The sequence below is a fragment of the Neomonachus schauinslandi genome, chromosome 14 (assembly GCF_002201575.2).
Source record: "Neomonachus schauinslandi chromosome 14, ASM220157v2, whole genome shotgun sequence".
Taxonomy (NCBI): domain Eukaryota; kingdom Metazoa; phylum Chordata; class Mammalia; order Carnivora; family Phocidae; genus Neomonachus; species Neomonachus schauinslandi.
The window spans coordinates 78,160,138-78,304,316 of NC_058416.1; the positions used below are offsets into that span (position 1 = coordinate 78,160,138).

The window sequence follows — 144,179 nt, forward strand, 5'->3', positions numbered from 1 at the left end:
TTTACAGCTTTTACACTAATGATGCCAGGAAATATGTTTAAAGCAAGCTCTCATAGACTCAATCAGCTGAGAGTATATTTAGAAAAAAACGGAAGCTATTGATGAAATACCTTTGTGTGTTTGGATTTACATAAGTGATTCAGAAATTAGCAGCATTAACAAATGAGATAGTAAGAAACTCTGTATGAAAGGAAAATAGAAAAGGACCGAACATGTTCACTTTTTTATTCATTTAAACACAACTATGAAGTTTCTACGTTTGTAGTGTTGCCTTGTTGAACTTCACATACCTTCTATAATCCACCTAAGGCTAATAATTTAATTCTGTCCTTCTGGGTATAATTATTACCTTTTAGTTGAGACTTAATAACTAAGGCAAAAAGAAAAGCTTATTTTTAATTTTTATATTTCTCTATAAATTAGCAACAAGTGGACAGTAATCTAAATGTAGCTGGAAAGGGTTGAGAAAATGTCAGAAACACATAGTACTCTAAATATTTTTTGAATCAGTGATCTTGCTTAAAGTTACTGAGATTATTAAGACACTTGGAAATGTTAAATATGAATGTAAGTTTCAAGAATAACACTTGACATGTGTAGAGGTTGTAATCATAATATTGTTTGAAGTACTGGAAAGCTGAGCCCCCACTGATAGTTTCCTTTTTCTGATTAAAACATTGATTTTTTTTAAGTTTCAGTTCTGAATTTTAACCAGTATAAAATTGCATTAAAAATTTTACATCTAGGGGCACCTGGGTGGCTCATTCGTTAAGTGTCTGCCTTCAGCTCTGGTCATGATCTGAGGGTCCTGGGATCGAGCCCCACATCGGGCTCCCTGCTCCGCAGGAAGCCTGCTTCTCCCTCTCCCACTCCCCTGCTTGTGTTCCCTCTCTCACTGTGTCTTTCTCTGTCAAATAAATAAATAAAAATCTTAAAAAGAAATTTTTTTTGGGGGGGGGGGATGCCTGGGTGGCTCAGTCGGCTAAGCATCTGCCTTCAGCTCAGGTCATGATCCCAGGGTCCTGGGATCGAGTCCCACGTCAGGCTCCTTGCTCAGCAGGGAGCCTGCTTCTCCCTCTCCCTCTGCCTGCCACTCCCTCTGTTTGTGCTCCACCCCACCGACAAATAAATAAATAAAAATCTTCAAAAAAAAAAAATTTTTTTTTTACATCTAAACCAACTCTTAACTTTAGAGAACAGACTGATGGTTACCAGAGGGGAAGGGGGAGGGAACAGGTGAAACAGGTGATGGGGATTAAGGAGCACCCTTGTGATAAGCACTAGGTGATGTATGGAGTTGTTGAATCACTAAATTGCATACCTGAAACTAATATTACACTGTATGTTAACTAACTGGAATTTAAATTAAAACTTAAAAAATAAATTTCACATCTGAGGGGGCGCCTGGGTGGCTCAGTTGGTTAAGCGACTGCCTTCGGCTCAGGGCATGATCCTGGAGTCCCTGGATCGAGTCCCGCATCAGGGTCCCTGCTCAGCAGGGAGTCTGCTTCTCCCTCTGACCCTCCTCCTTCTCATGCTCTCTGTCTCTCATTCTCTCTCTCTCAAATAAATAAATAAAATCTTAAAAAAAAATTTTCACATCTAAGAAAAATCAACGTGAAAATGTTTTTCAAATATTGAGTCTGTGCTCCAGTAGGCAGGTTTTGTAAGGAAATATACTTACAAAGTCCTAAGTAATGATTACTCTGCAAATGTAAAGAAATATATATATATTACATTTATTATATATATATATAGTTTTTGAAGATTTATTTATTTTTAGAGAGAGAGCATGTGCGGGGGGAGGGGCAGAGGAAGAGGGAGAGAGAGAATCTCAAGCAGACTCCCTGCTGAGCACAGAGCAAGACACAGGCTCGATCTCAAGACTCTGAGATCATGACCTGACCCGAAATCAAGAATTGGACACTTAACTGAACCACCTAAGTGCCCCAAGAAATATATTTTTATCCTAGGGTAACTTTTTTCAAGTCTCTGTTTCCAAATAAGCATTGATTATAAATAACCTTAATAAGCAATTAGACAATGCCATCTGATTCCATTTGTGTGAGTCTTTTTTTTTTTCTTTTTATAAAGATTAAGGATTTGTTTTTTAAAAAATACCATTACAAGTTAGAAGTCCTCATTGCTTGAGCATTTCCTAAACCTTTCCCAGTCTATTTAACCTGCACAATACATATTCACCCCCAAAATATCCGCTTTTCAGATACAATCACTCTAACCTTTATTGTAATACTGAATTCACATCAACTTGTCTTTGTTGCTGTCATATAAGCAGTCTTAGAGTTAAATTTGAAAAGCCAGCAAAATGAGAGATTTTTATTTTATTTTATTTTTTTTTTTTTAAAGATTTTATTTATTTATTTGAGACAGAGAGAATGAGAGAGAGAGAGCACATGAGAGGGGGGAGGGTCAGAGGCAGAAGCAGGCTCCCTGCCGAGCAGGGAGTCCGATGCGGGACTCGATCCAGGGACTCCAGGATCATGACCTGAGCCGAAGGCAGTCGCTTAACCAACTGAGCCACCCAGGCGCCCCGAGATTTTTATTTTTAACAAAAGTCCATCTGTACCTTCTAAATGAACAAAATATCTAAAAAATGCCTTTGTAGAGGCCTGCTGATGTGAAAACTCTGACTAGTAGATACCTTATTTTTATAATAGGTACTTTTGCCTTTCTTTAGTGCTTATAAAAAAAAATTTTTTTTTCATAAATAAAAATCTTTAAAAAAAAATAAAAGGGTGCCTGGGTGGGTCAGTTGTTTAAGCGACTGCCTTCGGCTCAGGTCATGATCCTGGAGTCCCGGGATCGATTCCCGCATCGGGTTCCCTGCACAGTGGGGAGTCTACTTCTCCCTCTGACTGTCCCCCCTCTCATGCTCTCTATCATTATCTCTCTCAATAAATAAATAAAAATCTTTTAAAAATAATTTAAAAAAAATTTTTTTCAGTGTTCATTTGTTTAGCATTTTGTCATTCAGTAAGACTCTGGCTGAATTTTTATATCAATCAGTTGTTCATTTTTTAACTTAAAAATTTTTTAATTAGAAAAAAATTAAAAATTTTTTTTTAATTAGAAAGAAATTCACTGTTTTATCTGAGGAGCTTCTTTAAGTATTTTTAAGAACGTGATTCTACATTTTTCTCTAAAATTGGTGACCTGATTTTATCAGTGAGTGAATTCCAATCTTTTACCTCAGAACCACTGCTATAGCTTTACTGGTTTACAATAATAATATCATAGAATCAAAATAGCTTACTGCCATCAGGAGTACGGCACTGATGCAGAGCTCTGTTATTAGAAGAAGCCAAAATTAGATAATCTTTTAATGTCTTCTATTTATTTTTCCAAAAATTTTTAGAAAATTATCTAGTTTTAGATCTCTTAAGAAAATCTGGAGGAAGACTATTACTTGAGTTATTTGTTATTTTCATGTGTGCTTTCACTGAATTGTATTTGGGGTATGGAAACGCTATATAGAGATAATTATGAGACAAGGCAGTCTTTATAGATGAAGACACACACACGTTTGTAAGTATATATGTAATACATTCTTACTATAAAACATAAGTCCCCTTGGAAGTGAAAGTCCCTCTTAAAATTAATCTTACCTTCTGCTGCATTGTTCAATGCAGTAGCCACGATTTAGATTTAAATTAATTAAAATGTAAACTCCATTTCCTCAGTCACTGTAGCCACATTTCACATGCTATCATATACAATGTAGATATAAAGCATTTCCATCAAGACAGAAAGTTCTGTTGGACAACACTGCTCCAGGGATTATCACTGATATATATTCTGGTATAAATTCTCTCATATTCTTTCTACACATACACTCACACTAATATTATTTTGCAAAAGTAAGATAATATGCAGCTTGTTTTTTTACATCTTTCCATATTTCTGTATATTCATACATATTATCTCATACTTTTACTGTTTATTTCATCATGTGATTGTACCACATTATCTAACTGGTTCTCCATCGATGGACATTTTATATGGTGAAGCCAGTATGGATGTTTTGGAAATTTGACTTGTTTTTGTTTGATTGTATATATAATTTTTAAACCCTAATCCTTTTTAATATTATGGTCTTTGCATGTATATGGATAGGGATCTAAAGAAGCTGTACTTTACAGTGGGGGGGGGAAATGTCTATCTAGCCTATCAGAAGTTGCAGCATCTTTAAACTATGATAGTAAAGTGTGAGAATGTTATTTAAAGTCTCTAGTCGAATATTTAAGTTAAAGTGGCTGAAACATCATTCTCCTTTATTTATTTTTTCTTCTGCTGTCTCAACACAGGCCACAAATGCTCACACCAATGAGGTGGTGGCAGTTAAGAAAATGTCCTACAGTGGGAAGCAGACACATGAGGTATGTTAAAGACAGTTGTATACCTAAACTGACATAAACCAGTTAGTATGAAATTGATGGTAGAAACAAAGTTCTTTAAACATTTATCATAGTTCTTTTTTTATTCCTTTTTGTGGTGTATACAATAAATACTCTTAATATTCTACCTCAATCAACTAATTTGTGGAATAGAACATAAGTTAGTATAATAGATTTATCATATATTTTAATAGATTTACATTTACATGTACTAAAATTAAAGAAATAACACAAGTTTAAATGGCTTCTTCATTTATTAAACTTTTACTTTGTCCATTTAAAATAATGAAAAGAATACTATATATGTATACTTGATAGTAAAATACTATTTCCAGCCTAAAAAATTATACCATTTTCTTTATTACTTCAATAGAAATGGCAAGATATTCTCAAGGAAGTCAAATTTCTACGACAATTAAAGCATCCTAATACCATTGAGTATAAAGGTTGTTACTTGAAAGAGCACACTGCTTGGGTAAGTCAAAGGACCTGTATTATCATTTATTTCCAATTAAATTTTTTTTCTCTTTTTTCTGTTATCTCTTTGTTTTTTTTATTTAATTTTATTTTTTTAAAGATTTTATTTATTTATTTGACAGAGAGAGAGCTAGCAAGAGCAGGAACACAAGCAAGGGGAGTGGGAGAGGGAGAAGCAGGCTTCCCGTGGAGCAGGGAGCCTGATGCGGGGCTCGATCCCAGGACCCTGGGGTCATGACCTGAGCCACCCAGGCGCCCCTCTGTTATCTCTTTGATCTGTAAAATTATCAGTCCCATTTCTGACCCATTTGACTTTTGTTATCAGTATTTAACATTTGTTAATACCTCAGAGTGTGCCATATGGGATACATTCTATAAGATTAAATATGATATCTAGCCTATGGGAAATTTTATTCTATAAACAATGAACAGATAGTGAAAAGTTAGTACCATTTTATGATTTATTTGCAAAAGTAAAAGGAAGATCCTTTTATTCTCATCCTAGAATTTTTACTGTTGTAATTTCTCATCCCCCACTCAAATTCCCCCAAAATTCGGGATTATGCTTAGTATTACCATCATGGTCTACGTTTTATCAGACAGGGCCTAGCATGTGATTAAAATGAAACAGTCTTGGGTGTCTGGGTGGCTCAGTTGGGTTAGTGTCTGACTCTTGATTTCAGCTCAGGTCATGATTTCAGGGTTGTGAGATTGAGCCCTATGTCGTACTCTTTGCTGGGTGTGGAGCCTGCTTGGGATTCTCTCTCTTCCTCTCCCTCTGCCCCCAGTCCTATCTCAAAAAAGTCTTTTGTTCTACTCTATCTTTTTAGTATATTTTTACATAACTGTGTTTCTGTGTTTAGGTTAGCTACTGTTTAGTACATGAAAATGCTATATACTTTGTACTTTATCAGACCTTACATTCCAATTTAGAGTCCAATCTAACTGTCATTTATTGAGATTCATTTATTGAGAAGTTACCATGTACAAGTGATCTCCAGTTAGGGAATGGAATTTTTGTTCCCAGATGGACTATCAAACAATATACTTAAACATAAACATTTCTTTTCAAGCAGCTTTTAAGATATATAGAGTCGTTGCTTCTGTTCTGAGCAGAAGAAATTAATCAGAGGAGTATTTCATTATCTGGACATCAGTTCTCTGGCAATCTCAGCCATCTTAAAGGAGTCAAGAAAGGGATTTTAAGCATGGAGGGTTGAGTTTCTCTCTCCCTCTCCCTCTGCCCTCCTCCCCCCACGTTGGCTCAGTCTCTCTCTGTCTCAAGTAAATAAATAACTCTATTTAAAAAAAAAAAAAGGTAGAGCAACTAGAGCTGTTAATGTCAGGAGCAAACAACTAGCCACAGCTCAGGTGTCCTTGTGTTATGGAATAATAGGGAAAAGATAAAATGATCAAAATATACATTAACATAAAAATTTTAAAAATATAACCATAACTGTCCTAGAACCATATTCTCTCCATTTGGTTTTAAAGTTCTATGTTCATATTCCATATACTCAGTTAAAGGAAGTTATATGTGCATATTAATTTACTTAGTTTTTTTTTTTATGATTTTATTTATTTCCTTGCCAGAGAGAGAGAGATCACAAGCAGGGGGAGCGGCAGGCAGAGGAAGAAGCAGGCTCCCTGCTGAGCAAGGAACCCAATGCGGGGCTCGATCCCAGGACGCTGGGATCATGATCTGAGCCAAAGGCAGACGCTTAATGACTGAGCCACCCAGCGCCCCCAAACACTCCTTCTTTAACCAATTTTGATGGAAACATTTCTTAAACAACTAAGTAAATTGGGATGCCTGGGTGGCTCAGTCGTTAAGCTTCTGCCTTTGGCTCAGGTCATGATCCCAGGGTCCTGGGATCGAGCCCCGCATCAGGCTCCCTGCTCCGTGGGAAGCCTGCTTCTCCTTCTCCCACTTCACTGCTTGTGTTCCCTCTCTTGCTGTCTCTCTCTCTGTCAAATAAATAAATAAATCTTTAAAAAAAAAAATAAAGAAGGAGTATTTGTCAATTATACCTCAATAAAGCGGAAAAAATAGTGCACATAAAAGGCTAATGTTTATTATGGTATTGATTTAATGTGGAATCTCTCATTTCACAATAAGAAATAAAATTATACGTCACACCAGTTAGAATGTCTAGTACCAAAAAGACAAGAAAAAACAACTGTTGGCAAGGATGTGGAGAAAAGGGAATCCTTGTGCATTGTTGGTGGGAATGTAAATTGGTGCAGCCACTGTATGGAGTTTCCTCAAAAAATTAAGAATAGAAATACCATACAATCTAGTAATTCCACTACTTGGTATTTACCCAAAGGAAACAAAAGTGCACATTTGAAAAGATATATGTACCCCTATGTTTATTGCAACATATTTATAATAGTCAAAGTATGGAAGCAGCCTCAGTGATACTGATAGATGAATGGATAAAGATGTGGTGTACATATACAATGTACTATTACTCAGCCATAAAAAAGAATGAAATTTTGTCATTTGCGACAACATGGATTGACCTAGAGGGTATTATGCTAAGTGAAATAAGTTGGACAGAGAAAGACAAATACCATATGATTTCACTTACATGTGGAATCCAAAAAAAACAAATGAACAAACAAAAAACCAGGAACAGACTCATAAACACATAGAACAAACTGTTAGTTGCCAGATGGGACAGGGGTAGGGGAATGGGTGAAATAGGTAAAGGGAATTAAGAGGTGCAAACTTCTAGTTATAAAATAACAAAGATGAAAAGTACAGCATAGGGATATAGTCAGTAATACTGTAATAACTTCATATGGTGACAGATGGTAACTACGCTTAGGGTGGTGAGCATTTCATAATGGATAATTGTTGAATCACTATGAAGTATACCTGAAATCAACATAGTATTATATGTCAATTATACTTCTATTAATACGTAAATAAAATTAATGTTTCTGAATTTGCTTATTTTAATGTCAAGCAGAAAACTATAATAAAATTTCAAAACTTTAAACTTCTGTGTTTCTTATGTTTTAAATTATTCTGGTAATGGAATAATTTTAACATATATAGTTATATATTTAATTACATATATAAATATATAATGAATTTAATAGTTTAGATGTGAATATATAACTCTGTTACACATAATAATATAATATATGGGACGCCTGGGTGGCTCAGTTGGTTAAGCATCTGCCTTCAGCTCAGGTCATGATCCCAGAGTCCTGGGTTTGAGTCCCACATCAGGCTCCCTGCCCCTATAGTCTTAGAACATTCCAGTTCCAAGGAGGAAATAAAACCATATGATAAAAGTTATAAAAAATCAATTAGTGTCAGATGACCAAAATTTAATCCAGGTCAAGTAGGTCAGAATACTTACTCTCAGGGCACCTGGGTGGCTCACTTGGTGAAGCATCTGCCTTCGGCTCACGTCATGATCCCGGGGTACTGGGATTGAGTCCTGCATCGGGCTCCCGGTTCTGCAGAGTCTGCTTCTCCCTCTCCCTCTGTCCCTCCACCCTGCTCATGTTCTCTCTCTCACTCGTGCATGCTCTCTCTCTCGCGCTCTCTCAAATAAATAAAGAAAATCATTAAAAAAAAGAATACTTACTCTCCTAGCATTCTTAGTTCCTTGGTTACTTAAGTTGGTTTTAGCAGTTTCTTATTAACTGTCATTATTCTGGTTATTATTTTAATCTATTACAGTTGGTGATGGAATATTGCTTAGGCTCAGCCTCTGATTTGTTAGAAGGTAAGAATAAAAGCACTATCCCCCTCCTTTATGTTCTGCCTTGACCAGAATAGTATCTACTCCTATATTAAAGTGCAATTTGGGCAAAGCAAATGGATGCTGACTCATACCTAAGGGTTGTGTGGATGAGCTGTGCAAACTTTATCTCTGCAGTGGCTGAAAGTGTCTCGGGAATGATTAACAGCCCTCCTGCTGTTCAGTGCATGGCCCATCCAGGGCAGGTACTTACTAAAATGTTCGGCTAATATGATGTATGTACCCAAAAACATCAAATTCATATGTATATATGAAAGAGAGGTAGATGGTATCAAATTATATTGATATTTAACTCCTTCAAATATCTTGACTTGACCCAGTTCTCTTCTGCAAATACTATTATAATCAGAGACTGGGTTAAAAATTTACATTAAAAAAAAAACTTTTTTATATCACCCTTGATCTCTGAATAGAAATTGCTTATTAGCTGCTTTCACAAATAATGAAAACCTGTAGTTAGAAGAGGTAATTATAGATGCTCTGTGGAGAGGAGAATAATACAACCTAAAACATTCTAGGCATTTAAAATGTCAGAAAAGAATAAAAAATAAATAAATAAATAAATAAAATGTCAGAAAGGACTGGTAAATTTGGGCCTGGCCAATTGGAATCAGTGGTGGCTTTGACTTGCAACTGACAGGTCAAGTAACAACTCATTACAGTGAATATCAGGCTTTGTTTTATTTTGTTTTAAGGAGTTTGTTTGTTTGTTTTTGTACTTGAGTTTCCTGTTATCTGATTATTTATTGCAATTCTATAGGAAATATGGTGGATGTGTTCCCAAATTGTCATTTGAGAGTATGTAATTCAGTTTGGCATAACTGTATAAGATTTTAAGAAGAATGCAACTGATTACTACTTCTGAATTTTTCTTTTCCTTCCTCAGTTCACAAAAAACCACTTCAAGAAGTGGAAATCGCTGCCATTACTCACGGTGCCTTGCAGGGACTGGCCTACCTGCATTCTCATGCACTGATTCATAGGTAAGACTGGAGACCAGTTACATGTCAGTTATAGGACTATCCAAGGAATCTTGAAAGTTAGTGCCTGCTCCACTTTTTAGGGTGCCTGTGGATTTATAGGAAGCAAAGAGATTGCTGCTGCTGCTGCTGGATGTAAGAAGGAAAGTTGTCAGAATTTAGCTTCTGTCTCTTGGTCTGTCCCAGATGTTCACAAAGACTTGCATCACCTCTGTTCTATAGGTAACTGTTCTCCAAGGCAGGATGTTGCAGGAAAATTTGAGGAAGGGCCCAGCAGCCTTTTGATACAATGCCAAGAAGAAAAGAAAATTAGCCTTCCTTCCATATATTTATTTCCTAGCTGAGTTTCTTCTCCTTTTCCTGTTGCAAATAACAAGTCAATATTATATAAATACATGCTATTTCATAACTTTAAAATATTGTGCTTTTCTATAGTCCACATAGATATTTAGGAAGATATTATTGTATTTATCTTGGCAGCTGAAGAAACTGGGACTCTGAAAGATTAAAATAATTGCCCACAGTTTCACAGGTTTTACATAATAAAGATTGAAGCTCAGATTTCCTAACTCCTAATCCAAGGCTTTCCTCTACCTTTTATTTTCTCTACCACAACTCCACTGTCCTCCCTCCAGTCTACTTCCTACTACTAACTTCTCCTAAATAAAGATGTTCTCCTAATCTTTCCTTCTCTCAGTAGAGAACTGCTAGTACAGTTACTTTAATGAATGGTGGCAGAAGCGGTGGAATATGGGGTAGATATAAGGATCCAATGGCTCAAAAACAAAAGAAAAAACTTTGACATTTACTAGGAAGAAATGAAACTATTACATCATAGGTTCCCCTTTTGCTTCTGTTTTAATCACCCCAGAGTAGCCATTATCAGTTACTGGTACAGCAAAGGCAGAACTTCCTCAAAATAGGCAGACCAAAATTCCTGCCGTGAATTTGGCTTATGTATAATAAAGACAAAGAATGAACTTAACCATATCTAATAAATGCTGATAAAATGGATTTAACCACAGTGTCTATGGGTTTGACAAAAAAAATTTTTATAGTACGTTTTTTTGTTACCAAAATGTCATTACCAAATGCCAACTTGTTTATATATGATTTTGCTGGTTCCTGTTTAAAGCCATGGTTCATTTTTTTGTGCCTTTGTTAACAAAATCTGCATATTGATTTAATGTTTTATATTCTATATTATACTTTATCTTCTTTAGTATATAAAAGAAGTTGAAAAAGCAAAGCTTTTAAAGTGTGCTCCCCGGGGCGCCTGGGTGGCTTAGTCGTTGGGCGTCTGCCTTCAGGCTCTCTGCGCCGCGGGAAGCCTGCTTCTCCCTCCCCCACTCCCCCTGCTTGTGTTCCTGCTCTCCCTATCTCTGTCTCTGTCAAATAAATAAATAAAATCTTAAAAAAAATAATAAAGTGTGCTCCCTATTTAAAAATAAAAACCATGTCTCAGATTTATTATTTTGATTTGACAAGTCAGTGTTCTAATTGAAGGTAATAGAGAAGAGGTATTTTTCTTTTGTTAGATAAATAAGTGTTTTTTTTAGTTCTCTCTGCCAATGCCTAATGTCATCTTGAGTAAAGAAACTGAATTTTCAAGAGAAAATTTTTGGAGACATTGTTTTGGAAACATTTGAACCTTCTCATTTTCAGCTTCCGTTTTCCTCATTCTCTCTGCTTTGTCTTTCCACGGCCCACCAATTTATAAGTCTTGGTTCCTAGTACTCATTACACCTCATGCTTTTTTTGAAGAGAATCAAGAGTACACCCATGTCTTTTCATTCTAAATTATCATCCTCAACAATGAATATTTTAAAATAATATTTTGAAAACTTTTCTGCTGCATAAAATACCTAATAGCTTTAGTAGTAACAGCTTGCGATTCTTTGTAGTAATACAATTGAAATGCAATTTCCTAATCCCTAATCCTTGTTTGTTTTGATCTTTCAGGGTCTTCTTTTTACTGTACAGTGTTATTTTTAAAATAACACCTTCCATATAACATGTACCCTCAAATGCCTTAGAGTTGCAGTTACAATTAAGGCAGAGAGAAAGGGTCACAGGCAAGAAAGAAAAGGTATGTGTGTAGTTGAGGTATATTGGTAGGTAGATAATACAGTTACTGAAGGTTTATTTAGACTCCAAAAATGTTATGTAATTTGGAAAAGGAAAAAAAAAAGGCAGTTACAAATGGCACCAATTTTCCCAGCAGAAGGGATACTGTTGATGACTGGATTTAGCATCTGAGAATATGCTTTTTTAAGTGTAGCGATGGAAAAGGTTTCCTTGTCTGCCACGTCTGTCTGCCTTTTTTCTCACTGCATTCCTTCCCTCTAAATAAAGCTCTACCTTTTAGTAATTACTTTGACCTACCTGTAAGTACATCCAGGAATCTGGGCCCCCGTATAACATGCGGTAATTACTAAATCCCCTTCTGGCTATCTGAGCAAGGTTTTTTTTAATAAACTTTTTGTCTTATTAATTGCATGCTCTGACCTATTCCATAATCAAAGTTGAAAAGTAATTTTCTAACCCTCTTATTTTTTCCTATAGGGATATTAAAGCAGGAAATATTCTTCTAACAGAGCCAGGTCAGGTGAAACTAGCTGATTTTGGATCTGCCTCAATGGCTTCTCCTGCCAACTCCTTTGTGGGCACACCTTACTGGTATGTAGAATTTAAAAACTAGAATTTTAAAATATACATACATGAACAAGATGGGCTCAAAGCATTGCTTTTGTTTTGTTTTTTGACAGTGTCTCACCATGTGCCTCAAATGAGATTTCATTAAAGGATAGAAAACTCACTGGCAAAAAAAAAGAAACACTCTGACTTAGTATAAAATTTCCAGAGACTTTAAATTGTTCAAATAAGGTTGATGTCACTGTGTGTAAACTGAGCAGGATTATCAACTCCCTGACCAAGCTCAGGTTTTAGATTTCATTTGAAGTTTCTTTTGAAACTTTCTCTTGAAGCAGAATCTCTAGGCAAGGACAAAGTAGTTTCTTTAACCTTCTCTAGTCAACAAGCATAAATATTACCTTTCAGTGAAAGAAATGCGGTTTCTTTTTTTTGTTGAGTTCTTTTTTTGAGACTTTTCTTAGTTTGTCACTCTGAAAATTTCACCCCATCTATTCAAGATGCCTTTCCTTCCTTTCATAGATAAACTAGAATTTCATTGTATCTTGGACAATGACTTATATCCCTGGATAATTACTTACCTACTAAAAAAATTAGCTACTCTTTGAATTTCCTTTCTGTCAATGATCATCAAGTAGCATTTACTAAGCAGGCACTTACATATAGTAACAGAAAAAAAAAACCATATTAAACTGATAAGACCCCTGCCCTCCTATGGAAATCCATTCTGGACAAACAATATCCATTATCATAGCCTGTTTGTTTATTTTTTGAGTTGTAATATCTTTGAAATATCTGATTATATTGTTTTAAATAGTTCCATAAGTATTTTCTGTGTTGTCTATAGTTATTTGTTTAAGTATTTCCTACATATCAATCCTTTACAAATCTTTCTGAGGTAGCTACTAGAATTCTTTCCACATTACAGATGGGAAAACTGATATACAGAGAGGTTAAGTAATTTAGCTGCGGTAAAACTGATAGATAATGGTGGAATCAGGATTTATTGAAAATAATGTGTTGTTTCCTGTAAATCCTTGAGTATAATGTTTATGTTTTGAACAGTGTTTTTCCAAATGACTTGTATAAGGAAATAATGTCTTTACTAGACAAAATTTTAGACTGTGCTCAAACAGCTATTTCACCAAATCACTTCATTAGATGAATTTTGTTTTTAATTTGCAACTCAAATTTTGTACATTACATTTGGCAGGATGGCTCCAGAGGTGATCTTAGCTATGGACGAAGGACAGTATGATGGGAAAGTTGATATTTGGTCACTTGGAATCACCTGTATTGAATTGGGTAAGTGAAAGAGTTGTGTTTTTTTTGGTTTTGGTTTTGGTTTTTTTTTTTTAGATTTTATTTATTTGACAGAGAGAGACACAGCGAGAGAGGGAACACAAGCAGGGGGAGTGGGAGAAGGGAAAAGCAGGCTTTCCGCCGATCAGGGAGCCCGATGTGGGGCTCGATCCCAGGGCCCTGGGATTATGATCTGAGCCAAAGGCAGATGCTTAACAACTGAGCCACCCAGGTGCCCCAAAAGAGTTGTTGTTATTGTACTTTTGAAAATCACTCCTGACTATAATTGTTAATTCATTCATCCTGCTATTATTTAATGGGTCACTGCTCTATGTGGGCCAGGCAGCGTGAATTTATTAAATTTTTTTTCTATGCTTTTGTATAACATCAGAAGATTCCTTTCTCTTTGCTACATTTTCGTGTTATTAATTTAAAAGAGTTTGAGCAGGTATAGCAAATAACAAATGTGGGAATATACAATAATAAGTATTAATATTTGAAAAACATCCATTCTCCATATCATGAATGATAACTTATGCCCTTCCTTCCCAGTAGTAATTTAATTTTGACGTGTATAAGGGAAATCTAAAAAAGTAATAGCAGGCTTATCCAAGATCTGACTGTAAAAACTCTATTTGACCCATTTACAGAGCAACCTCAGAGAAAACTTCTTGTTAGAAGATGCCCTCTGCTTTAAAGTTGTTCCCCAAACATTGTTGCATTTACATAAAATTGTCTAACATACCACAGATTCTTGATCCTCTGGTTGTATTTTTTGAACTTTAAATGTATCCTAAAGTCACCTTTATCTGGGGCTATACTGGCAGATTTAACCAATGATTCTCAGGTCACTGGTGGGGCAGATAAGATTACTGTGGAGTTGGAGAAAGTGATGCACAGTTGACCTTCCAAAGCCACTGAGATCCGGCTCCAACATTGCCTTTATCTAGATTTTTATTTAAAATTTTTATTTATAATTATTTTATTTATAATTTTATAAATACATTTAATTTAATTTTTTCATCAGTTTTTTAAAATTTCTTCATCTAGTTTTTTGGGTTAATTTCCTCTACTCTGGTATCCAAATTGATCCTGTAAGAATTTCTGAGCTCCAGTTTGATTCTCAGACTGTAGTTTTCTTTATCCTGAAATGTTTGGCTTGTAAAGACAACTTGGGATACTTTGTATTGCATTTCCAGTTGCTTCACTGACTCCTTCCTTGAACAAAGAAACATATGATAAAGATATGACTTGTCTTCTTTTTTTTTTTAACCTTAAAGAAATATTACTTTTTAAAAAAACAATTCAGGGAGGAGAGTTAGAATATTTAATATTTAATTTTTTAAAAATAAGTAATATTCATATGGTTTATAAATCAAAAAATATAAAAAGACATGCAGTGAAAGAACTTCTCAGACCTCTGGCCCTATTGACCCATTTCCTTTCCCACCCCTGCCAGTACATACAGGGCACCACTGTTACTAATTTCTTGTATATCCTTCCAGAGCTTCTTTACAAATATACAAACTGGGGCGCCTGGGTGGCTCAGTTGGTTGGGCGACTGCCTTCGGCTCAGGTCATGATCCTGGAGTCCCGGGATCGAGTCCCGCATCGGGCTCCCTGCTCGGCGGGGAGTCTGCTTCTCCCTCTGACCCTCCTCCCTCTCATGCTCTCTGTCTCTCATTCTCTCTCGCAAATAAATAAAATCTTAAAAAAAAAAAAAACAACAAATATACAAACAAATATGGATATACATGTATTACATTCCTTTTCTCACCCAAATTAACATATACAACTGGTTCTGTATATTGATTTTTCACTTAACAACGTCTTGGAGATCTGTTTTATATTAGTAACTTAGACCTCTTTTTCTTTTTCTTTTTACTGGCATCATCTTATTCCTCCAGTATTATGGATATACCATAATTTATTTGACTAGTCCTCTGTTAAAGGATATTGAGGTGGTAGATTTCTTTTCTACATTCTTTTTTTTTTTTTTTTTTTAAAGATTTTATTTATCTGAGTGAGAGAGAGAACATGAGCAATGGGAGGGGCAGAGAGAGAAGCAGACTCCCCGCTGAGCAGGGAGCCTGATTCAGGGCTCCATTCCAGTACCCTGGGATCATGACCTGAGCCAAAGCAGACACTTAACCAACTGAACCACCCAGGCGTCCCTCTTTTTTACATTCTAATATTGTGTTATTCTCTCTTTCACTACAAAGGAAATTAACTTAATTTATTCACACTGATTATGGGGAGGGAGACTCAGCAGAAATATTTGCATACTTTAAAAAGGACATATGATGCACTTCCAATAATACTATGTACAACTTTACAAGGTAGTCCTAAAAGTCAGAGGGCCAAAACTAGTCCAGACAATTTTGAAAAAGTAGAATTTGGACAGAAAAATCACTGTACCAAAATCCATACCATCATAATTAAATCAATACAGCATTGATGTAGGGAAAGACTAATATCCAATAGAACAGACAGTAAAACCTAGAAATGGACTCATGTATAAGTCAGATTTTGTTATAAGACTGGAAAAGCAGGGGCGCCTGGGTGGCTCAGTCGTTAAGCGTCTGCCTTCGGCTCAGGTCATGATCCCAGGGTCTTGGGATCGAGCCCCGCATCAGGCTCCCTGCTCCGCAGGAAGCCTGCTTTTCCCTCTCCCACTCTCCCTGCTTGTGTTCCCTCTCTCGCTGTGTCTCTCTCTGTCAAATAAATAAATAAAATTTTTAAATAAATAAATAAATAAAAAGACTGGAAAAGCATTATAAATCAGTGGGGAAAGGATGGCCCATTTGATAAATAATATGAGGCAATTTGTTAATTGTATAAGGAAAAACTATAATTAGATCCTAGCTTATGCCATACACAAAAATAAAATTCCAGATTGGTTACATACCCAAAAGTAAAACGTAAAACTTTAAAACTTTTAGGAGAAGCCCTCTTATGACTCAGTTTCCTCATCTGCAAAGTAGAGACAACAATGCTACAAAGCAGGTGCTATTATTATGAAAATTAATGAATATATAAAATATTTATCAATGGATACTTGGGCTGCTTCCATATCTTGGCTATTGTAAGTAATGCTGCAGTAAACATGGGAGTGCATATATCTTTTTGAATTAGTGTTTTCATTTTCTTTGGGTAAATACCCAGGAGTAGAGTTGTTGGATCATATGGTCTTTTCTATTTTTAATTTTTTGAGGAAATTCCTTACTGTTTTTCACCGGGGCTGTACCAATTTACATTCCCACCAAAAGTGAATGGATAAAGAAGATATTGTGTATACACACACACACACACACACACACACACACACACACACACAGAGAAATATTACTCAGCCATAAAAAAGAATGAAATCTTGCCATTTTGTAACAACATGGATGGACCTAGAAGGTATTATGCTACATGAAATTAGTGAGAGAGAGAAAGACAAATACAACATGATTTCACTTATATGTGGAATCTAAACAAATAAATGAATAAACAAATAACAGAATCAGACCCATAAATACAATGAACAAACAGATGATTGCCAGAGGGGAGAGGGGTGGGGGATGGGCAAAATGGGTGAAGGGGAGTGGGAGATACAGGCTTTCAGTTATGGAATGACTAAGTTACAGGAATAAAAGTCACAGGCATGAGGAATATAGTCAATGGTATTATACTAGCCTTGCATGGTGACAGATAGTAGCTACACTTGCCGTGAGCATAGCATAATGTAAAGGGTTGTTGAATCACTGTGTTGTACTACTGAAACTAAGTAACATCCTATGTCGACTATACTCTCTCTCTCTTTCTCTTTCTCTCTCTATATATGAAATACTTAAAATATGGCATGCCATGTAATAGACACTATATAAATGTAATTATTATTACTATTATTACTATAGGAGTATATACCTTTATGGGTGTGGGAAGAATTTTTCTAAAAATATTTTTGAGGGGCTCCTGAGTGGCTCAGTCCTTAAGCGTCTGCCTTCAGCTCAGGTCATGATCCCAGGGTCCTGGGATCGAGCCCCGCATGGGGCTCCCTGCTCAGCAGGAAGCCTGCTTCTCCCTCTCACACTCCCCCAGCCTGTGTTCCCCCTCTCGCTGTCTCTCTCTCTGTCAAATAAATAAATAAAATCTTGAAAAATATATATATATTCATATATATATTTTTGAAAACATTGACAAATATGACAACTTTTAGTACTTTAAAATATAAAGCTATGTGGGGCACCTGAGTGGCTCAGTCGGTTAAGCGTCTGCCTTCGGCTCAGGTCATGATCCCTGGGTCCTGGGATCGAGCCCCATATTGGGCTCCCTGCTCAGAGGGGAGCCTGCTTCTCCCTCTCCTCCCCACCTGAGTGCTCTCTCTCACTATCTCTGTCACTGTCTCTCACTCTCAAATAAATAAAAAAATCTTAAATATATATATATATATAAAGCTATGTAAAATACAAAAATTAAAAGATAAGCCAGAGACTAATAGAAAGTAGTTTCAACATACCTAACCAACAGAGTATTGGCCCAGAATTTTTAAAGATTTCTTATGATTTACCACATTTCTTTATCAAAAATAAAAAGACAAACAGCCGGTAGAAAAATGGGCAAAGAATAATAATCAGCAAGTTCACTGAAAAAGAAACCTAAATGGACACCAAACATTCAAAGATACTCAGGCTCGTTAGTAATAAGGGAAATGCAAATTAATACCTTATCACACTGGGGCACCTGGGTGGCATCCGACTCTTGATCTCAGCTCGGGTCTTGATCTCAGGGTCATGAGTTCAAGCCCTGTTTTGGGTTCCATGCTGGGCATGGAGCCTATTTTAAAAAACAAACGAACAAAAAACTTTTTCACATTTATCAGACTGGCAAAAGTTCTTAAGTATGAGGATAATAAATAAATTTTGGGAAACTACTAAGGAAACAGGAACTCATTCATTATTTGTAGAAATGTAAATTGATATAACAACTTTGGGGTGTAAATTATCCAACATCTAGTAAAGTCAATGAGTAGTCTCAGTGACCCAGAATTTCACTTCTAAGTGTATTCCTTAAAGAAATATTTATGCATATACACTGGAAATGTGTACAAGAATGAAACCTTGTGTAGAAGCTAGAAAAGGTTGAAACAATCTAAATTCTTACCCAAGGAGGAATGGATAAATTAATTATGGAATACTGTATCACAGTTAATGATGAACTGGATCTACAGGTATCATCATGGATAAATCTCAAAAATCATAACACTGATGCAGAAAAAGCATTTGACAAAAATACAGCATCCTTTCTTAACAAAAGCCCTCAACAAAGTAGGGATAGGTGGAACATAACTCAACATCATAAAGGCATATACGGAAGACCCACAGCTAATATCATCCTCAATGGAGAAAAACAGAGCCTTTCCCCTATAGTCAGGAACAAGACAGGGATGTCAATTCTCACCATTACTATTTAAGATAGTACTGGAAGTCTAGCTTCAGCAGTCAGACAACAAAAAGAAATAAAAGGCATCCAAATCAGCAAGGAAGAAGTCAAACTTTCATTATTTGCATAGGACATGATACTCTATGTAGAAAACCTGAAAGATTCCACCAAAAAATTGCTAGAACTAATTCATGAATTCTGCAAAGTTGCAGGATATAAAATCAATGTGCGGGGGCGCCTTGGTGGCTCAGATGGTTAAGCGTCTGCCTTCAGCTCAGGTCATGGTCCTGGGGTCCTGGGATCGAGCCCCACATTGGGCTCCTGGCTCAGCGGGGAGCCTGCTTCTCCCTCTCCCTCTGCCTCTCCCCCTGCTCATGCTCTCTCTCTGTATCTCTGTCAAATGAATAAATAAATAAATAAATCTTTTTTTAAAATGTGATTTAATCTTTAAAAAATAAAAATAAACTCAATGTGCAAAAATCTGTTGCCTTTCCATACACCAATAATGAAGCTCCAGAAAAAGAAATCAAGGCATAGATCCCATTTGCAATTGCACCAAAAACAATAAGATACCTAGGAATAAACCTAACTAAAGAGGTAAAAGATGTGTACTCTGATGTGTACACTTGTGAAAGAAATTGAAGAGGACACAAAGAAATGTAAAAGCACTCCAAGCTCATGGATTAGAAGAACAAACATTGTTAAAATGTCTATACTACCCAAAGCTATCTACACGTTTAACACAATCCCTATCAAAATAACACCAGCATTCTTCACAGAGCTAGAACAAACAATCCTAAAATTTGTATGGGACCACAAAAGACCCTGAATACCAAAGCAATCCTGAAAAAGAAAAAACTGGAGGCATTACAATTCCAGATTTCAAGCTATATTACAAAGCTGTAGTCATCAAGACAGTATGGTACTGGCACAAAAATAGACACACAGATCAATGGAACAGAATAGAGAATCCAGAATTGGACCCACAACTATATGGTCAACTAATCTTCAAGAAAGCAGGAAAGAATGTCCAATGGAAAAAAGTCTCTTCAACCAATGGTGTTGGGAAAACTGGACAACATGCAAAAGAAAGAAACTGGACCAATTTCTTACACCATACACAAAAATAAATTCAAAATGGATGAAGGACCTAAATGTGAGACAGGAAACCATCAAAATCCTGGAGGAGAATACAGGCAGAAAACTCTTTGACCTCGGCTATAGCAACTTCTTACTGGACATGTTGCTGGAGGCAAGGGAAACAAAAGCAAAAATGAACTATTGGGGCTTCATCAAGATAAAAAGCTTCTGCACAGTGAAGGAAACAATCAAAACTAAAAGGCAGCCTACGGAATGGGAGAAGATATTTGCAAACGACATCAGATAAAGGGTTAGTATCCAAAATCTATAAACAGCTTACCAAACTCAACACCCAAAGAACAAATAATTCAATCAAGAAATGGGCAGAAGACATGAACAGACATTTTTCCAAAGAAGACATCCAGATGGCTAACAGACACATGAGAAAATGCTCAACATCACTCATCATCAGGGAAATACAAATCAAAACCACAATGAGATACCACCTCACACCTGTCAGAATGGCTAAAATTAACCCAAGAAACAACAGGTGTTGGTGAGGCTGTGGAAAAGGGGAACCTTCTTGCATTGTTGGTGGGAATGCAAACTGGTACAGCCACTCTGGAGAATAGTATGGAGATTGCTCAAAAAGTTAAAACTAGAACTACCCTATGACGCAGCAATTGCAGTACTAGGTATTTACCCAAAGGGTATGAAAATACAGATTTGAAGGGGTACATGCACCCCAATGTTTATAGCAGCATTATCAACAATAACCAAACTATGGAGAGAGCCCAACTGTCCATTGACTAATGAATGGATAAAGAAAATGTGGTATATATACAATGGAATGTTACTCAGCCATCAAAAAGAATGAAATCTCACCATTTGCAATGATGTGGATAGAGCTAGAGTATATTATGCTAAGTGAAATAAGTCCGAGAAAGACAAATACCATATGACCTCAATCATGTGGAATTTAAGAAAGAAAACAGACGGGGGCACCTGAGTGGCTCAGTTGGTTAAGCGACTGCCTTCGGCTCAGGTCACGATCCTGGAGTCCTGGGATCGAGTCCCGCATCGGGCTCCCTGCTCGGCGGGGAGTCTGCTTCTCCCTCTGACCCTCCCCCCTCTCATGCTCTCTCTCTCTCTCTCATTCTCTCTCTCAAATAAATAAATAAAATCTTTAAAAAAAAAAAAAGAAAACAGATGAACATATGAGAAGGGGGGACAGAAAAAAGGGAGAGAGGGAAATAAACCATAAGAGACTCTTTTTTTTTTTTAAAGATTTATTTATTTATTTTGAGAGAGCGAGAATGAGAGAGAGAGAGAGAGAGAGTACATGAGTGGGGGAGGGTCAGAGGGAGAAGCAGACTCCCTGCCGAGCAGGGAGCCCGATGCGGGACTCGATCCCGGGACTCCGGGATCGTGACCTGAGCCGAAGGCAGTCGCTTAACCAACTGAGCCACCCAGGCGCCCAACCATAAGAGACTCTTAATGATAGAAAACAGAGGGTTTTCTATCTATGGAGGGAGGTGAGGGGGGATGAGATGGATAGATGAAGAGGTTTAAGGAGGTCACTTTTTGTGATGAGCACTGGGTGTTATATGTAAGTGATGAATCACTGAATTCTACTCCAGAAACCAGTATTGCACTGTATGTTAACTAATTTAACATTAAATTTAAATTTAAAAAAATTATAATACTGAATATTTAATGAACAAAGAAAGTTGCAAAACTATAGGTACAGTATGATACCAATTATGAAAATTTTATAAACACTTCTTTATATTGTTTGAGTGTGTGTATGTTAGTATATATATTTTTTTAAAGCATAAGAACATAGATGTAAAAGATTTAATTTCAAAATAGAACATTCTCTGGAGAGAGGAAGAAGAATAAAGTTGTATCTACTTTATTACTTTTTTTGGAAGAAAGTTCTGAAACAAATATGGCAAAATACTGATTAAATGGTAGGTATCATAATCTGCAAATTTTAAAGATTTTATTTACTTACTTTGAGAGGGGAGAGGGGGCAAAGGGAGAGGCAGAGAACTTCAAATAGGCACTGCACCCGGCACAGAGTCTGTCTGGGGCTCCATCCCACAACCCTGAGATCATGACCCCAGCTGAAACCAAGAGTCAGATGCTTAACCAACTGAGCTACCCAGGCACCCGGAAGAATTTAACTTTTTAAAAATGAGAAATAGGGGCACCTGGGTGGCTCAGTCAGTTAAGCGTCTGCCTTCAGCTCAGGTCATGATCCCAGGGTCTTGAGATTGGGCCCCATGTCGGGCTCCCTGCTCAGCGGGAGAGTCTGCTTCTCCCTCTCCTCACTGCTTGTGCTCTTTCTCCCTATCTCTGTCACTATCTGTCTCTCTCCAATAAATAAAATCTTAAAAAAAAAGAGAGAGAGAAATAGATGTACATTCCTGTGGTTTAAAAAAAAACAAAAACAAGAACCTGCCCTCTGCCTAGCACACAGTTAGCAATTTGGAATAAATTTTAAAATTAGACACCCTGAATTTGAATTTTGGCTTTACCGACACTTAGCTGGCAGGACCACCCCAAATGGCTGCACTAACACCAGCAGGCATCCACATAGTCTAGCATGTGACTGACACCTTTTGGAGTTGTATAACATGTTCATCCTGACTGTGAGAGTTTGGACAACTTTCTCAACTTGCTTGAGCCTCAGTTTTCTCACCTAAGTGACAATATCAATACAGGGGCGCCTGGGTGGCTCAGTCGGTTAAGCGTCTGCTTTCGGCTCAGGTCATGATCCCAGGGTTCTATGATCGAGCCCCGCATCGGGCTCCCTGCTCAGCGGGGATCCTGCTTCTCCCTCTACCTCTGCCTGCCACTCTACTTGTGCTCTCTATCTCTCTGTCAAAAAAATAAATTAAAAAAATCTTAAAAAAAAAAAAAAGAAAATATCAATACATATGCCCTAGATATTGTCAACTTCAATAAGATAACATATGTAAAGTATTTAACATAATGCCTACCACAGAACAAAGGCTTAATAACAGCTGATTGCATTTGTATGTAGGATTATTCCTATTTTTGTAATTTATATTCTAAAATGAACCAAAATTAAACATAACACTGATGCCGTAGCAGCAATTCATCTGTTATGAAAATTTAACAGGATGTACTACCTAAGTTGAACTTTACAGCTAATTAGCGTCCACCTATTGTTTTAACAAGTTTTTTTCTTACCGTAATCTTTCTAAATGTACGGTGGATTCTACCCTTTCCAACCTTCTTAAATAGAGCAAACAACATGTACCTTTTTTTTTTTTAAGATTTTATTTATTTATTTGAGAGAGAGAGAGAATGAGGGATAACACAAGCAGGGGGAACAGTAGAGGGAGAGGGAGAAGCAGGCTTCTCGCTGAGCAGGGAGCCGGATGCGGGGCTTGATCCCAGGATCCTGGGATCATGACCTGAGCTGAAGGCAGATGCTTAACTGACTGAGCCACCCAGGCGCCCCTAACATGTACCTTTTTATGAGGATTCAAGATCACCATCCCATCACTTTTTGTACTGTGTAGATGTAGTAAAGACTTAAGTTTCAAACAGCAGTTCACACTGGGTGAAATAGGTACTTATCCCAGGAGATACTTTTAGAACTTCCTCTCTTGAGAGAGGCCCTGATATATGCTTAATTTCTGATTTTATTTTTTATAAAAATGAATTAAAGTATGTATGAAAACACGGTCTCTGTATCAGCCTAACTTAGATTGCCTTTTATACAATGATTTTCGGAATTAAAGAACAAAGTAACCATCTCGGGGTGCCTGGGTGGCTCAGTCATTAAGCATCTGCCTTCGGCTCAGGTCATGATCCCAGGTTCCTGGGATCGAGCCCCACGTTGGGCTCCCTGCTCCGTGGGAAGCCTGCTTCTCCCTCTCCCGTCCCCCTGCTTGTGTTCCCTCTCTCGCTGTGTCTCTCTGTCAAATAAATAAATAAAATCTTTAAAAAAAAAAAAAGCACAAAGTAGCCATCTCCTGAATTGTCTTATCCTCCACAATGGCTATTCCTGCAAACTGACAGATGATACTACTGAATTATACTTACAAACATAGACTGTGTGGTCAGACAAATGTGAGTTCTGATTCCAGCTCTGCCATTTCTTAGTTGCGTGATTTCTGTCAAATTATTTGAACTCTCTATGAAATTTGCATAATAAGAACCCCTACCCTACCTTACCAGGATTGTCTGGATTAAATGAAAATATAGATTTAAAGTGTTTATTATCATAATCCCTACATAGTATACTTAATAAATATTAGCTATGTATCATATTTCATCCCAAATTTTAATTTACATTTTAACATCTCTTTAAACTGGAAGGCATTTTACAGGCAACAGCATTTTATAATTATAATTGGCAGCATTTTTCTCCAAATTATACATAAAATTGTGGTGCATCTTAATAGTGGTACATTTTATAGTCCGTGGCATCTTAGATTCAGAGAAGGATGGTAGTACATGCTCAGTTAATATTCATTAAGTAAAATTGTTACCGAGGACATTTAACTTCTCAAGAATTACTCAAAATGTATTATATTGCTAATGCAATAGACCATACAAGTATCTTTTTAAAAGCTTTTCTCTGTATTTCTATCTCTGTAGCATTAATCTTGTAAATGGACGTATAAAAGAAGGGTATTTTTTTACATGAAAAAAGAATAACCTGCTGCATATAAAACCCTAAGCAATGATTTTTCTGTTTTCTATATATTTGATATACTTTAAATTGTACTTTTAATGTTGAAATTACCTTGAAAATTGTGGATAGTGTTGTCCCCTTTCATTGTGATATTTCTTCTATAATACTGTATATATTTTTTTAAAGCTCCCTAATCTGTAATTTAAATTGCTAAGGTAACATCACAAAGGAGGAAGATGATAATGTTATTGGCACTGTCGTTCTTTCCCGGATCAAGCTCTACAGTTCCTGAGTGGTGAAGCCTGTTCCGCAAATTATCTTTTGCTAAATTAATTTTCCACTGAAAGAACTAATTAAATGCATGAATCCTCTGAAATCTTTGGACACTGAAATTGTCCATTCAGCAAATATTTTATTTTTCAAGCTTATTTCAAGAGAAGTTAATATGATGTTCATTTGTTTAACCTACAGACACTTGGTTCACCTGCAAAGGTCATGATAGAAGCTGGCAAATGGTTCATTAGCCTTGTCAGGGAATTTATTGTGCTCAGAAATAAACTCTCCAGGGGAAAAAAAAAATCACAAACACACAAAAACATAAATGTTGTCATGTAGGTTTTTTGCCTGGAATTTTCATCTCCCACATTAGCCACTTTTGATAATAAATGAATGTTGTGATGACTGTTGGGGAGAAGCAGGCATATTTACTCTTCTGAAAGCTGCTAATGATTCTTTTTCTTTTTTTTAAATTTATTTATTTATTTAAGTTTATTTATTTTTTAGTAATCTCCACACCCAACTTGGGGTTTGAACTCACCACCCCGAGATCAAGAGTCACACGCTCTACCAACCAAGCCAGCCAGGCGCCCCCCTTTTATTTTAAAAAATAGCAATACAGTCTACCATAAAATGCACAGGGTTGTATAAGAGGCACTGAGACCTACTGAAAAGAACACATTTCTTGGATTCTTACAAGATGGGTTGAAGTCCCATTTTAGCCACTTACCATGTGACTTAGTTTCATTATTTAGGCTAGCTGAAACTCAGTTTCTTCAGTTGGGAAATAATGCTTGGAATAATAACCCTCTTCTTGCCGAGCTAGTCTCAGAATCCTGAATGACATGTAGCACATGGTAAGTGCCTGACCTGTAGTAGGAATTCAGTACATGGTACTAATTATTGTTATCGCTAATTATTATGGTTTTCAGCCACATTTGTTCATAAGAAATCTGTTGCCACAAAAACTTGGTCATTGTCTTTAAATAGAAATCATTATTTTTTTCGTTTTAGTTAATCCAGCTTTTTTATGCTCCCATCCTTTTCCTTTCTTTTGAGAAAATCTCAATTACATATCGCAAAGGTGGCTTCAAAAGCACTCCTACTTCCTATTTTGCTGCTTCTGTGGAAGACTGTATGCAGACTATTGTATTCTACAATAAGGGTTGACAAACTTTCTGTAAAGGACCAGATAATAAGTGTTTTGGGCTTTGCAGGCTTTGCAGGCATAACATTCTCGTTATAACTACTCAACTCTGCTGTTATAGCATGAAAACAGCCATAGACAATATGTTAATAAATAAACGTGGCTGTAATTCAATAAAACTTTACAAAAACAGACTTCTAGGTGAATTTGGCCCACAGGCCATAGTTTCCCAACCCTTACTCTGTGGTATGCTGGCTTAGCAATGAGTGCTGTCACCATGGCTCAGAGGATTTATGTAGCTGAGGCCATCTGAAAGTAATATTTAGCAAATGCTTCTCAGACCATAGAGCCGTGTGCCGTTTAGAACACCTTTAGTCACGTGCTTCTCTACTACAGCTCTTCTACCATCGTGTGGCTGGTTGTCGTCTTGTTCACAGCAGAGTGTTGGCTCCTTATAGCCTCACCATTCTTGCTTCAAATCTGAGCTACTGCCCTTCTTGTCACTACTAAATTGGATTTTGCTGTTGCTTTTTGTTCCTTCATCCTTTTTCCAAATTTCTGTTCTCTTCTTTCTCTAGTCCCCCTTCCTGGCTGTTTCTCCTCTGCAATTCAGTGTTCTTCTGAGCAGCTTGAATTTTATACCTTTTGCCAATAAATGAGAGGCTTCCTATCCTTCTGGCAGGGAATGAAGCCATAACATAGAATCTGATGTAAGCCCCAAGACTTAGTCACTCCTCAGTCATTTTTGTAACTTCTTCCTCCACTGGATTCTTTGTTTGTTGACAGAGTTTCTTCTTTGCCTTAATTTGCCTTACCTTCATTTATTTATTTTATAGTTATTTTTAGACCACCAAAAATATATATCAGGTGTATGCTCAGCAGTGGGAATGCGAAGATGAACATAATAGGCATTGTCTTTGCCCTCATGAAGTTTAGCAAAGAGGACACACGTTATGTAAAGAATCACACAAATAATTATGTTGCAATAGGTAGTAGAAAGGAAAAACATAATTTGCAGTGACAAAATCTAATAGGACCTAGCCTGAGAAGTCAGAGAAGGCTTCCCTAAGGAAATGCTTATAAGCATATAATAAGCCTTAAATAAATATTTGTGATGAATGCAAAAATGCAATTATATTTAAGGGGAAACCTGAAAGGTTGGCAAGAATTAACCAGATAAAGTTTAGAGAATGAAAGTGAGAGGGGAGTCCAGACAGAGGAAGCAGTATGTGTGAAAGGCTCTGAAGTTGGTTCTCTCAGTGAAGCAAACGATGACTTGAGAAGAGGGGGGAAGCATTGCTTCTCAGAATGAAATGCTAGAGGTCACCAGGGTTGTGTTAATGAAGGCAAATAGGCTATGTTTAAGGATCTGGACTTTGTCCTAAGAATGATGAGAAACCACTGACGGTGACACGATGGGTTCCTAGTTCCACATGGCTTCAAATACTTGAAGTTGTCAGAAGGCCAAGCTCTAGAAACTCTCCAGAGTGTACCTCCTGCAAAATAAAGATAAACACATAAATATACCTGAACCTAAACCTGAACTCTTCTACATTTGAAACAGATATAAATCACTACAACTTTCAAATTTCCACTTGTCGACAGTCCATGCCCCTATGATACTGGTAGCTATTTCATGAGTATATAGTATTCTATTAAAGGCTAATAAAAAGTATTTATAGATTGGTAGACTGTACATTTTAAAAGTATCAGAGAACACTTAGTCAAGACTATAGGAGGCCCCTCCAAAGCATCCTGTATGAATAGCCATAGTTGTCTTCTGCTGGGGTACTGCCAGCGACTTAAATTTCACTACTCTTAAAATTGTTCATTCCAAGTTTGGCGGGGGGGGTGGGGGGGCTTTGTTTTCTTGTTTTCTCACCCTGGCTTTTCACAAGTCATCCTTCTGCAAGTGAAAATGTCTTTTGTGTTACTTCTGTCCTTAGTTCTTATTTCTTAGAATTGCATAGAATAAGCCAAATTCACCATTTTTAAAGTGCTTAAAAACCAAGATGCTTGATAAAACCTGAGAATTAGATTATGAATTACAAGGTGGGACTGTGTAAAGAATGCATTAGGATAAGCATGGTAGAATGAGATAGTGATTTATCTTCTAGGGCATAATAACTAGTAAATAATATAAAATCAACTGCACTCAGAACTAGAACCTTGTTTCTTTCCTTTGGTCAACAAATCGTGCACTTACTATGTGAATAACATTCTATATTGCTTGAGGAATAAAAGCATTAAGAGTACTAGGGTTGTAAGATCTTACTCGCGGAGCTAATGATTTCTTTTGAGAGAAAAGATTGTTTGTTTATGTGAGTGCAGTAGGAGAGCACATGCCAAATAAGCAGTACTAAACTAGAGCTATAGAAGTTCCAAAAAAGAGACCATGATGGGCTGAGATGGAATAAATCTATTAAGAAATACCTAACTTCACTGAGTTTCTCTTTAAAAGGGGTTGGACCAACCCTTGATTATGATTTATTCCCCCGCCCCTTCTCCCATTTCCCTTCCACCACCACCTGTATCATTTATTTGGCCTGGATGAGCCTTCAGACAGTGTTTATTGAGTTGAATTACTTTATCTCCCTTGCTATGTTAGTCATGTTGAAGGTGTTCCATTCTATAATAATTTTTCTCATTCTATTTTTCTGTGCCTTATGGATTGTTTTCAATGAATACATATGTTTACATTAAAACACATACATACAAAGATGTTCATACCTATGGTGGGAACACAAGCAAAGACCAGCATTTGAAGATAGGTGAAAAAAATTTTTTTCTTTGAGTATTTTGAAATGGTTCTGTTAGGAGCTTTGCCAGTGTACATTAAGATGACCAGCAGCCTCTTCTGAATGGCTATCCTGGGCTGACCTTAGAGATTAAAATAAGTGGATTATGTGGCACGATGACAGTAACGAGCCATTGATTTAGCAGCAAAGCTTTGCTCACAGATCCTTACTTCTTTGTCTGCCTGATTTCTTTCAAGAACTGCTTTATCGTGTTTCTTTTCCTTCAGCGGAACGGAAGCCCCCCCCTTTTCAACATGAATGCAATGAGTGCCTTATACCATATTGCCCAGAATGACTCCCCAACGCTACAATCTAATGAATGGTAAGACTCTGCTCTCATTTTAAGTCTCTAAGGGAATCACCATATGTATTTGGCACTTTAATTCAATCACATTTTAAGTATCTGACCTAGAAACCATATATTCCTTCATTGTATGTTATAGTAAGTGACAGTGGTAGTTTATAGGCATGAACTGGCTATGCACACACACACACACACATTTTTATTTCTGCCCTCACTGTCACTTGTACTGTGTTCTTAATGTGTGTGTAGGAACTGAAATTCTACAGGGAACATGCCCTGCTATCTTCCTAATAAGTCTCATCTCTTAAATCCTGACAGTCTTGTATTGATCATCTCAGCTCTTATCACTTCTTGGCAGAGATAAAGTACCTTCTCTGATGTCATTATTTTTCCAGTTGTCATTTCTTTTATTATATGTATATTTAAGAATGTTGACACTGAACATACATTATCTATTCAGAAGACGTATTGTTCCTTATAGAAAATTGTAACATTTTGATAACTGTTTGGGCCACAAGAGTTACAGAAGAAGGGCAATTTTAAACAAGAGTGGACAAAATGGAATTCTTAAGAGAAGGAAGTTTTTCCATCCAGAAACCATATTCCTAAGTTCTCTTCCCTTATGCTTCAAATTTTACTACCTGGTTATAGGTGGGGGGTGATGGAGAAGTTACCAACTAGCAGTGAAGAATATAGGCTTGAGACTTAGGAGAGTTGTTATCTTTGGAAAGAAAAATGTGTATAAAACTATTGTATATATAAATAATAATTTTAATTTTCTGACATAAATTATGATTTGATCTTGCCTATTTGTTAAGATATGTTTGTGTTGACTAACTTGAAACTCCACATTCATTATCCAAATATTAATTTTTAGATACTATAAACTTGAAAATGGTCCACTTCTCCTAATATTCCATATGTTTTATTAAAAATCTCTTAAAGTATAAAACTTTCCCTTGAATGAGAATTATTTTAAACACCCAGTGTATTCCACAGACCCTGATTTTATTTTCTTTTCATGTATTTGCACATATAGGACAGACTCCTTTCGGAGATTTGTTGATTACTGCTTGCAGAAAATACCTCAGGAAAGGCCAACGTCAGCGGAGCTATTACGGGTAATTTTTCAAATTTATATTTGAGTAGGGGGATTTAAAGTCATGTTGTAGTGGAATATAGTAAATCATCTCTGTGGCAGCTCATCATGACAAACTGGATTAGAACGTGCTGCCTTCTCATTTATCCAGAGATAATAGCTAGGCATAGAAACAGCAAGATTATCACAATGGATGATGCTATATATTCCATGTGGACAGTTTTTTCCCCAGCTTTTCCATCTTCTCTTTTTTCCCCTCCCTCTTTCTGCCTATGACAACAAGTAATTCTCTTTGCTCTGATCATCATTGTGATTTCCTATGACTAATATCAGCATGAACTTCAATACAGTGCTTTCAGGACAGTCTGCCAATGTTTCACATGCCAACTCGGGGATTTTTGGTTAGGTTGTTGCCAAATCATCAGGCAGTGAAGATGTACAATAAGTATACAAAGCATACATTTGCATCACATTACATCATACATGTTGGTGACAAGAGTATCATGTTAACTCCATTCATTTGATTTAAACATCGCATTTTTGGGCATCTCGTCATGTAACATTTATTATAAACTTTATATGTAGATTCCATCAATATCAGTGAAGTGTGTGGAGACTTTTACAACATAAATATCTTTTATTTGGCACAAACTAGTCCAGATTTATTTAACCTCTTTATGTATGTATATTTTTCAACTCTTTTTTGTTGGTTGGTTGGTTGGTTTTAAGAAAAACTCAGAAAGATTATATTGCCTAAATTTGAAAGCTTAAGACTGTCAGCTGCCTTTATAATTGAAGAGCACCTTGTCTAGGTCACAAATTCTTGATTTACATTTTCTTTTTCTGAGAACTCTGTAAACATTATTCTATTTTCTGGCTTTAAGTGTTCCTGAAGATGCAGGTCTGAAGCCAGTGAGTTTTTCCACATTAAATTAAGTTTTTTCTTCTTGTAAATAGTAGCCCACAGAAATATGGTGGCCAAAGCAACAAGGCAAAGGACTCTGTCTCATTCCCTTTGGTGTAGGGCCATCCTGTGTTCTAGACATGAACTCTACTCTGTATGCCTCATTGACACCTCCACATTTCTGTAGGGAACAACGACAACCAGAACAAAGCACCAGATAACCTAAGATAAAGTAGTATCTTTATTACTTTGAAGTAAGTGAAAAAAATTTTTAAATGGTGGTGGGGAGGAGAAAGCACTCCCATAAAGGGAAAGAGATAATTTGGGGCTATATTAAAATTAAGGGGGAAAAGCACCTCAGAGAAGAAGATAATACAAGGATTCAAAGATGAATTTTAGGGTACAGACACCAAAGGGATATAAAAAGCAAGCAGGCAGAGGTAAGAAAAGAAATGGAAGAGAAAAATTAAAACACAAAATCATAAGCAACAAACTAATGTAATAAACCAACCCATGTAGGGTATTTCCAGTGATAGAAAGTTGTAAGGAAATAAAGCAAAGTTAAATGCAAGAGGAAAAATTGTAAAGGTGATCATAATGAAGGTGACTCATGTGGAAGACAGGAGATCTAATATACACCAACCTGTTATTCCTGAAGAAGAAAGCAAAACGCATCTAGCAGAAGATATTTAAAGTGTACCTGAAGAAAAGTTTATTGGAAATAAATGTTTAGATCTTTATTTGACTTGATTTAGTCTTCATTTGATTTGGTGGGCCAAATCACATGAGCCCACCCTTTACTCAGCAAATATTTACTGATTGTCTATTGCATACCAAGCACTGTTCCAAGCACTAAACACACCAGTAAATATATGATATCAGTTCATAGTAAATTCTTTTTTTTTTTTTAAGATTTTATTTATTTATTTGACAGAGAGCGAGAGAGCACAAGCAGGGGAAGCGGCAGAGGGGGAGGGAGAAGCAGGCTCCCCACTGAGCAGGGAGCCTGATGTGGGGCTCGATCCCAGCACCCTGGGATCATGACCTGAGCTGAAAGCAGACACTTCACTGACTGAGCCACCCAGGCGCCTCCGTAGTAAATTCTTTGCGGGAAGATAAAGCAGGGACAGGGATGAAGAGTGATGGTGCCTGGCATTCCCTTTTTCTTTCTTTCTTTCTTTTTTTTTTTAAAGTAAACTCTACCCCCAACGTGGGGCTCAAACTCACAATCCTGAGATCAAGAGTTGCACATTCTCCCACCAAAGCCAGCTGGGCACCCCAGGAGCTGGTATTTTAGATGAGTTAGAGAAGGCCTTTCTAGGAAGATAACTTTTAAGCAGAGCCCTCAAGACAGACACCATGGAACTGATCTTCAGTAACCTGATGAAGTTCCTGAACTCCAAGGATAAAGAAAGATTCCTACAAATAGGCTGAAAAAAAAAAAAAAGTATTTTGGGGTGGATCTTTGACCCAGCTGAGGTGCTTTTTAGTTATAAAGGCAGCTGACATTTTCAAGCCTCACAATTAGTTGATTTTTTTTTCTAATAGCTTTTTTAAAAATTGCTCAATAGCAAAATCCAGTCAATCTAGTGATAAAACAAGACAGAAAAAGAGTGAGGGAGAGAAGGAAGAAAGAATGAATTAGGAGCTGAAGAAACTGTTAAAAGGACTGGTAGCAAACACCAAATTTAAATTGACCCCAAAAATTTTTATGTATTTCTTTTGCTTGGTTAAAGAGACTACATTCTTCATGTTGAATAGGTAATACAAATTTCAAAAGACAGAGTATGAAAAGTAAATCTCCTTCCTATTCTAGGACCCTCTCTAGAGTTAGCAACCACTGTCAACAATTTTGTGCATGTTTTTCGAGAGATATTCTATGCATATGGAAGTAAATATACCGATTTATTTTTGCACCAATGGGAACAAACTGTAAACACTATTCTACCTTGATTATGTGTTTGCCTGTTTTACTTCATAGTATGTTTGGCGTATTTTTTATGTTACTACATGCAGAGCTACCTCATTCTTATAAATGGATCCGTAACATTTTCAGAATGACTGTACTTGTTTTAACCAACCTCTTTATGGTGTTTGCAGTCTTTTGCTATTACAAACTACTGCAGTCATTTTCTATGTGTTGGTTTATACCTGTATATGGATATCGAAAGAATAAAATCCTGCAAGTGAAATTGCTAATCAGAGGGAATATAGATTTTAAATTTAAACAGATACTGACAAAAATCCTCCTCCAAAAACGTTGCACCAATTTATAGTTCCACTAACAAAGTATGAGGACCAACACTTTTTGAACTTGGCTCTCAGCTCAGTGGAAAACTTACAGTATTTCTTGTTATGAGCTAAGTTGAGCATCTTTCATAGGTTGAAAAGCTCTTGGTTTCCTCTTTTGTATACTCTTTGTGATCTTTGCCCATTTGTCTGATTGTTAGGGTTTTTTTCCTTATTATTTTGTAGTAGATCTTGCAAATATTTTTTTCCCTATTTCTCTTTCGATGTTCTTTATGCTGGGCTTCTTTTGAGAGGTCATGCAAAAATTTGTTATAAAGAAGTCAACTTGTTTCCTCCCAGTTGGCTATTTTGTTCCCAAATATTTTTAGGTAATTCATCTTTTCTTCACATTTTCTTCCTGACATTTTAAAATGTCACCTTCACATTGAATCCATTTAAATACAGAGCCAAGGTAAAATCATTTATATGGTTAATGAGCAGAACGTAAGCGCTATAAACACTGACAATGTAAAAATACTAATGTAACTAGAAAAACCTAGGGGTAGGAAAGAAAGATAAGTGTACTGATTTTCCTGTTTTTCAGAGTAGATGGTCAATAATATCCTTAAGTTGAAATGCATAGATTAAAAAAAAGGTAACTCCGATCTCCTTCATTTTTTTCTTTTCTTTTCTTTTTTTTTTTTTTTTTTTGGTTAACTTTAGAGTCTTTTAAGAACTGGTAAGTCTTGGTGAAGAAATTATAACTGAAGTTAAGCTTTATTTCATTGTCTTCTAATTCTGCTACATTTAAGCATACCTTAATTTAATAGACTTTCTTAAAGTTAGCATGTATAATCTTTCCATGTAAAATTATTTCTAGATATCTATTATCCTGAGAGAGAATGTCTGAAATGATGTTCTTTAATTTAGTAATATTTATTTCTGGATGGTGGAACTTGGGATGATTTACTTTCTTTTATGCATTTTTCTGTATTATTTAAATGTTTCAAGGAAATATACTTTCAAGAACAATAAAACCATTATTTTAAAAGGATCTGGGGACCTTTTAGCTGTAGGGGTTTCGAGAATAATGGGCTTTGGAGAACAGGGAAGAAATGGGATTGCAGGCAGAAAGAACATAAGCAAAGGCATGTAGGTGTGAAACACATGGCATGAGTCAAGAACTATCTAGAATGTACTATATGCGTTGGATGGGAAAGAGGATTAGGAGTGACTAGATTTGAACATAGAAATACACCCACTAACCTGGCTGTAAAAGGCCAAATTTCATCATGGAGGCATGTGTTTAAGACATTGAGTGTATCAGTTTTAAAAGGCTTAAACAGGTACGGGTTTAATTATCTTGTGCAATAAGAAGTCCAGGGCATTGAGAAAGGAGATGTTATAAGCAGTCCAGAGCAATAAGCAGCTCAACAATGTCATCATGGATCCAAGCTCCTTCTATCTTCCTACTTTATTATCCTCAGTATGTGGCTTTTATCTTCTTGGTCACAAAATTGCTCCTGCATCTCCAGGACTCAAGTCTTTATCCCAAGAGGGAAAAAGGAGGAAGGGCAGAGTGGGAAACACCTTTTCTTCAGGTGCTTTGCCTTTTTATTCTAGAAAACAAAACTTTCCTCAAGGACTTCTGCCTCTATAGTATCTCACCAGAACTCAGTCATACTGTTATCTGTAACTCCAAAAAAGGCTGGAGTTCAACTCTTTACTTTCTAGTGCTTACAATAAATGAAGGCAAGGAAAAGAGGTTGGAATGGGAGATGAATGGGACACCAGTGTCTGTCACAATGAGTGACACAATCAAGTCTATGTCTTAGAAAGATAACAGCAGTGGTAGACCACCAGAAAACAAACACCAAATGAGGAAACGTGGGTTACAGGCGTAGCTCTTCCGCTATTTGACTGTGTAAATCACTTAACCTCTCCGTGCCTGAATTTCCACACCTTGAAAATAAAAGAATTTCTAAGAGCTATTCTTGCTCTAAAATTCACTGATCCTGAGTTATAGCTTGAAGTTCACTGAAAACCAGTTTGCTCTTATATAATCACAAGTACTAGAGGAGCAAAATAATTTACTTTCTCCCTTTCATGCTCATCTGGTACTATTCAGGCTGCACTCACTTCCAGGAATAGTGTTTCATTTTCAGAAAGGACTCTGCAGAGGAAGAGATATTTTATAAAACCAGGAGCAAAAGCCACAATTCCCCTGACAGCAAAGTCAGGATGAAGAACCACAAGACATGTGCATGTTTTTCTCACAGTGGCCCTACTCCTCTTTTATAGCTGTTTAACTTATGAAGAAATGAAATCCATTCCATCATCCAAGGCCTACCACATTGTATCCCATTTTCCCAATATCTTCAAAGTATAATTTCACATAAGTGAATTTTCCACATAACTAACTTTTCCTTTAAAAAAAAAAACAAACTTCCTCCTCCCACTTTTGATCATTTTCTGCGTAATCTTGTCAAAATACATGATGTACTTCTGTGCCTTCTTAAAGAAAGCATAATGAACATAATTTCACTTCTTGGTGGCTCAGAAACAGTAGTGTTTCATCAACTCTTGGAGTATAAAAAGACTGCATGAGGAGCATTTTCCCCTTTGCAAAATAGCCCACAAACCTTTGTTCATTTTTATGTGGTTGGTTGGTAGGTGTGTTAGTCATGGATTTTCCTGTCTTTTTCTTGACTGTCATGCTGCCTGAAAACTTTCATAGGACAGTTCTTTTTACAACAAATAACTCTAGTTCTAATAGCTCTCCATCCTCTCTTCTCCCACTTCTATTCCCTCTTTCTAAACTGATACAGGCTAAGAAACCAGGAAACCAGAATATGTGTAGAGATCACTGATAATATTGAAAGTGAGGGCCATTTATACCAGGAAAAGTTTAAGGACTTTGGGGCAGTTACTTTCACTCCTCAAAGGCCCTTTTCCCTTATTTCTGGTTGTACAGCTCTGTAAAGGCAAAATGAAGTTGCCAGAATTATGACCTCTAAATAAATTGAGTAACTGCTGTATTTTCAAGCATACACTAGAATGACCACAAGAAAACAAAATATATACAAGTCTGTTTCAACAGGGTAGGGTAGGGTGGGTAGGAGGATTGAGGCAAATTATGACAATAATATCTATAACTCTGCATTGCTTCTACTTGTTATGTATATTCAAATCTTTCGGATTTGAAAGTTACAAGCCTCTAAGCTACTAGTCATTATTACTTATATGTTAAAGTAACCTCAAGAATTCTCAAGTAAACTCTAGGACGAAATCCAAAAAATGGGGCTTGAGGAAGAAGATAAAAACATAGTTATCTCTTTATAAGATTTATGCAAAATGAGAGGCTATATGAAATGAGTCATATCTTATTATTTCTGCAAAATCAATAGGCCTATTTTATGTCTATTTACTTTTATAATGTAAATCTTGCCCCCCAAAATCTGTTTTCTCATTTTCAGTTTCTGTTTATTTCTCCTCCCTCAATCAGCACGATTTTGTTCGACGAGACCGGCCACTACGTGTCCTAATTGACCTCATACAGAGGACAAAAGATGCTGTTCGCGAATTAGATAACCTACAGTACCGAAAAATGAAAAAAATCCTTTTCCAAGAGACGCGAAATGGACCCTTAAATGAGTCACAGGAGGATGAAGAAGTAGGTTCAGTTTATTTGGTAGGCACTGATGGGGTACCTACTACATGGGAAAGTTCTGGACTGGGCACTAGGAAAACCACTTTTGGTGATAAAAATGTAATTGGTGCTTTGGGCCTCAAGAATCATGCAGAGTTGACAAAAGAGACATTCATAAAATAACTCTTATATAAGACAAAATATGAAAAATGCTATTGAGGTGTGTCACCATGCAGGGGTCCATAGTGGGGAGAAAATAAGCCTGCTGGGGGGGGGATTAGTGAAGTTTATGTGCAGGACATGATGTGGGTGGTTTCTGAGAGACAGGCATAGGACATTTTAGGCTCAGGAAAGTGCTGTGCTTTAGGAAGATTATCCTGGCAACAGAGTGTATTACGACAGACTGGAATGTGTCACATTCTGTATAATAGTCCATGCGAGAGGTAATAAAGGCAATGTCAATGGGGATGGGGGGAAAGAACACTTCTGAGAAACACTGTAGAGGTAGATTTGATAATACAGTGCTTCTCATTGAAAGTGACAGTGACAGGTGAAGAGGAGTTTAAGGTGACTCTGAGCATTTTAACCCAGGTGACTAGGGTATGTCAATACAAAGAACAGAGAAAAAGAACCAAGGAGAAAGAGTAGGTTTCGAATGATTTCAGTTTGATACCTGTTGAGGTTAAGGTCCTGGCATCATATGCTGCCGACATTGTATACAGATGAGAGTTTTCAAAGGAGAGGTGACTTTGTGTTTTCTCATTCAAATAACTTAAGAAGGATTGGTTGAGGTAAGGGTAATGACAGTTGGGACACCTGAATGATGACGTCTGGCAGTTGGTTGGAAAATTCAAACCCAGGACATAAGAAAGAGGTCTGGGTAAAGGGTGGTTGGCTGGGGGTCAAGAGCATTAAAATGGTAATGAATCAGGCGTTGAATGTAGAATGGGAAGAGGGCCATGCCATATGAGGGACCCGAGGAAACAAACATCACAGATGTTCAGCAGTCCACAACTTCAAGGACGGAGCAGCCAGTATCATCAGATGCCACAGAGAGGTCAAGTTAGACAAGGACCCCACCCCCCCCCCCAAAAAATGTTAACTGGGTTTTACAAGCAGGGCATTCTTGATGACCTTCATAAAAGCAGCTTTACAGGAGTAGTTAGGATGAATAATAGATAACTGTGGGTTTGTAGAATAAATGGGAAGTGAGAAAGTAGAGACAGTGAAAGATGGTTATTTTTAAGATTCATAAATTTGGATAAGAAGGAAAAGGGACAAAAGGCAGTATGGAGAGAGGTCTGTAAATATGGGGCAGGTCTCTTCATATTTATAGGCAGAGTGGAAGAAGCCAGGACAGAAACATTGAAATTAGATGAGACAGATGTAGTTAAAGAAGTAGGATCTCAGCCAAAATCCATAAGGAACTTATCAAACTCAACACCCAAAGAAGACATGAACAGACATTTCTGCAAAGAAGACATCCAAATGGCCAACAGACATATGAAAAATTGTTCTACATCACTCAGCATCAGGGAAATACAAATCAAAACCTCAATGAGATATCACCTCACACCAGTCAGAATGGCTAAAATTAACAAGTCAGGAAATGACAGATGTTGGTGAGGATGAGGAGAGAAGGGAACCCTCCTACACTGTTGGTGGGAATGCAAGCTGGTGCAGCCACTCTGGAAGACAGTATGGAGGTTCCTCAAAAAGTTGAAAATAGAGCTACCCTATGACCCAGCAATTGCACTACTGGGTATTTACCCCAAAGATACAAATGTAGTGATCCGAAGGGGTACGTGCACCCCAATGTTTATAGCAGCAATGTCTACAATAGTCAAACTATGGAAAGAGCCAAGATGTCCATCAACAGATGAATGGATGAAGAAGATGTGGTGTATATATACAATGGAATATTATGCAGCCATCAAAAAACCCAAAATCTTGCCATTTGCAATGACATGGATGGAACTAGAGGGTATTATGCTAAGCGAAATAAGTCAGTGAGAGAAAGACAAGTATCATATGATCTCACTGATATAAGGAATTTGAGAAACAAGACAGAGGGTCATAGGGGAAGGGAGGAAAAAAATGAAACAAGATAAAACCAGAGAGGGAGACAAACCATAAGAGACTCTTAATCTTAGGAAACAAACTGAGGGTTGCTGGAGTGGTGGGGGGTGGGAGGGATGGGGTGGCTGGGTGATGGACAGTGGGGAGGGTATGTGCTATGGTGAGCACTGTGAATTGTGTAAGACTGATGAATCACAGACCTGTACCTCTGAAACAAATAATACATTATATGTTAAAAAAAAGAAGATACTAGGAAGGGAAAAATGAAGGGGGGGGGGAATCGGAGGGGGAGATGAACCATGAGAGACTATGGACTCTGAGAAACAAACTGAGGGTTTTAGAGGGGAGAGGGGTAGGGGATGGGTTAGCCCGGTGATGGGTATTAAGGAGGGCACGTATTACATGGAGCACTGGGTATTACATGCAAACAATGAATCATGGAACACTACATCAAAAACTAATGATGTAATGTATGGTGACTAACATAATAAAATAAAATTAAAAAAAAAAGAAGTAGGATCTCAGGAAATGCATGGGATAGGAGTATTAGAGCTTTGAACAAAAGAAAGGACTCCTCTAAAACTAGATAAAAAAGAGGAAAGGAATGAACAATGAATTTTATTTTACCTTTTTATATAAAAGAAACAATTATCAATAATTATAAAAATGAAATTCAAAACTGAATTGGACTATAAAATAAAATCTTTAAAAAAAATCTCGATTGTACATATACAAATGATCCCCTTTAATTGGGAAAATAAATCTGTTAAAAATATAATGTATTATCTACCATTTTAAATTACCCAAATTACTTATGCCAGTGATTCCTTAGAGTGCCATGGCTAAGTAACAATTCATTAAAGATATATACATACAGTACGGTTCTTTGAAAATAGGATTTTTTTTTTAACTAAGCTTTAATTATATTATTTAATCTTATATCAAAAGATATCCCACTGTGATGGGTAAATTACATATTCTGATTATTTTACCACTTCTCAAATAGTAGTCTTTGGACTAGCAGTGATGAATACCAGTATTATTTAACAGATATATTTAATATGATCACAGAGGTAAGCATGATAGAATTGCTTGAGGGAAGCAGAATTTAATTACCTGTCCAGGACAGTAGAATTAATATCCCTGCTTAGACATGAAGTTACTCAATAATGATTTGCAAAGGAACATATTGCTTGCCAAATCTCTGAAAACTCTTAACTCTGTTGTAGTTTCAGACGACCTCTGCCCTATTTGTAAATATCCCAGAGGTCACCTGTTCATTTACCTACAATCTTTCTCTATCACCTTGATGTTCCTGAAAGTCTCTTACAAACCTGGCCCAATTTCTGCTTACTGAATAGCAATACAATAATATGATGGTTGCATATGACAGGGGAAAGCCCTGGGCTAGCAGCATTTGGAGCCTTATGACCCATGTCCAGAATGGCCCCTGAGGAAGGCAGAGAAGTGAATCTGAGACATCTGAAAATGGTGGGGGAATAGTGGAGTCACTACATAAAAAGTTTATCTTTGCAGATTTGGCAGAAAAGCAACTTGGCACTGCAGAATTTAGTGTGCTTAATAGCTCAGTCAATGGATTGGCACTTTATCTCCAGTCATCTCTTTTAACCCCCATGCCCCATTTTTCTAGGACAGCGAACATGGAACCGGCCTGATCAGGGAAATGGACAGCCTGGGCAGCAACCATTCCATCCCAAGCGTGTCTGTGAGCACAGGCAGCCAGAGCAGCAGTGTGAACAGCATGCAGGAGGTCATGGATGAGAACAGCTCTGAACCTGTCCTGATGCACGATGACGAAAGCACTATAAATTCCAGTTCCTCTGTTATGCCCAAGAAGGTAGGTTCCGTGGTACCCTTTGCACCTCTCGGCTTTGTCAATGTAGTGAAGGAAGCTCAGGCCACCTGGCATCCAGACGTTTCAGTGGTACCTTTCTACAACTGCAGTATGGGACTAGACCTAGCACTTGAAAGTTTTCTTTTCTTTTTTTTTTTTTTTTTAAAGATTTTTTATTTATTTATTTATTTGACAGAGAGAGACACAGCGAGAGAGGGAACACAAGCAGGAGGAGCGGGAGGGGGAGAAGCAGGCTTCCCACTGAGCAGGGAGCCCAATGCAGGGCTCGATCCCAGGACCCTGGGATCATGACCTGAGCCGAAGGCAGACGCTTAATGACTGAGCCACCCAGGCGCCCCGAACGTTTTCTTGTAGTAAAAAGATAACAAGAGACTATGCAAAGCTATAGCTGGGCCTATTTCTTCATCTTTCTCTCCTGCTACTCTGATGTCAACCATCATCAGTAAATAAAAATAAATAAATCTGTAAATCTTCAAGTCAAAGAAATTGATAAAATGCCTCTCTAAACCAACAACTTTTAATACTGTAATCTTAACACCTTCCTGAATATAACCCTTTGGTTGTGCCCATTTAGAAGTATGCTCTCAGAAGTGTTTCTTAATGTATATTCCCAAGATATCACTTGTTTTAGAAACAGTTTCTGCTCTTTTCTGTTGGTCTCAGATTTATTCTAAAACTAGCTCTGTCAGCTTAAATATTCTGACTTTTGAATGAATGATTCTATTTTTAATTTTTCCTTTGGTTTTCCAATTAAAGATCCTCCTGGGGTGCCTGGGTGGCACAGTTGGTTGAGTCCAGCTCTTGGTTTTGGCTCAGGTTGTGGGATCGAGCCCTGCATCTGGCTCTGTGCTCAGTGCAGAGTCTGCTTAAGACTCTCTTCCCCGGGGCGCCTGGGTGGCTCAGTCGTTGGGCGTCTGCCTTCGGCTCGGGTCATGATCCCAGGGTCCTGGGATCGAGCTCCGCATCGGGCTCCCTGCTCCGTGGGAAGCCTGCTTCTCCCTCTCCCACTCCCCCGCTTGTATTCCTGCTCTCACTAACTCTCTCTCTTTATCAAATAAATAAATAAAATCTTTAAAAAAAAAAAAAAAGACTCTCTTTCCCTCTCCCTGTCCTTCCCCCTCTGTCTCTCAAATAAGTAAATCTAAAAAAAAAAAATCCTCCTTTCATACAGACCTGTCATGGTTTATAAGTTGAAGTACTTCATGAAAAAAAAAGAAAAAAAAAAAAAGTCTTAAAGTTTCTTGCAGAGCATTTTCTGTAAGATGAGTATTATACAGGGGCACCTGGGTGGCTCAGTCGTTAAGCGTCTGCCTTCGACTCAGGTCATGATCCCAGGGTCCTGGGATCGAGCCCCACATCGGGCTCCCTGCTCTGCCGGAAGCCTGCTTCTCCCTCTCCCACTCCCCCCTGCTTGTGTCCCTCTCTCGCTGTGTCTCTCTCTGTCAAATAAATAAACAAAATCTTTTTTAAAAAAAATGAGTATTATACAGAATTACCAATAATTCTTTGGATGAAGTCCCAAAAATGTTTTGAGTGACTTTAGGTAAGCAGTCCATAGTGTAGAATTATATGAAAGAATCTCTTTATTTTTTCTTGTAAGGTATATATGTACTTGTTTTAATAAATGCTAATTTCAGTGATAGAGCATGTTTAAGAATTTTTTTCACTTAAACTTCAATTGGTGCATTTTCCTTGGGACAAAAAGGAAATTGAACAGGTAAGGATGAAGGGCAGGAGAAAATATATTGGTCCCTGGTCATAAGTAGTGGAGGGATACACATTTATTTTCTGAACGGATTAACTTATTAATTTATTCAACAAAAATTGGTGAGGACTTCTACTGCGTGCCAAGAACTATGGTAGGTCCTGTGGATACGTAGGAAATAAAACACACATAACACTTTCATGAAACTTATTCTCTATGGGGGAGATTAGGAAAATAATTGTACAATTAACTATATCATGTGATTATGAAAATTCTGCTCTGGGTAAAAGGAGTATTTAATCTATCAGGGAGTCGTGGAAAGCCTACCCAGTGAAGTAACGTTTAAGCTAAAACTTCACAGATAAGTAGACGTTAGCTAACCTGGGGTGAGAGATGGGGATGAATCAGAAAATAAGTGCAAAAGCCCTGAGACAAAAAGAACTTTGTATGTTCAAGGAAGAGGGGAAAGGTCAGAGAAGTTAGAGCTTGGTGAGCAGTGTGAAGAGTGAATGGAATCTAGAGAGACAGCAAGGACCAAGTTATCAGAAAGCCATGGAAGCATTTTGAGTAAAGGAGTTATAGCATACAGATGCAGAAATCTGCTAAGAGTTCAGCATTGGCAGCCAGCCTTCTTTAAACATGGGCAAGTGATCCTATATTTGAAAGGTAGAAAAGAAGGTTTTGCTGGGCTTTCTTTTTGGAAGTAGCTGTCATGGATGCTGACAAATCTGGCTCTTTCCTTTCTATTACCTCTGGAGTTCCATGGGTATAGGGATCAAAAGAAAACTAATTCACTGGATTTTTTTACTCCAGGACCCCTCAAATGAGAACAGAATTAGAAGAAAGATACCACTGGCACAGTCAACAAGAAGGAAAACCCTAGTCTTGAACTCACTGGAGATTTTAATTCTAATTTTGGTGTGTGATGGTACAGACCTGTCTTGTGATAATAGAGGTTTTTCAATACTTTTTTCTCTTGCATGTAATCACTTAAGAATAGATGTTAATATATGGGGCACCTGCGTGGCACATTTGGTTAAGCGACCAACTCTTGGTTTCTGCTCAGCTCATGATCTCAGGGTCGTGAGTTCGAACCCCACATTGAACCCTGCATCAGGCTCCCCACTCAGCACTTAAGTTTCTCTCTCCCTCTGCCCCTCCCCACCCACGTTCTCTCTCCCTCTCTCAAAATAAATCTTGTTCTTTTTTTTTTAAAGATTTTATTTATTTATTTGAGAGAGAGAGACAGAGAGAGAGCATGAGAGGGGGGAGGGTCAGGAGGGTCAGAGGGAGAAGCAGACTCCCTGCCGAGCAGGGAGCCCGATGCGGGACTCGATCCAGGGACTCCAGGATCATGACCTGAGCCGAAGGCAGTCGCTTAACCAACTGAGCCACCCAGGCGCCCATAAATCTTGTTTTTAAAAAAAGAATAGATATTAATTTATATTCTGAAATAGATGGTCGTTGTATTTGATCCATATAAAATGTTTGTCAGGAAGAATTTAAGTTATATAATGTATTTCTATTTTATTATGGAATAAATATATAGAGGAAATGTGATGAAAGAAAATTGAAAAACACTTGTGAATAGAACTGAATGAATTAATTGAACTGAAAATATAAGCAGGCTAACCAAAAGCAACACACAGAATGGGACCAAATATTTGCAGATCATATTTGCATATCTAATATTTGCATATCTAATAAGGGATTGATATTCAAAATAGAGAGCGAGCGGGGCGCCTGGGTGGCTCAGTCGTTAAGCGTCTGCCTTCGGCTCAGGTCATGATCCCGGAGTCCTGGGATCGAGCCCCGCGTCGGGCTCCCTGCTCCGCAGGAAGCCTGCTTCTCCCTCTCCCATTCCCCCTGCTTGTATTCCCTCTCTCGCTGTGTCTCTCTCTGTCAAATAAATAAATAAAATCTTTAAAAAAAAAAATAGAGAGGGAGCTCCTAAAACTCAACAACCAAAAAATGATCAACCCAAATCGAAAATGAGCAAAGGACTTGAATAGACATTTCTCCAAAGAAGATAAACAAATAACCAATAAGCACATGAAAAGATGCTCAATATCATCAATCACTAAAGAAATGCAAATCAAAACTACAGTAAGATACCACCTCATGCCCATTAGGATGGCTACTATCAAAAAAACAAAAAATGACAAGAGTTGGCAAGGATGTATAAAAATCGGAACCCTTGTACACTGTTGATAGGGATATAAAATGGTATAGCTGCTGTGGAAAACAGTATGGTAGTTCCTCAGAAAAATTAAAAATAGAATTGCCACATGATCCAGCACTTCCACTTCTGGATATATACCCTCAAAAATTTAAAGTAGGGTCTCAAGGAAATATTTGTACAACTGTGTTCATAACAGCATTAATTATAATAGCTAAAATTTGGAAGCAACCCAAATGTCCATTGATGGATGAATAGATAAGCAAAATATAGTATATATGTGCAATGGAATATTATTCAGCCTTAAAAAGGAAAAGAATTTCTGACATACACTACAACATGGATAAATCATGAGGAGTGAAATATGCCGGTAACAAAACGACAAATACTGTATGATTCCACTTATATGAGGTATTTAGAGTAGCTAAAATCATAAAGACGGAAAGTAGCATGGTGGCTGCCAGAGGCTGAGGAGAGGGAAGAAATGGAGAGTTGTTTAATGGGGACAAGTTTCAGTTGTACAAGATGAAAGAGTTACGAGGATGGATGGGGGTGATGGTTGCACAACATTATAAGTCTATTTAATAGCCCTGAACTGTATACTTAAAAATAATTAAGATGGTTAATTTATATATATTTCACCACAATAAAAAAAAGGGGGGAATGTAGGCAGGCAATAAAAGTAGAATATGTTATATGTGAAAACTGAATATTAAATATGGTATCTCTTCATGAGACCCATTTAAATCCTATACCTGGGCTTAAAAATTTATCATTCAACAGAAATACAAAAATTATTCAGAAACTTCATATCTGTTGGTATGCTTGACTTCCTAAAAGTTTTCCACTTGGGAACATAAATGAAATAGGATCTTAAGCTCTCAATAGAAAATTTTATATAATGGATCATAGGAATGAGGACACAAGTTTATAGTTCTGTCTGCCACTGTTAGTGTTATTTTACTTTAGGCAAATCACAAACCTCTCTGGGCCTCAGTTTCTCCATCTGTAAAATTAGGAGTTCTGTATGGTTTCAGAGATCCCTTCCAGCTCTTAAATTCTGTGTTTCTCTTCCTGTAATCTTTTTTTTTTAAAGGTTTTATTTATTTATTTGACAGAGAGAGAGAGAGCACAAGCAGGGGGAGCAGGCAGAGGGAGAAGCAGGCTCCCCGCTGAGCAGGGATCCCCATGCAGGGCTCAGTCCCAGGACCCTGGGATCATGAGCTGAGCCGAATGCAGACACTTAACGACTGAGCCACGCAGGCACCACTATTCCTGTAACCTTTAGAGAAGCAGATCTCTCATGTGACTTTCAAGCTGTTTTGTAGAAAGGTGCCTCAGGAACAAGCCTCATCCATACCTCCCCCAGGACAAGGCCGGCTTTTATCTCTTACATTATGCGTTTGGATTTCACTTAAGATTTCACTTAAAAAGGGAGATTTTTCTAAAAACCACTGTTGTTGTTGTTTTTAAGATTTTATTTATTCACTTGACAGAGAGAGACACAGCGAGAGAGGGAACACAAGCAGGGGGACTGGGAGAGGGAGAAGCAGGGGGAGTGTGAGAGGGAGAAGCAGGCCTCCCACTGAGCAGGGAGGCCTGATGTAGGGCTCCATCCCAGGACCCGGGGAACACAACCTGAGCCGAAGGCAGACGCTTAACGACTGAGCCACCCAGACACCCCTAAAAGCCACTGTTCTGATCAGTCCCTCCTTCTTCATGCAGATGGCATAGCGGTGACATTATATTACATGTAGGTGCAGGTAACATTTAGGTCATAGGGTAGATTCTCTGGGAAGCAGAGCTGAAACAGTTTCAAGCAGCAATTTGTTTTTTGGGAGTTTCCTTTGGGATCAACACCTGTGGAAGAGAGAAGGAAGCAGCATTAGGCAGAGGGTGAAGTTGAAGTGAGATAGCAGACCTAACAGCCGCCTCAGCCAACCCCTAAGGGAGCTGTGGGGCTAAAATGACCCTTCAGAGTTGTCCAAACTGAGCCAGAAGAGCTGGGCCTTGTTACTCTCACCCAGACCAGTCACTGAATATGAGCAACCTGGGAAGGGTGTGAACTTGCTCAAGGCTGCTCTCTGCAGCCAAGACCGCCCCTAAATGGACTGCCAGCATTCTGGCAGCAAGTCTTTTCTTAGAGGCGGATCTAGGTGGTGCATTTCTGAGTCTACCATAACTTGTGACAACAAAGATTTTTTTTTTTTTTAGATTTTATTTATTTATTTGACACAGAGAGACACAGTGAGAGAGGGAACACAGCAGGGGGAGTGGGAGAGGGAGAAGCAGGCTTCCCGCCGAGCAGGGAGCCCGATGTGGGACTTGATCCCAGGACCCTGGGATCATGACCTGAGCTGAAGGCAGACGCTTAACTGACTGAGCCACCCAGACGCCCCAACAAAGATTATTTTTAAAGAAAGCAATCAATATTGTTTTATAAAACATTTACCAGTTTTGCATGGGTCTGTGACCAGAATCTTAGAAAAGCCTATATATCACTAAATTATCATACTACAACCAGTGTTCTACCCATTATCTCATTATCCTATTTTATTTTCTTTTTAATACTTGCCACCATCTAATATTATATTATGTATTAATTTGTTTATATTATTTCATTAGTAGAATGTAAATTTCATTAAGGCAAAGACTATGCCTGCCTTGTTCCACACTACATCTTAACACCTGAACAGTGCCTGGCATAGCACAGTAAATAACTACATAGCATAGTAAATAACTATGGAATGAATGAATGAATGGACGAACAAACAAAAAACACAAGGAATGAATGAATTGCCAGAGACTAAACATCATGCTATTTTGGTTCATTGAACATATGGATTAAAAGGGTTAAATAATCTTAAGTATTGTCTTTATGGTTTAAATTAAATAGCATTTCCCCAATAATTATACTCCAGACAGTAAGAACATGCTTAATAAATACCAAAATATAAGAATAAGGGTGGGAGATTTTCTTGGCACCCCATCTTGATTGTTGCAATCAAGCAGACATTATCCTAAATTAGTTAAATCATAGATATGAAACAGATTGCCATTTTATATAAGAAGTAAACTTACTTTTAAAGGCCATGCGCAACCAGTTAAGAGTGTGACTTGAAATTAACTGCTCTGCATCCAGAATAAAGATGCCCTGATTTTAGCAGGACAGTTCTATCACAGATCAAGCCCCCAAAAATGTGGTGGGACACTGAAAATTTTCCTTTGGCATCAGAATTTCAGGTTACTTCTTTTTCTCCAGTCCTCGCCTCTATTCTGGTCTTTCCCAGGCCCTGAAGGGACCCTAATCTAATCTCCCTTTTGAGTAAAAATGACGTTGTAAGTCTAAAAGTGTATTCAGACAAAATAAACTTTAAGCACTTTTCCCCTTGCTAATGTTGCCACGCTGCTTTTTCCAATAATGAGAATATCACCATATCTCTAGACAGTTAGCTCCTCAAGGACATCTCTCTTCTCCTACCACCCAGCATAGTGTCTGTCACATAGTAAGTACTCAATAAATGTTTTGTGAACTAAAATGAAGATGAACTTATATAGGACACAACTCTACATATGCCTCAATTCTCGATTTTTCCCAGAGGACTCCAGAACAAACTCCTAATCCAAATTAGGTTTTCTGCTGTTACCTAGCCTACTTCTGAGCCTCTGCCCTACTCCTTAAAATCATTGTGGATGTAGCAGCAGCAAACAGATCTTAATAGTGTTCTAACCAACAAAGTCTGTTCTTTTAATCTGCCAGTGAAAAGGTATGCTTTTATTTTAGGTCTAAAATCAGTTATCTTTGCCTGCTCCTGCCTTCTATTAATACAGATCATAAGACTTTAATATATTAAAGTGTTCGCTAATCAGTTTGTTCTTTTAGGTATGCCTAATGAACTCCAGTCATCATGGCCCTCTTTTAGAGATTATTTTAAAAAATCATTCTATCCTAACTCCTAAAGCTTTATTTGGCCTTTTTCCTATTCGTCAGTGTTCTCCCCCCACCCCACCCGCCCCTTCTTTAAAAAAAGAACGGCTTTCACCATTTTTGTGGGAGAAAAAAAAAAGCTGCCCTGAGGGGATAGGATGTTCTAGCTTAATTTTCACTTGCTTCGGTGGCCTTTCCTATTATTTTTGCTGAAGAGAGAGGTGGGTTCTTTGACTCTTCAAGTCATATTTGGCAAAGTAAAAGTAAATTAACATACGAAGGTAATGTTTCTCAAACAGAGCAGTCATACAAACCACCTCTCTACAGTAGCATCTTTGTCCTCTGTGTTCTAGTCATTTTTTTCTCCCTAGTAGCTATCCTCCCCAGTAAAGATAACTTTGTCCATCTTTTTCCCTTCCTCTAGCCCCAGTTTTCAATAGCGACAACTGCGTATGCAATAATTTAATAATTTTGAAATGAACAGAAACCAAAGAGTGATGGTGGGTTTGTTGATCCCTTCTCCACAGCATAAAAAGTGTGGGAATCTATAAAAAGGCTTCTCATCATCCGATAAAAGCCATTTTTAGATCCTCTTCCTGCCCCTTGTGCTTGTGTGTCGCAATTTTATGACTTTCTTAGAGTACAGAGTGGCAGGTTTTTATGAAATACAAATCTGAATTCTGTTAAATAATACAAGAGAAAATGTCATTTTCCCACAATCTTCTCAGACTTATATTCGTGAACTTATTTATTCAGCAAACATTTACTGAATGCCTACTAAGTATCAAGCCCTAGGTGGGCACTAGGGAGACAGATTTTCAAGCCACATTTACTGTTTTCAGAAAGCTCGCAGTCTCATGCACAGACACACAAGTAAGTATGTGATAGTATGATAAAGGTATACCCAAAGTATAACAGTATCCACACGAGTGGTTTCCAGGGTTAATTTTGAGTTAATCTGGAAACCCTAAACAAGCAACTACACCATGAATCTTAATTTCAGAATCTTAATAAATAGATAATTAGAGAAAAACATTTAAATAAAAGTAAAGCCCCTGTTGAGGGTATAATAGTAAAATTTGTGCTTCATGCTTCGTGTACGTCAGTATGTTGTATAAAAGTTCAATTCTTGGGCGCCTGGGTGGCTCAGTTGGTTAAGCGACTGCCTTCGGCTCAGGTCATGATCCTGGAGTCCCGGGATTGAGTCCCGCATCGGGCTCCCTGCTCGGCAGGGAGTCTGCTTCTCCCTCTGACCCTCCTCCCTCTCATGCTCTCTGTCTCTCATTCTCTCTGTCTCAAATAAATAAATAAAATCTAAAAAAATAAAAAATAAAGTTCAATTCTCTTTGCTAAAGATTTGACCAAAATTACATCTTCTTTTCCTTTTAATCTGAAGAAGTTATATTTATTTTATTTTTTTAATGGAACGCTTCACGAATTTGCATGTCATCCTTGCGCAGGGGCCATGCTAATCTTCTCTGTATCGTTCCAGTTGTAGTATATGTGCTGCTAAAGCGAGCACAGGAAGTTTTATTTATTTATTTTTTTGCAGTGAAAGAACATTATAAATTTACCTGGTTAACATAGATTTACTTAAAACTGGTCCTCAACCATTTGGCATTTGAAAGATCTATTTTGTTTATTCCCAGATGGTAATATTTTAAAGATAAATTATAAACAAGACCTGTATTTTGTCTTGGTAAAGTAGAGCATGATATTTGTTCTTTTAAAAAAGAAAAAGATTTTATTTTTAAGTAATCTCTACCCCCAACCTGGGGCTCAAACTTAACAACCCCAAGATCAAGAATCGCATGCTCTGCCAACCGAGTCAGCCAGGCACCCCGATATTTGTTCTTAATCTTCTAAAATCATTTTCAGCATCAAAGATGTTGGCCCTCACACTATTTGTAAATAATCTGCATCAGGGCCTAATTGCAAAAAATAGCAAATTATCCCTTTCCATTATTAGTCTTAAAATGTGTTCAGAAAGTCTGGGAGCCAGGTATGGTGCTCGTTTTCAAAGGGACAGCTATTTGAAGGGGAAGTATAACCAACAGACAATATACCCAGTAAAGTTGATAATTTAATTTGTGCTTCTCAAGTCACATTTCCCTCATTTTAAATTGCTTCATTGTTTAAGTTGTCTTCAGAATTATAAACTTGTTTTATGCAATGGAATTGAATATTTTAAAATTCATTTTCCTGTGCATTTGAAATGGATGTCTACTGTTAGACTAAAATTTTACCTCATTTTGTGGTCTCTCACATAATATTTGAAGAGTTTTAGTGTGCGGATAGGTTATGAAGTTGCTGTGGAAAACTAAGAGTTCTATTATAAAATGAAAAAAATTTAAGCTGGAATAAAGAATTATACTGTTATCGTTATGTACTATTTTTGAAGTAGATTAAAATTTTGGACCTATTCAGATTAGCTTTTAGAGTAGCATTATTGGGGCGCCTGGGTGGCTCATTCGTTAAGCGTCTGCCTTCAGCTCAGATCATGATCCCAGGGTCCTGGGATTGAGCCTCGCATCAGGCTCCCTGCTCAGTGGGAAGCCTGCTTCTCCCTCTCCCACTCCCCCTGCTTGTGTTCCCTCTCTTGCTGTGTCTCTGTCTGTCAAATAAATAAATAAAATCTTTAAAGTAGCATTATTTTTTTCCGAGGGGATGGGGAAAAAATAATAAAATAGCATTAATTTAGAAATATACCTTAGTGGGTTATTGAATTAGCTGTGTTAATTAAAATCACTATGATTTTGAATTTTAACTTTTCCAGTGTATTCCAATATTCTTGGTTTAAAAATTTAGCAAATATAATGTGACTTTTAATTTGCTAAGCAAGATCCTAGCCCATAAGTATTAATTTTTATCTGAGAGAAAACACACTAATAATATTAAAATGATACATATTTGTACATGAGTATGTTTCACATTATTCTGTTAAGTGAACTGTGTAGATTCTAGTGTCACTACTTATCTTTGTAAGTCAAGTTATTACAATTTGAAACTGAGCTGCTACCTCTCAGTCAGTGAACTTAATGTTAGCTAATTAATAATCACCAAAGTTTGACTTCTTAAGGCCTCCTATAAAACCACAGGACCCTACCTAGTTTGTCTCATCTGATTGCTGCCATTTAGAAGCTTCTTGTTTTTCTGGGACTGTAACATTAGGTAAGATCAATTTTGGAGAGGGGCGCCTGGGTGGCTGAATTGGTTAAGCGTCTGCCTTCGGCTCAGGTCATGATCCCAGGGTCCTGGGATTGAGTCCGCATCAGGCTTCCTGCTCAAGTGGGGAGTCTGCTTCTCCCTCTCCCTCTGCCCCTCCCCACCAACTCATGTTCTCACTCACTCTGCTCTCTCTCTCTCTCAAATAAATAAAAATAAAAAATCTTTAAAAAAATCAATTTTGGAGATAAATGTAACTTATTAATAAATATCCAGCAATGTGAATGGCAGTAGATCCCAGTGCCTTCCTCCCTAGAACCTTAAACCTAGTGCATAAATCCTAGTCCCATACCTGATCTCTCTTTGCCCTATAAAATAAGAGGTTAGATTTCCTGGGAACTAATATAGAAGTTTTAATTGGCCTATCAAGGTTGGTTGGTTGTTCTTTTTTTAATCTCAAAAATGTGGGTTGAGGTACATTTTTAACCTATAGTACTATCTAATAGAACTAATTGCAGGGCATCTGGGTGGCTCAGTCGGTTGAGCGTCTGCCTTCGGCTCAGGTCATGGTCCCAGGGTCCTGGGATCAAGCCCCGCGTTGCATTGGGCTGCCTGCTCAGTGGGAGGCCTGCTTCTCCCTCTCCCACTCCCCCTGCTTATGTTCCCTCTCTCGCTGTCTCTCTCTCTGTCAAATAAATAAATAAAATTAAAAAAAAAAAAACAACTGCAGTGATGGAAAGGATTTATATCTGCACTTTTCAGTATGGTAGCCATAGTTAGTGGCTGCCTTAAAACATAGCTGGTGTGACTTGGGAACAGAATTTTACATTTTATTTAATTTAAATATCCATGTGGCTACTGGCTATCTTATAAGACAGCATAACAATAGAATATCCTTGAATTGGACATATATGTCCTCAATGGCATTAAAGGTCCCTTCATTATTTAAAAACAAAATAGACCTCAATACAGTAAATTGAAAAAAAAAATTTCTAAATATAGATGTAATGGTAGATGCCTTCCTAACATTCTGGAGCATTCTAAATTTATAAATGGAAAAAGAAAATCAGCCCAATGGTAAATTTAATCTTGGCTCTTGACTTTTACCTAAAAACCTGGATATAAAAATTTAATTTCCCTCAAGAATATGTGTCTTGACTTTTAAAAATTTTAGATGATATAATAAAATTTTGTGTTTCTAAACCTCTTCAATTTTTGTTTTCTGTTGAAAGAGCGAACAATTATTTAAAAAACATTTATCAGGTAGTCATAGACAAAATGCAAAACTGACTTCTCACAGATGGTTTCTCCTAAAACCCTAGGGCAATAAGGGAATTAATTTCTCCTTCCCCATCCTGAACATGTACTATTTAAAAATCCCCCATGGTTGTACATGTTTTTGAGCTATTATTATAGCATCTTTTTTCCTGAAGGGTTAAGAGCTACTTACTGACTGACCACTCCATCTTTTATAGAGAAAAGCATCACCCTTTGAAAGCATTTTCCCCTTTAAAACTCATTTAAATTGCATTTAAGAAACATCCATTATTACCCTTCCAGGGAATGTTATTTTTCACTGGGCGTTACAACAAGATTAAGCATCTCTGCCTATCAAGAAGCACAGATTTGATTAAATCAGCCAAGGACATTAAATGCTAGCCTTACTCACTCTAGTGACCATATCGAGACTGAGTTGAGGAAGAATTTGTGAAAGTATCATTTGGTTAAAATTGCATGCCTGTCTCTTTAAATCTAAAAAAAAATCCTTTCAGAAGCTGTAGAGAGAAGGTGCTAGAACTGTGTACGATCATGACTGGAAAGCAGGATCCCTCAGTGACTGCCGAATCTTCCCAGCACAAGATAGAGAGGCAGTTCAGCACAAGCCTACACTGGTTCTAGGCAGAACGATGATCCTACCGAACAGATCTCAAATAAAATTAAATTGAGAAAGCAGATCTTTCAAGGGAATGAGGCGGAGGCTCGCTTTTATGTTAAAAGCAACCAGCATCCTCCTTGCTAGACATGGACATGACATTTTTAAAGGAATTATTTGGTTACAGCATTTTAAGCAAACTGTTCTAAGGAGTCTGTACATTGCATTGTTTTTTCTATTCTTTTTTTCTTTTGCATATATGTAATTCTGGAGGTAAAGAAAAAGCCTGCCAGGGATTCAGAAGGCATCCCACTAGCGATCAGCTGACATTCCTAACTGAAGGCTGCAATGTGTTGCTTATTCATTTTGTACCGTGGGAGCTGCGGGGACTAGCAGAGAGCTAAACTATGCATTTCAAACAGCAGTGCTTGTGCAGAAAGAGGGGTGAGAGAGAGGCAGCCGGCGAGGAAAGAGCACAGCTGGACTTTCTCCTTGTTTTTATCCATTTCTGCAGGATCATGTATTCATAAGGGATGAGGCGGGCCACGGCGATCCCAGGCCTGAGCCGCGGCCTACCCAGTCAGTTCAGAGCCAGGCCCTCCACTACCGGAACAGAGAGCGCTTTGCCACGATCAAATCAGCATCTTTGGTAAGCAAACACCCCTCTACCCACCTTCCCTTCCTTCCCCTCCTCCCCATCTGGCAGCCTCTCGCCCTCCCTGAGCCTCTCTCGGCTTCATGGATGGGAGGAAAGGAGTCAAGAATGTTTTCTCCCTCCTAATAATTTTATTCATTTTAGAAAAAATCTGTTGGCATGGCAACCTGATCTCAGATATTTTAGCATTGTCTACGGCATGGAAAAAAAAACCTTTGTGTGTGTGTGTGTATGTGTGTGTGTATTTATATATGCTGTATGTGCAAAATAAAAGGCCTTTAAGATGAAGTTGCTAACCTATCCAATTTTTTAAAAGCTATTTGTCTTTTCATTGAAATAATAATGCTAAAAAAATTTTAAAGGTATTTGATGTATGTGCAGGGCACTATGCTTCTTTTTGTATAGATGCATGTGTGTTTGTAATGTATACACACATATCAAAAGATAAGACACAATTTTTTAAAATATATCACTGCTAGCTAATGTATGTAATTGTAGAAAATAAGGTACTAGCTTCCTAGGGATGAATTGCTGGTTCGTTCTGGTTCATTCATTTATTTATTGCAACAATGGTAGTGGCTGCACTTCCCCATTTAACCCCTGAAGAATTTCCTGGCACAAATAAAGCAAGAAGGGCTTTGTAGGAGAGGATATGGATGGTTGTGGAAGAAAAGATACTGTAGGATCCTTCAGCATTTTTACTATTGCAAATGTGATTGCTGGATGCCCTTGTAGTAGCAAAAGGGGTGTGTGCTGGAAGAGTTAGTTTCCATGCCTCCTCCCCTTGGCCCCCCACGCGTGCGCCTGCGCGCTCCCATACTCACACACACACACTCACATCGTTTCATCCTTGGCACTCTAAACTCTCTTTAATCTTTTGCTTCTGAATCTCGCTTCTCGGCCAGAAAAATTATTGAAATTTTCGTTGTTTTGCCCCGATTGATGTTAGAGGTCACATGGGCAGGAAGAGTTAGTGTACGCTGCCTGGCTATTACATTTAGAACCTGTGATGACATCATCCGAGGCCGACCCAGAAATTATTTTTCTTGTCCTATTTTTTAAACCTGATTTCCACTTTTATCTCTCAAGTCTTTCAAAGGCTTCAATTATCTTTGGAATCGATAATGGATTATAATCTTTAAAAACGCAAATATGAGGAAAATGGAAGTTAAAGCACCTACATATTGCTATGCCTGCTGCTATCTAAAAGCAAGCATTTTAATTGAGACTGCTTATCAATAAGCCTACCTTTAAGTTCCTTTGTATAGAAGGAAATGGGCAATTTTTCATTTTAAATGAATGTTATACTGTGTAATGGAGATACAAAAATGTCCACTGTGTATTTGCTAACAATTGCTAAGCACCTAAAGAAAAAACATGCTTTTGAGTCTAAATAAAGCACCATGAAATTAATAAATATCTTTATGTCATGATACCTGACCAAAAAAAAAAAAATTTTATTTTATTTTATGTAATATTCTTACTTACCACCGACTCTTGTGAGACTTGTATCTTTATCCAGACATGTTCATGTTGAAATGAGAGGAGAAATGGTGAGCAGCCACTGAGACTCAGAGCACCAGAAGCAGGTTTTTGAATGTGAAACAAACATTATACCAAGTGGATTTTCCCCCTGTGAGACAGGTTCTCATCTTTTGTCACTTGCCACACCCTCATTCCCACATCATATATTCATGACCTCTCCTACCTCGTAGTAAGATGTTACTACTGCCGTACCACAATGATCTCATGCTTGCATTTGTATACTCACCCAGGGCTACTCTGTGTGCCTATCAGCCATCCCAGTCTTCTCTGTGATAGGCCACCTCAGGACTATAGGCAAAGTCCTTAGGAGCCCCTCTGAATCCTATAGGCTTCCTAGTACCCAGCCAGAGAATAGCTAAGATCAGTCTCTGATGGACGTTGGATTTGCTAAAAGGCTCCCTGTCCCTATATTAAGTTAAAAACTGAGTAGCTAATGGGCTGTTGCAGTAATCACTATAAAATAAGTTGTTTTATGTGGAAAACCTTCTCCAAATGTAATGCTTTGGGGGTCATGGTGGGATTGATGGAAGTTTATCAGAGGTCAGTGGTATTTGCATCTAGTGCTTGTTAAGAAAAAAGCACTAATAGAAGGGAACAGTGGTATGATGTTATATGTTCCATGTCTCACTTTGGACAATCTAATTATTGGTGTGGATATTTTAATGTATCTTATCAAGTACTACAGTTCTATTACCAATGTCGTGTTAAAGGCTAATTCCAGTAGTCCAATAGGAATATATAAATCAGGACACTGGAATATCAAAAAGAAATATCTAAATTTTAAAAGTATATCATGAATCTTAGTGCTTTTCATGGACCTCAGCTCAAAAGAAAAGGACTAAAGTTACTTAAATGACATAAAAGTAGGAGCAATATCATGGGAAAATGAAAGTCCAGTATAATGAATATCAAGTCATTGTTAAAACCTCTCTTCGCTTCCCATAGTTGGTAGCAATACTGTATTGACTTATTTATTTTGGTTTTACTCTTTACAATCTTCTAAATAGAAGTGCTAACATGACACAGAGTGATTCAAAAGTGAACAGCAAAAAGAAAAAAGAATTTAGAAATTATTTTTTCCAATTATTAGATAAATGAGTGTATATTTTTTTAAATGAGCGTATATTTTAAATAGACTTGCAAACTGACAAAAAAATTTTATAGTTCCTTAAATTTGTTTTATCAGCCTACCTCTTATGCATAAACCTAAAAGAGACCTAAATCTGTGGGATTTGCCCTTGGCATTTTTTCTACATTGTGCTTTTGAATGGGGTCATTGACAAGTGTATGCAGCCCATGGGTTACAGGCTTTTACTGCTTGATGTTTTTACCATTTTGGCACCTTAAAACAGATTTTTATGTTAATACGCACTGCTGCACAATTACATTTGTAACAAAGGAATAGCAAGGACCGTGAACCTTGATATCAAAGGTAACTCTGAGGAAACTTTAGAATTATGTAGAATTATGTATCTTTTTATTATAATCATAGAAGGGCAGCAATTCTTGACCTTATTTTGAAAAACTAGGAAAAGGAAGGGCATTTCATAGAACCTTTTTTATTTTATCCTTTCTTTTTCTTCTGTAAGAAAGTTCATATTGGACTGATTCATGATCTGGAGAAAGGAGTTGTTTATATAGTTCTTCAGAATTACTCACCTGCCTTATTGGGCCTTTGAGATGTGGCTCCCTTAAGTTTTTATTGTTGGTAAATGGAGATCTTAATATTTTAATTGGATTACTAACCCATGAGAGTGTTTTCAGCTGTTGTTATATCTGATGTCATTTCTTAAAATTTCATAATGTCCTGGATCATATGGTAGTTCCCATAGCAGATGTTAATATAAAGAGCACAAGCCCATATCTGTCAGACAATTCAGCTTTTGGCCTTATGAAGGAATTCTCACAGGAATGAGTGGTCTTACTACACAGGTGAATTTATGTTAGAGTACATATTGGCCCCGGGAGGACGGGGGAGCTCCTGGATGGCTCATTCGATAGAGCATATGACTCTTGATCGTGGGGTTGTGAGTTCAAGTGCCATGTTGGCTGTAGAGCCTACTTAAAAAAAAATACACGTTAGGGACGGGCATAAAAACTCTAAGTTTCTAATCTTTAGGAAAGCATGTAGACAAAAATGATTATTGTCCTATCCATGCAAATGTGGATTTTTTTTTTTACTTCTCTTTTACCACATTCAGTAGGAAAGCTCATATAAAAATGGAGTCTTCATTTCGATTTTAAAAATGCAACCTAATTTTCAGCTAATTGTGAAATTGGATACCTGAATGAGTTTGATAGACAAGCATAAAAATATTAGAGCCTCTGCAGTTAATGCTGTTTGACCCCTCATGAGCCCCACTGTTCTATTTCTAAAGGCTTGAAGATGTCTTCTCTTCCTGGATAGTATACCAGAGGATGCTTCTCAGAATATTTTGTAGCTCCTTTTTCCTTTTTCTTAGCTTCTTAATCTCACTAGGCTCATTACTGAGACTGTTTTTCACATATGCTGCCCGGTCTATATGCCCAACCCACATGACCGAACTCTCTCAATAAACATGTTGAATTAATGAATGAACAAATGAATGAACAAAGTCTCTTCCAGTCCTGCTATCACATGAGAATCTGGATTTGCAAGTGTACATTTCTAAGTGCTTCCTGCCAGTGTTTCTGTATAAGGAAAAATTGCCTGTTATCCATCATTACTTTTGGTATGAACTTAATATGTTTTTCCCTAGGTATTCTAAAGAGTGGAATGTGAAATTTCTAATGTCAAAACGTGACCCATTGTATTCTTTTTAAGAACTGGCTATAAATTTCATTTATTCTAAGAGTTGAGGTGGCCGGTTTTATCACATGCATTATTTTGATTCTTACACATAATTAATCTTGTAAGTTGGCTTTGATCTCTTAAGAGGGTAACATTATCAGCCACTATGCTCCTCTTTTATGTTCAGTAAGTTGCTTATTAGCCCTCTAGTGCAGTGCTCTGCACTTGGTAGACAGATAGTACACTTTGGATGTAGTCATGTGTTGTAGGTGCAAATTTTTGCCAGATTTAAATAAGGTGGAATGGGATGGCTGTAGAAACTTTCTGGGAAAAGTTCAGTCTTCCTTTATGGCTCTTAACTTTTATATATTACTCCAAGTATGTGAAATGGTTAATAATTCAAATTCAGAAATTATGCATACTTATTTTATAAGCCACAACCTGGATATAAGTACAGTTTTAATGTTAAACTTGCCCTTTCTCTTGGATCCACCCCTTCTGATCTATGTCCATATCACTGGCAATGCTTGGTGGAGGGAGAGACATACTGCTCAGATGCTGGCAGGACAAGGAAGGAAATCAACATATATCAAACATCCCCTGTGTGTCAGACACCTTGCTGAGCACAAGAGTTATCCCATCAGTGATCTCACTGTAGCAGTGGCTCCTCCTGAGAGCCGTCAGGAGGTAAAGTAATTTGCCCAAGGTCAGTAATACAGTAAGGGACAGAATGGGATTTGTGTCCAAGCAACCTAATGGGTGTGGCAAGATGCTACTGCCCACTTTCAGTTGATCACATTTTTGAGACTACCATTGTGAAAACTGCAGTCACTACATTTCTATAACTTTCTTCATTTTTAGACTTACTCAGTTTGTAGCTTAGACTCATTACTCTCTCCAGCTTTGACTTTTTTGGGGTGTTGATTCCCTCCATTGCTTAATAACAAAGTTTCATTCTGCCTTAGTGGGGTGAATTTCCTCAGGCAATTCAAGAACCATAGAACTTCAATTCAAATCCTGGGGTTTGTAAAAATTAAAGGGGTAAATTTCATGTGAAATTACGTTGTAAATCATAAAGCATGGTAAAATTTAAAATTATGAGCTCTTTTTTTATTCTCTTGACCAAATAGTGTATTTGTAAGACACAGTATAAACTTAAAACATGCAGGTGTATATAACTGTAGATAATAATATTTTTATGTCTTTCTAGTTAGACTTCATACATGAGTCATCTGGCCAGATTTTTATTTAAATTTGTTTACTTTGCTTGAGTATGGAATTATAAAACTCAGTATCTCTATATGTGCCTAAGAAGGCAATTAACATTGAAACGTAGAAAGTTTCGTTGCAACAAATTGAAGGTGATATTAGGAGTTTACAAAGGTGATTATCCAAATTATGGGAGGCATTAGGAGCAAAGTGTTTCTCCTGGAATTCAGTGATATACAATGATAGCATGTTGAGCTTTGTAATTCGTCTTTGCCACATACTTGTGTTGTCTGGTATGCAGTAGGACCACCCTTTTCACAGGGAGTCACCCTCCGGTTAGGATAGAAAATGTTCTTGACACAACTCATTTCCGCTTTACATTTAAGTGCCTGGTTTGGGAAATGGCTATCCTGAAACTATTTGACCACAAGCTAGTCAGACCTTCAGTGGCAAGCTTTAAATGTGTCATGATAGCTTTAGAGTGTGCCTTGTCTCAGCTTTGGAAATCTGATTAAAGAAGGAATACTAGCATAAGAAAAAATAAGTTTAGGGGTAAAATATATCTCAAATGCATTACCCCTAGAATGGACATTTTATTGCCATATTTGTATGAAAAACAAGTGAATTCAGAAAGGACTGAGTGGGATCCTTTCTGTTAATTGGAACTGTTTTCCCCTATAGTTGAACTTAAGGAAGGCACAAGCATGAGGAAGTGAAATATACACACATATTTCAAATGACTTCTTTCTTTCCTTTTATCATGAAATAAGTCCATTAAAAAGAAACATGATACTGTGATGACAAAATAGATTTCCTTTAGAGTGTTAGGTGCCCCTTTGGTGATACTGTCCTTTTTTTTGGTCTTGAAATATCTTCTGCTCTTATTCTTCATACTTTAAAGAGGATTGTCCTTTAGAAAAGAGAAATGAATATGAAACCTAGTGTTAGTTTCAGCTGGGAAGATTTCAAAGTTTGGCTAATGTTTAATGGTGTACTTTGATAATACTATCTGGTTACAGAATAGCACTCTCTTGATAGTAAGGACTCAGTCTGGTATGCAGGGACACCTTCTAAAAGGAGCAAAGAAACAAACTGTTCTTTGTACAAAATGCACTTTGACCCATAAACTGAAAATAGTAAAGAGAATTAATAGCAGCATGAAAATTTCTAGTAAAACTTGTTTGAGGGTGAGGTTGGGGAGAATTGGCTTATAGTAGATAGGAGTGACTAAATTACTTAAGGAAAAATAAAACTAAAGTTATAATTTTGTAATTAAATTTTTTTTCTAAAATAGGAAAGATGAGAATGAAGTGAGCAGAGAATCTCACAGGAAAATAAAGAGGGGTGATAAACTGAAGGAAGGAGTGGAAAATCAGAAAAGGTTTAATAGAAAGAAACAAAAGATGCCAAAATTTATATTTACAATCTTGAGTTTGTTGTATATTCACCTGAGAATGGGTTAAGGAAAAATTACTAAGAGAAGTAGCCATCTAAAAATCATAGAAATGCTTTCTCTTCTTGAGGAGAGCAAGTAAATGTATTATAATTTGTTAACATCTCTTCTGTGGAGAAGGGGAGGTGGGAGACAGAAGAGTTAAGAGAGTGCTCCATCTGTCTCCCTCTCACTCCCTCCTTTCACCCGCCACTGCCCTCTCTTCATATTAAGAATCAGAAATAAATATGGTTCAAACAACTTTAGGAAGATACTCAAAAATCCTATGACTGTTAGAGACATGATCTTTAAAAACAAGCAGTATGATATCATGCAGTGGTTCTCAACCAGAGGGATTTAGCCCCCTAAGGGACATTTGCCAATGTCTACAGACATTTTTGATTGTCTTGACTTAGGAGGTGTACTGGCATCTAGTGGGTAGGCCAGGGATGCTGCTAAATATCCTGCAATGCAAGGACAGTCCCCCAAAACAAAGAATTTTCTGGCTCATTGTCAATAGTGTTGACGTTGAGAAATCCTGGTGTAGTGGAGATAGATAGCATGGCTCTGGAACCAGACAGAAATGGGTCTGAATCCCAACTCTACCTCTTATTAGCTATGTGACCTTGAATATAGATACAATGATATGTCAAAAATAAGTAAATATGATTTGGCTGAATGAATAAATCAATTCCCTCAAGTCTCAATTTCTTCATCTATAAAATGGGGGTGGTAACACCTACCTCATTAATGAGTAAAATGAATGAGTGAATGAGATGGTTTTTAGGACTAGAGCTAAAGAATATAAAGAGCACCCAGCACAGTGCCTGGTACAGGTGAGCATTCAACAAATAGTAGGTAAATTGATGGTGGCAGTGATAGAATTATGCCAGAGGGCTCCTCTACTTTCCCTGAAAGTTTGTCTTCCCTGAATCTGGTTACCTGAGTTCTGTTCCCCAACCCCAATCAGGTTACACGACAGATCCATGAGCATGAGCAGGAGAACGAGTTGCGGGAACAGATGTCAGGTTATAAGCGGATGCGGCGCCAGCACCAGAAGCAGCTGATCGCCCTGGAGAACAAGCTGAAGGCTGAGATGGACGAGCACCGCCTCAAGCTACAGAAGGAGGTGGAGACGCATGCCAACAACTCGTCCATCGAGCTGGAGAAGCTGGCCAAGAAGCAAGTGGCTATCATAGAGAAGGAGGTCAGTGTGCATACACATGCCTTTGTGCTGTAACCAAGCCAGGCCTGTTTCAGTCAGTGGCATCACGTGAGCAAAAGACAGGAGTGCTGTGCTTTTTGGTGACAGAGGAACAATGTTGCTTTGGTGGTGGTAGTTGAGAGGGGCTAGGTTTTATGGGGCTACTTAAAATTGCCATTAAAAGTTAAAATAGTTACTGCAGGTGTATATTACATTCTTGTCTATTCAAATATGTTCTAAGAGCCAGTCCCTTGAGGGGGTCTGGGTGCAAATAAAAAGAAACAAGATGCTTCTATCCTGTGGAAACTTGCACAGTTCAGACCTGTTACCGTGCCTGCCACACCCACAGTCCTCTTCAAAAGAAAACTGCTCTACAAATAGTCTCTTTCAGTGGTGATAGTCCCTGTCTACAATTATTGGACTAGTAATGGGCACCTGACCAGCGGCAGCGAGTAATTAATCTGGCTATTGCTTGGATCTTCTAGGAGACATCTCTCTTCCCCATCTAGGTTCTAAACAGGAGAGGCTGAGGCAGACAGTGAGTCAAAATATTATCTTTATTACTGATAAGTGTTAGATGGGAGAAGTAATTCATGTCTGAAGGGAAATGCGCTAATAATATGTACAAAACTGAACAGACTTGCCTATCTAGGCTTTGGCAGTGCTAAACCAGTCGCCTTTCCTGCCATCCCCCCCCCCCCCCCACCCCCCCCCCCCGCCATGTAAGACTTACATAGTGTGGGAAAGCAGGGGTGAACGTGTGCTCCCTGGGGCTGGGGTGACTGGGGACAGAGTGCCAGGAGTGTTTCGGTAATTAAGCTCTCTCTCCACGTGGAAGGAAACATCAGAACTGCAGATGAAGCATTCCCCCAACAGCCATCAAGCTGTGAGGCAGCCTGGCATGAAAACGTCTGCCCAAACAGGGATGATATTGATTAAAGAAACCAGTCAGATACTTTCTTGAGGATTTGATTTGATAAATATGTAGAGAGAATTGTTCAAAATGGAAAAAGTATTGAAAATGGATGCTAAAGGTGAAAAGATTCATAAAGAGAACCGTGAAGCATAGATTCCCTCTGTCTCCGAAGCACCTCATCTTGCATATGTGTTGCATCTAATGGTCCCCAGAAGCTTAGATTTGGTCACTTGCAGGAGCCAGTGTTTATTGGGTTATCTTTTTTTTGGTCTGTGTTCTATCCATTTGGGAGACCCAAAAATGTCCCAGTGTCTGACTGTTGTGACTGTAGCAGGTGCCTAAGAAAACAAAATGTTATTAACCATTTAGAGTGAGATTCTGGGAATAAAACTGGCCACTCGTGGTTATTTATCCATTTTTGTAATTTAATCTGTGGGCTACCAACAATATGAAAAAAGTCCTTTATTAGAATCCTTAGTTCACTTTTCATCCCATGCATTTTTTGTGTGTTCAGTAAAACACGTGATGGCTTGCCTTCATATTTTTCCCATAATTGGGAAAGTATTTTTCAATGGTAAAAATTTTAAATTTTTTTAAGATACAAGAGAATCAGAACAGGTGTTTGCTTATTTTGTTTTTTATTAATTATTTGTTCAAAAAACACTACATTATTCAGCACTTATGGACTCTTTTCATGCATTGGAGGATATAGATAGCTGAATTCTGTGTGAAGAACAATTTATCCTAGATTGCATGTCATTTTTTCAGGCAAAGGTAGCTGCAGCAGATGAAAAGAAGTTCCAGCAACAGATCTTGGCCCAGCAGAAGAAAGATTTGACAACTTTCTTAGAAAGTCAGAAGAAGCAGTATAAGATTTGTAAGGAAAAAATAAAAGAGGTAAGAGTACCAATATTTGTCATCACTAAGTTGCCATTCGAATGGTTAGAACTTACAGGGCGCCTGACTGGCTCAGTTGGTGCAGCATGCAATTTTTGATCTTGGGTTATAAGTTCGAGCCCCATGTTGGGTGTAGGGATTACTTAAAAATGAAATCTTAAAAAAAAGAGGTTGGAACTTAAAATTGATTAATCTTACTTTGTAATCAATAGTCTAAACCACTGATTCTCAAACTTTATATCACCTGAAGTGCTTATTAAAATGGATTGCTAACTCACTAGAGTTAGATTTTCTGATTTTCTGATTCAGTGGGTCTGGGTGGAATTTGAAATTTGCATTTCTAACAAGTTCCCAAGTGATGCCGATGCTGCTGAATCAGGCATCAGATTTTAGGAACCATTGATTTAACTCTAAACCATTTTTGCCTACTTCCAGTTTATTCTTCAGCGACTTCAGCCAGAGTGATCTTTCCAAACCATAAGTCTCAGAGCATCTGGGTGGCTCAGTCAGTTGGGCATCCAGCTCTTGGTTTCAGCTTGGGTCATGATCTCAGGGTCCTGGGATCGAGCCCCATGTCAGGCTCTGTGCTCAGCAGATAGTCTGCTTGAGGATTCTCTCAGACTTCCTCTGCCCCTCTCCCTGAGCTCTCTCTCTCAAAAATAAATAAATCTTTAAAAAAACAAATAAACATAAGTCTCAGCATATCACCTCATGATTTTAACATTCATTGGCTTCCCATTGCTCTTAGGAGAGATCAAAATACTAGAAGTCCCTAAGTGACCTACTGTCAGCCTCTCCTTTAGTCTCACCTCACACCACTGTTCCCCCACCTGCTTACCCCACCCCTGACTCTGCTGCTTCTGCCACAGTGGTCACTGTTTGGTTCTTCAAATATATCAAATTCCACTTTTCTCCAAGGCCTTTGGAGAAGACTGTTTCTTCCTACTGTTTCTTCTACCAGGAAGAAACCCCTCCTTGTAAAACTTAGGATTGTTTATTAATACCTTAACTTGGGCTGCCTGGCTGGCTCCATCGGTAGAGCGTGTGACTCTTGATCCCAGAGTCATGACTTCAAGCCCTATATTGGAAATGGAGCCTACTTAAAAAAAACAACAACAACAACAACAAAAAAACCTTAAACATCATTTCCCAAGGGAAGCCTTTCCTGACTTCCTTAACCAAAACAGGTGCCTCTGGTTTCATAACACTAGTTTTCAATTATCCTTTTTTTTTTTTTTAAGTTATTTTGAGTTACCTATCCTACTAGCCAGTAAGTGATAAGGGCAGAGACCATGTCTTTTTTTTTTCTGCCAATGACTGTATCCCTGTGCCTGGTACATGTGAATCTCTGATAAATGAATGATTGATTCTTAGAAGTTTGGTTGAAGGCCACTAGTAGACATGGAGAGTCCTCCTAATGAACTGCAATTTGATCTGAAAGCTCAGATTTCTTCACTTCTCCCATCCGTGCTTATAGGTGAATTGCCTACCGTTCCCTAGACTTTCCTCCTCATAAGACTTAGGATTTCTTATTTCTAGACTACTGGTGTATTAAGGTTTAATAAAATTCAATATGGGCATGGTTTCAGTATGTGAAATCATTTATTTGAGCTCATATTCTAAGTTAACAATATGGAACTTATCAAGGTTCCTCTCCAATTCTTTTTTAATTAGGAAGTGAAAGCAAGTGGGTTGGGGTGAGCCTCAGGATTTTTAGTCCTGCCCAGATGAGCCACTGGTGATTGTTGGGACTGACAGAAATTTGCATTTAATCCACACTGCCTAAATGGGAAAAATCTCTGACACTATAAGGTCTAGAAAACCAGGCTGTAGGGCGAAATAGCCCAAATAAGAAGTTTAGTGTTCTATCCATTTTCTCTGAGTTATTGCTGGGACCTTATTGTTATGTCATAATAGAAAGATATTGCTGGATCACAGAGATAACATTGATTTTTCAATGAGAAATTTTGAAATGTTCCCAATTGCACTCACATTCTTATTTCTAAGTCCTTGTGTTTACTCATGCTCTATAGGCCACACTTTGTGACTGCAGCCATCATTTTGACCTTTTCTAACACCAAGGTATTTGGAGATTGCATGAACTCAACCTGTAGAAGATTCTCTCACAGAACAGCATTCGAGAATACCCACTCAGTCCTCCGGCATTTTTGGTACTCAGATTTATGAGTGCAGGAAACCACAGGCCTGAAATTTTAAGTCTCTCAACATGCTCATGAGGAAAAACAAGCCTAAACTCAGTTTGAGGTAGCCTCAGTAAGCCTTTCTGTGCAAAGCTAATACTACTCCTTATGAAGTAAAGCTTAGTTCTGACTATTTAAGGTGGCGTGTATATTTAGATATTGATATATTTAAAGGTATTGCCCTTGGAGTAACAAAACAATCTCCATTATCCCCATTATTTGATAGACAACAGGGATGTGGGCAAAACAGGATGATGGATCGTCCAGAAATAATTCATTCTTGATTTTGGGGTGAGTTTATATGGTCACATTTGAACTTGGGTGTGCAATGTAGTGGTTAATGCCAAGCCTAATAGTGAAGTCATGGCATCAAGAAATTAGTCACCCAGCCTTCCTGTTGTGATCCCAGCTTACTCCATGCTCGAAACAGCTTTCTCTCTTGTTGATTCTGATATTTCACTTAAGACTTCACTGGAACAGGAAAGTTGAAAGTTGATTTACAAGGACTTCTTGGCTAAGTGCAAAAATAAATAGTGAGTGATGTCCACATCACAAAACATTAAGTACAATAGGTGTTAGAATTTAAAGGAGATTTTCACTGAGTAGTTAACCAAATATTATAGGTCAAGCTTGTCAGTATGAACAAAAAAGAGTACACTGTACTTTCTCTAAAAAGGGTCTTACTTTCTCCATAAAGTAATATCATCTTAAGTGTTCTGAGTCTCTGCTTTCTTCTCTTTACCCATATAGTCTGTAATAATTATGAATTTTGTCCTTTTGGAAATATAGGTGGTTCATTTACCCTCTAATAGCAAATAAAGAATTGTTTCCTGATATTCGAACTAGTGCCATTTGCAGAGTTACCGCCTGTCTGTGAAATCTGTCCACTTCTCGCAGTCTTGTCTCCTTCACTCTGTTTTCCACGAAGCAACAAGAGTCATCTTTTTGAGATGCATCTCATTGTGTCACCCCCACATGTATAAAATCCTTGTCTCCTGTGCTACAGATCAATGTCCTTAACTTGGCCTGTAAGGCCTCTGATGGTCCTGCCTCATCTCATGTCACACTGCACCAAACAAACCCCTGGCCTGCTCGCTGTTCCTCGATCGCACCATGTTTCAATTAACCCACCTGAAGAGTTTAACACACTCTGTTTCCTCTACCCAGAGTATTCTCCCCTCCCCTTTCTCACTGGTTAGCTCCTATAGGTTTTTCCAATTTCAGCTTAGTTGTTACCAAGATCAAATATGTTCTTTTAAACATCCTTGTGGAACTAAGTACTTCACCTTCACAGAAGCTATCACAGTAATTTTCAGTTTGTTTCTGCAGTTCTTTAATTATTGCTTCTAGACTGTGAAACCCCATGATGGTGGTTATCACGTTCTTTTGCTGACCGCTGTATCCTTGTGCCTTGCACAGTACCTGTCACATGATAAGAATTCAGTAAGTGTGTGTTGATTGAATGAGTGAACCAATTATTTCCAAGGGGAGAAGCCAGAGACGTGGAAACTAACAAGCCTCCCTATCACTTATTACTCAGTCAATCAATAAACAAAAGTTGCGGGGCAGGGATATGCAGCACCAAGTCTTTGTCTTTACATTCTCAGTTGCTCTCCAAATAATTTAATCTACCATTGCAATAAACTATTAGTTCCTTTTACTTGATGACACCAGCATGTTGTTTTTTGTTTTGTTTTGGTTTTGTGAAGGAGATGAATGAGGACCATAGCACACCCAAGAAAGAAAAGCAAGAGCGGATATCCAAGCATAAAGAGAACTTGCAGCACACACAGGCTGAAGAGGAAGCCCACCTTCTCACCCAGCAGAGACTGTACTACGACAAAAACTGTCGTTTCTTCAAGCGGAAAATAATGATCAAGCGGCACGAGGTGGAGCAGCAGAACATTCGGGAGGTATTTATTTTGTTCATAACTATCATCACTGACTTATGGGACAAGAAGCTTTGTGAGGATCATGACTGTTCTGTCCATTCTTATATCCTTAACCTTTATGGTCTTTAGTGCAGTGCCTGACACAAAGTAGGTGTACAAAAGTAGCCAAGAAACGAATTTACCACTGAGAAGAAAGAGAAAACTCATTTACAGAATAAGGAATCAACATTTTCCAAATAAATGTAATAGACTTTTTTTTTTTTTTTTTTTTTAAAGATTTTATTTATTTATTTGAGACAGAGAGAATGAGAGAGACAGAGAGCACATGAGAGGGGGAAGGGTCAGAGGGAGAAGCAGGCTCCCTGCCGAGCAGGGAGCCCGATGCGGGACTCGATCCCGGGACTCCAGGATCATGACCTGAGCCGAAGGCAGTCGCTTAACCAACTGAGCCACCCAGGCGCCCCTGTAATAGACTTTTATTGAGCACCTATTATAAGCCTTATTATGCAGTTGAGAATCAAAAGATGTAGAATAGAGAATTTCTGCTGTCAGCCTACTTGGCAGACACTTGGGGTTTTGTGGCTCCATATGAAACACTAAGGAATAAAGTGATGCTCCACAATTAAGTCACTCATTCGTCCAGTGCCCCCTTAGTGCCAGGCACTGTGCTGGAGATGTGAGGGCTAGGGAGGGTCTATCCTTCCTGCCTTCAAACAGCCCTAAGTCTAAGAGGAGAAACAGACATGTAACAGACTAGCTACAGTGTAACATGTCAGGTAGATAGATATATAAATAAAGTGTCTTGGGCATGTAGTCATGAAAGGGCTTGGAGGACTCAGTGACTAATGAGAAGTTGAGTGTTTGGGGTGTACAAAGTGGAATATCAGGAAAAGGGTAATTAGAAACAGAATGCGGAGGACCTTTTTTGTTAAGGCGTATTATTTCAATTTTAGCCTGAAGGCAATTTCAATGGCTATAGGAGGTTTTTAAGCAGGGAGTGGAAGAGAGTTTTCTTTGAAAGAAGTAGTGGATCAGTGTGAAGGGAGGCTACAGCAGCAAGCAGCTAAGTACAGTAAGGTCAGCTAGGACATTCTTTCTCTAGTTCAACCTGGAAGAGGCAATGGGGAGAGATCAGATCTGAAGCAGAACTGACAATAATTCCGACCAAATGACATCAGAATTTCAGATGAGAGAGGAGTTCAAAATGACTTCAAAGTTTCTAATTTGGGAAATTGGATGAATAAGACATTATGCACTGAGATGAGGAGCACAGAATGTGACTCAGTTGCAGATACAAAATTCAGTAGGAAAACATTGTGACCTGGAGTAATCAGAGAAACCCTCATAAATGAACTAGCACATTGGTAAAAATATCAAAGTTTGCAAAAAGCCCAGTGTTAGCCTGCACGAGGGAAACAAGCACTAAAGACACATTTAATGGGAATGTGCATTGGTACAGTATAAGCTCTTTGGAGAGCAGTATTCAACTGGGAGGGAGAAGGAATGAAGAAAACTAAAATTTATCAAACACATGTAATGAGCCAGGCTCAGGCCCTTTATCTGTGTTGTCTCGTCTCATTGGAAGAGGGAGAAACTGCTGAACATTTATTTTTGAGCCAGGCAATAAGTGATATGGCTAAAATTTTACTTTAGAGAGATTAGCCCATTTTGGTTGGTGGTGATGCATAGATTGATTCGAGCATGCATTCTCAGTGGGGGCAATACTGCCCCTAGGGGAGTGAAAATGGGTTCTTTCCAGGGAGGGGTCTTAGATATTACAAAGCCTCAGGCCCCTCAAGGGCCACAGTACATAAACGGATATACAGTGTATCTGTGGTATTCACATTTCATGGATGTGGTTGATCAGGGGAGGGGGAAGTCTAGAAAGGCTTCTGAGGAAAATAAATAAATAAATAAAATGGGGCAAAAAGAGAAAAAGGTTGAGAAACATTGGTTTGGGGGAAGAAACTAGAAGCAAAGTAATCAGGTGGTAGGAAATAGGGTACAGACAAAGATGGTGGTGACAGCTGTCAGAGGTAAATTGGAAACATTTTGAATATAAAATAAACAGGACTTGGCATGCCATAGAATATGAGAGAAAAGACGAGGGTAGAATCAAAGTTATTTCTGGTGTTCAAGACTTGGTTACATGTAGATTTGTGCAGAAACAGAGAAGCTTAGACAGAGGTGTCGGTAAGAAACGGATTAATTCTGTACTAGACTGTTGTTGTTTGTTAGAAGGCAAAAAAGTCCAAATGAAGAAGTCCAGAAGCCATTTGGATATAAGATATTTGGGATTGTTTTCATCTGGCAATTATTATTGTTATTCTGATAGCACATATTTGGAAGAAGTCTAAGGCTAAGGGAACACTTACGCCAATAAAAACTGTAGAAGACAATTATTCCCCAAAAGTGATAGAAACTATATTTTTTACTTCATTAGTGTCAGGTTCTAACCAACACTTACATGGGTATTTTCCTGAAGAGTCTAAGTTTTTCGTTTTTATTTATGAGAACATTAAAGACAAACACAGAAAAATATATAGTTGAGTAGTGAAAGTTCTTGATAATCCCATTCCACCCAGTCTCTACCCTGACTGCCATTAATTTGGCATCCAGATTTCCAGATTTCCTTTTCCTTCTATATGTGTATACATACATTCAGTTTATATGTAACTTTAACTTTACAAAAATAAGATTACATTTGTATCAGTGGGTTTATTTGATTTGCAAGCCATCAGAACAAACACTGGCTGCCCAAGAATGGAAAGGAATTTATTGGAAGGATAGGGGTAGATGACAGAGCTGAAGACCCAAGCTGGAAAAGCAAATTCTGTGACCTAGAGAGCAAGAGCTGATGGACATTCCTCAGCATTGCCATTCGGATGTATTTCCTCCCACCACGTTTAATCTTTGTATCATTTCTGCTTGAGATTCAAATTCCTAGGGGAACGAGACCTTTATTGGGCAATGCGCTTGCTCCCTTACTCAGTACTCTCTGATTACAGATAGGGTGGAGGAGTTTTTCAAGCAAAAGAGGAGCCTGTTAACAAAAGAAGGGGAAATGGATACTGAACCTACAAAAACGTCCACTATACTGTTTTATAACTCTTCTCTTTTTCTCATTCACCATCCAGGACATACAGCTCTGTCTGGTTCTTTTTAACCATTAACAGTGAATTTTGTGTGTGTGGCTGTAAAATTATTTATTTAATGAAGTACTTCTCAGTGGTTATTTTGTTAATGTTTTACAGTATTACTAACAGTGGCACGGAGAGCATCTTTGTACGCAGATCTTTTTACACAGATACAAATATTTTGAGGACGTATGCTCAGAAGTGGAATTTTTGGGTCACAGTGTGTACATGTAAATTTTTAATAGATATTGCCAAATTGCCCTCTTGGGGTTTATACTCCCACCAACAAAGAGCACCTGTTTTTCTGTGTCTTTGCCAAAACTGAGTATGAGCAATCCTTTTAGTTAATGAAAACATTGAGAAGGCTCACCATAGACTGGGTTGAGCCTCTTCCTCTATCATCACTGCACACAGATGCTGGCTATTTTCTAACCAGTTATGAAACCAAGAACTGAAACTAAGAAAGCGTAAAATGTCATAGGCTAACGACATCTCCATTTAAAAGTTTGAGTTCTAGTTCTGACTCAGCCTCACTGGGCATGAGGACACAGTTTTTTACTTGAGCGAAATCAACTGCTTTTAAAGTCAGCAGCACTTGGGTTGTGATTGGGAAGGGTTGATCACGGGACACACCCTGGATTTTACTTGGGAGGTAGAGTCCTATAAAGTATAGTCATGTGTTCAGGGTCTGCAGCGTATGACAAGTACATAGGTTGTTGTTGTTGTTGTTGTTTTTAAGATTTTATTTATTTGTGAGAGAGAGAATGAGAGACAGAGAGCATGAGAGGGAAGAGGGTCAGAGGGAGAAGCAGACTCCCCGCTGAGCAGGGAGCCCGATGCGGGACTCGATCCCGGGACTCCAGGATCATGACCTGAGCCGAAGGCAGTCACTTAACCAACTGAGCCACCCAGGCGCCCAAGTACATAGGTTTTGACACTAAGCTGCCTCTCAGCTTTGGGGAGCTGTGCACAATGTGTGATGTGAGCTGAGGGAAAGGGGGCCCACATGGCCGTCATCTTCTCCTGCCTCCAGGGCATATAGACGTGGAGTGCACTGGTGAGCAAAAGCACCTATAGCATTATGTGCACTTTTGTTTTCGCTCAGCTCGTTTTATGAATTGGTCTAAGCTGAAGGTGTGCGTGAAGGTGCACTGCACATCGTGCCCACAGCTTGTACAGATGGAGCAGCACTGCGCCGTACCTCGCCAGAGCAGAGGGATTCTTCAGCATATTGTGTTACAGGCTGAAAAAAAGGCATAAAACAGGAAAATATAAACCATTCGTTGGGACATCTTTCAATGGAAACTGTTGAAAACTCCCAAACCTGAGTTTTAGACTCAGTTCTGCTTTACAGAAGTTGTATGATCTTAGGTTAGTCTCTCAATTCCCAAACATCTTACCATCCTATGGAAAAGGGGTAAGTCCTTGCAATGTGACCACCTCATAGGGCTGCAAGTGGGACTGAGGGAGATATTAAGAAATCACTTTTAAAAACTGAAAGCAGGGGCGCCTGGGTGGCTCAGTCAGCTAAGCGTCTGCCTTCGGCTCAGGTCATGATCCCGGGGTCCTGGGATCGAGTCCCTCATCGGGCTCCTTGCTCAGCGGGGAGCCTGCTTCTCTCTCTCCCTCTGCTGTGCCCCCTGCTTGTGTGCTCTCTCTCTCTCTCCCCCCCCCCGTCAAATAAATAAATAAAATCTTTAAAAAATAAAAATAAATAAAAACTGAAAGCACATTACACATATTTATGTAGGCACAGCAATAGGCTCATAGGGAGTCTAATAATAATAATAATAAAAATATAGGCAGTTTATCAACTTAACCACAGCAACTGAGATGTATGAATTAAAGGTAAAGGGAACAACTTAAAATTGTAACAGAAAAACAATTTCATTATCCTGTTTCTCTCACTTTTTTAATCATTTATGAAAAACTAGATTCAAGATATTATATGCCAGATGTTCACTTCTGAATGCAGAAGAATAATAATGATATGTTGATATGTTCTGAAGCATTGTCTCCTGGCCTTTCACCTCATTCTTCACAAGAATGGTAGTCCATGGTGTAGGTACTGTTATCCTCACTTTACACCTGAAAAAACTAAAATGTATATTAAAAGACTTGTCCAACATCATACACGACTGACTCACACCCTGAATATTTTTCTATTGCTTCTCAAACTTTAGTATGTATCAGAATTAGCTGGGTGGCATATTATTATGACCAGTCACTTGTAGCCAGGTAATTCTGATGCAGGTGTTCTGTGGACAGCATCCTGAAGCATCCCATTAAACATAAAGGAAAGTATTTGACTTCTTTTGAGAGTGTTGCTTGCTTTGTGTCTTTTATTTTTTTCCTCATAAGTTTCAGGGCTCTGGGCAGCCCAGACTAATTTTGGACTTCTCAGTTTAGGAAAGTATGTAATGAATAAATGCCCAATATTGGGAGACCTGGTACTCAAAGGTTAAAAATGATACAGTAATCTAGAAACAGGCCCTTTACCTATTTAAAAGCTTTCCATTAGGGCTTTTCTCTTGGTCATTGGCCTAGAATGGCTTTAGTCTCTGAGAAGGCCTCACCATCCTTTGGTGCCACCTAGGGGCCAGTTAGTGACTTTTAAAAGAAGACATTAGACGGTCAAGGTAGAGGAAAAGTAAAACAAGGGAAAGCAAAATGCAAGAGAGGGTGGGGGAAGGTGCTCTAGGAGATGATCTTGTCTCCTTAAATCTAAATTGCATATATACTTTGGATATTTCCCGACTAGAAGGGGCACCTGGGTGGCTCAGTCGTTAAGCGTCTGCCTTCTGCTCAGGTCATGATCCCAGGGTCCTGGGACCAAGCCCCACATCGGGCTCCCTGCTCAGCGGGGAGCCTGCTTCTCCCTCTCCAGCTTCCCCTGCTTGTGTTCCCTCTCTGTCAAATAAATAAATAAAATTTAAAAAAAAGAAAAAGAAAATAAGCTCCGTGAGGGGATGTACTGGTTCATGGCTCTATCCTTAGTGCCTACAACAGTGCCTGACACATAGGAAGTGCGCAACAAGTATTTGTTGAATGAATGGTTAGTGAATTGCTCCAATAACAGATGCTGTGCTGTTTAAAGGACTTCTCTTCAAATGGATAGAAGGCTCAAGTATGCAAGGTATTCTCAACAACACCAATATACAAATGTTACTGATATTTCTCCAAAAGTAAATGACTAGCGTTTTTTCCTGTAGTGGATGTCATCAGAGAAGAGAGGCCTTTTATTCTCACTGAAAGTCCAGCTCACAAGCTTTCTTCTTTCCTTGACCCTCTGTTGTTGTTGTTGTTTTAAGATTTTATTAACTTATTTGAGAGAGAGAGAGAACACAAGCTGGGGATAGAGGCAGAGGCAGAGGGAGAAGCAGACTCCTCACTGAGCAGGGAGCCCAAAGTGGGGCTTGATCCCAGTACCCTGAGATCAAGACCTGAGCCAAAAGCACATGCTTAACAGACTGAGCCACCCTGGTGCCCTTTTCCTTGACCTTCTTAATTAGTAGTAATACCACCCTTTTCAGAAATCTTACGGCATAAATTTTTACCTCTTTTATAGCACTTATCACTTTCAACCTTGTTCTTTCTTTTTTTTAATTTACACATATAACTTATTTCCTTGTGCTAATTAAGGTTCTTCTGTTTACATGTTACAGAAATTTATCTGGGCTAGTTTAAGCCAAAACCAGGGAATTTATTACAGAAATAGAGGAATGTTTCACAAAACCCAATAGCAGTAATACAGGTAGACCTACAGGAGAGCTTAGAACCAGTTTTGAACGTGGGCATCAGCATATTCCCTGCATGTCTGTCTTCTCCCTTTTTCATTCTTGTTCTGAAGCCCAGCTTTCTCTAATCCCCAGCCCACCCATGTAGTAGTGGATGGCTACCACATATGTAGTTTTTATATGCCCTCAGTTCCAGCCTCACATAGAAATTAACTGTCTCTGAATCCCAATTCCAAATTCTGAGGAGAGAAAATAGATTGATTCAGTCAGCTGGGAGCTGAGCATATAGTACTTCAATAAATGTCTAGTACAGTTCCCTATCAGAGTGTTAGCAAGTTCAGAACAGAATCATGGCTGAGTAAACATTTTTATGTACCCAGAGCACATGGTTCAGAAATTGGATATGGTGTGATTTAGGAAATATTCTTGAACTGGCCAGTGAAAAAATTTCACCCAACTACCTCTACTTTTTTTCTAGTTTTTTTTTTCTTTTCCCCCTTAAAGAAAGACAGACATGAGTAGAACTGAAAAGAACAGAATGATTCAATCTAGAAATGATCAAACAGACTAATGGAAAAAATGAAAGGGGAGAGATCTCATCTGCTTTTTCCTAGACTGCCCTTACTCTGAGATTTTAAAAAGCAGATAATTGGCCTACTTCTAATACATGCATAAACAGGGTTTTTCCCAGAAAACCAAAAACATTGCAGACAATGCCAGTTTAAGTCAATGATTTTCAACTCTGACTACATGTTATATTCACCTGAAGAACTCTTAAAAACAGTGATGTTATCCCTCCCCCGCCCCCCCCACCCCCACCCCGGGACAGTTATCAGAACTTCAGGTTGTAGGATTCAGGTATCTTGTGTTTGAAAAGGGTCCTCACATGAGGCCCATATTGAGAACCCCTGGCTTAACTGAAGAAACATTTTTATTTACGCCGGTGCATAAGGCCTCACCTAAGTAGGGTTCACAGCAGCTCTATGAGGTAAGAAGGGGTCAGATAGAATTAATCCCATTTTACAGATAGTGTAGTTGTGATGGCTGCAAAATCCCATTTTACAGATAGTGTACTTGCACATCTTGTAAGTGATGGACCCACAAACAGAACCTAAACCTCCAGGGATTGTTAATCTGATCTCATTAAGTCATGCTGCCAAGCACTAATGGGTTTAATTAAGAGACAGTAGTGCCATTCCTTGCCATCTTTCACTTAGTTGTGCATTCCTTCCAGTTCACCTCCAGTCATCTCTCTCCATTTGTCTTTTGTTCCTGAATGCAGGAACTAAATAAAAAGAGGACCCAGAAGGAGATGGAGCATGCCATGCTAATCCGGCACGACGAGTCCACCCGAGAGCTAGAGTACAGGCAGCTGCACACATTACAGAAGCTACGCATGGATCTGATCCGTCTACAGCACCAGACTGAACTGGAAAACCAGCTGGAGTACAATAAGAGGCGAGAAAGGGAACTGCACAGAAAGCATGTCATGGAACTTCGGCAACAGCCAAAAAACTTAAAGGTAAGAGGAAATTGAAGTGTTCCCCAATTGGTGCTCCAGGATACAGTTAGACCGGATCAGTAGTTCCTGCATTTGGATGATTGTCAGATTTGCCTGGGCAACTCTTCAAAATTACAAGTTGCTAGGCCCCGCACCTATTGAATCAGAATCTCTGGAAGTGAAGAACAATAGTCTGTATATAACAAACTCCTGAACAGATGTTACTTTGGAAAAACCATTGTATGGGATGACCTCCATTTTTGTGTCCATCATGCAGTTTCTCTGACCCCTTCATGACCTGCCCTCTTTAAAATTGTAATTTATGGACAAACAGCAGCCCATAGTTCTAATCCCAGGAAATTAGAAAGTTACCTAGCAGGTATATGGCAGATAAATTTCATCTGTTGTGCCAGATTATTGGTAGTAACTACTTTGAGGGCTGCTATATTGAGAAAGACTAAAGCCACATCCAAGCTTAGTAGGAAAGAGTATGATTTATTAGTGACATCTGTCGTGGGCATGGGAATCGGGAGTGAATCTACATGTGCCAGACATTTATTATCCCTGCACTAGAGATTGGCCAATTCCTTTGGCCCTCACTGTCTCTAGATAATTTTAGCTGACTGCTAATTCACAAGCTCTATGGACTAAGCCATTGCATATGTCAAGGGGTCGTTGTCCTTGTTGACACTGATAGGAGGCCAGCCTCAAATACACTGGCCATGTTCCTGTCTAGCCATATCCTAACCTGTCTAATTAGTGATCGCTGTCATCACAACTCCAAGCATTCATGAAATGCACACGTGACTCTGAGGCAACCTGATGAGTGCCTTTTGGACTTAATACAGCCTACCTCCTCCTTGCCAAAATGCGTATTTGATATTCTGCATGAAAGTATAACCTCTTCATGGGGGAAGAAATCTAAAATCACTTTTCCCTTTCCACTTGTGCTGAAATCCAATGGAAATGGGTTATGATGTGAGGTATTACCCAGATGTTCTCCTTTGTTGATTTGTCAAGGAAACGCAGAGCTGTGAGAGCCACCTTATATGTTGCCATCCCCTTTCTCACTTGGAAACACGGGTGGGGGAGGGAGGTGACCAAAAAAAATGGGGGAAAAAACTATAAGAAGTAGAAGACACTGAAGATTTTTACTAGGAAGCCATTAAAATAATGAACAACCTTTAACAAACTAAGCTTCATAATATTCTACAATCTGCTTAGAGTTGTGATCCTCTTGTAATAATTCATTTTTTAAAATCCACTGGTAGAGTCAAAGTTACTTCTTTTCATTTAATATAAGGCCAAAAGTATTGGTAGTTAACTCTTGTCTGTATTATTTTCATTATTACTGACTAGTAATGTGGGTCACTGCACCAAAAGACAACTGGTCCCAGTCCCTGCATTGTACTATTAGAATGGAAGGCTTTCTGTATTTACTAATGTGTCTTTATTTTCCTTTTGTCACTTTTTCTACACAGGCCATGGAAATGCAAATTAAAAAACAGTTTCAGGACACTTGCAAAGTACAGACCAAACAGTATAAAGCACTCAAGAATCACCAGTTGGAAGTTACTCCAAAGAATGAGCACAAAACAATCTTAAAGACACTGAAAGATGAGCAGACAAGAAAACTTGCCATTTTGGCAGAGCAGTATGAACAGAGTATAAATGAAATGATGGCCTCTCAAGCGGTAAGTGGTTAGGTTTGGTGCCACAGCTTCAAGAGCTTTGGGAATCAAGAAAATTCAAGATCAAGCCTTTTATTCCCAAGATGATTCTTGCACAAATTTAGGATATTGGTGTTTTTCTGCCCAAAGAACTGAGGAAGTGACGACGCTGAATAAAGCCAAGCCAATGTGGATACTTACTGGAGTGTGTCTTATAAGATGGAACTCAAGGAGTACCATGCTCAATCAGACCCGTGGCACATAGGGACTTTGAGGGCAAGATATGATAGATACCGCATATAATACCATGTTTTCACTCATCAAAGATGGCGCAACTAATGTCAGACACACAGACACATTCATTCAATAAACTTTTACTAAGCATCTGTGTTCAGCACTCTGCTGGGCTCAGAGATAGAGTAATAAGCTAGAGAGACAACAGTTGATCCCCATCTTCACACTTTTTGTTAGTCAAGCAAGGAGGTCAGAGAACTAAGCAATAAAAAAAAGCATAATAAATGCTTTGAAGTGGGAGGTGCGGTGGTGGGGGGTTGCTATGGGAGGATAAGTAAGAACATCTAATCTGGTCTAGGGAAAGCTTCCCAGCAAGAGCCAAGAAGCTTGAAGGAATGTACTGAAGTAAACAGCCTCCATGGAAAGGGACCTACATGGGCAAAGGTCCAGAATATGTGAAGTGTGCATTTGGGGCCTAAAAGAACTTTGGTGTGAGTCCAAATTTCAAGGAGGATTTTTGGGAGCCCAAAATGGAGAGGTCATAAAGGTCTTGGTAACCCAGGGATGGGAACTTACCTGGGATTCAGTGAAGCTTTCACAAGGAGATGAGTCTTAAGGAGTAATAGTTTGTCAAGTAGGCAGAAGAGGAAAAAGTTATTTTTCCCAGCAGAGGACAGAGTAAATGCAAAGACGCAAGGTCTGAAAGAGGACCGTGCATTTGAGGAATGAGTGGTTGACATGGCAGGAGTATAAAGGGAAGCAGGTGGATAGTTGGGGATCAGACCCTCAAAAGTCAGGAGTTTGGACATCATTCTATAAACAATGGGGACCTGCTGAAGCCTATTTTAAAAAGGAAAGTGACAAGATTGGATTTGTGGCCTAGAAAGATACTGGCAGTAATGTGGCAACTGTAGGTAGAGACCTGTTAGGAAACTGTTATACCCCAGGAAAAAAAAATAATGGAACCCTGAACTGAGAACATGCTCCTGGAGATGGTGAGGAGGGAGAAGGATTTGAGAAATATTTAGGAGTTAGAAGAGATAGAGCTCAGTGACCAATTTGGGAGGTAGGTTTGATAACAGTAGAATGGGTCATCATTTTACCAAGATAAAAAAAATTGAAGGAGGGATGAGTTTGGATGCCTGGCAGATAATTAACTAAGTTTTAGACATGTTACCTGAGCTATGTGGGTATCCAGGTAGAGAGGTACAGAGATGGAAATCTATAGTTCAGGAGAGTGTTAGGACACAAGACAAATAGCTAGACATCCATGTTAGATGGGGGAAGTTGTAGCTGTTGGGAATGCCTGAGACCGTCTAGGGACAGGAGATTTTATTAGGAAGGGGACTAAGGACAGAGCTGTGGACACCACCATTTGAGGGTGGAGGAGAAACAGACCAAAGGAGATGAATAATTAATGCGGAAGGGGAATTGGAGAGAGCATGTCACAGATGCCAGAACAGAAGCTTCTAGCTGATCATTTCAAATGTGGCAGAGAGACCAGTTGGACCTCGCAGTGGGTTTGTCCAGTGACTGTTACAGACAATCAGTGGACTGGTCAGAGTGGAAGACATTGTAGTGCATACTACGAAAGTGAGGTAGAAAGTGTACACGAGCTTCCTTTTCCCAGCTGCTCATCAGCGAAGGAAAGGAGGAAGAACTGTAGCTAGAGGAAGAGACAGTTGAAGGAGGACTTCTGTTTTTTGAGAAAGGCTTAAACATGTTCTTAAACATGAGGTTGAGGGTAGGAATCCATGTATTCATTCAATCATTCATTCATTCATCCATCCAGTAAGTATTTATTGAGTGCCCCACTGTGCCCCAGGCACCCTGGGATACTGTGGTGAATAAGACAGTCATTGATCATGTCTTCATGGAATTTATGGAAAAGTAAGGAAAGGCATTGAAAAAGTCTGCTCCATGTAATGGCCGAGCAAGTACAGCGTGCCAACAGAGTGTATCCCGGAGAGTAGGCTGGTGTGGAGAGTTGGAAAAGGCCTCTCAGAAACAATGAGTATTTAAGCTGAGGTGTAGGGAGCAATTCTAGGCAAAGGAACTGCATTGGTAAAGACAGAGGAAATAGTGGCACTTCTGACGAACTCAGAGTCCATTATGTTTGGAATATAGAGAATGAGACAGAGACCAAATGAGAATAAGACCAGAAGGTTAAACAGGGACCAGATTATGGAGGGGCTTGTAAGCTTTCTTAAGGATTTTGCTCTTGATCCTAAAAGCAGTGGGAGGCCATTGAAGAGCATTAAGTGTGTGTTTGTGGGGGGGGAGGTACCGACATCAGATTTGCATTTTTGAATGACCGCTCCAGTGACAGGTGGAGAGTGGCCTGGGAGGTGGTCAGATGGATCTCAGGAGATCATGTATAAAGTTGCTGCTTTTACCTGGGCAGGAGCAAGTGGTGGCTAGACCAGAAGGGGGCAGATGGGATGAAGGAGAAAGTCACAAAATTTGAGAGATCGGCAGGAGGTGGAAGTGAAAGCATTTAGTTACAGAGTAAACGTGGAGCATGAGAGGTTAAGGTTGACTCTAGTTTGAACAAAACAGTAGATGATGGTGCCCCTTACCTATACGGTAAAGAAGGAAGTGGAGCAGCCTGAGGAAGAGAGCAGGGAATGATGATAAGCTAATAGTCAGGCTGAGCTTGAGGGGCCTGGGCATCATCCAGGTGATGATGTCTCTAGAAGACTGGGTAAGCTGGCCTTGTGCCTCAGCAGAGAAGTCTGAAATAGAGGTGAAGAGGTGGGAATCATTCATATATAGAGGGTCATTGCAGCCTTGGGAACAGAAGAGATTCCTTAGGATGAGAAGTTAGAGGAAGAAGGGAGGGAGTAGCTGGAAAGGAGAGGAGGGAGGGAAAAACCAAGAGGGTATGGTATCTCAGAAGATTAGAGAAAGATTTCAAGAAGGAAAGGGCAATCCACGGTATTAAACGCTGCTGGGAGTTGGATAAAAGACCCCTTGCCACGTAAGTAAGGGGTAGGATGAGAAAGAGGAGTGCAGGGAGAGGTTAAGGGTAAGGAGAGGGGAGAGGGTTGGTAGGGACACCAAGGCTGATAGGATTTTTGTCTTGTTCACCTTTGTGTCATCAGCATCTGCAACAATTCCTGGTACACAGCAAGTGCTCAATGAAAGCCTGTTCTATAAGATGGACAGAATGGGATCAGGAATATAGGTTCAGGATTGCCCTTGAATAAAAGGAGAGAAATACCCTTTCTCCTGAGGCAGGGAGGAGATAAAAGTAGGTATGATAAATGCCACTATCCTTTAGTGACCCTTTCCATGTGCCAGCCACTGTTTTGGGTATGTTTTAAGTGTTATTTCATTCTTGTGCAACCCCTTTGACCTTTGAAGTAGTTACTGTTTTAACCCTAACTTACCTGCAAGGAAATTGAGGTTTATTGAAGTAAAGCCACTTGCTTAGAGCAAGATTTGGCAAACTGTTTCTGTAGAGGGGCAGGTAGTAAATACCGTAGGCTTTGTGGATCACAGGGTCGCTGTCACAACTACTCAACTCTGCTATTGTCAAACAAAAGCAGCCCTAGGTACGTAAATGAATGAGCATGTCCATGTTCCAATAAAACCTTATTGACAAAAATAGGCAGCAAGCCAGATTTGGCCCTTGGGCCATAATGTGCCAACTCCTGGCTTAGGGGCTCACATAGTGGTAATTAGCTAAGTAGTGATGAAGCTGGGATTTGACCCCATTTCAGGGGGAGCCCATAAGCCTAGCCATACTACATTATATGGCTGCCATCACATCCTTTCATGTTAATCCACTTTAGGAAACAGACATGATATTTGCCTACACTTCTATAAAACATTTTAAAGGATTTGATATGTGCAACTTTGGGGTGATGAATACCAGATACTGGAATATCCTGTCTGATTTCTAGACTGGCATTTTTACAGAGTCAGAGCTAGTACAAAATCACATAGTTATGGACATTAATAATAGAATGCCAGAAATAAGAGAAGAAAGAGATGTTTCAATGGACTAAGCTGCCTATAGGGTGAGCCTCTTATCCATTTGATCAGGGCTCGTAACAATTAACAAACACAAGTAGAAAAGAACAGACTTTCATTCCCTTTATTGCTAAGGAAACTCCCATGTCAAGAGGGAATTGATAAATCTTATTGGAAGCCAGTAAACCCTTTGGCATTTATCTGTAAGGCTGTTCCTGCTGTGGAGTGACTTTTATCTTGTGTCTCTTCTCCCTCCATTTCTCATTGGGAAATGAGAAAAGAGGTATCCTCTTCAGTGGATTTTAGTGAAAGCTGGGTAGGATTAATTACTAGGAAATGCTTTGGAAATAGATTACATTATCTATTTCATGTTCATATGATATATTTCTCCAAAAGTACTAAAGAATACACTGTGCAGATAACTTTCTAAAACTATTCTAATAACATTTCCAGATGTTTCTTAATCAAGATATTGAGATATATTGTTAATTGTCACAAATTGTACAGATTAGGGAAAGAAGCATAAAATGGAGAATAAGTGTCTATGGAAACATGTGGATAATCTCAGCATTGACAGAACTGTCTAAGCCAAGGATTCTAATCTCCTAGTTCCCAGGTGAAGTGAGGGCCTGATAAATTTAGACAAAACCAAGCCTGGGACAGGAGGATCATCAACCACAAAACATAGACCCACTAATGGCCCCAAACCTTCACTTATGCTCATTGAAAGGTGGCTGGCTTGGTCCATTCCTCATACAGAATCAGTAGTGTGGTATGTAATACAAAGTTCAGGTGCCATAGGGAGAAAGAGGAAGTCTACCAGCCTGCTTTATAATCTGGACTTTACTGCTTTAAACCAGAGTATGTCCCTTAAGATCATCCAGGCTATCTTCTGTGGGAAAGAAATTTTGAACCACTTGAGTTTTAGATTGGCTGGCCAGCAGGATAACTTGTATAGCCAACTATAGGGACCAACATTACTTGGCTAGAAGCATAACTGTACTGTGGGATAGTCCCTAAGTGTAATGGAGATTGGACTCTTTTTTTTTTTTAGAGCTAAGGATATCTAGATGTGTGGTGGTTTGAGGGTTAAAGATATATAAATATGGAAATGGTTAGTCAAACCCAAAATAATGATAACAGCTACTATTTACTGAACACTTGGTATGCATCTAGAACTATGCCTAGGATTTCATATGAATTCTTTCATTTAATCCTCATACCAATCTTCGTAGGAACTATTACTGTTATTTTCTTGAGAGGAAAAAAAAATGAGACTTGGAGGGGTAACTTCTCAAGGCGACATACCTGAGTGAATTGTGGAGCTAGATTTCAAGCTCAGGAGTCTGCCTCCAAAACCCACAGGCTTAATCACCAGAGCATGTAGCCTTCCTGACTCCTGCTAGTGTGGTTTTAAGAAAACCAGTTTTTCTTAAGAAAAGAATGTTTTCGTTTTCTTAAGAAAGAATGTTTTAAGAATGTGTTTATAGAACTTTGTAGCCCATGGGGCAGAACGTACTATTTTTGATTCCTAACTCTGAATGTACCCAGGGCATCTGTTTTTCTGAGGGAACCTGTTTCAATCCAAACAAGGAAACCTCTTCCAGTAGTCACCAGGTGCTGTAAGCTAGGAATGAATTACAGTGTGTGTCTTTTTTGCCCACAGTTACGGCTAGATGAGGCTCAAGAAGCAGAATGTCAGGCCTTGAGGCTACAGCTCCAGCAGGAAATGGAGCTGCTCAATGCCTACCAGAGCAAAATCAAGATGCAAACAGAGGCACAACATGAACGTGAGCTCCAGAAGCTAGAGCAGAGGGTGTCTCTGCGCAGAGCACATCTTGAGCAGAAGGTATGAGAGTATTACTCTGGGTCCCGTACAGTTGGGTGGAGGATGGACCATGGCCTAGGGAACCGCCATTTATGGAGCCCTGCCTGTGTACCTAAACTAGGCACTGTTTACGTATTACCTGCTTTTATCCTCCTATTGCCCCTGAGACGTAGACATAATCTCCATTCCACAGGCAGGATACTAAGGCTCCAAATGGTTAAATTACTCGCATAAATCTGACCCCACAGTCTAAGCTCTTTCTATTACTCTGCTAAGAAATCCTACACCTTCACAGCCAGAAGAATGGCATGGGTGACGGGGCAGCTGATAAGACATTTGTGAAAGGTGCTATGAGCTGATAGCATGGCTGCTAAATGGTATGAGGAAGCCAGATGCAGATTTGGTTTATATTTTCAGCTATTTCTATACCAAAAGAAATCAACAGCAGCGCTCTTTAAAAAAATTAAAATGAGGAGAGGCTGATATTGCCATGCGTAATAAATGTTATCAGAACTGAAATATTCATTGCTTTAAATATTGCTGAAGAATATGAAGTATAAAAAATTTCATGAAGCATCTCAAAGCTGTTAAGCACTTATTTGCTTAATCAGTTATTTGTACTTTCTTCTGGTACTTCCCTGAGACCAATGTAAGAGATTATTTTCACAGCTCCTGTTCTAGAACTAAATTGCTAATGACCCAGGGGGCATTTGCCTCTCTATGGGAAAGCACAATCTAATTGTGCTTGAGTGTCTTTTAGCTTCCCCTGAGCCATCTCCTGCTGAGACAGGACACTGACCTAGATCAGCCCAGCTGCTTGGTTTGCTAGAATGGTAGTGCCAGCCCTAGGTGGGCCCCAAACATTTTTATTCTTGTGAGCAAATTTTAAATATAATGGATGACATACAAGACATTTATCCCAGGGTTCTCCCAGACTTTCCCAGTCTAGTTTACTCTGAGTTCCTGTGGGTTTGTGTGTCATATGTGTGCATGTACGTGACCGTGTGTGTTTGTGGGTGCCTGCAGGGAGATCTTTTCCATTAAGAACTGTTCATTGTGCTTATTTCAGATTGAAGAAGAGCTGGCTGCCCTTCAGAAGGAACGCAGCGAGAGAATAAAGTACCTATTGGAAAGGCAAGAGCGAGAGATTGAAACTTTTGACATGGAGAGCCTCAGAATGGGATTTGGGAATTTGGTTACATTAGATTTTCCTAAGGAGGACTATAGATGAGATTAAAATTTTTTGCCATTTACAAAAAAAAAGAAACCAGAAAAAAATTCAGACCCTGCAAAACCACATTCCCCATTTTAACGGGCGTTGCTCTCACTCTCTCTCTCTCTTACTCTTACTGACATCGTGTCGGACTAGTGCCTGTTTATTCTTACTCCATCAGGGGCCCCTTCCTCCCCCCGTGTCAACTTTCAGTGCTGGCCAAAACCTGGCCATCTCTTCTATTCATAGTACACGTCACAGTATTGATGTGATTCAAAATGTTTCAGTGAAAACTTTGGAGACAGTTTTAACAAAACAATAAACCAACAACAACAACAACAAAAGTGGATGTATATTGCTTTAAGCAATCACTCATTACCACCAATCTGTGAAAGTAAAGCAAAAAAAATAATAATAATAAATGCCAAGGGGGAGAGAGACACAATATCCGCAGCCTTACACCTTAACTAGCTGCTGCATTATTTTATTTTATTTTATTTTTTTGGTATTTATTCATCAGGAATTAAAAAAAACAAAGTTTTATTAAAGATTGAAAATTTGATACATTTTACAGAAACTAATTGTGATGTACATATCAGTGGTGACATATTATTACTTTTTTGGGGATGGGGGGTGGGTGGGGTGAAGAGATCTTGTGATTTTTAAGAACCTGCTGGCAAGAGTTTAACTTGTCTTCAGCATATTCTGATTGTATCATAATCATTTTCTGCTGTTGCAGAGGATGTGAATACACTTAAGGAGCTCACAGAATCCCAGTAGCACAAATTGGGCTTTGGCAAATCGTGTATTTTGTGTATAGAAGGAATTTAAGGAGAGGTATTACTTATTTTCATATTGTATTTTAACTGTTTCTCTGATCAAATTTTTTTACTTCCTCCTATTCCTCCCCACCTCCCTCCTTTTCCAATTCAGTATTTGGAGTTCAACACTGTCTCTCAATCAGATCATCTTGATCTTTTTCTTTATTTCCCTTCCCCTCCCTGAGTCCCATATCTTGGTCATAAATATTGCATTATTCACACTTTCAAACTGTGTATTTTCTTACAATAAAAAATGATGAAAAAAAAAAGGCTTTACTTCTTTTGCATGCACTTTAAAAAAACAAAACAAAACATTTTTCAGGTTCCAAGGAAGAGCATGATAACTGTCAGAGCTTTTAATTATATTTGTAAATAAAAGTGTTCATCACATTGCCTTGCTGTGTTATTGTAGCAGGAAGTTTCCCTTCTAGGTTCACCAGCTCATAATTCAGAGGGAGACCTGCCCTCCAGAGACCGTCCTCCCAGCCCTGGGTATTCCAAGAAGAGCCATCCGAGATTTTCAGGTAAAGCTGTGTCTTCCAAGTTCTTCTACAGGGCTAAAGATAATGTCCCACTGTTTGAAGTGGTGAACTGCACCTGTTTGCCCTTTAGAAAACGGCACATGTGCATGCGTGTGTGCGTGCACACACACACACACACACACCCCAACGTGCCAGTCAGACATAGGCACATGCACTGCTGGAAAGTTACACACCCTCACAGAAAAGCAAGCTATTACAGAGAGATTATGGCCAAGTATTTGAAATGGTCCCACTGTAACGGTAGATCCCCCCATATTCTGCTTTTATTAGAATAATTTTATGTGCATAACAATGAGGTAGTAAAATATATAACTTCTAAGATAGGTTTTTGGGGTCAAGACAATTTCAGTAAGATCTCCTATTTTTAGGGTTCTAAGTCTTGGACATTGAAAATTTATCTTTAGCATGATGACCTGAAAATCATTCCTCTATCTTACAGAATGTTCAGTCATCATAGACGAATAGGACCAGTCTTGTTCACTGTGATAGACTAAAGCAGAAAGATATACTCAAATATTATAAAATAATAATCAACAGAATAATTATCAAGTTTCCTTTTTTTCTTTAAGATCTTATTTATATTTTTGAGAGAGCACGCAAGCACGAGGGGGTGAGAGGCAGAGGGAGAAGCAGGCTCTCCGCTGAGCAGGGAGCCCGAGGCAGGGTTTGATCCCGGGACTCCGGGATCATGACCTGAGCCAAAGGCAGACACTTAACTGACTGGGCCACCCAGGCGCCCTTAATTATCAAGTTTCCTAAGCAGCTTAGTTCACTGAAGTTTCTATATCAGGTACATCAGAAAATAACACTGGAACGGGCTGGAAAGAGTACTCACAATTGTCCACGAAAAACATATCACCTGTATTGCATGCTTATGCTTACCATCTGATGGAACACTACATGAAGCATTTTACAGATGAGGAAATAAGCTCAGACCAGGGTAAGTGGTGGCAGTGGAGTCTGAATCAAGACCTGTCTGATTTCAGAACCCACACTCCTAAGCATAGGTCACATGGCCACTCAGAAGGACATTAAATCATCAGTAAGGCAGAAAAACTTCCTATAATTTGTTTCATTTCTCTCTGTAGTGGAAAACATCTAGCTAGCTTGTGAAAAGGCTTTATTTCTGTGAGGTTATAAGTGCTGATCTTTAGAAAAAATTTCCCCCTCTACTAGTTTGTCAGTGATGTGCCCCAAGGTAGAGTGACTAGAAAGGAGGAATGTGAGTCCCTGCTCCTAACACCTGGTACAGACTGAGTCTTCCAACTCTTAGTACCTGCATGAGGAAGTAGAATAGACTGGAACAAGAATGGCAGCAAAAGAACAGCTACAAAAGAGGTACTAAGACAGCAGCCGCCGACACCCTGCATCCTGTATTCTTCCAGCACATACTAATCTCCCCTGAGTTTAAAAAGGAAAGAACTATTGCAGGTTTGTCATATGTATTGGTAAGGGCTGCTTATGTGTGATTTGTAAATATTCACTCAGTGAGTACCTTATAAGTCCAGTGCAATGCCAGATGCTTAAGATGCATCCATATATCTTAAAGAGGAAAATGATGTCACAATAATTACAAACGATCTCACATTATAAATGATCTCACATGGTCATAAGTGCTATAAGGAAAGAGGGAAGAGTAAGGAGGTATCCAAAGTGCCAAGATCAGTATACTTTTGCTCTATTCATTCAAGAAATATTTACTGAGCATCTACTGTGTGCCAGGGGGTTGTAGCAGTAAATAGGATGGATGGGGTCACTACTCTGCTGAAGCTCATGGTTTAAATCTCCACTGAAACAAGTAAATCAGGGGACTAAGTTAATGAACAGTAGACAAGCCATGACAATGCAAGTGGTGGGTACTACCAGGAGTTTGAAGGAACTGAAACAATTACAGTCATAGGAAATATCAGAGAACACTTACCAGTGATCTCTAATTGAGTAAAAGAATTTATTTCTTGAATTTACCACCATCTGTAATTATCATGTATCTGTTGAAAAAGCATATTCTGGGGCATCTGGAAACATGCCCATGGAAGAACTCCATATCCCTCTCTGATTCTCTGATTGTAATTTAGTAATGTATTTTGCCATAGAAATGACATAAAAAATACATTTTTATTCTAGTTTGGCATAGCAGCATGTAAGTCTTTCCCACTGATGACAACTAAAAACTAGACCAAATGCAAAAGCGACTATCTGAGGACACTGAAAAAACAAAAGCAGGTGGATTATGGAAAATCCACGTACACAGAAGAATGAGGTGAAATAAAATCATCCTCAGATGAAGAAAAATTAAGAGAAGTTATTGTCAGAGAACTATTCTACAAGAAATGCTAAAGGAAGTTCCTCATATTGAAGGGAAATGATACCAGAAGGAAACTTGAATCTCTGGGAATGAAGGAAGAGCAACAAATGGTAAATATCTAGATAAATATAAAAAACTTTTTCCTCTCCTATATTCTTTAAAATATATTGAAATATATTTTTCACTGAAAACAAAAATTATAACATTGTTTGGGGAGGGTTTTGATGTATCTAAATGCAACCCATATGACAACTATAACAAAGGTTGGGGGTTAAAAGACCCATATGGTTACCATGCTTCTACATTTTACATGATGAATTTACAATTCTTCTAAGCAGACGATGAAAAATTAGTTATGTATATTGTAACTCCTAGAGTAACTAACAGAAACAAAAAGAAAACCCAAAGAGATGTAATAGCCAAAAATCCAATAGATAAATTGGATATTCAAATAATCCAAAAGAAGGTAGGAAAGGGAAAACATATAAATAAAAAGAAGAGCAAACAGAAAACATAAAGTGGTAGACCTAAATCCCACCATAGGGATAATTACATTAATTGAATATTACAGACAGAGTGAATTTTAAAAAAGGACTATTTGCTGCCTATAAGAGACAAACTAAATATAAATTTAGGTAATTCCAAAGTAAATGAATGGGGGAAAAAGTGCCATGCAAATAGGCATAAGAGGTCTATCAACTAAAATTGACTTCAAGACTAAGAGCATTATCAAAGATAAAAAGACATTCATAATGAGTGAAGGAATATCAAGAAGATATAATTTTAAATGTTTAAAAAAAATCAATTACAGGGGTGCCTGGATGGCTCAGTCCCAACTCTTGTTTTCAGCTCAGGTCATGATCTCAGGGTCATGAGACTGAGCCCCGCATGGAGCTCTGAGCTCAGCATAGAGTCTGCTTGAGATTCTTTCCCTCTCCCTCCACCCTCCACCCTCCACCCTCAAACAGCCCCACTCTCTAAAATAAAACCTTTTAAAAACAATAATCTGGGGGTGCCTGGGTGGCTCAGTCACTAAGCGTCTGCCTTCAGCTCAGGTCATGATCCCAGTGTCCTGGGATCAAGCCACGCATCGGGCTCCCTGCTTGGTGGGAAGCCTGCTTCTCCCTCTCCAACTCCCCCTGCTTGTGTTCCTGCTCTCGCTATCTCTCTGTCAAATAAATAAATACAAATCTTTTAAAAAATAAATAAATAAAAATAATAATCTGAAAGATACAGATTCCTGAGTGGAGGGGACACCAAACTAAGATTAGCTTTCTCATGTTCATGGTCATCAGAATTAGGGAGTTGATGAATGGGCTTTGGAGAGCTCTATAAAAACTCAAGTGTATGTGAATTTTTGTAGAAGTATACATTTGGGGAACGGGAGAAGGAACTTTTATGGTATGGTATATGGATATAAAGAAGTCCATACTCCCTAAACTTAAGAACCTCTTTACAATGATTCATTCAACTAATGGTCATTAGATTTCTTATGTCCAATGTGGAGATATTGAGCAGGACACTGGTTGTCCTTGCCTTCAAGACTAATGGAGGAGATAAACATTAAACAAAAAAATGACCCGAGTTTACAGATTTTAAAATTATAATGGTAATGTTACAATGGAGTGGTACAAGAGAATCCAGCCTAGTCAGAATTCCCTGAAGGTCAGTTAAGGGATAAAGCGTCAAAGAAAGTGGAAGAGGGAGATTCCAGGCAATATTTGTAAAGGACTAGTCTGGCTTGTCAAGGAACTGAGAGGCAGCTGGCAAGTTTGGAGCTTAATGAGAAGACAACCACAGGAAGCTAGAGGCAGACGGGGGTCACATCATATAGGGCCTTATAGGCCATTTAAGGATCTGGTCTACATCCCAGAGCAACTTAAACAGCTGATGGGTTTTAAGTGGATGCTGAGGCTGTTTGACTTAGCACCAATTTAAGAGCAGAAGTCCTTTGCTCCCTGACCCAGGAGGAGATATAGGCCAGGGGCCGCCATGCTTCAGAATCTGGATCACCCACTTCACAACTAGGTGCCCTGGGGCAAGTTCCCCTCACCTCCCAAGTTTAATAGGTGAGAAAGGCTATCCCCTTGCTTCTATGCCTCCTAATATATCTTTTCCTATGTATTCTTTTCGTGTTAACTTCTTGCATATACACTTCACCTTTTTTGGTTGGGTTGACCTTTTTTCTGAATCATTTTTGAGTCTATGCCTATTTTAGACAAGAAAACTAACATACCACCATAATTCCTCATTGATTTTTTCAGTCTCTATGACAGAGTACTGTGGTCAGCAGGTAAGTCTCAAAGAAAACAGGAGTTTAGAGAGAAAAAAAAAAGAGTCAATGATTTTAAATACACATAAATATCAAATTGTCAAAATGTTTGAAGTTTGAGAAAACTGCTTAAGGGTATGGGGAGAAAGATACTTTCATATACCATGGACTTGAATATAACCATGTGATCTTTTGGGAGGCTGGTTTGTCAGTTATCAAGATTGAAAACGTATATACCCTTTGGCCCGATTATTTCAATGCTAGAAATTTACCCCAGTAAATTACTTGCAAAAGCATGTACACATATAGAAAGATGTTTGCGGAAGCACCGTTTATAATAGCAAACAACCAGAAGTAATCTAATCACAGTAGGGGACTAGACTGGTTAATTATGGAACATCCAGAAAATTACAGAACAAAATATTTGTTCAAAATGATGACGTGAATTGTAGGGGCCCTGTTAACTAAAGATACACTGCAAAAGGGCACATTACTTGGGGGAAAACTGCATCACAACGTATGCTAGAGTGTATAGGAAGACTGTAATTTTTAAAGAGAAAATATGTAGATATATGTCAGCTGTATGCTGATGTGAATATTCATATTTGTGTCTTCTTTCAAACTGCTGCTGAAGAACCAGGAAGGTGAAGGTGGAAGGCACTTCTTCCTGTGCTATGTGCCTTGCCTAACCATGGGCATGTGTTGCTTCTCGCATTTAAAGTCAACAGGGTAGGGGACTCCTGGGTGGCTCAGTTGGTTAAGCGTCTGCCTTCAGCTCAGGTCATGATCCCAGGGTCCTGGGATCAAGCCCCGCATCGGGCTCCTTGCTCGGTGGCGAGCCTGCTTCTCCCTCTGCCTGCAGCTCCCCCTGCTTGTGCTCTCCCTCCCTCTCTGACAAATAAATAAAACCTTAAAAAAAAAACAATAAAGTCAACAGGGTAGGGGGCACCTGGCTGGCTCAGTAGGTAGAACATGTGACTCTTGATCTCAGGGTTGTGAGTTCAAGCCCCATGCTGGGCGTGGACCTACTTAAAAAAAAATTTGTTAAAAACAAAATAAAAAAGTTGGTGGGGTAGTTGTTTTCTTTATATAACTTTTGTTTTACAAATTATTTAAAAACTGAATTTTAAAACCCTGAAGTTAGAAAATAATTACTCTCTACCATTCCCCCATAGAGATTGCACATAGCAACATTTCCAACAGTGTCTACGGAGAAGGAACTGCAGTGAAAGGTGGGCGAAAGAGCCAGCCTTGCTTAATTAGCACCTGCCAGGCCCAACCACGATCCTTCTCCGGCACAAACCAGGTCAGTGATGGAAACCTTCAAATACTTCCTTTCCTTTCTTTTTGGTACATCAAAGGGTGTGAAAGTACAGTTGACAGGGCTTTCCACTGCCTGGGTCCACTTACGTGTGGACTTTTCTCAGTACAGGACTGTAAATGTATTTTCTCTTCCTTATAATTTCCTTAATGACATTTTCTTTTCTTTAGCTTACTTCATTGTAAGAATATAGCGCATGATACATATAACACACAAAATGTGTTATTTGTTATCAGTAAGGCTTCCAGTCAACAGTAGGCTATCTGCAGTTAAGTTTTGGGGGAATGAAAAGTTATACATGGATATTCGACTGCACAGGGCGGTCGGTGCCCCTAATCCCCACGCTGTTCAAGGATCAACTCTAATCTCCCCCACCCACCCTTCTGCCTTTTGGGTGCAGATTCTATATGGATCACAAGTCAGAACAGTGAAAGGTATAGCCTAGTTCTAAGTCACTGTTAACAACACCAAGGGGGAAGGTTTCCCACTGGTTTCACTCTCAGGTGAAAAAGGACCACTTGTGAAAAGCAAAGGTACTTTTTGGGCCAAAAGGAGTTGGCCTAAAACTTTTTGATTTTTTTTTTCCAAACCTTCAAGTTGCAACGGTCACTCCTGCTGTAGTTTGATGGCACGTGTCCAAGCGTGGATCCTCTGAATGGTCCCTGAATCAAGTCCCAATTGTCACTGCTGGTCAGGGAAAGGGGCTACTCACCCTTCAAGGTAGTCTCTTGACTTCCCACATTTATGAAGCCCCATACCCCCAAAATGGCAAAATATCTGGAGACCTGGTTCAGCCACACAATGTTTTTATTTTAATTCAACTATAAGCAAACAGCAGAATTAACACAACATTCCGCAACTCCAGATCGGCTTTTCTACAGACGAAGAGTGACCAGTTCAACTGGCACAGACTTAGGGATTTCTGACTACCCCTCACCCAGCCCTGCAGCTCATCTAGATGGCCGTGTCTTAACTGCAAAGCCACTCTCCCTATTGCTTTTTCCAGTACTGCTCTTCAAAGGAGCCAGAGCAGGACACTGACCCCTAGTAAACAGTCCGAAATGTACCATGTTGGGGGTTAGTGGACACGCCAACCTCTGGCTCTCTTGGTGAGAGACAGGGTCATGAAAACATGACCCAGAAGTGCCCTCATGCACAATTCCGGACTCAGGCTCACAAAGGCAGAGGCAATGAATCTCTTTTTTTTTAAATCTCCCTTAAAGATTCTTTGATGCTCTGCTCTATTACTATAGACCTGGTCTTTTTACCTGAATTTTTATTTCTTTAAATTCTGGGTTGCTATTCTTATATTAACAATTTGATGACCCCAACACAGTACCAAAACATCCCCCGAAATGGAGTTCAAATTGGATCAAAACAAACAGGGGTGTGACCCTCTAGAATTAAAAAGGATAGGCAGAAGGAAAAGTCACTCTAAACCACTATCTGACTGCTCAGGCCTCACCTGTGAGAATGGGAATGGGGAAGCGGAGAAATCTACATGCATCACTGAACTTGAGAACACTGGGAGAGACTTCCGGGACAGTTTCTGTCTCCCAGCATTCCCCTACTTCCCAGACAGCTGCTCATAGAGTTTGGGAACATAGTCATCCCATTCTGCCTGGTAACACGTGCCGGCCACCGGGGGCCCAAGCTCGTACTTTTTGCGGAAAGATGCCACTTTGAATTTGCCACGGTGGTCTCCAGATCGGTTGCTGAGGATGGGCTCGTCACACTTCAGTGGCCCATTCTGCTCGTAAACCAGCCAGACATAGCGGTGAAGGCCTGGAGGGAGAAGCAGGACGTAAGATGTACACACAGCTAGGCAACAGGGCTGGAGACGCCCCTATGTTCGCAGGACAGTGCCAACTTGGGAGGGACCCAGCCACCCCATTTACAAGAGGGGCACTGAGGACCTGCAGAGGTGGAAGGAGTCAGATCACTCGCCTGCTGACAATCTCCCAGTGGCTTCCCACTGCAACTGGTGTGAAGTCCACACCCAGCTTTACGGCCTCTAAGGCCCTTGCCCACCCCTCCTATCACCTCTGCCCCTCACTCATCCTGCTCCGGGCTTCCAGCCCATCTCCCCTGGGACCTGACTGCTAGTCATTTTCCACCATCTGCATCTGAACACCCCTTTCACTTGTGTGACAGTAACACTTCTCTGAAAGTCTGCCTTTTCAGTTTAGTCTCCTCACTAGAAACAGAATGCCATAAAGCAATGGTGTTTGTCTCGTTGACCGTTTTCGCCCCAGAACCTACCCTACTAGTGCCTGGTAAAACTCACTCTAACCAAGTAAGTAGCAACGATACTGAAAAACATCTTGTTTTCAAAGGTGCTTACGTGGTCACCTTCATCTGTCAGTCAATATCCATGGACGAAAACAACTATGATTTGGGCATTTTATTATATGCAAATTATACTAAAGGAGTATTTTTTAAAAAGCAAAAGGGGAAAAAAAAAAGTCACTGAGACTTTTTTTGTTAGTGAGGACATAACTCCTACTTGAGAGAATTGCTTTATTCTCATGTGTGTACTTGCCATAATTAAACTGCCTAGTTGTATAACTGACCTAGAGAACTTAGCAGATCGCTGGGACAGATGTACCTTTACCTTCCTCTTACGAGCTCACAAGAGGGCCTGAGGCCATCTGAAGCTTTGGGGCCTGCAGATAAAGCATGAGTCTGTGGCCAGCGGTTCCCGTCAGGAACCTTCCTGTACCTCCTCAGACTAACAGGGCCCGACAATGTGTCCACCTGCCCCTACTTCTTTGTTCCCACAAACGCAAGCATCCTGTAATGCACAGCAAGCATTAACAGTACGTCCCCCACTATTAGCTTCATCCCACTTGGGAGAGTTTCAATACAGTATGCTCTCCCTCTTTGTATGCAGAGCATGTGATACACAACACAATACAACATAGGTATCTTCAGTATACTTCTTAAAGCCTTCCAAATCTTTTCAAGATGATACCACCCTAGATTTTCGACAGAAAGGAGCTATAAAGAGATAAAGAAGCCAATTTTTTTATAATTAATTAGGATACCATGATCATTTCTGAGCTCTTTCATGGGAACTGGAAACTCAAAGATCCCACAGGGCAAAGGCTGAATGTAGAACTGAGATGGGTTAACTGTGTTCAACCCCCACCCCCACCCCCGGAAGCTGTTCCAAGCTTTCTGCAACACTGCTTCCTTAGAACCCTCTCACCAACTGCCCCGCAGATAAAGGCCTAGTGGCAGAGAGGCAAAGCTAACAGAGGGTCCTCCTGACCAGAACCCAAGGTTCCAGCCACCTGACGCTACTGCAGGTCTCAAGGTCTCTGGCAGGCAACTGCCTTGGAGGTGAACTGCGCTGCCAGGAAGCTCCACTAGGCTAAGGGATCTCGGAGAACCCAGACTAAAATTTGCAGCCCTCTGGGCCAATCCTAGTGTGCACCCACTGTCCCCAACAAAGCAGCCTTTACTGACCTGTGCCCTTGGGAGGCCCAGAGCCAACATAATCGGAAAGGACTGTGCCACTGCTGATGTTGTTGCCCTTCATGTTGACCACCAGAAAATGGTGCCACTCCCTAAGACGAGGAACACAGAACGGTCAGCACCACAGGAAGTAGGTACACACTCACTGCACAGCCAGCAAATGTGCATGAAGCACATGCTCTGGACCAGGCTGCAGCGATGAAGGAGACAGACAGTCCTGCTTTCTTGGCCAGCACAAACCTCACCTGTCTGCAGAAGAGAGGGCCCGGTACCTCCCTCCCACCCTCTGACATCCTCTCGGCAGTACCTGCAAACTTTTTGGTAACGGGCCAAGCAGTAAACGTTTTGGGCTTTGCAGTTCACACGGTCTCTGTCACTATTCAACTCTGCGGCTACAGTGTGAAAGCAGCCAGAGACAAGACCTAAGTAAGTTCTCACTGCTGTGTCCCAACAAAACTTCATTTATGAAGTTAATTTGAATGTCATGTAATTTTCCCATGTTACAAAGTATGATGATTTCAATTTCAGTCATTTAAAAATGTAAAAACCATTCTTAGCTCATAGGGTCATACAAAAAGAGGTGTCAGTCAGATGTGGCTCTCGGTTATCGTTTCTAGACTCCTGCTCTAGGGACTGAAGGGGTAGGAAATGCACACTCTGGCTTAAGCATGCGTGTGAACACCCCAAACTGGGTCTCCTTCTCCTGGCACAGCATATCCACAGCAAGAGGCTTACACAGTGCCAGAAGCACCAGGTCCTTTCTGGATGACCTAGTGTTCCTAATCTTGCCTCAACTTGCCTGTATTTGGGGTCCTTCCTGCTGGGAGCATCCGGATCTGTCAGGACCAAGGTGTAGAGTTTACCTGGATCAAGGCCATCCCACCCAATACTGGTGGGCCGGTTCTTAACCTGTAGGAAGCAACCACTTTGTAGTTAAAAAGTCAGAAATGCTGAAGAAGCCAACACTCTTTGATTCCAGGTTCCTCAAAGGTAAAACACAGATTATTAATAAAAGCTAAAGTGTATTGACTCCACTAAGAGCCAGGCGCTTAAGTTTAATATACATTATTTATTTTAGTCCCAACAACACTACAGGACTCCTGTCCTAGCATGTTATTAACAGAAAGAGGTGGGGTCAGGATTTCAACCCTGGAGCTGACCGAGTGCTCTCAACTACAACCTCATATGGTCTGGAATGACAGTCTCTAGATTTGGTGACCAGCAGCTTAGCTGGGCCCTGCTAAAGTGAAATCTGAATTAACTGGATACTTTAAAAAGTGCACAGAAAATGGCCAGACTGGACAGTGAGTCTGGGAAAACGGAGGCTGCCATAGGGGCGCTTTATATTTAAACATCCACAACAATAAACCGTCAGAGCAACGTATTCACACCATTCCCCCGGAGCTTTACGATCAACAACAGGCAAGTGTCGCGCACTCTAGTTCCCGCACTTCCGGTAGCCAGGCCCTGATCTGCTCGCAGGCCAAACGATAGAACAAGGCCGTTGCCCTCGAGCCTTCCAGCTGCAGAACGCGCTTACCTTTGGGTGGCTTCATGCTCTTGCCCGCTAAGACAAAAGGAGGAATCGCTGGGCGATGCTGGTCACCGGTTACATAATGCGTCACATGCCCTCGGGTGGGGCTTTTGCTCCCCAAACTGAGGCCCCAAATCCTGAGACCCGAGGGGAGGTCTGGGGCCGAAGGGGTGGCCACGGCCCACTACTTCTCGGCACCGCCCCCTCCCGCCCCCGCCCCCGTGCCCGCGGCCCAGGGTGTTTCCAGGCCTAGGCCCCAGTCCACGCCTTGAAGTCCCTGGAAACTAGATCACTTTCTCCTGCACGTGCCGGGTTCCCGGTGCCCGCAGGTGTCCGCAGGCCTGCGGCGTGGGCACCGCGACCCCTTTCCCTCCGAACACCAGGCGCACAGAGGCCGGAACACCCTCCCCCACCTCGGTCGGGTCCCGCCCGCCGGCCTCCACGCCTCGAACAGGTGCACCCCCAACGCTCTCGGGTACCTGGGTGGGCGTCAGCACTTTGCCCAGCTCGTCGACCTCTGTCCCGGTATATTTGACCTGCAGCGCATGCTGCGGCCGCTCGTCCACTTCCTGCAGGCTCAAAGGCCCGGACCACTTGCCGAGGTCCACCGGCATTGCGGAGCCGAGCTGCGCAGACAAGGGGGAAGAGTCTCTGCAGTCTGAGATGAGTCCCGCAGCTCCGACTCCCAGCAGTCCGCAAACTGACCGGAGGAGGCGCGGGACCAGCGGCCGGGGAAGCGCACGCGCCGGAGCCACAGCCCCGCCTCGCCCCGATTCTCCAATCACAGGCGAGGCCCGGCCCACTCTGCCCTCTAATTGGTCAAAGCCCGTAGCGTGGGGCGTCTCGCGCTCCCAGGTCAATGCAGTAGGTTTTGCCTTTCTTTTGCATCGAGGGTGCTCGCTCTCTGCAGCGGTAGGCGTGTTTCGGGGAACTTTGGCTCGGTTTACAAGATCATTGTATCAAGAAATGCAGTTAAGCTAGCTTTGAGTTATTTTTTTTTTTTTTTACCATTTTGAGTGATTCTTTACTTTCTAAGTCAGAAATGGTAAGGCCTTGCCTTTCGCCCCATTTCTTAGAGCAAGCCTGATTGCCCTGCCCTAGTTGTATTTTCGCGCATGCTCACTGTTTTGGTGACTGCTACGTGAGAGGACATGCGGTGGAACTTCTGAGCGTATTTCTCAACAGACAAATATATTTGCACATATATTTGATCCCCCTGGCCCCACTTAGTGCAAACAAGATTCCGGGGAAGTGATTTTTTTTTAATTACATTTTTAAGCCATAATTATTCCTGTTTTGCTGACAAGGGTCTCTGCCCCTACTAAAACTGCTCTCACAGTGGCCACCCAATGCTTTCTTTTTACTAAATATAATGGGTACTATTTAATAGTCCTTGCCCTGTTTGACCTTAGGACAGTCATTGACATTGAAAACCGCCCCTGCCCAGGGAATAAAAAATCCTGTTGTTTTCTTAGGGGTAAAACAAGTTCATTGTAGAAAATTCAGAGGAAAAAAACCTAAAAGAAGTAAATAATCATCTCTATTCCACTACTTGGATAGAAACATCGATAACAATTTCCTTCTGTTTATTCACTTTAAAAATTGCATTAAACTCTACCATTATAGGGGAGCCTGGGAGGCTCAGTTGGTTAAGCCTTGGACTCTTGGTTTCAGCTGAGGTTATGATCTAAGGGTCTTGAGATCAAGCCTGCTGTGAGGCTGGTGCTGGGTGTGGAGCCTGCTTAAGATTCTTTCTCCCTCTGCACCGCCCCCCCCCCCCCCCGGCCTTTATCTTTCTCCCTCTCTAAAAAACAAAGTCTACCATTATAGAATATCTATATCAAAAATAGATCATTATAATAACAACAAAAACCTTTTAAAAAAATAGATCATTATTGGGGCGCCTGGGTGGCTCAGTTGGTTAAGCGTCTGCCTTTGGCTCAGGTCATGATCCCAGGGTCCTAGGATGGAGCCCCACATCCAGCTCCCTGCTCAGTGGGGAGCCTGCTTCTCCCTCTCCCTCTGTCGCTCCCCCTGCTTGTACTCTCTTGTTCTGTCAAATAAACAAAATATTTTTAAAAAAATAGATCATTATTTTAATGGCTTCTTCTGTTCTAGATGCACCACAATTTATTCAACAATCCTATTGATGTTGGACATTTACGCTTTTTGTTGGTTTTTCCTGTTTACAAATAGGAAAATGAACATCTTTATATGCATATATTAAAACACTTGGTAGATAGTTTCAGGAAAATTTTATTAGGGACATGCTAGGCCAAAGAGTACTCCAATGAGGATGGCTGCCTTTTATTGGCCATCACCACTGCCACGTGCCAGGCCCTGACCCAAGGAGTGCCTTGAAACTTCACGTCTCATTTCATCCTCATACCAACCCACAGTGGGAGACACTGCTGTTACCCCATTCCATAGATAAAGAAACAGGCTTGGGAAGGTGTAAGTGACAAAACCAGGCAGGCTACAAAGGCTAGATGCAAAGCCCTTAGGCACACTCTAGCTGGGAGTGCAGGGGGGGATAGAGGTGAGGCAGTCATGACCTGGCATCCAGAAAGCTTCCTCTAGGAAAGGTGTCACCACGAAGACCCCACTTGGCAACCGTGAGAATGTGCCTCTTAGCTCTGAGTGCTGGGAGAGAATTTGACCAGGGTCCCACCTGCTGTGCTGTGCTTTTAGGCCAAGACGTTTCTCTGGCAGGCTCCCCCCCCCCCCCCACCCCCGGGAATGACTGAGCTCTGCAGAGATACTAAGGCAGAGCAGGGAGACTGGGGCCCCTCTGTAGTCAGGACAGGCTTGCCTGCTTTCCTTTGAAACTGCACTTTGGGTAGATGCTTCCTTCCCTGTCACCTGCCCTGAGGGTCAGATGGCTCTCCCAGTCTTTCTTCACTCCCTCTCACTTATTTGCACAGCCCTTTCCCCTAATAAATTCCTTGCACAACTTCTCAGATGACAAGAGTGACGCTCCCAAGTTTAATAGTATGAGGACAAGCTGAAGTGGAAGCGAGCTTGGGGTGTTGGAACAGTGGGCAGACGGGTTTTGCTGGAATGGGACATTTAGGTAGGGGCAGATGGATGACATGGCAATAAGGCTGAATAAGGCTAAAGAGACAGGAAAGGGAATAACCTTCTATTTTTTTAACCTATAAAAAGTTTAAAATTTTCTTCAATATACAAATAATCAGTCACATAGCATAATCTAAGGGCATGGGTGTGGGAAACAGAATGAGTTCGTATTCCAAATCCCTCACCCAGTACCAATGAAACCTTCTGGGTGAGAGGCAGAATGGCCTCTCAAAGCTGTCCACATGCTAACCCCCGAGTCGGCGAATATTGCATGGCATAGGGGAATTATGGTTGCAGATGGAATTAAGTTTGCTAATCAGATGCCCTTAAAATTGGGAGATTATCCTGGATTATCTGGGTGGGTCCAAGATAATTTCAAAGGTCCTTAAATGGGAGGAGGAAGGCAGGATTGTCAAAACTGGAGTGATGCCATGTGAGAAAGACTACCAGCCATTGCTGGCTTTGAAGATGGAGGAAGGAGCCATGAGTCAAGGAGTGCAGGTGGCTCTAGAAGCTAGAGAAAGCAAGGAAAAAGATTCTCCCCTAGAGCCTCCAGAATGAACATAGCTGTGCTGACACCTTGATTTTAGCTCAGTGAGACTTCAGACTTCTACTGTCTAGAACTGTAAGATAATAAATCTGTGTTTCAGGGGCACCTGGGTGGCTCAGTCGGTTAAGCATCTGCCTTTGGCTCAGGTCATGGTCCCGGGGTCCTGGGATCAAACCCTGAGTTGGGCTCCCTGCTCGGCAGGGAGTCTGCTTCTCCCTCACCCTCTGCCCCTCCCCCAGCCCATGCTCTCTCTCAAATAAATAAAATCTTTAAAAAATAATAAAATAAATAGGGCGCCTGGGTGGCTCAGATGGTTAAGCATCTGCCTTCGGCTCAGGTCATGATCCCGGGGTCCCGGGATCGAGTCCCGCATCGGGCTCTCTGCTCCTTGGGAGCCTGCTTCTCCCTCTGCCTCTCTCTCTCTCTGTCTCTCATGAATAAATAAATAAAAATTATAAAAAAAAAATTTTTTAAATAATAAAATAAATAAATCTGTGTTGTCGTAAACCACTGAGTCTGTGGTCACTTGTTATAGCAGCCACAGGAAACTCATACAGCATATGACTCATCCTCATTAAGCCTCAGTTTTCCCTCTCTAAACTGGGTTTACCAACGTCCCAGAAATGATCATTGTGAGGATCAAATGAAACTCATATGATGTGCTTCACATACAGCCTGGCATGTCCAAGTAGGAAGCTATTACTTTATTACATGTTCATTATATAAAACTCATAAACAAGCAAACATAAAATTAATTAAGTGAAGTCCATAGTAATCCTACCATCCAAGGCAACAGACATCTTGCTGCATTTCCTTCCAGACGTCTTTCTTTTCTTTTCTTTTCTTTTTTTTAAGAGAGGGAGAGCAGGGGAGACAATCTCAAGTAGGCTCCATGCCCAGTGCAGAGCCCGATGACGCAGGCCTCAATCCTACAACCCTGAGATCACCACCCAAGCCAAAATCAGGAGTCAGACACCTAACCAACCGAGCCACCCAGGCACCCCCTTCCAGACTTCTTTCTATGTATATAAATATGAATGTGCATATATGAAAGTATGATTTCAATACGACATGCATACTGTTGAGTAATTTCCCTCTGTTTGCTTTCTCCGATCATGTCTATAAATAAACACAGCCACATTTTTTTAAAGATTTTATTTATTTATTTTAAAGAGAGAGAAAGCTTGAGCAAGGGGAGGAGCAGAGGGAGAGAGAGAGGGAGAGAATCTCCAGCAGACTCCGAACTGAGTGTTGAGTGCAGAGCCCAATAGTGGGGCTCGATCCCGGGACCCTGAGATCATGACCTGAGCAGAAACCAAGAGTCGGACCCTTAACTGACTGAGCCACCCAGGTGTCTCAAAAGGGCAACATTTTAATAGTTGCAGAGGACTCTGTTGTATGGATTGTCCCTTGTTTATAAACACAAACCCCCCCTTTGGGGAACATGTAAGGTGTTCTCACCATTATGCTCTAGAAATATCTCTGCAATACTTATCCTTTTGCACACAGCTTCAAGGTACTTATTTGGTTGGTTATTTTCTCTTGAGGATAAAATCCTAAAAGTGGGTCAAAGAACATTTACGTTTTAAGTTTGAGATACCATGTTCCAAACTGGGTAGGGCCTCTGTGACCGGTTGATTTTTAAGTGAAAAGGGAACCTAGTGATCAACCAGGTTTACCCTGTCATTTATTTCAAATGTTTCGATCTCCACAAAGTTTCATTTTCATGTTTTTGACAATATATGTAGAGTATACGATCTACATAAGAATACATACGTAATTCTGCATTGTCTCTCACTTAATCTTTTATTTTGAACATTTTCTGTTGTTAAATACATTTCAAAAAGTGTTTTTTGGTTTTTTTTTTTAATGGCTGTCCAAGACCACAGTGTCATGGATTATTTAATCATACATTTGTTATTAGACGTTGAGGCTGTTTCTCATTTTCCCTCTCATTTGATAGCTGGGGAAAGTGAAGCACAAGAAATTCAGAAATTTCAGGGCCATGTCGAAAAGGCCGACATCCAGCTGAGAAGAGAACCATCTGGTCTGGGGTGAGTGGTCTCCAGAGTCCAGAGCAGGTCTGGGCAGAGAGGCAGGCACCCGGTGAGAGCTTCTGCCAGCCAGAGCTGGGGAGCCAAGTGCTCCTGCAAATGACTACAGAAAGCCTCGTTTTCACCCAGAAACTGAGAAGTGCCCTAGAAATTCAGGTTAAAGACACAGCCTGGGGGAGTTGGGAGGCTCCTGGCATACAGCCAATGCCCAAAGGACTGATTACCCAGAGCACTCTTCATGGATTAAAGGTTGAGAAAGCAATTTTTAAAAAGAAAGCAGAGAACAAGAAATGTTCGGTTTATTGACACACATACATACTACATACTTGCCTTTCTGGATTGTAACTTGTCTGTGTGTGTGTCTAGACAGGGAACTCCTGTAGGTGCTGCCCTTGGGTCTGAAAAACCGCAAATTGTTTTTGTTTGTTGAGCGAGGGGAGGAAATTCACTGATGTGGCTGTTTGGTGGAATGGCTTCGTTCCAGTTTTGCTCGTCGTGCTTCTACTAGAGAAAGAGTGTCACCAGAGAGGCCTAGACAAACAGAAAGCTCTGTCCTGTGGCCACAGTTTAGAAACTGTTGTTGGGGCCATGCTTGATTTGGAATTGTGACTCCAGGGGACCCAGAAACTGGCTGTTGGCCATGGAACCTGGACCAAGACACCGTTCTGGAAGCTGACCAGGATCTTGGTCTCCAGGATTCCCTTCGTTAATCTTTTTTTTATATTGAGATGTTTGCTTTTCTGCAATGGAAATTTCAAAGCATTTTATTTTATTTTTAAAGATTTTATTTTTAAGTACTCTCTACACCCGATATGGGACTCGAACTTACAACCCTGAGATCAAGAGTCACAGGCTCTACTGACTGAGCCAACCAGGCGCCCCCGCCACGCATTTTAAAAAACACCCTTTACGTTCTCACTGGCATCTTCTGCATAAAATATCTTGAGGAAAAAAATTAGAAAATTAATTTTAAAAATGAGCAAATTCTCTTTCCTCAAAAAATTTAAGATAGATTTACCACGATCCGGCAATCTGACTTTTGAGTATATATCCAAAAGAATTGAAAGCAGAATCTCGAAGAGATATTTGCACATCATATTCAAAGCAGTATTATTCACCATAACCAAGAGGTAGAAGCACCCCAAATGTGCACTGATGGATGAATGCATAAACAAAATGTGGTCTGTCCATACAAGGAATATTATTCAGCCTTTTAAAAGAAGGAAACCCCAAGGCTGCCTGCGTAGTACAGTTAAGCCTCCAAACTCTTGGTTTTGGTTCAGATAGCATGATCTCACAGTCATGAGATCAAGCCCTAAGTCGGGCTCCACACTCAGCTCGGAGTCCGCTTGTGTTTCTCTCTCCCTCTCCCTCAGCTCCTCCCTGCTATGTCCTCTCCTCTCTCTCTCAAGTAAATAAATAAATCTTAAAAAAAAAAAAAGAAAGAAAGAAACTCTGTCACACACTACAAATGGATGAACCTTGAGGACGTTAAGCTAAATGAAATAAGTCCGTCACAAAAGGACAAATACCGTATGATTCTACTTACCTGAAATATCGAAAGTAGTCAAATTCCTAAAGACAAAAAGTAGAATGGTGCTGCCCAGGGGTGGAGGAGGGGGCAAGGGAGGGAATGAGGAGTTGTTTAATCAGTATAGTTTCAGTTTTGCCAGATGAAAAAGTTCTGGAGATGGATGGTGGCCCCAGTTGCACAACAAAGCAAATGTATTTAATGCCACAGAGCTGTACTTAAAAATGGTCAAGATGGTAGGGGTGCCTGGATGACTCAGTGGGTTAAGCATCCAACTCTTGATTTCAGTTCAGGTCATGATCTCACGGTCATGAGATCGAGCCCTACATCAGGCTCCACGCTGAGTGAGGAGCCTGCTTAAGATTCTCTCTCCCCTGCCCCCCCCCCCAAAATAATAATGGCTAAGGTGATAAATTTTGTGTTACGTATATTTTATCACAATTAAACATAAAAAATAAAATAAGAACCAAGCAAATACTGGTATATACACACCATGGACTATTACTTAGCCCATAAAAAGGAATGAAGCACCCATACTTGCCAAAATGTGGATGAACCTTGAAAACGTGATGCTAAGTGAAAGAAGCCAGACACCAAAGGCCATGTATTTTATGAGTCCATTTATAGGAAATATCCAGCATAGGTAAATCCACGGACACAGAATGCAGATGGGTGGTCACAAGGAGTAACAAGGAAGAAGGACTGAGGAGCAACTGTTTAATGGGCACGGGGCTTTATTTTGAGGGGGTGCAAATGTTCTGGAAAGAGATAGAGGTGGTAGTTGCACCCCATTGTGACTGTACTAAGTACCACTGCCTTGCTCACTTTTAAAATGGTTAAGTTTATGTTATGTGAATCTCACTTCAATTAAAAAAAAAAAAAGCAAGTTCTAGAAGTCACCTGCAAATGTGTTGATAAGCTCAGAGGTTGTTTGCAGGATTACTCCACAAACAGTACATGCTTTGAGGGACTGGGAAACAAATGGACAGATTAACAGGTGTAGACCCTAGTGGTGTTTTGTCAGCATTCATTTCTCTTTCAAGGAATAGTACCCCACTTTTCTTTTGGGGAACCACTCCTCTGTCCCTCACAGTGCATGTTAAGGTTTAGGTGGGGCTCCAGGGATGGTCACGTGACCAGAGACTGATCAGTCAAAGCATTGCATCCCTCTGGCCTCGCCATTGGCTCAAGGATGCATAGGTGACCAAGCCTCAAAAGAGGCTGTTTGAGAATGAGCCAACGCAGTGGAAGGTGGCTCTGAGAGAGAGAGTCATCATGACATGATGACACTGACACTGTTTGACCTCTGGATCGAGCCAAGTGTGAAGTAAGAGCTACCCTTGGGCTTTGCAGATACACGAGACCGTGAATTCCATATTGGACCTGTGCCTGTTTCAATGGGAGGTTGTTCACTCGCAACAGAAAGAGTCCTTAGTTCATGCAGATGATCTCCTCATTAAAAAGGAGTTGGAAATAGAAACCAATTCTTCCAAATCATGCTGAAACTCAGTGAAGCCTCATTCATTCAGACTTTAGCGCTATCAAATTAGTGATTATTCAAACTGGAATCTTTACTACCTTCATGACAGATGGCTTGTTTTGTGTCTTTGTGCCGCCAGGCCCACAGCTCTTAGGAAGCCGTCCAGAGTCCACCCCCGACCCACCTGACAACCAATCTACAAACTTGTCAAACCACAGGCCAGCAAGTGCTCCACGGGATTTGCTGTCTGGAATCTGCCGTGGTATATCAGGAGAAACAGACAGGTGTAAATGTCAGGAGCTGATACAGAAAGGAGGAGATTCACAGAGGGTGCAGCGGGGCCATTGAGAGTCTTGCACAGGCTGAAAATCAGAGGCAGCAGGGAGTTTGGGTAAACGTATATATAGAATAGAGGAGAAATGGCCCATCAGCAGTGTGAAAACAACAGATTCACACAGACAAACAGGCACCTGGAGAGACAGAGACCGCTGACCTCCAGAACTGACCTCCTCCACAACAGGGCTCCAGGTGGGTGCCAGACCAGCCAGCATCTTTCAGCAAACACCTTGTCCTTGCCATGACCTCAGCACCTCTCTATCCCATGAAACCCAAAGAATCTGGCCAACTCACTTTTTTTTTTTTAAAGATTTTATTTATTTATTCATGAGAGACAGAGAGAAAGAGAGAGAGAGAGAGGCAGAGGGAGAAGCAGGCTCCCAAGGAGCAGGGAGCCCGATGCGGGACTCGATCCCAGACCCTGAGATCATGACCTGAGCCGAAAGCAGACGCTTAACCATCTGAGCCACCCAGGCGCCCTGGCCAACTCACTTTTATGTTAATCAGGATTCTTTCAGTTTCAAGTGACTAAAACCCAATGCAAACCAGAGTCTTAACAACAACAACAACAAAAAGTAATTAGTTTGGGTCCTGGGACACCAAAGGGAGGTTGGCTTCAGAAGTGTCTGGATCCAGGGGCTTAAGTGTGCCATAAGTATCTGTGTCCCTCCTATTTCTCAGCTTTGTTTGCCTCTGAGCTGGTTTCAATCTCAAGCAGACTCTCCCTTTATGTTGCCAGAAAGCCACTGTGGTAGCAGCTTCTAAGAAGGCCCTGGTGATCCCCACCTCCTGGTATTCATGGCCATGTATAATCCCTTCCCCTTGAGTAACCCAATTTTAGCCAATAGTATACAGCAAGGCTAATGGAATGTCACTTCTGTGATTAGGTTACAGGAGATTGTGACTTAAAGCTTTTGCTAGTATATACTCTCTACAGCCTTCTCGGCTTGCAGGCTTTCATGCAATAAGCTGCCACGTGGAAAGGCATATGGCAAGGAACTGAAGGCAGGCTCTGGCCAACAGCCAGTGAGGATCTGAGGTCCTCAGTCCAATAGCCCCACAAGGAACTGAATCCTACCAACATCCACCACGAGATGTTGGAAGCCGGTGATTCCCTGGTCAAGGCTTCTGATGAATGGGGTGTCTGGCTCCTGGTTCAAAACCTATGTGTGACTTCCCGGGCCTGCTCATAGGCAATGAATGATAAAGTCTTTGGACCTGGCAGGCCTCAGTGGGGAAAGGTGTCCTCCGCACACCAGCCCTAGTGCACAGCAGGTACACGGCAGGCTCTGAAGGGAGATGCATCAAGGATTCACACCCCTCTGACCACTCATGCTCTTGCACGCACTTGTATTCCGAGCCCTGGTACCTTCACTCCCGGGTCTCTTTATCTGAGGTCTTGGGCAGAGGTCCTTTTCATCTGCCTGTGCCAAGGCCTCCTTCTGGAGGGAGGACAGGACCTTGAAGACACTTCCTCCACTCTGACTCAGTACCAGTGAGTCACTTCCACTCCACTCCTGCTCCCTCATCCTCTGCATCCCCATCCTCCAAACTCTAGGATCCAAAAAAAAAACACTGGACTCTTTTATTCGGGGTTCTTTTTTTTTTAAGGTTTTTATTTGTTTGACAGAGAGATAGAGAGCACAAGTAGGCAGAGCGGTGGGCAGAGGGAGGGGGAGAAGCAGACTCCCCACTGACCAGGGAGCCCGATGCGGGACTCAATCCCAGGACCCTGAGACCATGAGCTGAGCTGAAGGCAGCCGCTTAACCGACTGAGTCACCCAGGCACCCCTATTTGGGGTTCTTTCAACAGCGAAATGACCCGCCACGTCTGTGCTGATTGCCCTGTGCCATTCCATGGAGGAAAATGCAACGGGGAGACAAGGTGCATTCACTGGGTTCAGCCTCTTGCTTCTACCATCACACTAATATTAGAGGCTGGACGCTTTCTTTTTCAGCACTCTCTCTCAGCTTGACCGAACTCCTGACAATGAGACCCAGTCATGTCTGACAGCTTGAGAGACCCTGACTCACAGCACCAAGCTCTGGCACACCCAGCCCCTTCCTGATCCACAGAAATGGTAAGATAATAAATGTATATTGTTTTACACCACAAAGTTTGTGGTCATTTATGACCCAGTGTTAGATAACCAGTAACAGCCACCGACAGCCTCAAGCTCACATTCATTTACGCTAGCAGGCCCCAGCAGAAAGGCTTCCACCACTCAACACCTCCAGCAACATCCAGGCATGTTCCTCACGAATCCAGACTGGGTTGTGTGCCCAGCCCTCATCAACTCACCTCTGACCACGCCTGGGTTCTCACCCACACCCGTAGCTCCATCCCAATCATGTTTTCTTAGGGTTGGGGGCAGCTCTCCAACAGAAAACAGTTGTGCTGATGCCAGAAAGAAGAGAAATAGAGGCAAGAAAAACAAAAGCAAGAGATGTCCTCTAGAAGGAGAAAATGAGTAACATACACACCCTCATGGAGATTAACCAGCTCAGGATGGAGAAATGTGTAAGCACCGTGTCGGCAAGTGCCTTGAGTACACAGCTCATACTAATTACATATGATATCAGTCACCCTTATTAGACTCCATCTCTACTTATAATAATTTTATGAGCTTACTAGAACATCCTGCATGCTCAGGAAATTAAGACCCTGAGATCGTGACCTGAGCTGAAATCAAGAGTCGGGCGCTTAACCAACTGAACCACCCAGGTGCCCCAGCCCTGGCAATTTAAAAAGCACATTTCTTCTTAAGTAAATGTAAATCTCTCTCTCTCTCTCTCTTTCTCTCTCGTAAGTGAATATAATGTACCATATTGGTACACTGAGCTAATGCAGGCCTCCTCCTGCTTCCAATAGAAATACTAAAAAATAAATAAATAAATAAATAATAACAGAAAATAATTGGTAAAAAACAAAAAACATAAAATTTACCATCTTAACTGTTTTAAGTGTACAGTTCAGTAGTGTTAAGTATATTCACACTGGGGACTTCAGGATGGCTCAGAGGAGCGTGCACCTCTTGATCCTGGGATTGTGAGTTTGAGCCCCATGTTGGGTATAGAGAATGCTAAAAAAAGTAAATACAAACTTTTTTAAAAAGTATATTCACGGGCGCCTGGGTGGCTCAGTTGGTTAAGCGACTGCCTTCGGCTCAGGTCATGATCCTGGAGTCCCAGGATCGAGTCCCGCATCGGGCTCCCTGCTCGGCAGGGAGTCTGCTTCTCCCTCTGACCCTCCTCCCTCTCATGCTCTCTCTCATTCTCTCTCTCTCAAATAAATAAAATCTTTAAAAAAAAAAAGTATATTCACATTGTTCAACCAATCTCTAGAACTTTTTCATCTTGCAAAACTAAAACTCCATACCCATTAAACACTAACTCCCCATTTCCCCCTCCCTCCAGCCCCTGGTAACCACCATTTTACATTCTTTTTCTATGAATTTGACTACTTTAGATTCCCTGTATTAGCGGAATCATACAGTATTTGTCTTTTTGTGACAGGCATATTTAATATTTTTTTAAGATTTTATTTATTTTGGGGTGCCTGGGTGGCTCAGTCGTTGAACGTCTGCCTCTCCCTCCTCTCTCAAATAAATAAATAAAATCTTTTTTAAAAAATATTTCATTTATTTATTTGACAGAGAGAGACACAGCGAGAGAGGGAATACAAGCAGGGGGAGTGGGAGAGGGAGAAGCAGGCTTCCCGCTGAGCAGGGAGCCCGATGTGGAACTCAATCCCAGGACCCTGGGATCATGACCTGAGCCGGAGGCTCAGGGAGGGGCAGAGGGAGAGAGCATCTCAGGCAGACTCCGCGCTGAGCGCAGACCCCGATGTAGGGCTCCATCTCAACAACACTGAGATCATGACCCAAGCTGAAATCAAGAGTCTGATGATTAACCAACTGAGCCACCCGGGAGCCCTTTAAAAACATTTTTAAATGAACAACAAAAAAAGAATGAAGTCCTGATACATGCTACAATGTGGATGAATCTTGAAAATGTTAAGTGAAAGAAGCCAGACACAAAAGGCCAACATTATTTGATTCCATTTATATGAAATCTCCGGAAGAGGCAGGTCCATTGAGACAGAAAATAGATTAGTGGTTGCCAGGCGCTGGGGTGGACGAGGGGAGGGCTACCCATGGGTATTGAGTTTGTTTTGAGAGGATAAAATGATCTGGAATCGGACTGTGGTGATGGTTGCATGCAAACTTGTGAATATACAAAAACCCACTGAATATGTACACTTTATGCAAAGGGTTTTTAAAAAAGCAAGTGTCTTAAGAATATAGAGTGTGTGATCTTATCTATGGTTTTTAAAAAAGCTGTATCTTTATATGTTGTCTATAATGCATATATATGTAAATGCATAATTGGAAGGATAAATAACAAACGGTTAACTGTGGTTTTCTTTAGAGAGGAATACAAATTTAAAATTTGTTAGAGGGACTTTCACTTCCCACAAATGGACTCAATTGTTTTAAATTATATTTTTGCAAATTTTCCTTTTAAAAAAATGAACATAATTCTTCTGACTTGACTAACAAAAAGGGATTTAAAAGCTAGGAAACTAAAGTAAGCCAAATAATTAGTATGATGATATTGATTATTTGACATATAAAATATAGAGAAATCATAATTTTTATAATTATAATGATCCGTAATATAATCTATATAATTATTATATTTTATTAATATATTTTCATGTGATTAATATATAATAAAGTATAAAATAAAATGATATGTATGTGTATTCTGCATGTCCCAGATGGCATGATACTTATCCAGCTCTCGTCTTTACCAGGTTCCACGCTAACAGGTAAGGGCAATAGTTATCATTCCCATTTTACAGTGGAGGAAACTGAGGCTCAGAGAGATCTTGTACCTTAGAAGCAGTGGGCTAGATTATAAATCCAAGTGTGTTTGATCCCAGAACCCAGGCCTTATCCTGTAGTCAGTAGAAAAGACTGGAATGCAGGCTGGGAAAGAGCACATGAGAAAATGAAGTCACTAAGAAGGTAGATGTTGAGGACAAGATCAGTGGACCCTGTGATCTGATATATGGACCCTGTGATCTGATATATAGTTAGGTGAAGATGCCCCCAAAAGATAGGCTGCACCCTGAGGCAGAGAAGATAAGCAACTGAAGGAAGGGGCACCTGGATGGTGCAGTCGGTTAAGCCTCTGACTCTTGGTCTCTGCTCAGGTCCTTATCTCATGGTGGTGAGATTGAGCCTTACATGCTCAGCGTGGAGTCTGCTTGAGATTCTCTCTCCCTCTCCCTCTGGCCCTCCCCTCCTCATGCTCTCTCCTTCTCTCTAAAATAAATAAATAAATCTTAAAAAAAAAAAAAAAAGGCAACTGAAAGAAGACCAGATGTTGCCTGGAAAGAGAAACTAAATTGATTATCAAGAAGATAGTTTCTAGCAAAGAAGAACCATCTGCAAGATTCTAGAGTTTTGTGAGCAAGAGTTACCAGAATAAATCCTCTCCTGAGTACTACATTCAGTGTCCACTTCGGTTGGGGCCAACACTCTATTTGTTCACTTGCCATTTACTGAACATCTATTTTGTGCTAGACCCTGGGGACACAGAAGTAGATGAGACACTGTCTGTACCTTCAAGGAGGCTCCAGGCTGGAACAGGAAAGGCAGACATGGAAAGCAATGATTACAATTCAGAGTGGCAAGGGTTAGGATATGAATTTTTGCAGGGCACTAGGGGAATGCAGAGGAAGGGCACCTGCACCTCCTGTATACACCACAGAAGACTTCCTGGAAGAGGTGACCACTTGAGCTTGAAGAATTGCTGGTAATCATCCAGATGAAGGAGGGAACAAAGGGTGTCCCTTGTAGCAGAAAGAGCAAGAACATGGTTCATGGGGGATAGGGAGGTGTAGTGAGAACATGATTCGGTTGAAACAGCTGTTGTCTGATGTGGCTGGAGCTTTGGGGATAAGGGTGAGCTCCTCGAGACAGAGGCCATGCTGTGTTTGTTCCCCAGTGTCTAGCAGAGCGCCTGGTACCCAGTGAAGGTCAGAACTCCAGTAAAGACAGGGAACAGAGGGGAGGGGCTGGCCTCCAGAGCTGAAGTGTGTGAGTCCCTGAAGGTTTTGCATCTTTCAAAGAATGAACAAATCTGCTGAAAGGTGAAATTTCACAATTCTTGGGGTTTCGCTTTTTGGAGGTCTCATATTTTTAAAAATACAATTTCACTGCTATTTTACCATTGGAATGGTCAGAAATACATGTTGAAAAGAAAAAGGAGGGCACCTGGGTGGCTCAGTTGGTTAAGCGACTGCCTTCGGCTCAGGTCATGATCCTGGAGTCCCGGGATCGAGTCCCGCATCGGGCTCCCTGCTCGGCAGGGAGTCTGCTTCTCCCTCGGACCCTCCCCACTCTCATGCTCTCTCTATCTCATTCTCTCTCTCTCAAATAAATAAATAAAATCTTTTTTTTTTAAAGATTTTATTTATTTATTTGAGAGAGAGAGAATGAGAGAGAACACATGAGCGGGGATAGGGTCAGAGGACGAAGCAGACTCCCCGCCGAGCAGGGAGCCCGATGCGGGACTCGATCCCGGGACTCCAGGATCATGACCTGAGCCGAAGGCAGTCGCTTAACCAACTGAGCCACCCAGGCGCCCAATAAATAAAATCTTAAAAAAAAAAAAAAAGTTAAAAAGAAAAAGGAGACCTAGGGATAGCGAACCTCAGGGCAACTTAGTTTTCCAGGAGTCTCATCTCCCAACTCCTTTCTGTTTCCACCAATGCCCTCTATCCTGTGAAAGCACCCAGCTGGCGCCCTCCTTCTCCAGCACCCCGCTGAGGGCCAGGACTGCCAAGCCACACAATGCTGTCACAGAGTCCATGAAGGAACGGGCAATTTTCTCCTTCGGTGCCTATATATTCTTTTTTTTTTTTTTTTTAAGATTTTATTTATTTATTTGAGAGAGAAAGAATGAGACAGAGAGAGCATGAGAGGGGGGAGGGTCATAGGGAGAAGTAGACTCCCCACCGAGCGGGGAGTCTGATGAGGGACTCGATCCCAGGACTCCAGGACCATGACCTGAGCTGAGGGCAGTTGCCCAACCAACTGAGCCACGCAGGCGCCCTCAATGCCTATGTATTCTTATGTTACATGGTGTTCTAATAAGCTTAGTCACCTGGGCTCCAAGGAAGAGCATATGTAAGTAGCAGTTAAAGTAGCAAAATAAATTCTTTTTTTTTTTTTAAGATTTTATTTATTTATTTGAGAGAGAATGAGATAGAGAGAGCATAAGAGGGGGGAGGGTCAGGGGGAGAAGCAGACTCCCCGCTGAGCAGGGAGCCCGATGCGGGACTCGATCCCGGGACTCCAGGATCATGACCTGAGCTGAAGGCAGTCGCTTAACCAACTGAGCCACCCAGGCGCCCTAAAGTAGCAAAATAAAGTAGCATATTGACAGTAGCAAGAAGCATGATTATGTTAATAGTTACCAATTATTGGGTATCTACTACCTGCTGGGCACTTTACTGGCACATGCCTGGTGAAATCCACTCATTGGCCCAGGAAACTGAGGCTCAGAAAGGGGAAGATAACTTTCCTAAGGACGCATGGAAACATAAGCAAGCCTGATGCCTGGGAGGACCAGCATCTGTGTTCAGTGCCTCACTGAAATAGCAGTCTAGGGCCATTTTGTGTGGGGGATAAACCCCTCTACTTTTTTCAGATAACACAGCACAGGAGCCAGTGTTCACAATGTTCACACACACAAAAGCTCATTGCTTGAAATGTCATGAGAAAATACCACATTGTGTCCACTGTGCTCCGTTCAGGGTAAGGGAACTATGTGATACATTTCAGAAATATGTGAACTTGCATAAGTGGGTGACTCCTGGCTTTGTCCATGAGCTGTGACCTTGAGCAAGCTCCTCAACAACTCTGCGCCTCCTCTCCTCCTCTAGATGGTGAGGGTTATTGTTTGAACCAGTAATCTCTGAAATTCTTTGAGTTCCTTGCAGCTTGGCGCAACTCTTATCTCTTGGGAGACCTTGGCTGTGGGACCCAGAGTCCATTCAGGGCCGAGAGCGCCACCTGGTGATTCAAGCTTGTAAGTGAGGTTTTTCCCTTCCTCGTGGGCCCAGCCAACAATTCTGGTTTAGACCTCCAGGCTTATTCTGTTTTGCTGTTTTCCTAACTCCTTGAAATTGCTTTTAAAATGTTGGGAATATGTGCATTCCCCTAAGGAGAGGGTACAAACTTTTGATCACAAGGTTCTCTTTTTTCTCTTTTTAAAGATTTTATTTTTAAGTCATCTCTATACCCAAGGTGGGGCTTGAACTCACAACCCCGAGATCAAGAGTTGCATGTTCTGGGGTGCCTGGGTGGCTCAGTCGGTTAAGCATCTGCCTTCGGTTCAGGTCATGATCCCAGAGTCCCGGATCGGGCCCCGCGTCAGGCTCCCTATTCAGCAAGGAGCCTGCTTCTCCCTCTCCTTCTCCCCTTCTCCCTACTCCTGCTCACTCGCTCTCGCTCACTCTCTCTCTCACATAAATAAATAAAATCTTTTTAAAAAAAGAGTCGCATGCTCCACCCACTGAGCCAGCCAGGCGCCCCTCATCCCAAGGTTCTTAATCCCTGAAGTGTCCCCCCAATCCAAGTTTTTACTTCTCCAAGTAAATGTGAGGCCCAGAGCAGAAGTGATTCACTTTATAAACATGGGCTTGAATCTGTGACTTCATTAGGAAAGTTATTTCACCTTCTCAAGCCTCAGCTTCCTTATTAGTAAAATATAGGTAAGAAAGAGTATCTACTTCAGAAGTTTGCTCAGAAGATGGAAGGAGACATTCCTTGGAGAGTGGACCTGGCAAGAGCAAATAGTCTATATTCTGAGGGAGCTTTCTGGAAATCTTACAGGAAGTCAGCCATCCCCTGGAAAAGACAGGATGCAAGTGTTTACCATGTCTCTACCAGTTTAGTAAGACTAAGTTCTCCTGGTCAGGGAATGCAAAAATCTTAAACTTGAATTAAGTTTAGTATATTTGGCTTTGAGAAATGGGATGGAGCTTTTGCAGGTTTGGGAGAAAGAACTGAAGCAGGCAATGATCAGATGCTGGAACCCTAAAAAGTTGGGAATTCTTAGGGGTGCCTGGGTAACTCAGTCGGTTAAGTGTCGTCCTTTGGCTCAAGTCATGATCCCAGGGTCCTAGGATCGAGTCCCGCATTGGACTCCTTGCTCGGCGGGAAGCCTGCTTCTCCCTCTGCCTGCCGCTCCCCCTGCTTGTGCTCTCTCTCTGACAAATAAATAAATAGAATCTTTAAAAAAAAGAAATTTGGGAATTCTTGGCTATATATCCCCAAACGAGTTTGATTGAAATCTTAGGGAAAAGAAAAAATAATGGCATAAAATGCTACTTGATTGAATTCCCGTTCAGGTGCTTTGGCATACACAGAGCCCAAACAAAGTAAAGAGGGGCAGGCTTTTGTAAATGCCAGCCTGCTCACAGTAGAGCAGCAAGGGAAGCAAGAACAATCTTTCCAGAAGACATACATGGAGTGATGGGTAAATAAGGCAGAGAAGAAACTAGCAAAGGGGCCCCTGGGTTCTCTGGGTCACTTAGTGGCTTGAATGTTTATTGAATGTCCATCAGCTGATGAACGGATAAATACAAATGTGGTATCTCCATACCATGGAATATAATTTGGCCACAATAAGGAATGAAGTGCTGATAAATGCCACAACACCTGTGAACCTTGAGAACATTATGCTAAGTGAAAGCAGCCAGACACCACACATGTTGTTTGATTCTGTTTATACGAAATGTCCAGAATAGGCAAATCCACAGAGATAGGAGGTAGATTTGTGGTTGCCAGGGGCTGGAGGTGGAGAGAATTGAGGGTGATAACTAAAGGGTGAGGTGTTTCTTTTCAGGGTGGCAAAAGTAAGAAATTGTTTGTGACAACTCTGACAACTAAAAAGCACTGAACCATACACTTTATTTTTAAAGATTTATTTATTTATTTTGGAGAGAGAGAGAGCCCGCAGAGGGGAGGGGCAGAGGGAGAGGGAGAGAGACAGATCCCAAGCAGACTCCCTGCTGAGCACATAGCCCGACATGGAGCTCGAACACAGCCCTGAGATCACGACCTGAGTGGAAATCAAGAGTCAGAAGCCCAACCAACTGACCCACCCAGGCACCCCTGAACCATACACTTTAAATGAGTGAATTCAGGGGCTCCTGGGTGTCTCAGTTGGTTAAGCATCCAACTCTTGATCTCTGCTCAGGTCTTGATCTCAGGATGCTGAGATCAAGTCCCGTGTAGAGCCTACTTAAAAAATAAAATAAAATAAATGAATGAATTCATAGTATATAAAGCTATTGGGGAAAAAAACCTCATTGAACTTCACACATCTGGGTAATCGTAACAGCCAAATCTTCTTCATTACATAAGCTTTGAAAATACAACTGTTGATGGCTGTATAATATTCCAACAGGTGCATATTAAATAACCAGCAAAAACTGTAGTCTCCAGAAGTTGGAGAGACTGGGTGTTACTGAGAAGAGGACTGGGACCAGGGGAGCAGAAGACTTACTTTTCAGATATAATTTCACTGTAAAATTGCTTGGATTTTTTTCAGTATGATTCACCCAATTCACAAATACCAGTGAAGTGTCTCTGTTCATTGTCCCGTGTGTGTATTATTTTTTTCTCATTGTTCTCCCACTTCCCCATTTTCTTCTGCATTTAAAAAATTTTTTAATTGTGGTAAAATATGCATAACATAAAATTTACCATCTTAACCTATTTAAGCGTACATTTCAGAGGCATTAAGTACATTCCCAATGTTGTGCAACCATCACACCATCTGCCTCCAGAACACTTTCCATCTTGCAAAACTGAAACCCCATGCGCGTTAAACACTAACCCCCACCCCACTCCCCCCAGCCCCTGGCAACCACCCTTCTAGCTCTCTCTTAGGAATCTGACTGCATGAGGCACCTCAAATAAGTGGAATCACACAGTATGTGTCTTTTTGTGACTGGCTTATTTCACTTAGCACAATGTCAGCAAGGTTCATTTGATTTTTTTTTTTTTACCATTAATCTTTTATTACTTTTCCAGTTAAAAAGACTAGTTACTTGTAAAAAAAAAAATTACAATGTATATTTATATAGCTAAAGAAACAAGCAGGAGGGCGCCTGGGTGGCTCAGTTGTTAAGCGTCTGCCTCCGCTCAGGTCATGATCCCAGGGTCCTGGGATGGGGCCCCACATGGGGCTCCCTGCTAGGCGAGCCTGCTTCTCCCTCTTCCTCTGCCTGCCCCTCCCCCTGCTTGTGCTCTCTCTCTCTCTCTCTCTGTGTCAAATAAATAAATAAAATCTTAAAAAAAAAAAAAGAAAGAAAGAAACAAGCAGGAGTCAAAACTTTGTGTAAAATATCATCACAGCATTGTAAAAAAAAAATCACACACATTGGAACTCATCAGAAATGACTAGAAGTTTCTAGTGACGTAACTAACGATTTCTAGATGGGTTATAGTTACACTTTATTTCCTACTTTTCTGTTTTTCATTATTCTAGAGTGAGCCTGATATGCTTATAATCAGGAAAAAGCAATGCCATCTAGGAAATAGGTGTGTCAACTTTGGAAAAATGTTTCATCCAAGTTTTCTCTGGAAACCCTGAGTTTACTAAGTTCTTCTACTGCTGTAAATTAAATATACTTGCTGTTATCAACCCATATGTCCTAATTCGAAGTTAGGAAAATCACATTTATTTTGGCCAACAAATGGCATTCAACAGTGTGAGATCAAAGAACAGGAGACTAATCAAAGAATGATTTTGGGGTGCCTGGGTGGCTCAGTCGTTAAGCATCTGCCTTCAGCTCAGGTCATGATCCCAGGGTCCTGTGTCTCTCCCTGTCAAATAAATAAATAAAATCTTAAAAAAAAAAAAAAAGAATGGTTTTTACCTGAGTCATCTGTCTGGCTCCTGGGCCATCCAGTCAAAAGTTTCCCACCTTGGAGTTACCTCATTGGGGGAGACTGGTGTATTCCCAGGGTGCTGGCTTGGGAGAACAGATTGTACATCCAGTAAAGTCACTTCCCAGTGAGCGCCTGGAATTGGTTATGGTGGAGGGATTTACACCAGGGAAATCGGCCAACACTACAAGTCAACCCCCTATCACCACCAGCAGGAGACTCTGTGGTTGGACATTCACCAGCTTACCTGCTAGGCTGCATTCATCTCCTAGAGGGGTGAGTCATCCCCCTCCCTTCAGCCCCCTGGCTGCCCATTTCTCAGGGAACTGGCTGGTCATTTCCTGTGCTCCATTTTGCTTTCTGGGTTTGGGTCCGCCTTCCACATTCTGTGGTTCTTTGCCACTCGAGATCCTGGTCTCGAGTCCAGAGAAAAGAGGCCGGTCTCCGGTCAAAAATAGACTCATTTGACAACTCTCCATTTTTCCACTTTCCTATCTCATCCTGCCAGCTTCTTCTTAGAACTTCGCCTGATTTCAGGAACTTTCCTGCTATGGCCTCTGCATGCCAGTTCTTTTCTTCTGGGCAGAAGGCAGAGGAGAGGTGGGAGGAGGTGGTGTTTTGGAAAGGCTTAGCAGGCTTTCTTTTCCAGAGAACAAGCCAGGTTGGTTTGGTTGTCCCTGTTCCTTGAGGTGCCAGCCTGTGGGTCCCAGGCCTCTCCACGGGGATAGAGGTAGGATGGTCATGCGCCTCTTTATATTTCTTGAAGTGCAGGGGTGCAGAGCTTACTGAGTAGCCAGGCTGCTACCCCAGCTGTTCCTGACTGGCCAGCTCTTTCCAAAGCCCCCAGGAGAATATCTCTAGGTTGAACAGAGAAGCAGGTTGTTGCTAAGAAACCTTTCAGCATTGCCTCTAGGGAGAGGACAGAAGAGAAGTAGCCCGGTGGAAATAATAGGTAGCTTGATGGCCTCAGAGACCCAGGCTGTAGGAGGGCTGGCTAGGGAGTCAGGTGGGAGCCCCATGCTGTCCCTCCCTCCAAGACTGAATAAGACAGCTGTGCCTCAGACCTGGGTTCAAATCAGCCCCCCCAACATTTCCCCTCCCCACTTGCTGTGTCCCTTGGCCTCTCTGAGCCATCTCTACATTCAGAATGATAATCCCTACCTCTCAGGGTTGTGTTGAGGAGTCAGTGAATTCATGTAGGTAAGGCACTTAACCCAGGGAAGTTCTCTCAATTCACCAGAGGTGAAAACAAAACAAAATAAAAACAGCCCTGTGTAGCAGCTTGAGCAGAGAGGTGTTTGAGGCTTATGTTTAATATGTGCTTGTGGGGTTTAGGATTAATATATGACTGTAGATTGGGGTTGATGCCTTAACAACACTTTGCCGAGTCCCTTCCTGCAAGTCAACTCCGTCTTTCCAACAACCCATGAGGCACAGATCATAGAACTAAGGCTCTGAAAGGTCCCTACCTTGTTAGGGACCCCACGGTGAACCCCCACCTCACTGGTCACTGGTGCTTTCTACTGTACTGTCCAGAGCAGCCCGAGGTGCTACTGAACATCAGGGCGGGGCAGTTCCTGACAGCTTCTGTCTCAGGGCTGGCCACAGCCTGTACCCAGACCAGAGAGGGTGGGTGTTTCCTGGGCCACACAGCTGTCCTTGGAGCCCTGCTCAGGGGCATGCCCATGTCTGCCGGCCCAGTGACCCCCAAAGCATCTAGACGGTAGTAGCCTTTGTATAAGTAGCGAAATAATTTTGTTTGGCAGGTTTTGGTGTGGGACAGAGATGGGCTCTAGTCCTGGCTTTGCCACCAACCAGCTCAGTGACTCAGAGCTTACCCTCCTGGAGCTCTGGGTATGTCATTTATTCAGTGGGATCGCATGATTCCTTAGGTAAAAGCATTGTAGGGAGGGCTCAATGAGATTAAGTTTCCAAAGTGGCTTTGGAAAAAGGCCCCAGCCATGCAAACTATTCAGCATTGTAAACCATCCCGAAGGAAGTTGATCCTTCTGCGGGGTGGAGAACTGGTCATAAGCACCTTGCATTTGACTCAGCAAATATATCAGGAGGGCCTGTTCTGTGCAATTCCCCACCTGAGGTACCACCAGGGTCACAGAAAATTCCAGATCCTCAGCTGGAGACTTGCCAGCTATTGATTTGACTTCTATCTTGTTCGCTTCAGGTGAGGAATGTGAGGTAAGGAGTTTGTCAGAAAAGTTTGAGGAGCTACAATATCAAAGCCAACGAACTCTCCTTTGTTTATTTAACAAATACATAGTGGGTGGTTATGAGGTGCCAGGCACTGAGGAAACAGGAAGAGGTCATGTAGGATAGAATTTACCTTCCACCTCAAGGTAAAAGATGAAACACCAAACTGCAGGGAAAGGAGGAAAACTGTCAGAAGCCAGCTGAAGAGTTAAATCATTTCGCAAAAGAGGGAAAAGGGAAGAACCATGCAATTTTATGGCTCAGTTCATCAGGCAAAACACACTCTTTTTATTAGTTTCAAGAGGATTTCATCATGGAAGAAGTATTTCAGTAAGGGGCCTTTGGGCAACAGAACAGATGATGTTTCTTAACAGCAATTTTTGGTTTTTGCCCTAATATTTTATGATGAACATTTTCAAACATACAGAAAAGTTGAAAGAAGGCAAACACCCTTAATTGCAATTTTTTTTTTTTTTTTAAAGGAAGTTCCACCTAGGGCAGTTTCAAATATCAGCTTTTCCTGAGGATATGGTAACCTTGTTTTTCCTAGGACAGGGTGGAGTGAGGATGTGGCAGGGAAGAGGGATGGCAGCTCTCTGGGAATCAGACTGGATGGGGTTGCGGTGAGGCGGGGCGCGGGGTACAGAAAGCTCTGAGAACCGAGTTCTGCTGACCCCTGGGTTCTCGATCTTGCTGTGTGGTCTCAGCTAGTTCACAGCCACTTTTGGCTGGGGGTCTAAGGGATCATCTTTCTCCTGCTCCAGACTTGCCTTCTTCGTTCTGCAAAGGGTAGAAGAAGACAGCCATGGCGGCCCTGGCGTCCGCCCTGAGCACGGGAAAGCACGGGAGAACCCTGCAAGAGCTAAGCTGGGACGCCGAGGGGACCCCGAATTCTGCAGCTTGGCAGCCCGCCCCTCCGGCTGGCCACGTTCCTCCGGGTGCTGCAGCCGGAGCGCCCGGGAGGGGAAGCAGCGGGCGAGCCGGGGCGGGGGTGCCGTCCTGCGGCAGCTGCAGGACTCTGCCCGGCCCAGCTGTCCCCGCGACTCCGGGCTGCCGTCCCGGGCCGAGTGGGCTCGGGGAGGGACCTGCCTCCGCGCTCCACCCCCGGCCGGGCTGGACTCTGCTCCGCGCGCCCGGGCGCGCGCCCTTTGCATAAAGCCCTCCTCCCCGGCCAAGGTAGAGGAAGTCGGGCTCCCGCCTGGATGGGAGGCGGGAGGGAGTCCCGCTCCTGTTGTTTTCCGCGAGCGGGAGTGGGTGGCGGGCGCAGAGGGCGGGGTGCGCCCTCCCACCCCGGGCCGGGCGCTCCGGAGACAGAATCGCGCCGGGAGCCCAGCGCGGCTCCCAACGGCGGACATCGGGCTCAGCCCAAGCATCCTTCCTGCGGGCTGCGGAGAGTCGGGCTCCTCTGTCGTTCCGAGGACCTGGGAGGAGTACTCAGTACCCCAGGGGCCGGGGCCCTGGGGAGGGGAGGGGCGCACACCCACCCAGCCGGAGCCTGCGTTTCCTGAGGAGCCCCTGCCGGCGTCTGGGGCGAGATGGCCGCGGGCGTCCGGGCGTCCCAGCCGCAGGTCCTTGTCTGCCTCGGGGTGCTGCTGGCCCGCTGGGTCGCCGCAGGTAAGGGGCCGCGATCCGGAGGGAAAAGTTGAGTTTCGCCAGGCAAAGGGGAGAGCCAGGGACCCAATTCCCTCCGACTCCGCGGGAGCCGTTTGTAGCCGCGGCTCCGCAGCCTCCCCGGGAGGGTCTTGAGTTTCCTGCTCGCTCGCAGCTCGGCTCTCTTTGCAGGAAGGAATTTTCCTGGGCGCCTGATGGAGGGCAAGATAGCCCTAGTCGCTTGGAGTGGGCAGCCAGCGAGGCTGCAGAGGGCCTGCGGAGAGGGGATGGGAGAACTGGGGAATTTGAAGATGGAAATTTTGAAGATGGGAAAATTGGAGAGGCACGTGTAGGGGAGAAAGTGGTTTTTGTTGTGGCTTTTTTGTTGGTTGGTTTTTTGTTTTTTTAAGCGTCGGATGTAAATCTGCGTTCTGGTTTTACCTGCTGCGCTGGGGCTCAAACTCCAGGCTCCTTTATTTTTCTCTCCTTCCCCTGCCCAAGGTTGAACTCGCTTTACACTTGTAACCTGTAGATTTCCCTACACACCCCTTGCAAGCCGACCTGTTCGGACTAGCACGTTCAAAACCGTGCCTTCCGTCCTTCGCCTTAAAGAAACACAAAACAAAACCTTTTTATTTTGAAGTTATTTCAGACTTCCGGAAAATTTGCCCTTCCACTTGACATGACCTCTTCCACTTGACATCTTCCACTTGGCAGAAGGTCTTAAATGCTTCACCTGTGCTCTCCCTCCTAACAATTAGTTTACAGGGTTGCTTACAAAAATATAGAGGATATAAAAATATTGAAAAAGCATTTTTGACTTTAATGCACCAGCGAATGTGTTTTGTGTGCAGGGCAGGGTGACGAGCAGTGAGAGCGAGGACTCAGGTAGAGGGAAAAGAGATGGGGCCAGCAGGTGGTGTAGCTTGCCAGAATACTTGGGAGTGTTATTTTCTGTGCTACCCATGCCCACACACACTGCTGATCGGTTCCTGCAGGAATTGCCCCCCCGAGCTTCCTAGCAGCAAGTGCCAAAAGTTCCTAACCCTTAGGCTCTCCTAAGATTTTTTGTTTTGTTTTTAGCAATCATTTAAAGGCAGTAACATTTCCCATAATCTAGGTTTCCAGTTTATCTGGAAAAATCTGATGATCTGGCAGCACAGGGCTTTTCCACCTGGAACTGAGCAGCGGTGGCCCCCTTCTACCTAGGGCATGTGACCCCAAATTTGTTTTGCCTCTCCTGTTGTAGTACTTACCCCTGACCCTCTTCAGTTATGGACCTTACCTGCTGACCCCTGCTGGTATTTGACTTAGTGATTACTGTGCTACGGGGAGGCGGAGAGGACAGTCTCTGGCTTGCTCTCTCCGGAAGTTAAAGGTGATAGTTGCTGGGGCACCTGGGTGGCTCAGTCGTTAAGCGTCTGCCTTCGGCTCAGATCATGATCTCAGGGTCCTGGGATCGAGCCCCGCATTGGGCTCCCTGCTTGGCGGGGAGCCTGTTTCTCCCTCTCCCTCTACTGTTCTCCCTGCTTGTGCTTTCTCGCTCTGTCAAATAAATAAATAAAAATCTTTAAAAAAAAAAAGGTGATTGTTCCCTTCCCTCTGGCTGTCTGCAGTGTTTACTGCGCTGTGAACATCAATGGCCTTGGGACATCAGAACCCTGGGTGGAAAGTCATCATTCTGGAATGAACCAGCTTTTAGCCCGGCTGCGGCTCACCACACAGGGACACTGCCTCCATGCCGTGCCCAGCCATTTTGATACCCAGGCCAAGTTCACCTTCGTGGGTAGTGCCAGGGGGCTTCCCCAGCTTGGTGTATTTTTTTTTTTTTAAGATTTTATCTATTTATTTGGCAGAGAGAGAGCACAAGTAGGCAGAGAGGCAGGCAGAGGGAGAGGGAGAAGCAGGCTCTCTGCTGTGCAGGGAGCCCGATGCGGGACTCGATCCCAGGACCCTGGGATCATGACCTGAGCGGAAGGCAGACGCTTAACCAACTGAGCCACCCAGGCGCCCCCAGCTTGGTGTATTTTTGTTGTTTGTTTTTCAAATTGGGAGTTATCTCAGGGGAAAAAAAGTTGTCACTTCACTCCTGACAATGTTCATGCCTGCACTGTCACCTCAGCTTATAAATCCCGGGTCATTCTTGGGAAAAAGGTTGGTAGGAAAAAAAATAAGTGTTTGGGTACAATCTCAACTCTGTGAATGATAATATGAGGGCAGCATTGGGAAATGGTTGTTTATATTGTTCCCTCCTTAGGTCCATATTCTGAACTTAAGGTAAGGGGGGAGGCATTCGCAGACCCTGTGGATACCATGTGGACAACTTCTAGTAACACAAACTGTTATGATGTCTTATTGTCTCATCCTGTCTGATCGGGAGACCAGAATAAATCCCTGAGACCCCAAGGATTGAAGACCTCAGTGGCAGTCCCAGCTCTCCCAGCGACTTGAGGGGGCCTTTAAGGAAATCACTTAAGCTTTCTGAACCTCAGTTTTCTCATCTGTGAAATGAGGGCGCACGGGATGATCAAGCATGGAACCAGTGCACCCTCAAGGACCGCCCCTGTGTGTCCATGTCAGACAGACGTCACTAACTGATGACTGTATTCTTTTCCACTGAGCCGGGGCTCTGCCTGCCTCATCTTGAACCCAGCCCCTCAGGACTGCCACATCTCAGGACGAAATGACCTCCAAGGTCACCTTTAGCTTCAGTGGCTAAAAAGAATGGAGTGAGCAAAGCCAGGAGGAGTGAAATGCCTTAAAATGGTTTCTTTTGTGATTGTGTCTTTCTACTCCTTGGAGGAGAAGACAATGTTAGCTCAAGTTCCAGAACTAGACTTTTGCCAGGGCTTTTCCAAGTTCTTTATTCATTTGCCAGGGAGCTGAGAAGGGGCAGGTCTGTAGGTCTCATGAACACACGCTGCATCTGTAATTCTACAGTTCATCTTCTCTCTTCTGTGGGCATTGCCACTGAGAACTTGGGTTCTCAGGCCTAATTGTTTAAAAATAATTCTCACCTGCTTTTCAAAGTGATTGTTCAGAAGCCTATCTTGCTGTTTTGGAATCTCTAGCATTAGATGACATTGTCTGCCTTCCAGTGAGTGGCTTAGAGTTTTTTGGTTCTTTTTTTTTTTTTTTCCATGTTGTCCTGGGATTTGGGAGTGGTGTGGCCAAGATGAGGAGAGAGCTGGAAGGTCCCGTGGCTCCAGGCTGGCTTCCAATCTTTCAAATGGAACCCCTTCCAACCAGACAAAAGGCCAAAGACCGATCACTGTTACTCTTTCCTTTATAATAGGGAAGGATTTTCAGAGGCAGATGGCAGTTTATTTATTTTTTTACTGCTTTATTGAGATATAATTTACATACTATAAAATTCACCCTTTTAAAGTATATAATTCGGTGGTTTTTAGTATATATTCACAAGATTGTACAACCGTCACCACTAATTCAGTCCGGAATATTTTCATCACTCCCCCCCCCCACAAAAAAGAGCAGTATGCTTGACTATTAGCAGTCACTCCTCACTACCTCCTTCGCCTCAGACAAGCCACTTTCCCCAGCCCTAGACAACTGCTAATCTACTTTCTATTTCCACAGATTTGCCTATTTTGCACATTTCAGGTAAATGGAATCACACACTATGTAGTCTTTTAGGACTGCCTTGTTTCACTTACTATAATGTTGTCAGGATTCATCCATGCTGTAGTATGCACTCCATTCCTTTTTATGGCCAAATAATATTCCCCCTGGATGGATATACCGCATATTATTTATCCATTCATCAGCTAGTGGGCATTTGGGTTGTTTCCATCTTTTGGCAATAATGAATAATGCTGCTCTGAATGCACATGTAAAGTCTGTGTAGACATACGTTTTCATTTCTCCTGGATCTACACCTCGGAGTGGAATTGCTAAGTCATACCGTGACTTTAACCTTGTGAGGAAGTGCCATGCTGTTTTCCAAAGTAGCTGCCCCATTTAAAAATCCTACCAGCAACGTGTAAGGATTCCAGCTTCTCTGCATCTTTGCCAGTATTTGTTCATTTGCTATGGTCTTTGATTTTAGCCACTCTAGTGAGTATGAAGTAGTAGGTGTCCTCTTGTGGTTTTGATTTGCATTGCCCTGGTGACTAATGATGAGCATCTGCTCGTGTGCTTATCGGCCTTCTGTATATCTTTCTGGAGAAATGTCTATTCAGATCCTTAGCCCATTTTTAAATGGTATTATTTATCTTTTTATTGTTGAGTTGTGAGAGTTCTTCATATGTTCTGGATACAAACCCCTCATCAGATAGGTGATTTGCAAACATTTTTCTCACAGTCTGTTGGTGGTCTTCTCACTTTCTTGATGGTGTCTTTGGGTGCACAAAAATTTTTATTTTGACAAAATCCAATTTAGCCATTTTTCTTTTCTCACTTGTGTTTTTGGGGTCCTGAGAAACCATCGCTTAACCCAAAGTGACAAAGATTTATTCTTTTTTTTCTAAGCATTTTATAGTTTTAGCTCTTACATTTAGATCTATGGTCCATTTTGAGTTAATTTTTATATATGATGTGAGGTAAGGGGTCCAACCTCATTCTTTTGTACACAGATACCCAATTGTCCTTGTATGGTTGTCAAAGGCAACTTATTTTGTAATGAAACACCACTTTTTGCAAAACCCAGTGTATTCACATACTTTGAAAACTTCTGATGTGGTAGAAAGAGAACATTTTGGAGGATAGCAAGAAATCTAGCTTCTGGTCCCACCCTGCTACTTTCTTACTGTAGGACTTGGAGTTAGCCCACTTTCCTTCTTGGCATCACACCTTTCTCATCTCCTGAGTGTGACAGCACGAGTAGAAGACTCCTAACAGGTTCTGCCGATTAGTCCTGGGCCTGTGGCCTCTTTGTATTTGGACACTGATTGTGCAGGGGGCTGGAAAGTTTTGACACTTCTCAGCAAATGGGCTGCATTTGCTTCTTGTTACCTGGTGACAGTCTGTGCCAGATCAGTCGCCCTTCACACCTTTCAGTCATGAGTAAGCATCAGAATCACCTGGAGGGCTTGTTAAAATGCAGCGCTACCTTCTGCCTCCACCCCTAGATAGGTGATTTATCTGATTTAAATGTTCTGGGGTGGGACCTGATCATTGGCACTTCTAATAGCGGTGAGTCCACTGCTGCTTATCTGGGCTTTTGAACATGTTGTTCCCTCTGCTGGGAACCCCATCTTCCCGTCTACCTGGCTAATTCCTACCTGTCCATCGTATCTCAGTGTGGCCTGCTGGAGGAAGCTTTCCCCGGCAGTCACCCCAGCTGGACTTGGGAGCCCCTTCTCTGAGGCCGTGTCATGATATTTATCACCCTGGATCATAATTGCTAGTTTATTGTCTGTTTTCCCCACTAGACTGTGAGATTCTGGAAGTCTCTCTCTGTTTTGCCCATCACTGGCTCCCCAGTGCCTAACACAGGGCATGCCCAAAGTTGGAGCGGCAAGAGAGCTTTGACTTCCAGGATCGTTTACACCTGAGATGGCGAGAGCCAGCAGTAGGAAGGTGGGAACAAAGCCCAGGCCCTCTTCCTTGCATCCCTTCTGGATTTCCAGGCAAATAAAACCACTTGGGTTCTGTATCGGTTATTTATTGCCACATTAGTGCTGCACAACAATCACAAAATGGCCGTAAGTACTTATTATAGCTCAAGGGCTGGGGTTAGTCAGCTCTGCTGATCTTGCCTGGGCTCACCCTCGTGTCCAGGCGTCCACTCGGTGGCTGAGGGCTGCTCGGGAACGACCTCAGCTCAGACGATTGAGACACCTGGGCTCTGCACAGGTAGCTTTCATCCTCCTCCTGGGACCTAACGTGGGCATGCCCTGCTCCAGGTGATGGCAGGAGGCGAGCGTGAGCAAGCCCAGTTACACGCGTGCTGCTGAAGCCTCTGTGCGCATCACGTTTGCTAACATCTCATTGGCCAGAGCAAGCCACGTGACCCAGCGGAGCGTCCGGGTGGTAGCGCAGAGCCGTCCCGCGGTGAAGTGCACGGATAGTGCGGGGAGGGGGAGATTTGGGGCTCTCTCTGCGATTGCCATTTACGGCAGGTTCATTAACATCCGCAGAGTGTTTAAAAACACACACCTGATTTATTTATTTTTCAATCCTAATGCAGAGGGACGGTGCACAAGGGAGGGTGTTCAGAGACGAAGAAATGTAGTAACAGCCTGACCTTTCCTCGTACAGGATTGGAGGCTCTGGTCATTGGACAGGTTCACGAGAACATTACTCTGCACTGTGGCAACGTCTCGGGACCAAGGGGCTCGGTAACCTGGTACCGGGATGACTCGGAGCCTGTCTTCCTCCTGTCCTACAATTCCAGCTTCCCGCCGGCTGAGCCGCGCTTCTCTCTGGCAGATGCCAGCTCGCTGCACATCACCGCGCTGAGGCCGCGGGATGAGGGCAACTACACCTGCCGGGAGGTCCTGAACGAGACCCGGCGGTTCCGAGTGTGGCTGCAGGTGGCTGGTAAGTGCGGTGGCAGGGCCCTGGGGCCGGCTGGCCAGGCGCTCGGAGCCCTGGGTGGGAGGAGGGCCTTGGAGGCATTCCCCGGTTTCATCCTGGGCTCTGCTACCTGCAAGCCCAGTGACCTCTCACACCTGGATGTTCTCATCTGTGAAATGGGGATGAAAAGAATTCTGGTGTCCTGGGATTGCTGTGACGACTGGATTCTGCTTTATGTAGATAAAGTGCTGTTAATGGCTCCTGGCGTATTAGTTAGCGATTGCTTCCAGCTTGTTAGCATCGTCCTTGCTGTTAATGCCATTTTATTATGCACCAGAGTCAGAGTATATAGCATGATGGAGTCGGACTGCCTGAGTTCCAGTCCTGAGGTTGTGTCACCTTGAGTAAGTAGCTGAAGATCTCAGAGCATTAGTTTTCCTTATTTGTTAATTGGGGATAATACATTACAGACCTTGTAGGTGTAGTGCTCTTATGCTATGGTGCTCACTACAGGGCGTGGCGTGAGCTACTATTACATTACATGCTACACTTTCCTCAAACAGTATCTTATCTGTGGATATACATGCATGAATTTAGAATGGGGGCTGGCGGTCGCCTGGGTGGCTCAGTCGGTTAAGCATCTGCCTTCAGCTCAGGTCATGATCCCGGGGTCCTGGGATCAAGTCCCGCATCGGGCTCCTTGCTCAGCGGGGAGCCTACTTCTCCCTCTGCCTGCTCCCCCCGTTCTTGCGTGCTCTCCCTCCCTCCCTCTCCTTCTCTCTGACAAATAAATAAATAAAATTAAAAAAAAAAAAAGAATAGGGGTTGGCAAACTCTAGCCATATCTGTGGGCTAAATCTGGCCTGCAGGCTATGAATATTTTTTACATTTTTAAATGGTTGAAAAAAACTCCAAAGACAAATGCTTTTTGTGACATGTAAAGATGATATGAAATTCCAGTGCCCATAAAGTAGGCTTTATTGGGACACAGCCACACTCATCCATTTACATCTGATCTCTGACTGCCTTTGGCGCTATCTTGGCAGAGTTGAGTGGCAATGATGCGGGTCATATGACCTGCAAAGCCTGAAATATTTACTCTATAGCCCTTTGCAAAGAAAGTGTGCTGTTTACTGGTTTAGACGGATATCCAGGTTCTAGATCCAGAGTGTGTTGTTTGGTAGAAATATACACGTGATCCCTATTGCTTCCTGGTTTCCTCATCTGTAAAATAATTTACTTATTTCTTTATTCAACATATACGCATTGAAAGCCCAGTGCCGGGCACTGGTCAAGGCGCTGAGCCACAGGAATGAATAGGACACACCAGGCCCCTGCCTGCATGGAGCTCACATGCTAGTGGGGGAAGACGGACAGTAAGCAAGTACATGAATGCATCAGGCAACACGAGAGTGATGAGGGCTCTGCAGAGAGTCGAGGTGGGGTCATTCTCTGAAACACTTTAAATTAGAGGGGGTCAGAGAGAGCCTTTTGGAGGAAGTGACATTTCAGCTGACTGATGAGTAAGAGCCAGTTCTGCAGAGATAAGAGTAATTCAGGAAGAACTATATCCAGTGCAAGATGAGTTGAGTGTGGTGTGTATGCAGATGGGGAGAAGCCTGGTGTGGTGGGAGCCCAGTGTATGAGAGGGTGGGACTTGTGTTATGGGTTGAATTTTATCCCCCCAAAATATTCAAGTCCTAACTCCTGGTATCTGAATGTGACGTTATTGGGAAATATGCAGACGTAATCAAGTTAAGATGAGGTCATTGGAGTGGGCCCTAATCCAAACTGACTGGCGTCCTCCTAAGAAGAGGAAAATGCCTGTGAATATGGAGACACATAAGGAGAATATTGTATAACAACAGAGGCAGAAAGTGGAGGGCTGCAGTTGGAAGCCAAGATATGCCAGGGACTGATGACCACCATCAGGAGCCAGGGAAGAAGCAAGGAAGGATTCTCCCCTGCCCTCCCGACACGTTGACTTCAGACTTCTGGCCTCCAGAACTGTGGGAGAATCCATGTCTGTTGTTTTAAGCCACCTCACTTTGTAAAGGCAGCCTGAAGAAACTGACACACCTGGCAAGGAGTTGAGATTTTTGTTGTTGCTGCTGTGGGTGCCAGAGGAAACTCCTGGAACTTTAAGCATGGGTGTGGCATTATTTCAGTGACACACACAGAATGTATGTGTGTGATCTCAGGAAGGACTGATAAAAATAGGGAAGTCAGTTGGAGGCACAAGATGTTGGTGGCCAGAACCAGGGTGGTGGCAGTGGCTTTTGGTGAAAATGCACAGCTTCTGAAACAATTTTGGAGGCAGACCAGTAAGACATGCTGGTGGATTGGAAGTGGAGGATGAAGAAAAGCAAGGCTTCAAGGGCGCTTCTAGATTTTTGGATGGTCTCTAAGGTTTCTGCCAACTCTTAAGGCTTTTGGGATTTGGGAGTGCAGTGGTTTTGTGTTTGGAGATGCCACAGTTGAACTGCTGAATTGCCAAGAATGAATGTGGGTGTGTTAAAAATGTCACCCATCCTTGCCCAGCTCTGTTCAGTTCCTACTGTGAGCCCATGGGCAGCTCACTCCAGCTGCCAATCATTAATAATTCCTCGTGGCAGTCTCCTCAATAAATGCCTTCTCTTTTGACCACAGAGTAAGACGGCATTACAACTTGTTGCTTTTTTTTAAAATCATCATTCTCTCCAGTTTATGATGACTTTATCTGCCATTGATTAATCATTGGCTAAGTTTACTGGAGGGTGGATTAGTTTTATTATTGCCCTGTAGGGACATAAATGCAAGGCCTTTTTATGATGAACGTGAACTTGTAGCTTAAAAGAATCACTAAACTCAAATGGCTCCTTGGGGCTCCCTGAGTTACTGTGATGTGATTTGTATTATGGAAACTTCTTCATTTGGAAACCTACGGTGTCCTCGACTGGTGTAGGCTTGTTTGTAAAAACTAGATGCGGACCTAGTTTGGGCTGCTGTAATAGAAGTAACATAGGCTGGGTGGTTTCAACAACAAACACTTCTGGCAGTTCTGGAAGCTGGGAGGTCCAAGATCAAGGTGCTGGCAGATCCAGTGTCTGGTGAGGCTCACTTCCTGGTTTGTAGATAGGTCTTCTCATTGTGTCCTCACTTGGTGGAGGGCAGAGAGAGAGAGAGAGGAAGGGGGGGGTCTCTCCTTAGAAGGGCACCAGTCCCATTCATGAGGACTCTGCTCTCATGATCTCATCACCTCCTCCCAAAAGCCCCACCTCCAAATACCATCATATTGGGGATTAGGTTTCAACATGAATTTCGGAGGGGATACAAGCGTTCAGTCCGTAGCACAGATATCCGCTGGTTTCCCATGCACCAGAGCCCTCCAGAATCTCAGGTCTTGCTCCCATTCTAGGACAAACCCTGGCAAACACAGACTCCTCCGGGCATCAGGGAGCCCCTTACTGCTCCTCCTCAGACAGTGGCTGAAGGGGAGGCTTTGACATCTCAGATGGGACTCGGCCCTCATTTTGCAGGGAAGATTTTGGAATATGGATTAGGTTTGATCCGACCGCTATTTCTGGGAGGGGAGGGCCATGTTCTTGCTGAGTGGCTAAGAGCATACACTGAGGTCCAGCTGCCTGAGTTCAAATACAGGTTCTTCTGGCTGTTGTCCTTGTGACATTGGGGAAGTCCCTTGAACTCCCCTCACTTCAGTTTTATCATCTGTGAATCAGCGGTAACCGTGGAACCTAGGCACAGACCCAGTGCTCACATTCACGAGATTAACGTGCATGGCCCTCAGCACAGAGCTGGGCACACGGTATGCACCTGCTTCACGTTACCTTGACCACCTGGTTAAACAGGTGATGGGATTCCTGTGGGAAAAGTGCATCTCAGGTTCCCAGCAATCAGTTAACATCCAGGCCTTTTGAACAGGACCTTCTGCGTGTCCAGATCTTGCTTTTCCCGTCTTTTCACTGACATGGTTGATAACTTAGTCTCTTAAGGAGAAAAGTTTGGGAACGTTCGAACATGGCCTTGGAAGCAAGGGAAAAAAAATTCTGAGATGTGACGAGTTGTTATCTGTAAGTGACTTTGAGTGTGTGAGTGGACGGAGGTGCTGCAGAGACAGCTGGCTGTAAACGGGCCAGTAACTTCTCCCTCCTTACTGTTTGGAATCTCTGCCTACTGGTCAGGGGGCATTTGGTGTCTCTGCCTCCCGGGGAGTCAGGTTTCTCTGGGCTAGGAGGATTTAATATGCCTGGAATGGGCACTGCAATGTGATTTTGTTATTTGTCTCAGGACACAAGACTGAACTATATTGTTAATTTAATGGTGCAGTTGAAGAGTCTTGTCCTCCGGATTGGGACCACTGCCCCTGAGGATACAGAAATCCTTTCGTCCAGAGCAGTTCAGGGCTGCCAAGGCTACTTATTTCATTGACTTACCCATCCTCTTCTGCCTCCAAATTAGGGTGGGCAGGAGGTTAGGACTGCGGTGTGTTTACCTGCAGGAAGGCTGGAGGGATGGGCAAGGTAGCACAGACTTGAACACATTCCACTAGACTTTGTTCTTCTTTAGAGATAGCAGCTCTTGTGCACTGGGGAGCTGAGTGAGCAGATGAACCCGTGGAGGCCCGCAGTCAGACTTCATGGTACGTGGTGCCGGACTCTCCCCGTGTCTGTTTTTCTCAGGCCACCCAAGTCCCCTGAGGGGACATTTGAGCTGGATGGCACATGGACTGTGAGGAAGCTGGTTTGTATCAACCTCCAAGAATCTCTTTGGAGTCAGCTGGGGCTTGGGGGATGGGGAGTGCTCCCGTCTAGTGAGTGATGCAGCCGTTACATCAGGAAAGGCCAGGAAGGGGCCTCAGAAAAGTCCCATGTTCCCTGACTAATTGGGTTCATCTATTTTCCCTCATTCTATGATGCTGATGTGCCTCCTCACAACCTAAGGTCCTAGGGAAAGAGTGTGTCAGGCACACTGAAGAAAGATTGTTGGTTCCCTTCAGAGAATGGAGGATCCTTGCCTGGAGATTGATTACCTTGAGTCTTGCCAAGTTCATCTGAAGCAGAGATGGGTGCTTATAAGAAGCGGAAGACCTCTGGGTTCCAGCTCTTTGGACGGAAACAGCAATCACTAGGGAAATTGGGAGGCAATGGGGTTGTTGCACGTGTCTCTATGTTCAGTCTCTAGAAGTGATATCAAAAAACTTTCTGTGAGATCCCCAAGGATCTTATCCCACTCTAGAACTATAGGTATGCCCACTGATGAGCAGAGACTACCTGGTACATTCTTAGGTCATTTTCAAATCAAAATGCTAGTATGAAGAGCAAATGCCTGATGACAACTTTTCCTTTCGGCAGAGAACCCAAGACACGGAGATGAGAATCTCCCATTTTGTGGGTCCCTGAGTTGTAAGTCAACCCTTTGAGACCCTTGACTGGCCAAACTATGTTTATGGAGGGGAAGGAAAGAAGTGACTTGTTCCTACGTCAAGAATGTCTGCAGAGAAGAGGACGGCAGTGGCACTGGTAGATTGTTCTAGAACAGGAATCCAACTTTTTCTGTAGAGGGCCAGATGGTAAATATTTTAGATGTTATGGCCCAACTGGTAAAGTCGAGGATGTTATATAAAAACTTATATAACAAGAGCGAAAACACATTTCTACTTTTTTTTTAAAAGATCTTATTTATTTTGAGAGAGAGAGAGCGTGAGAGCACAAGCAGGGGGAGAGGCAGAGGGAGAAGCAGACTCCTCGATGAGCAGGGAGCCCAAAACGGGGCTTGATCCCAGGACCCTGAGATCATGACCTGAGCCCAAGGCAGACACTTAACCGACTGAGCCACCCAGGCATCCCTATATCTGTTCTTTTCATTTCATAGGAAAGACAAGAGAGAATGAGAGCAGTGGGCACTTGTCCAAGGTTGTCTCTCTATAAGTGGCGGTAGGATTTACACCAAGGTCTGTGAATTCAGAGTACAAGCTCATGACCACTAGGCTAAGGCATCCATCCAAGAAAGAGCCGAGAATTCAAACTACAATAACCAAGGCCTCAGACCTCAAACCTTTGTAACCACTCTATATTTTTATTTATTTGCTCTTTTATTTTTGTCTCCTCTCCCATCTGTCTCTCTGAGTGATTGCCACCGTCACCCTGCAAGCAAAAAAGGGCTGGTGGGCTTCTCTTCGGGAATATATATCACGTGGGTGGAGAGAGCAGTGGAAAGGAAGGAAATGGGTACCTCCTTCTGGTAGTAAAGCCAGAGCAGGGGAGGAAGCCCAGGGAATCAAGAAGATGGCATCAGCTTTAATTAAGAAAGCAGACCCAACCCAAGGGATTTATGTGAGCTGTAACCTCTGAATGCTTAATTCAGGAGGCTTTTAAGGTTCTCTCATTTGATTTATTTTTCTGATCCTCCCACCTGTTTCTTCTCATCCATTCCCTGTATCCAACGCTGTTTTCTTGCTGAGAATTGTGTGGTCAAAAGCCCCTCCCAGCCAGGTTCTGGCGGTCCACACAGTCCATGCCAGGCCACCGTGGCCCTGCAGACCACAATTCACAAGACCCAGGCTGTCTAATCTAACGTGCTGCCTTTGCCGGCCCGGGCTTTGACTCTTAGTACTACAGAGATGCCCTCTGCTTCATTGGATGCCTGCCTACTGTGGGCACGCCCTATTACCTGCTGGTCTGCATACCTAACCAGCTAGCCAGCAACAGTAAATGGTACCTCTCAAACTAATGGCATAATTTTTTCCACAGACCCTCTATGGGAGGTGACATGATTCCAGCAGATCCATGCAACTATTAGGAGCCAGCCCCAACCTGAGAAGCATATTGTCAAGAATATTGTCCGGGAAATCCACCATTTCTATAGTTATACAATGGCCTCAGACATAGGTGAAGTAGATGCTGTACTTTGAGGGGCTCTGGGAGAGCCTTTTCCTTCCTGGAATAATTTTTCCCACCAGCCTATTTCTGTTTAAATTCTTTTGGTCAAGCATTGCCCTTCCTGGATTCTTCTTTTTAAAAGGGGAAGTCTCAGGGTGCCTGGGTGGCTCATAGGTTAAGCATCTGCCTTCGGCTTAGGTTATGATCTCGGGATCCTGGGATCGAGCCCCACTTTGGGCTCCCTGCTCAGCAGGGAGTCTGCCTCGCCCTCTTCCTCTGCTACTCCCCCCTGCTCATTCTCTCTCTCTCAAATAAATAAAATCTTAAAAAAAATAAAAGGGGGAGTCTCTGGGTGAGGTAACACACTCAATGGCTTTAGTCTAAATAGATATTAGTTATATTCCTTTCATCAAAAGAGGTGCGGCATCTTGGGTGCACTGGGTACCAGCCGTGGGAGGTCATTTCTGGAGATGAGAAAGAAGTTCATTTCTGGAGATGAGAAAGAAGAAATGTCAGGGGGACGCAGATAAGATCCAGCACTTAACAAGTGCTTCCAACGTGACCGACGTTGTTCTGAATGCTCTACCATACTCACTGAATTATCACCATAGCCCCCTGCGGCAGGTTCTAGCATGGCCCCCATTTTACAGATGCGGAAATGGAGGCTCAGAGAGGTTAAGTAATCTGCCCAAGGTCACACAGCTAGTGAGTGGAGTCCAGAGTTGGGCCTGGAGCCAATGTATCTTGTCTTTCAGTGTGAAATTGTGCTAGGACTCTCCAAGCCCACCCTGAGGCTCAGTGATTCTCTAGGAGAAGTCCTAGGACTCAGCATGTAATTTGATTTATCACAGCGAGAGGCTACAAAGCAAAATCAGCAAGGGGAAAAGGCACATGGGGTTAAGTCCAAGGAAAACCAGGAGTGAGCCTCCAAGAGTCCTTTCCCAGGGGCGTCACATGGGACACGCTTAATTCCTCCGGAACAAGTTGTGGCGACACGTGTGAAATGTTGTCTGCTGGGAAGCCCCTTAGACACCCAGCACCCTGGATTTTCACTGGGGGCTAGTCACATAGGCACCCTCTGCCGAGCACATACCAAAATTCCAGACTCCTGGAGGGGAAGCAGGTGCTCAGCTTAAACCACACTGTTGGTACAAACGGTTCAGGCCCAGTGAGCCTCAATCTCGTCAGCTCTGGGAATGGCAGAAACCCTCCTGAAATCCACACTGTGGTCACCAGCCAAGGCCAGCCTTGCAAGCGGGTCTGCTGTGTTCACTCTGTTAATGCACAGGTAGCCGATCTACTCACCAGTGTGTCTGAAAAGGAGTGATTTGCTTTTTTCCCTTTTCTATAAGGCTTGAGCCCCCCACCCCCAATAAATCCACATTTATCTCAGGATTAGAATGCATAGGGGCACTTGGCATAGCATTTATCACATAATAAGTGTTTGATAGATATTGTCATCCTCACTGGCTGCTTCCTGCTCATTTCTGTGTCTGTTCGATCTGGTAAGGAGCTCAAGTTAACTCGTAAGGAATTAATGCTTTCTCCATTCCCCCTGTCATTCCCAGGCGGCCCCTGTGAGGTTGAGGTCAATATCTCCAGCACCGGCAAGCTCCCCAATGGCACCGTCTATGCGGCCAAGGGCTCCCAGGTGGACTTCAGCTGCAGCAGTAGCTCCTGGCCTCCACCAATGGTTGAATGGCAGTTTCGGGCCCCAGATTCCAGCACCGAGCCCTTTGGAAACAACCTGACAGTCAGCTACTTCACTCTGCTGCTGATGTCACAAAACCTCCAAGGAAACTACACCTGTTTGGCCACGAACATGCGCACTGGGAGACAGCGAAAGGTGACCACCGAGCTCCTGGTCTACTGTGCGTAAGAAGCGCTCCCCTCCCCCCTCCCCCCCGTTCTCACCTTGACCCTTCCTGAACTGCATGTTTGTGCCTCTTCCTTTTGTCTACAAAGGCATGCCTGCTTCACGGGTCCTAACGTGCTTCTGCGGCTCTCTCAACACACACGTACACACCAGGCACTGTGTGTCAGAGAGGGAGTCGCTGCTAGAAGCTTGCTGCTAAACAGGGTTACAGGAGAGTCCCTGTGAGCCACAGAAGGAAATTAATGCCAAGCCTCATGCTTGCTTTTTTTTTTTTTTTTAAATTGAGGTGAAAGTACAGAACAACCATTTTCAACCTTACGACTCAGTGGCATTTGGTACGTTCACAGTGTTGCACAACCACTGCCTCTGTCTAGTTCCAGAACATTCTCATCACCCCAAATGGAAATCCCATTGCCACTGAGCAGTGACTCCCTCTTCTCTTCATGGCTCCCTGGCAACTGCCAGTCTGTGTTCTGTCTGTCTGCTTTTGCCTCTTCTGGATGTGTCGGGTCAATGGACTCATGAAACACGTGGCTTGTGTGACCGGCTTCTTTCACTTAGCATCATGTTTTCAAGGCTCATCCATGTTGGAGCAGGTGTGAACACTTCATTCCTTTGTATGATTGAGTTAATATTCCATTGTAGGGAAAGACCACAGTTTGTTTATCTGTTCGGCCATCCTCATTCTGTCCATGAACTTGGGCCCTCTCGCACTGCTAGGAATCAGCAGTCCACAGACCTTTATTCTGGGGGTGAGGACACAGCAGATTCCTTGGATGAAAACCACTGTAGACGTGTGGAGTGTGCTCATAATCCATGCTAATGAAAGGAAGCTTCAGAACAACAAATTAGTGAATGGGATAATAACACCTTTCTTAATTCATACGTTATTCGGAGCCTTTATAAGTCTCTGTGTTCTGTGTCATAAATGACATTTATTATTTATGAAGTCATAGGTGCTTGTTAGAGGAAACAGATGAGCGTAAAGAAGAAAAGAATATTCTAACCATCATTTTGGTGTAGTATCAATAATTTATCTTGTAGATGACATGTATCTACCCATCCATGTAAGATCCAAACTTATTTCTATTTATGCATGTTATATAAAATATATAAAACATACATATATAATACGTAATACAATACACATATATATCCATAATATATGTCTGTACATATACAATATACATATATACATACAATATACATACAATATACATTATATGTATAAATGTGTAATATATGTATAACATACATATATGTATAATATATACATATATACATATGTATAATGGAGGCGCCTGGGTGGCTCAGTCATTAGGGGTCTGCCTTCGGCTCAGGTCGTGGTCCTGGGGTCCTGGGATCGAGCCCCGCATCTGGCTCCCTGCACAGCGGGAAGCCTGCTCTCTCTTTCCCACTCCTCCTGCCTGTGTTCCCTCTCTCACTGTGTCTCTCTCTGTCAAATAAGTAAATAAAATCTTAAAAAAAAAAAAAAAACATGTATAATGTGTATACATATAAAGTATACAATATATGTATATATACATATTATACATCTATAATGTGTGTGGATTTTCATATATAGTTATTAACACATGAGTTACATTGGATTTCCAGGTTTGTAACTTGTTAAATTTTTATGTGTTTTTAGTAATACATGTACATAATAAAAAGGAAGTATATATTAAGGGTGGGGATGAATCCCACCTGTACCTCCCCCTGGGGACCAGCACTGTCCAGTAGAACTTTTTATGAAGATGGAACTGTTCTATTCTGTATGGTCCAGTACAATAACCACCCACCACATAGGGTTCCCGAGCCCTTGAAATGTGGGTGGTGTGATGGAAGAACTAAATTTGTAATGTAATGTAATTAATTTAAATTTAAATAGCCACATTTAAAGGCCACTGTGGCTAGTGAGAAATGCAAAGATAATCAAGGCCCACAACCTTGGAGATTTAACACTCAGCAGAGGAAATCGGACTATTGTCACACACTAATTTATGCTAAGGAGCTCTTTCAAGGTACGCTAACTGGGCATGATGTTTCTCTGATACCCCGGTTCTGTAATCCTTAGAGCCAGCCCAGTGGTGATCTCCGAGTCTGCGACTAAGCCCACATGCTCTGGTGTTTTGCAGTCCCCCCTCCATCAGCCCCTCAATGCCGGGCAGAGATGTCACAAGGATCACTCATGCTGCAGCTCACCTGTCGCTGGGACGGGGGATACCCAGACCCGGACTTCCTGTGGACAGAAGAGCCAGGAGGTGTGGTCGTGGGGACGTCAAAGCTGGGGGTGGAGATGCTGAACCAGTCCCAGCTGTCAGATGGCAAGAAGTTCAAGTGTGTTGGGAGCCACATAGTGGGGCCAGAGCTGGGAGCCAGCTGTGCGGTACAGATCAGTGAGTCTGGCTTGCCTCGTCCTGGGTTGGGGTCCACCCGTCTTTATTCTGAGAGAACCGTTGGCAAGGTCTGGGAAAGAAATCCCAAGATATCGCAGTGAACTGAATTGTTTCTTCTTTTGCTTTGTGTTTCCTTCCTTTCAAACGTTAAAGATGCTTAACCAAGCTTCTTGGTTCTCATCCAAGCTGTTTTCCACTCTTGATAGATACTAATTAAGCACCTGCTATGTGTCAGGTACTGTTTCCAGGTATTGGGGATGGAGTGGTGAACAAGATGGGCGTGGTTCATTTAGTTATGTAACAAACACCCCCAGAATTAATGGCTTACAACAACACATCATTTATTTATCTTATGATTTCTGTGGGCCAGGAACTCAGACAGGGCACAGTGGGTTTGTCTTGGCTCCATGATTCCTGGGTCTTAGCTGCAAGACCTGGTTAGGAGGGTTGAAATTGTCTGAAGGATCTACTTCCAAGGTGCTCACCCACATGCGTGGCAGGTTGCTTCCTCTCCATGTGGGCCTCTCCACAGGGCCCCTTGACTGTCTTTACAATATGGTGTTGGCTTTCCCCAGAGCAAGTGATGCAAGAGGGAGCAAGCCAGGCCGACGCTATCCTTTCTCTGAACTACCTAGCCTCAGAAGTCACATGGCATCCCGACTGCCTCTTCTGTTCGTTAGAAGTGAGTCACAGTCTGGCTCTACTTTCAAGGGGAGTGGGTGGAATTGGGCTCCACTTTTTGAAGGGAAGAGTGTCACATGATTCCTGGACGTGTATTTGAAACCACGACCACTCATCCTTCATAGATTCTTCTGTGTGGGGGTGGGGGTGAGAGGAAGACAAAGTCCAAACACAAGTAAGGTAGGCTCAGATAGTGATAGTACTTGTGAAGAGGATGAAATGGGATGTGTGAAAGAGTCTCTTCTAGGAAGAGGGCCACTGTTCCTCAGGGGCAGGAAGGTCTCCTTGTGGCAGTAGCGTTTTGAGAAGAGACCTGAAGGATGGGAAGGAGCTGGCCGGGTGGGCTGAGTGTTCCTGGCAGAGGAAATAGCAAATGCTGAGGCCCTGAGGTGGAAATGTACCTGGCATTTGACGAACTGAGAGAAGGCCAGTGTAGCCAGAGGGCTGTGCATGAGGTATCCATGAGGCTAGATGGCTGTTGTGGGTTGAATTGTGTCTCCCCAAAAAACATCTGTTCAAGTCCTAATCCTGGCTACCTGTGGATGTGGCCATATTTGGAATAAGAGTCTTTGCAGGTGTGATGAAGTTAAGATGAGGTCATACTGGGTTACGGTGGGCTCTGTTCCCGCGACTGCTATCCTTACAAGAGGGCCATTTGGACACAGACACACGGGGAGAATGCCACATGATAATGGAGGCGGGGACTGTAGTGATGCCTCTGTAAGCCCAGAATGCCCATGATGGCCGGCGACTGCCGGAAGCTAAGACAGGCATGGGATGGTGTCTCCCTCGGGAGCCTCCAAAGGAATCAAGCCTGCTGACACCTTGATTTCAGACTTCTGAGTTTTAGAGCCGTGAGAGAATGGATTTCTGTTGCTTCAGGCTACCCGGTTTGTGGTGCTTTGTGATAGCCGCCCTGGGGATCTAATACAACCGGACGCAAGGACCAGAGAGTGTTGGGTTTTGTTGGCCGTGGGGAGGATTTTCCTCACGGCCTGTCAGGATAATTTACCTCAGAGGGGTGGCCGTGGAGCGCTGGCCTGCTGAGAAGAGAGCCTTGCTGTTCCAGGAGGTGCTTGTTGTCCCAGGCAAGTGGCATTCACATGGCTGTCCCTTCCCCACTGACTCATGCAGCAAACATGTCCCGAGTGTCTGATCTGTGTCCGGTACCTGGCTGGCCTCGGGCAACAGAAGGGACAAGGCTCACTTTCTGCATTACAACAGGGCTTGGCACACGATGGCCCCTGGGCCAAATCCAGCCCAACTGGTAGTTTGCAATTTTATTTTTAATGAGCTATAACTCACATAACATGAACTTCACTATTTCGAAGCGTATAATGTGGTGGTTTTACGTACATTCACAACGTTGTACTTAACCGTCACCGCTGTCTACTTCCAGAACATTTCCATCACCTCACAAAGAAGCCCTACCCACTGGCGGTGACTGTGTGCGAGTACTTCATTCCCAGGATTTCCATCGACGTGGAGTGTTACCATTAAATCATGAATTTTTTTTAGACTTTTCCTATTTGTTCATTAGGACGTGGCATAACTGTTTTAATTTGGGTTTCTTTGATCCTGGTGTGGTTGGCAATTTTCATATGCTTCTTGCGTTCCTATATATCATCTATGAATTAATCTGTTCATATCTTGTCCGTTTTTCTATTGGGTTCATCTTTTCCTATTATTCCCTAAGAGTACTTTATATTAACTTTATCAGTTAATTTCATAGAACTGTCGTGCCTGTCATAGGTATTCTTCTGTCCTCCTTGGCTCCTAAACTACATTTGTGCCTCATCCCTGCTGTGATCCGCAGTTTCTGATTTTGAAGGGGTCACCTCTGTCAGTCCTGCTCTTTTAGGGTTTAGGGTTTTCTTTGCCTGTTTCCAGATCATTCACATGTTGTTTGTAAGCCTCGCAATAGCCTGCAGGTTAGACAGGACGTTTTGTAAGTTGCAGATGTGATACGGTGTGAACCGACTTACCCAAGATTCACCTAGCTTGTAAGTGATTGAAGCCAGCACTTAATCCAAGCTGGGCTGACCCCAGAACCCTTGCCTCCCTCGGGGACCCCCTTCCTTGGGACCTAGTCCAGCAAATCTTTTTGGGTAAGAGCTATGTACTTAGCGTGGCACCGGGTCCCGTGGAGGAATACCGAGTCCTGACCTTTGAAGGACTTAAAATTTACTCGGAGCGAGAAGTCCGAGAACCATGAAATAGGCAATATCAATAATAGTGACGTTGACATTTACTGAGTGCAGAGCGTGTGCAAGGTGCTGTGCTCGGTGTTTTCCACACGGTCTCTTGCTTGTTCTCACAATCACCCTAGGAGCTGAATGCTCACATCACGGATCTCTAGGGGAGACCTTACAGTTCCCTGTGTCCAACTCAGATCAGACCCCAAGGCCACAGGGATGCTGCATTGGGAGCTGTCTAGGACAGACCTGTGAAAGACAGACTAATGTTCCCCCTACAGAGATGTCCATGTCCTAATCCCGGTGACTTTACCCTACATGGCAAGAGAGACTTTGCAGCTGGGATTAAGATCTTGAGATGGGGAGATTATCCTGGATTTTCGGGGTGAGCCCCATGTCATTACATGGGTCCTTCTAAAAGGGAGGCAGAAGGGTGGGACTCAGTAGCAGGAGACATGATGACAGATGTCAGAGGTTGGAGTGAGGCAAGGAGGGGCCAGGAGCCAGGGAATGCAGGTGGCTTCGGAAAGCTGAGAGAGCGAGGAAATGGATTCCCCCCCGCCC

General features: G+C 41.5%; 3 protein-coding genes and 1 non-coding gene across 6 annotated transcripts in view; 2 read left to right on the forward strand and 2 right to left on the reverse strand.

Moving 5' to 3' along the window:
- Nucleotides 1-12,275: 12,275 nt before the first annotated feature.
- TAOK3 (TAO kinase 3) lies at nucleotides 12,276-87,089 on the forward strand. The gene is made up of 14 exons (XM_021703617.2): nucleotides 12,276-12,336; nucleotides 13,523-13,614; nucleotides 29,248-29,342; nucleotides 30,364-30,445; nucleotides 37,062-37,229; nucleotides 40,936-41,142; nucleotides 54,525-54,659; nucleotides 62,592-62,828; nucleotides 64,510-64,638; nucleotides 68,549-68,752; nucleotides 76,888-77,127; nucleotides 78,588-78,800; nucleotides 84,655-84,837; nucleotides 85,886-87,089. Exons 2-14 carry the CDS (start codon nucleotides 13,564-13,566, stop codon nucleotides 86,045-86,047), a joined length of 2,106 nt encoding a protein of 701 aa, XP_021559292.1. The 5' UTR covers nucleotides 12,276-12,336; nucleotides 13,523-13,563; the 3' UTR covers nucleotides 86,048-87,089.
- Nucleotides 50,388-50,494, reverse strand: LOC123326643. The gene has a single exon (XR_006541218.1). It is a non-coding gene; the product is annotated as a U6 spliceosomal RNA (small nuclear RNA).
- Nucleotides 87,090-94,079: 6,990 nt separating the features above from the next.
- Nucleotides 94,080-99,045, reverse strand: PEBP1 (phosphatidylethanolamine binding protein 1). Of its 2 annotated transcripts, none has more exons than XM_021703435.2 (4): nucleotides 98,784-99,045; nucleotides 97,570-97,679; nucleotides 96,762-96,862; nucleotides 94,080-95,075 (listed from the first exon to the last, which is right to left on the reverse strand). In XM_021703435.2, exons 1-4 carry the CDS (start codon nucleotides 98,916-98,918, stop codon nucleotides 94,858-94,860), a joined length of 564 nt encoding a protein of 187 aa, XP_021559110.1. In that variant the 5' UTR covers nucleotides 98,919-99,045; the 3' UTR covers nucleotides 94,080-94,857. The 2 variants fall into 2 exon arrangements, with proteins under 2 accessions (XP_021559110.1, XP_044776998.1); XM_044921063.1 differs by having other exon boundaries at nucleotides 96,762-96,858; nucleotides 97,566-97,679.
- A 23,890-nt stretch (nucleotides 99,046-122,935) lies between these two features.
- VSIG10 (V-set and immunoglobulin domain containing 10) overlaps nucleotides 122,936-144,179 on the forward strand; it is a 29,740-nt gene continuing 8,496 nt past the window's right edge. For both annotated transcript variants that reach the window (XM_044921083.1, XM_044921084.1), the window contains exons 1-4: nucleotides 122,936-123,133; nucleotides 129,329-129,610; nucleotides 138,033-138,335; nucleotides 140,479-140,739. In XM_044921083.1, coding sequence (XP_044777018.1) covers nucleotides 123,055-123,133; nucleotides 129,329-129,610; nucleotides 138,033-138,335; nucleotides 140,479-140,739 — 925 coding nt within the window. In that variant the 5' untranslated portion in view covers nucleotides 122,936-123,054. The remainder of the gene's footprint in view (nucleotides 123,134-129,328; nucleotides 129,611-138,032; nucleotides 138,336-140,478; nucleotides 140,740-144,179) is intronic.

Bases quoted from the DNA above. Each gene is read 5' to 3' on its own strand.
- TAOK3 (XM_021703617.2), top strand. From the start codon at position 13,564: ATGATGGGAAAGTTGATATTTGGTCACTTGGAATCACCTGTATTGAAT. The intron at 29,343-30,363 runs GTAAGACTCTGC...TTGCACATATAG, and splicing joins ACGCTACAATCTAATGAATG to GACAGACTCCTTTCGGAGAT. The intron at 30,446-37,061 runs GTAATTTTTCAA...TCCCTCAATCAG, and splicing joins CGTCAGCGGAGCTATTACGG to CACGATTTTGTTCGACGAGA.
- PEBP1 (XM_021703435.2), bottom strand. From the start codon at position 98,918: ATGCCGGTGGACCTCGGCAAGTGGTCCGGGCCTTTGAGCCTGCAGGAA. The intron at 96,863-97,569 runs GCAAGTTGAGGC...TCCTCGTCTTAG, and splicing joins AGGAAGGACCCCAAATACAG to GGAGTGGCACCATTTTCTGG. The intron at 95,076-96,761 runs GTCAGTAAAGGC...TTCTCCCTCCAG, and splicing joins TGGGCCTCCCAAGGGCACAG to GCCTTCACCGCTATGTCTGG.